The 144,179-nt window shown below is 45.2% G+C and overlaps 2 protein-coding genes and 1 long non-coding RNA gene across 3 annotated transcripts in view; 2 read left to right on the forward strand and 1 right to left on the reverse strand.

The window, feature by feature from the left end:
• Positions 1–13,946, reverse strand: part of LOC115462065 (FERM and PDZ domain-containing protein 1-like) — an 84,280-nt gene extending 70,334 nt beyond the window's left edge. Inside the window, 2 exon segments of the mRNA XM_030192109.1 lie at positions 8,220–9,068; positions 13,862–13,946. Of these exon segments, the coding sequence (XP_030047969.1) occupies positions 8,220–9,068; positions 13,862–13,946 (934 nt within the window).
• Positions 13,947–19,391: 5,445 nt separating this feature from the next.
• LOC115463689 (alpha-1,4-N-acetylglucosaminyltransferase-like) lies at positions 19,392–114,883 on the forward strand. Its single transcript, XM_030194410.1, has 3 exons — positions 19,392–19,457; positions 92,561–92,992; positions 113,277–114,883. Exons 2-3 carry the CDS (start codon positions 92,588–92,590, stop codon positions 113,847–113,849), a joined length of 978 nt encoding a protein of 325 aa, XP_030050270.1. The 5' UTR covers positions 19,392–19,457; positions 92,561–92,587; the 3' UTR covers positions 113,850–114,883.
• A 14,615-nt stretch (positions 114,884–129,498) lies between these two features.
• On the forward strand, positions 129,499–130,800 carry LOC115462453. The gene is made up of 3 exons (XR_003940856.1): positions 129,499–129,587; positions 129,884–129,955; positions 130,723–130,800. It is a non-coding gene; the product is annotated as an uncharacterized LOC115462453 (long non-coding RNA).
• Positions 130,801–144,179: the final 13,379 nt, after the last annotated feature.

Here is a 144,179-nt window from a genome sequence, read left to right on the forward strand (position 1 = left end):
AAGGAGATGCACATGGATGGAGGGGAAAGGGAGAGAAAAGAAATGCTGGACATGGGATGGAGGGAAGGGAAGTAGATGCTCATGGTGGAGGGGAGGGGAAGAGAAATGCTGGATATGGATGGAGGGAAAGTTGCTGATTTAAGGGCTGGATTGGAACACTTTGAGGGCAGATGCTGAAACTGGAGGAAAGGATAGGGACAGGGCTACAGATGGTAGGCAGGACGCATAAGGACACAGGAGGATGGTGGACCTGGTGAGAGAAAAAACTATCAAATGGAATGAAGACACTGCATAAAACAGAAGACACTGGGACCAAAGCGAATAGAAAAACTAAATGATCAGACAACAAAGGTAGAAAAAAAGTATTTTATTCAGAATTTATTAATTGGAATATGTCAGCTTTTGGAAATGTGCATCTGTGATATTTTGCACGTAAGTTTCAATTTTTTCTAGTATTGCTGCATGCTGAGTCTGACTTCTTGAGGGTAACTTTCCAGTTCAGTATTTTGCCTTCATATTTTTTTTTATTTCTAGTTCCTTGTGTCATATCTGTTGTCATGTGTTTTTCATGTGTGATCAAGGTGCAGTATTCTGCTAGTGTGTGTAGTATTTGTAGCCCTTTTGTTTTGTTTTTCATTAGGTAGTGTACTGGTGTTTTAGAGCCCCAGTGTAATTACAGTGCTGCCTTTCCACGCATAAGGTTGCAGCTCATCCTGTCCTTAGAATTAGTGGTGTTATGGTTTGGTAAGGTTATGGGTGTGTTTTTGCACAAGTTTGTGTATAGTGTTTTGCACTGGAGATTGTGTGTTGGCCTTACTGAGGTGGCACCAAAACATCAGAAATGGTGTAGAGCCTACATCATGACACACTACCTCTTGAAGGATCTACATGTGGTCGTTAATAAAAGGAACTCATTGTGAACACTATTCACCCTAAAAGAGTGTTTTGTGGCTCTACATGCGAATTGTGATATTATGATCCCTTGCGTCATATTGTTGACGGTCTGCATTTTCCGTATGGGTGGTATATTGGTGTATTAGGGTCTGCCCAGTGTAATATTTATGGTACATTAAGGTTTCTGAGTGTGTTTTTGCACAAATTTGTGCATAGTGTTTTGCAGTTGAGCAATTGTGGTTAGTATATGCTTTGAGGCAACCACTTTATTCTTTGTCATATGATACATATCTAATATCTAAATTTAATAAAGGTATTAATTGTGACTATTTTAGTTTTACTTATTTTTTTTTCTGTGTGTTGTCAGACAATTATGGATGTAAGCTCTGCCCCTGGCCCCATCCTAACCCTGCCCCCTTTAGCCTCCCCAAACAGTTGGGCCACCGACCCGCCTATGTTGAGACCAGACTCTGACAAGTATAGAAGGTATTCAAGCAGGGTCTGTGTAGGACAAGAGCGAGGATCTAGGGCCTTGCTGTCACACCAGATGGCAAACCTCCTCCATTTTAAAAGAGTAACACCTCTTTGTGGAATCTTTCCTGGAAGCAAGCTCGGGGAGACACTCTCAGGAAGACCCAAGGCAGCGAATTCTTACGCTCTCAACATCCAGGCCGTGAGAGCCAGGAGGTTGGGATGCAGAAGCACCCCCTCGTTCTGAGTGATGAGGGTTGGAAAACACTCCAATCTCCAAGGTTCTTCAGAGGACAAATCCAGAAGAAGAGGGAACCAAATCTGACGCGGCCAAAAAGGAGCAATCAGAATCATGGTTCCGCGATCTGCTGGAGTTTCAGCAAAGTCTTCCCCACCAGAGGTATGGGAGGATATGCATAAAGGCCCTTCCCCCAATGAAGGAGAAAAGGCATCTGACGCTAGTCTGTCGTGGGCCTGAAGTCTGGAACCGAACTGAGTGACCTTTGTGATTGACCTGAGTGGTGAAAAGATCCACCAAGGGGTTTGCCCCACGCTTGGAAGATCTTGCGCACTATGAGCGAGTTGAGCGACCACTCATGAGGTTGCTTGATCCTGCTCAACCTGTCGGCCAGACTGTTGTTTACGCCTGACAGATACATGGCTTGGAGAAAACATGCCATGATGGCAAGCCCAAAGCCACATCTGGACGGCTTCCTGACACAGGGGTCGAGATCCAGTGCCCCCCTGCTTGTTGATGTAGTACATGGCAACCTGATTGTCTGTCTGAATTTGGATAATTTGATAGGACATTCGATCTCTGAAATCCTTTAGAGCATTCCAGACCACTCGCAACTCCAGGAGATTGATCTGAAGACCTGATTCCTGGAGGGGACCATGCTCCTTGAGTGTGAAGCCCATCTACATGCGATCCCCACCCCAGGAGGGATGCATCCGTAGTCAGCACCTTTTGAGGCTGAGGAATTTGAAAGGTACGTCCCAAGGTCAAATTGGATCGAATTGTCCACCACCGAAGGGAATTGTGAAAATCGGTGGACAGCTGGATTGCATCCTCTAGATTCCCTGCAGCCTGATACCACTGGGAAGCTAGAATCCATTCAGCAGATCTCATGTGAAGGTGGGCCATTGGTGTCACATGAACTGTGGAGGCCATATGGCCCAGAAGTCTCAACATCTGCTGAGCCGTGATCTGCTGAGATGCTCTGGCCAAGGAAAACGAGGGACAGAAGATTGTCTGCCCTTGCCTCGGGAAAATAGGCATGAGCCGTCTGCGAGTCCAAGAGAGCTCCTATAAATTCCAATTTCTGAGCAGGGAGAAGATGGGACTTGGGGTAATTTAAAACAAACCCGAGCAGCACCAGCAGTTGAATAGTCATCTGCATGGACTGTAGAGCTCCTGCCTCTGAGGTGTTCTTCACCAGCCAATCATCGAGATAAGGGAACACATGCACTCTCAGTCTGTATAGCGACGCTGCAACTACTGCCAGGCATTTTGTAAATACCCTGGGTGCAGACGCGAGCCCAAGGGCAGCACACAATACTGGAAGTGCTGTGTTCCCAGACGGAATCAAAGATACTTCCTGTGAGCTGGAAGTATCGGGATGTGTGTATAAGCATCCTTTAAGTCCATAGCAAATCATTTTGCTGAATCATGGGAAGAAGGGTGCCCAGGGAAACCATCTTGAACTTTTCTCGGACCAGGTATTTGATCAGGGCCCTTAGGTTAAGATGGGACGCATCCCCCTGTATTCTTTTGTACAAGGAAAGTACCTGGAATAGAATCCCAGCCCTTTTTGCCCTTGTGGAACGGGCTCGACCGCATTGGCACTGAGAAGGGCGGAGAGTTCATCTGTAAGTACCTGCCTGTGCTGGAAGCTGAAGGACTGAGCTCCCGGTGGGCAATTTGGAGGTCTGGAGATCAAATCGGGGAGTATCCTAACCGGACTATTTGAAGAACCCACTGATCGGAGGTTATGAGAGGCCACCTTTGGTGAAAAAATTGTAACCTCCCCCTGATCGGTAGATCGTTCGGCACGGACACTTTTATAGCGGCTATGCTCAACTGGAGCCAGTCAAAAGCCCGTCCTTTGCTTTTGCTGGGGAGCTGCAGGGGCCTGTCTGGGCGCATGCTGGAAGTGTGGCTCGGATGCGCTAGTCCAGAGTCGCTGTCGAGCAAGGCTGCGGGGTTGGTTCAGGAATCGGGTCCAGAATCTGCTGAGGTCGAGGAGGCGGTACCGGGCTGTCCGAAGACCGATGCACCGACACCTCCTGAATGGAGGGTGAGGGCTCCTCTCGGTGTCGGCGCTTCATGGGTGCCGAATCCTTCGACACCCCGGTACCGTGCTTCGGAGACCAATGACGATGCTTCTTCACCTTTGCTCGATGCATGTCATCGATACTTCTTGGTACCGATGAGGAGGGCGTGGAATCCACACTCCTCCTCGGGGTCAGGTCCGAGAGTGGTGGGTCACGTGGGGCCTGCGTAGCAGGAGTCTTCGAGGCAGGTGGAGACCCACTCGATGGCTCACTGCTCCTAGCGTGTGGTCTCCGGACAGCCATTACCTGCGCTCCTGAGGTCAATGCCATCTCCGGTGCCGATATCGACACCGCCGACCACGGTACTGATGTCGACATTGAAGAACTGGGTGAAGCTCCGAAAAGACGATCCCGAAGAGCTTGTCGACGCCTGTGTCCGCTTTTTCAAGCTAAGACACAACTACATGCGTCTGGGCGATGGTCGGGCCCAAGGCACTGAAGACACCACGCGTGAGGGTCAGTACCCGAAATCGCCTGGTTGCACCGAGTACACATCTTGAAGCCACTGGGCATCCTCGATGACATGGACTGAAACATAGCGGCGGCGAAATCAAAATTCTCGATTGTGCCAAATTAAAGGCACAAAAATGAGAAATGCGGATGCGCGGCCTAAGAGGGCCGCGACAGAAGCGAAAGAAAACTTAAAAGGACCAAAACTAAGAATAAAGGTTAGGGTTTTTTTTTGTTTTTATTTTTATTTAAGAGAAACAATGTTAAAGAAAAAGAAACGAGGAAAAAGGAGATGAAAAACTGAAAAATCAGCGAAGGCTCTTCCAGGGCGAACGGAGAGAGACCGCAAGCAGTCACTCTCTAACCGCGGAGAAAAAGAACTAAAGCGGGACTCTCGCGCAGCGGGCGGAAAGATGGCCACGCATGCGCGGTGCGTGCTCTCGAAGGCTCTAGCAAACGTTTTGTTGCTAGGAAGATTTCCGTTCCTGGGGCTGCCGTTGATGTCACCCATCACTGAGAACAAGCAGCCTGCTTGTCCTCGGAGAATATCTGTTTCTTTTTGAACCAGCTAACACATTGCTGGCTAAGTCAATATTCAGCCCTTGACCACATAAGCCAATCTGTTTAAAGACAAGACTGCTATTTACGCGGCCTGGTTTAAGCGGCGAGAGGCTGAATATCGGCATCTAACCCAACTCCACCCCTGAATGCCCACAAGTTAGTTACTTTTGAATTTGGCACTAACTGGTCATTTTCCATGAAGATAACCAGTTAAGTGCCACTGAAATGACTGGAGAGATGTAAACAAGCAATTGAACTGGTTGGCAGCCATTATCCGTTATCCCCCGGATTCTATATATCGCACCTAGCATTCCGTGCCAAAATCTAAATACATTCTATAACAACGCTGTCACGAAATGCCTAGCCACCCACCTGGGGTTACCCTGTGGCCACTTAGAGGCTCTATCCCCAGCACAACTCAGTTCTGCCTTTGCACCTCCTGCTCATGCTCTACACTAGCACCTTCCTCCGACTGACTGGATCACAACCGCCTCTGGGCGAGTCTCCCGCTCTCAAATTATCCCCAGTGATTTCTAGGTTAATACAGCCACGCTCCCAGTGGTCCCATAGTTCCCAGAAAGCACTCACAGACCCAACATACAAACCACCAGGATTCTTTACAGTCCTGACAGAGAGGCAATAAACTAAATACTGTTTATTGTCTTAGAAATTTAACAGTGGAACAAAGTGCAATCAACAAAAATATCAGGTAAATGAAATATGGATCAATTATAACACTAACTAAACATCTGTATACTTTCTGAAAGTACCTGCGAAGATCAAGACTTATAGGCGCTCACAAGTTATCAAATGTAACTGTTTATAGGGCCTTAGCAAAGAGATGTCTCTTTCTTCTTCCTGGCTGAGACTGGAGCAAAATCCAGTACTCTCCAAATGAAATGAGCTCCTGGGCCAATCAGAGCCAGAAGAACAAAATTTCAAAATATACTGCTTCTTGCTTCTTGTTTGTGTGCTAAAACTAAAGAATAGAACATTCATTACTCTGTAACAGCTTTACAGCAAAGAAACACCACCTGCTGGCCAAATAGGAGAAATATACTTCAGGACATAATTAATGCAGGAAAATATCCAATACACTTTACAGGCTTAAACACACTGTTTCTTCACAAATGCATGTAACTTAATTAGCTTAACAAGTTAATCAGTGTTAACAGCACTTAACAAGCAATAATGAGCACTAACTGACAATAATTAGAATTTACGCACACAAATCGCTAAGCGTATTGTGTAATGCAGAGTGCCTAAATTTTAATATGCGCAGGCAAAAAGGGCATGGTTATAGGTGGGGGAAATGGATGTTTCATGGGCGTTCCCAAAATTTATGCGCGTAGTTATAGAATATGGTCCAGTGAACCTAAATCTGCGTGCCAGGATTTATACCACATTTTCATGAGTGTAAATAGAAGCGTGTAGTTTTAGGCTCTGAGATATCAACTAAGCATATTCTATATACCGCACCTAAATCTAGGCACCGCTTATAGAATACGCTTAGTCAGCACTGATTTCCCACACCAATTTTTTAGGCACCTTATATAGAATCTCCACTATATAAGATATCAGATGCTTGTGGACTTTATGGTTCATCTTTGAAGGATAAAAATGTGTAAAAAGTGGCATAAAGCACCATTTGGATGTTTTTCTCACAAAAACATCCAAATCAGTATTTTTGAAACTTATTTTGCAGATGGTTTTCCCATATGTTCATCTGCAGTGCGTCCAAATCTCAAGGGAGCATGTCGGTGGCATGTTAAGGGCAGGATTTGAGTGTTCCTAAGACTAAAGACTTTTTTCAGCCATAATGGAACAAAACAAAACTAAAACTAAGACATTTTGAGCAAGACCTGTTTTTATACGAATAAGGAACAACATGTTGCCCTAAATGATCAGATGACCACTGAAGGGAATCAGGGGTGAGCCCCCAATACCACCTCAGTGGTCACTGACTCCCTCCTACCTCCCAAAAATGTGAATCAAAATATGACTTACCAGCCTCTATGACAGCCTCAGATGTTATAGCCAGGTCTATTAGAGCAGAATGCAGGTTTCTGGAGTAGTGTAGTGGTTGGTGCAGTGCACTATGGAGTGGGGGACTCGGGTCCCTATCCCCCTCTACTTGTGGTGGAAACTGTGACCCCTCCCAGTGACCAAACCCTACTGTACCGCATATAAGTGCCCCCTTCGCCCATAAGGGCTATTGTAGTGGGGACAGTGGGGTTTGGAGGGCTCAGAGGACAAGATAAGGGAGCAAACGTGAGATGTGTACCTGGGAGCATTTTTATGAAGTGCACAGAAGTGCCCCCCAAGGGTGCCCCATTAGTCTCCTGAGATGTCTGGGGGACCAGTCTGCTAAAAATGCTGGCTCCTCCTACATCCCAATGGCTTGATTTTCTCTGTTTTGCACCTATTCGGGTTTTTTTTCAGAAAAGGACCAAAAAACAAATGTCCAAAGCACAAACCTTGTTCGAAATAGTATTTTTGAAAAAAAAAAAAAAAAGATAGACATTTTTCTTTTTGAAAATGACCTTCTTTCCTGTTCGGTTTTTGGACGTTTTGTGCAAAATGTCCAAAGTTGGACTTAAGATGTCATATCGAAAATGCTCCTCTTTATAAAATAGCCATTCAAAACCTGCACAATTGCAACTAAAGGTGCACCACTCAACACTATCAAAATAAGCATGTGGTTTTTGACTTGCTCTTTCTTTCCACCCTGGTAGGGCAGTATTACATCTGCTTTTCTCCTGTCTCTTGGAAGCCATCTGATTTCCAGTGATAATTTGAAAATAGTGTATAGTAAAGGGAACAATCAGTGCCTCTTCCCCAGACTGTTTTTTTGTTGTGTCAGTACTTATACACTACTTCCTCCGCAAATGGTAATTAAAGAAATGATACCTCCCTACCATATATTAAATCACAGGTTTAAACTATTGTTTTGTACAGTTTTCTACTGCTGTTATCAGTTTTAGCAATTGTTTGCAGGTTCTAATATGTTTTATTAGATCAACCTACCAGTTACCCAAAAATGACAATACATATTAACAATCTTCAAAGCAATCACTTGGCTGTCTTGTGCTCAGCTGCACTTTCAATTTTGCTTTCTTTTAATCTGGGGCAAGTCTTTCAAACTTTATTTACTACAGTGCTTCTGCACTGTACAGTCATGATATTCTGTGAACAGTCAAAAATAATGAGTTATTTTTAAGATGCTAGCACAATTTTGTCCCCGTCTTAATACCATTTATGTCATACCATCAGCATATAATGTAGTAGCACCTACACTATCAGTCTAATTTTCTTATAATTTGTTCTCATGCTGAAACATATACTAACTTTCACACTTTAAACAGCTAATGTATTCTTTGCACCTTCCTGGAACAGAATCTGCCATCACATTGCCACAGTAAAATAATCCCAGAAATCTTTTCAGAGGTTGTCATCTCTCAGATTTACAGCTATCTACCCCCTTCTTCTGTGACCATGGGTTTCCTCACCTGATGCTGTTTCAGTTGGTGTGAGCCTGTCCGCTGCATCAAAGAACTCCTCCTCTGAGCTGCTATCTCCGAAGCCAGGAGGAGGGTCCAGAACGAGTGTGTCCACCTCACTGGTTTCAGTCACATCCCACCTCTTCTCCCCTTCTAATTCTGTTAGAAGATTTTTGAAATAATACTTATCTGGGCTACTGTCTTTATCCAGGCTGTTTGCTGGGGAAACATTTGAGCACAGGCTATAATATTCCATAACATTGCTATCATAGAGTCGACAATCTAGACTGAAAGGACTCGGTTCATTTTCCTCCTTTACTTCGGTGTCCCCTGGACACCTGGAAAAATCTTTTTGTTCAGTTCCGCTCTCATCTCTCTGTGATGCCTGCAGAAAACACAGAAAGGGATCAGATTCTGCCTGTTCATTTTCTCTTTGCTCTTCCTCACCTTCGTTATAGAAAACACTTTTGTCTTCACTGTGCATTTCGTCTAAACTGGGTACATAAAAGTGGAAAAACTCAGGTCTGCTTGAAGAACATGCTTCCAGGTCATCCTCTTCCAAAGCATCCATAGAATCACTGGACCAGCTGATCATACAGCTTCTGCCTTCAGTGTTAATGGAATCGGAGGCCTCAGAGGCGCTGTCAGTCCCATTGGTGATGCTGTAGAATAAGTCTCTCCCTCTGTTATGTTCTCCTGATTTTTTACCGTCTTGATCAATTTCATCCAGTTTCGCCTCCTCCTCTTCATGCAATGTTTTTATGTTGTATTTCACCAGATGGATATCTGAAGAAATGTCCAGTGAAGAGTCTATTTCAGAGGACTCTTCAGAGTCACTACATCCTCGAGATTCATAACCTTAAATGTAAAACAAACAGTTTCAGTATTTCAGTGCAAACATATACATAAATACTGCAGTGTTTTGCTCCTTCCTGTAAGTTTACTGCTTCTAGATGCAGTGCATTGTACTTTTTAAAAAAGTGTTAACACATGAAAAATAGGGTTATTCAAGAATTATGTACTTACAGATTATGTATTTTGGGCTCAATATTCAAAGGATATGTGCTCCTAACTTTGCGAGTTACAGGATCAATATGCCCCCTTAAACTATGCTGAGCTGGCTGGCTACTGATATTCAATGGCACTTAATGGGTAGTGTCACAGAATGTTGGCTATAACCGGTAGGCACTGCCTGGTGCTCCATGGTGTGACTGCACCTTGAATACTGTGTGCAATTTTGGTCACCGCATCTCAAAAAAAGATATAGCAGAACTAGAAAAGGTACAGAGAAGGATGATGAAAATGATAAAGGGGATGGGACGATTGCCCTATGAGGAAAGGCTGAAGCAGCAAGGGCTCTTTAGCTTGGAGAAGAGACAGTTTAGGGAAGATATGATAGAGGTCTATAAAATACTGAGTGGAGTGGAACAGGTAGACATGAATCACTTGTTTACTCTTTCCAAAAATACAAGGACTAGAGGGCATGAAATGAAGCTACTATTAAATTTAAAACAGAAAATATTTCTTCACTCAACGTGTAATTAAACTCTGGAATTCGTTGCCAGAGAATGTAGTAAAAGCAGTTAGACAAGTCCATAAACCATTATTAAGATTGACTTGGGAAAACTAATTGCTTATTCCTTGAATAAGCAGCATCAAATCTATTTTACTAGCCGTTGAGCCCGTAAAAACGGGCTGGTATAGAGGTTTTCCTCCCCCCGCGGTCACCACCGCTCCCCTCCCCCCCGCGAAGTCGCCACCGCTCCCCCCCCCTCGAAGTCGTCGCCGCCGCCACCCCTCCACCCGGCCCGGGCCCTCTCTTCACTTCTGAACTTACAGATCCATTCGCCGAACGCAGCAACGCACATCAGCTGAGCTGCCCCTTCCTTCTCTGCCTGTGTGTGTCCCGCCCTCGCTGACGTTACGTCACAGGAGGGCGGGGCCACAGGCAAAGAAGGAAGGGCTCACTGCAGCTCAGCTGATGTGCGTTGCTGCGTTCGGCGAATGGATCTGTAAGTTCAGAAGGGAAGAGAGGGCCCGGGCCGGGTGGAGGGGTGGCGGCGGCGACTCCGAGTGGGGGGAGGGAGCGGTAGCAATGTCGGCGGCGCAGTTTCCCTCTCTGTCCCGCCCCCCCCCCCGTCATCACGTATTGACGCGGGGGCGGGACAGAGAGGGAAGTCTCTACTGCGCATTTGCAGTGAGTACGGTCACTCGCCGTTTATATATATTGATTCTTTTGAGATCTTGCCAAGTATTTGTGACCTGGATTAGCCAATGTTGAAGATAGGATGCTGGGTCAGATGGACTTTCGATCTGTCCCACTTTGGCGATGCTTATGTGCTTCTGTTTAAGGCTGGGACGGTCCGTGGATGCACATGCCATATTCAGTGCCAGTACCCATATAGCTAAATGGCCAAATAGTACCACACAAAATGCAGTCCTGACTTAGGCTGCTTAGCTAAGTAGGTGCAGGCACTGAATATTGTCCAGCACCTACATAACGTCTGAGGCCTGATATCATTTTTTGCTCTCCCATCTGAAACCCTCACCCACTCATGAGTAATACCCCCCCCCCCCCTCAGGATCCCCCATGAGCTACCCTCCTTCCACTGGGGATTACTATGGAGGGGCATTTTCAAAAAGTCATCTAAATCTGAATTGGGCATTTTGCTGATAACATTAAAAAAAAGGCCACCTGACAGTCATTTTCAAACAGGAAAAATGTCTGGCTTTCCTATTTGAAAATGAGCTATGAGAGAGACATCTTAGCCTGAAAACATCTAAAAAGAAAAGCCATTTTCAAAAGTGAAATTCCAACTTTTGGACTCCAAGAAAGCAGACACAAAAACGTCCAACTGGCATCATTTTAAGAGAAATGGCCACACATACGTTGCTGCAGATAAGAGGGCCAGCCTAATAATCAGTGCAGTACTAAGAAGATGTGGAGGCTTGGGAATGTATATTGTGGGTAAACAAATTTGTGAAAGATGTGTGATATGTCAGAAAATAAATAAAAAGGTACTTAGAAAAGCTACCCCTGGGTGAAGGGAACCAGGGTTTAGACCTTTTCAAAATATCAGATGGATTTTACAGAACTACCCCCGAATGCAAAGAAAATCTTATAAAGAAGCTTCAGACTGCTCAAAATATGGCAGCCAGTCTTGTATTTGGAAGACCGCGATTTCATAGGGCCAAACCCCTTCGTGAAAAATTACATTGGCTACCAATTAGAGAACGTAGTACTTTTAAAATTTGTACCCTGGTCCATAAAATTATATATGGTGATACGCCAGGATATATGTCCGACCTCATAGACCTACCAACCAGAAACTCAATCAGATTATCACGCTCTTATTTAAGTCTCTGCCACCCTAGTTGCAAAGGACTCAAATACAAATCAGTTCATGGATCCAGCTTCTCATATATAAGTACACAACTCTGGAATGCACTCCCAAAAACCGTGAAAACTACATACGACCACCTCAACTTCTGGAAATCACTACAGACTTACGTGTTCGAAAAGGCATATCCTAAGGACCCAACTTAATTACCTGAATCCAGCAATTCAAAGAAACCCAAATTTGTTATGAACTTAATGAACTCTATATAACTTCCCTCTCTATGTTTCTCTAATGTGTCTGTACATATCCATTTCATTTAAAATAACATCACTCTATATTTGTTTCTTCACTGGAGGAGGCTTTCGCCCCACAGCGATATGTAAGCCACATTGAGCCTGCAAATAGGTGGGAAAATGTGGGGTACAAATGTAACAAATAAATCAATAAAATATTTACTGGTAATTGTGGATCATCTGACCAGCTGGGTAGAGGCAATTCCAATGGCCTCAGCCACAGCACAAGGGGTGTCAAAGATAATCATGGAACAAATAATTCCCAGATATGGGTTAGTGGAAAATATAGATTCAGACCAAGGGAGTCATTTTACCTCCAAGGTTCTGCAGGGAGTGATGGAGGGTCTGGGAATTACCTGGCACTTCCACACTCTGTGGCACCCACCCACCCTCATCTGGGAAGGTGGAAAGAATGAATCAAACACTGAAAAAGCAGATTTCCAAAATAATGCTAGAAACCAAATTATCCTGGACAAAGTGCTTATCAATTGCACTACTAAGAGTCAGGATTGCACCCCGAAGGAACTTAGGAATTTCCTCCTATGAAATGTTGTTTGGGTTACCTTATATGAAGGGAAAGTGTGTGTGTGTGTGGGGGGGGGTGTTACCCACATTTGAAACCAAAGATCTGTATTTAAAGAATTATATACTGGCACAGTCTTCTTCTTAATCTCATTTAAGGGAGAAAGAGTTACTGGCCCAGACTCCACCACTTGAATTTGCTGTTCACAAGATCCAGCCAGGAGATTGGGTACTGGTCAAGTCCTGGAATGAGTCCAAGCTACAGCCCTCCTAGGAAGGTCCTTATCAAGCCTTGCTGACCACTGAAACCGCAGTCAGGACCGTAGAGAAGGGTTGAACACACTACACCAGGATCAAGGGACCAGTGGAGGCACCTGCAAATTCCCCCGGGTGGACAGTGGTAAAGGCAGAGGATCCTCTCAAAATAAAGATTAAAAGAAAGACTGAAAACACTGCATAAACAATTCCTACAAGGGACCTGCTTTGAGCTGGGATCCAGGCCCTGATGATAATCCTGCCTGGGATCCTGTGACCAGGTTTTGTAGACTATTGGGCTCATTTTAGAAAGAGAAGGACGCCCATCTTTCAACATAAATCGGAAGATGGACGTCCTCCTCACAGGGTCATCCAAATCGGTATAATCGAAAGCCGATTTTGGACGTCCCCAACTGGAAATGTTACATCATGATCTGTTTCCATTATGATCTGTTCATTTATATAAATGACAGTTTAGAAAGAGGTAATTAAGACAATTTATACAACATCAAGTTTGAGCCAATTCGTAATCTATCATAAAACTCTGAGTTCTCACAAGCTAAATAAATGCTTTGAGGAAACAAAAGTTCTTTGTTTGAAATAGTAATCAGTTATGGTTAAAATGTGACAAAATGTAAGTTTAAAAGTAGTTCTTACCTGTATTGTCCATAGACGTTTTTGTATGTTGACCTTCCAGTTGTTTTCTCTCATAATGAAATATATGGTAAATTTTTTCAATGCTTTTATTTATTTATTGATTATATATGCTTTAATAAATACCTATACTTTAAAGTTACATCCCTATTTTTTATATATATGCTTTAAAATGAAATGCATTTCTTTTTAAGCATTATATATACTTTAAAATTCCAGTGTTTATTTATTTATATATACTTCAAATTTAATTCTTTCCCTCACAACATAACATTTTCCTCCCGCCCCAATGACTTGCAACATACTATAAGGCACTGCTGCCCTCTGTAGGACGTTACTAGGAACTGCATCACACCATTTCAATAACAGCACTGAACCATGCTCCCCACAAAATGGCCGTCTAAAAAGCAGGAAAGCTAGCAACAGTAAATTGGCGAGAGAAAATAACGGATAACTAAATAAAGTGGCAAATAAGAACAAATTAAGAACAAAATCCTGATCCTACCGCCACCAACCCAGCGAAACAGGTACCAAACAAAACTCTGAACACTGCCGTTCCTCGCTTCCTGTTTATCTTTTAACTTACCCACCCCATTTGTGTACCCCATCACAACTGCACAGCACACCGACTGCAGCACCGCTAGCACGATGCCCGAAATACTGCCTGCCATCTAACCCCCGTAGTGCGTAGAGCCCTCAAAATAATAACCCTCAATTTCGCCACAAATCCGTTACCCTTCCTTACCGACAGCAGGCAGGAAAACACCCTGAAGCCACCCCTTTGTTAAGTCCCACTTAATAACCGGAACAGCAGAAAAGAATGAAGTACATCAATTAAAGACACAACTCCTGTTACACACGATCCCCCGTTTCTCCTTTTTTTTTTTTTTACTTTGCAGCAATCATGCCTTCACACGACTCCCAAACATCAACAAATTACTAATGCGTCATCTAACCACACTGCCCCCCCACACACTACAAATAAATAAAGGAATCAGTCAATCTCACCACACTGCCCCCCCAACACACACTGCAAATAAAATAAAGGAACCAGTCAATCTTCTCGCTCTCACGCAGTGGCGTAGCCAGACATGACATTTTGGGTGGGCCCAGATCTAATATGTGTGAGTACTATGTATATAGGTTTGAGTAGTATTTCTTGGGATAATACTAAATAATAACCTCTCTCTAGCCCAGCATCAGCCCTGCCCTTCCCTCCACCCTCCATCTCTCCCTCTAGTCCAGCATCAGCCCTTCCTTACCTTCACATCCTTCCCTCTAGCCCGTGATCAGCTCTGCCCATTCCTAACCCCCACATCCCTCCTTTTAGCTTGGCATCAGCCTTGCCCTTCACAATCCCCCATCCCCACCCAGGTGCCCAACAAAAGGGGGGGGGGTTGTCTGAGCACTGCAAAGCCCACCCCCACCCAGAAGCCCACTACCATTTTATAATATATATAGTTTTACCTAGGCACTGCAGAGAAAGTTTCCTGCCCCCGAAGAGGCCCTGATCAGTGTGTGCACATGGTGCAGTGCTGGAGAGGAGGACCTAGCAGGCTTCTATCAGCATCTAGGGCTGGATGAGTGCCCCGATTTCCCCACCGCCTAATGGAGCTCCCGAGTTCTAACTCCCTGGCTCTTCTGCATATTTCTCTGGGGCTCACTGTCTGGTGCCGTGGCAGGACGCCCAAGCCAGCTGGACCATTGTGCGCGGGCCATGAAGGCAGACATTAGTGAACAGAAGCAGAGGCGAGAAAAGCTGCAGGGAATAGAGGCCCCTCCTCCCCGATGCCAGATCGTTGTGCATGGGCTGTAGGGCAGGCATCACTGAGCAGAAGAGCAGCAGCCGCTGGGAAGAAAGGCAGACTGTGGGATCACCGGAGCAGAGGCGTGTGTGCGCATCCGCCTCTCCGATCCCGGACCGTTGTTGTATGCACCAGAGGCAGACTATGGGAACACTGGTGGCTAGAGCAGAGGTGCGCGCCCACCACTCCCCGATGCTGGACCGTTGTGTGTGGAGGGGGGGGGGGGAGGAGGAGGCATCAGTGAGCAGAGGAAAAATAAATTAATGGAGCAGAGCAGACACGGAGGTACCCATCCCCCCCCCCCCCCCCCCAATGCTCGACTCCCGAGCAGCAGCTGCAGCAAACAAGGCAGGCAGGAGGCTGCTGCTTGCTTCCTGGAGGCTGGAGCACTGGTAAAAACAAAAATAACACCAGAGCTGCAATTGGCTCACAGACTAGGATTGGGTGGGCCTAAGCCAAGAATGGGTGGGCCTAGGCCCACCCAGGCCCACCCTTAGCTATACCCCGCTATGATGTATCTCCAGCGTTGTTCCTCTCCCGTCTGCTGCACACAAAATGACACCCTCTCCATACGCTCCTCCCTTCTTCCCATACACCTATCTCCCACCCCTTTCTTCTTTAACTCTTCCCTCCCCACACCCTCCCTTCCCTTAACTCATCCTCCCTCCCCCTCCCCCTTCCCCTTGTCTTTGTTGGCCTTCATCCCGGTTGTGGTCGGCCCCCTTTTATGGGTTGGCCTAATTCTTTACGTAGAAAACAATTTCCTGTGAAATTGGCTCTTGCAATGACAATTAAATGACAATTAACAAGTCACAAGGACAAACATTTGAAAAGTTGCCATTTTCCTACCAGAACCAGTGTTTACACATGGCCAACTGTATGTAGCATTTTCACGAGTTTGAAAGTCTTCTGATGCAATTGTAAAAGTCATAGATGGTCCTGAACAAGGAAAGCTTTTACCTCATTGTAGCAAAGTTTTCACGAGAAATATTGTTTATCAAGAAATCTTGCAAATGTAAACAACCATTATATTTCTAATAAAAATTTTACAATTTCTGCTTACTCTTTATCTTTAAAAAATAGTATAAATAAAAATCACAAAACAAAGAAAGATTAAAACAAAACATAGAACAATCCGTATCTCATACCCCTGGAGCATATTAATCATTATATACCCTTCCCAATTATTACTTATCATGACAGAACATTTCTCCTAACGGTTCCCTTAAAAACATAATTGCCATTACATGATAACCTTGCCAGCGCCCGTTTCATTTGTGTGAGAAAAGGGCCTTTTTTACTAGTTTTTCTATAAGCAGCAATGAACTGCCTAGCTGATGGGTTGTTGTTACTGCCCCCAAGACACCAAATGTTTCCAAAAACAGTCTTGGCTTACTTTAAAGGCAATCAGAAAGTCATAGAGCATTAGCAAACTGTCAAAGCAACCTATAAACCCCTGAAATCCAGTTTTACAAACTGAATGTAACATAAACTTGCCGCGTCTGGATTCCTTCAAAGATGTTACATAGTATGAAGACTGAGCAGTGTGTAAAATAGACTTCCTATCAGCTATGTTTGCTGACTACAATGGAGCCTTGGAACCTCAATATTTCAAATTTCTTGATGTCAGCACATCAAAAAGGAAATTAAACATGCAAATAAATGTAATAGTCACTTCGCAGCCAACAAAATCCAATAGCTTCTCATTATTCCCAGGACACATCTATATACACTATTTGATATCCCTCTTATAAACAGTAGTAATAAACAATATTAAGTGCATAATATACCACTGCGTTCCACAAAACAAAAGAGCAAGTTCCCACAAACCATCTTTCTCTTTAGATCTAGGCACAGGAAAAAAAAGGATTTTAAATGCTCCCAGGTTTCAGCATAATTCATGTTTAATATGGGATATAAATAAGTAAATTAGCCAATCTCCTAGCTAATCAGAACCTTAACCCCTACATATATGCCGATGACGTTACGATCCATATCCCGTTCAAAAGTGACTTAAACGAAATAACCAACGAGATCCACCAGAGCTTCCAGATCATGCACTCCTGGGCGGACTCATTCAAGTTAAAACTCAACGCAGAAAAAACTCAATGTCTAGTTCTCACCTCCCAATACAACACAAACAACTACCCTACAATAACTACACCCTACTGCACACTTCCTATCTCAGAAAATCTGAAAATTCTTGGAGTCACCATTGATCGAAACCTCACTCTGGACACCCACGCGAAGAATACAACGAAAAAAATGTTCCAATCGATGTGGAAACTCAAAAGAATAAAACCTTTTTTCCCCAAGAAACGTCTTCTACACCCTAGTACAGTCATTAGTAATAAGCCACTTGGACTACTGTAACGCTCTGTACGCAGGCTGTAAAGAAGAGACCATAAAAAAACTCCAAACAGGCCAGAACACTGCAGCCAGACTCATTTTTGGAACACCTAAATACAAAAGTGCAAAACCCCTAAGAGAGAAACTGCACTGGCTCCCACTCAAGGAACGAATTGAGTTCAAGATCTGCACGACTGTACATAAAATCATTCAAGCAGATGCCCCACTCTATATGTTAAACCTAGTGGACTTACTGCCCAGAAATGCCAAAAGATCGGCTTGCAAATTCCTCAATCTGATCTTCCCCAGCTGTAAAGGAATGAAATACAAACAAGCTTATGCTACTACCTTTGCGTACAAAAGCACACAGTCTTGGAGCGCACTACCCATGGCCTGAAAACCATAACCAATCTAAACAACTTTCGCAAAGCTTTGAAAACACTCCTCTTCAACAAAGCCTACAAAGGTCACCCTCAATGAAACAATTCATTCCTTAAACCACCCAAGTAAACCAAAAAACACATCGCACACGACCTTACCGAACACCTTTCCATCTAAATCCTCTTTCACCTTTGCTTATGATCGACTGTTTTTTAAATCATGTAACGACGTTATCATATCTACACTCTGTAAGCCACATTGAGCCTGCAAAAAGGTGGGAAAATGTGGGGTACAAATACAATAAATAAATAAATAAATAGATAGAAGCTCTAAATGTTGAGCAACTGATTCTTATAACATGATGTCTGTTTTAGTGACCCTTTACCAGGAGAAAAAATATCTGCATGAATACAACACTTGCTAGGGTGTCCCTATAACCAGCCCCTCCAAATGACACACTGGTTATGATTTATAACAAATTACTACTCTACCTATGAAAAGTTATTATGTTAATATGCTGCGTCTGTGTACATCCGTATGCTGCACAAGCTGGCATGTTTGAAAATTTAAGTGAGATTAAATAAAAATGCTACCAACAATAAAGAACAACAATGAGGATGCAGCAGCTCATAGGTTTCCTTGTTTGTTTTGAGTGTACTAGATGATGACTGCGCATGGGGAATGGGAAACAGGGACTAACCAAATTGGTTTCAACTTTTTGACGTCATCCTGTCTCCTGTTTTCTTCAACCTCCTTGATCACATGCATAGCACCCATGGCCCTTCCATGGCCATACCCCTTTTTGAGCTCCGTGCAGTGTGTTTGCATGCACTGCTTTATAGACCAGACTTAGGGGCCCTTTTATTAAGCAGTATAGGCAAGTCCTACGCGCATCAATCTTGAACTACCACCCGGCTACTGGGTGGCCCGGGCGGTAATTTCATTTTTTACGTGCATCCGCTACTCGTGCCAGAAACTTTTCCGGAGCAAGGCACTAACCTGGCAATCATCGGCATTGATTGCAAGCTGGCAATTACCACCTAGTTAACGCGTGAGACCTTACCGTTAAGTTAATGGGTTGCAGTAAGGTTTCAGGCACAAAATGGACACGTGCCAATTTTCATTTTACAGCACGTCCATTTTGGTAAAAAAAAGGCCTTTTTTGCAGGTACGCTGAAAATGGACCTGCGTGTGTCCAATACATACGTCTACACCAGCGCAGGTCACTTTTCAGCACACCTTAGTAAAAGGACCCCTTAATGAGCTATGCATGCAAATCCTAATTAGTGCCAATTAGAACTGATAATTGCTTGTTAACTTCCAATTACCAATGCTGATTGGCTTATTAACCAATTAAGTTGCACGTGCAAAACAGAATAAGCTCAGATTTGCAAGTGCAATTTTAGTTGCACTGTATAGAATCTGGGGGTTAATCCATTCCAGAGGGACTTTCCTTATTACAAAATTGTTTATTACATCTGCTTGTTAGGGAACATCTCCTCATTATAATAGAGGAGGAACTGGACAAACTGGTAGGGCAGGTTGAAAATACATCCAAGACTGAGACTAATTCCAGTGTTTGCAAGACAGTGAAAGGATTAAGGAGAGGACTTTGGATGAGACTGCAGTGCACTTTGCACCAATAAGGTAAGATGATTTTTATAAAATATGTACATTTTTTCAAGTGTGTTCAAAAAATATGGGAACTGATTAAGCTATATCTATGGTAAAGCCAATGTATTTTTTTTTATTTCTAATATTTTTATTTAATTTTATCAATGGAACAAAACACAAATGGCTAAAATGTTAGCCAGTATACAAATATGAACAATAAACTGAGCATCAAACAATATACATATGTGATACAAGATAAATATATCAATTATTATGGTTACAGATTTGTAACGATGGTTAGGTAGACATATCGTGAGAACAGATAGTTAAAAGAACATATCTACACAAGAATACTACATATTTGATCTTGAAGACCATGTTTTCCTGTATTTGGTAATTGAATTATACTTCTCAGCCGCTGCATATTCATATTTGGCAAGTATACATACTGAATTCCAGCACGTTAAGTAGGTTGCCTTGGATAAGTCTTTCCAGCAGAAGAAAAGTATTCTTAATGCTGTTTGGAGAAGTAAATCCAAAAGTTGTGATTGATATTTATCCAGTGGGCAATGTATAGCTAATGATCCTAATATGGCTATTTTATATGAGAAGGACACTGGTATCTTCAATGTAGATGATGTGGTGTTCCATATTGATCTCCAATATTCTTGTATAAAAGTACAGGAGTAAATAATATGTTTAAGAGTTCCTTTATCTTTATTGCATGACCAGCATTTTTCCGTGTTGTTTTTGGGAACTGATGTTTTTAGTTTGGCAATTTTACTTGGAGTCCAGAGAGCTCTATGTGCCAAGTAAAGCATGGATTGCGATGTAGATGCAAATCTAGTAGTATGTGTAGTTCTAAATCAGAATTTATTCCATAGTTGTTCGTCGAGTTGAAGATTTAAATCATGTTCCCAGGATTCCATAATTTTAGTAGGTGCTTTGAATTTTGCTTGTTGAAGTATTTTGTACCGTTTGGAGGCAGCTCCTTTAGATAACATTAAAGTTCTACCAATTTGCCAATAACTAGGAGGATCAGTAGGAAGTTTAGTAATGTCAGTAGTAGCAGTTATGCAGTGCTTAAGTTGTATCCATTTATAGTGGTGGGTATTAGGAATACCAAATTTCAAGCATAACTGTGAGGAGGGAACCCAGGTTTTGTCTTTTATAATATCATTTAATGACCATATGCCGGCTTTTTTCCATAGAGGCCAGTTTATACAAGTTTTGTTGATTTTAAAGGTAGGATTGTTCCATATTGGGGTAAATATGGAATGCCTTGATGGCTTTTTAACAACAGTGTCAAGTTCATTGAATAGAGTATTAAGAGTTATAAACAAAACATTCTTATTTAACTTAGTATATTGAGACCATGGAAGGTAATGTAAAGGCACATCTTTATGTTTATGAGTTTCTATATAGAACCAAGAAGGGTAATTAAGTAGTTCCTCTTTGGGCATAAATATTAAATTTTGTTTCAGAAGAAAAGACATGTGATAGTCATAAAAACTAGAAAATTTTACTCCACCATTTGTTGGACTAGCTTTTAATTTCTTTATGGCTATTCTTGGAGTCTTGTTTGCCCATAAAAAGTTTATTAATTTTGATTTGATTTTTATTTATAAATTGTTGATTTTAGTAATATTGGAAACATGCTGAGTTGATTTTTGATTGTAAAGCCAATGTATGATATTGCATTCAAAATCACATTGTTTAAATTGTGCTAATGCATGTGATTGAATCTAGACCCTCCCCCCCCCCCCCCCCCCGATTTCATTGCCACTACAATTAAGGTTAGTATTACTTATTTAAGGGCCCTTTTACTAAGGCACGCCTAAAAGTGGATTGCGCTGGTGTAGGTACGTGTTTTAGATGTGCGCTGGTCCATTTCCTCAGTGCGCCTGGAAAAAAGGCATTTTATTTTTGTGCCGGAAAATGGACGGGTGGCAAAATTAAAACCAGTACGCGTCTATTTTCGGCCTGAGACCTTACCGCCACCCACTGACTTAGCGGTAAAGTCTCACATGCTAACCGGGTGGTAAGGGTTCAACACACGTAAACTGTCGATTAACGCCAGGTCGATTAACACCAGGTAAGCGCCACGCGGTAGAAAATAGAAAATATTTTCTACTGCGTGTTTTGGGCGTGTGACAAAAATGGGATCACCACCTGGGGTATGCGGTAGCCAGGTGGTAGTGCTCACTTAGAGGTACTTATCAGATAACATTACTAGATAGCAATATTATAAACTTGGGTCCAGGGGTGTACCTCTGTAATCAGAATAACATGTTAGCTTAGCTGTGCTGTAAGAATAAACCATGCCAGAGAGATGAAATATATTAGGTTTATTATGTAAGAAAAATATATGTAGAAGTAATTCTGTAGCAAATTGCAAAGCAAAATACAAAATCTGGCTATAAAAATAGATTATCACATATATCTATATCTATCTATCTATATATATATATAATATGATTCTCCCAAAGGACTAACTAAATGAGTGGCAACACCACCAATCACTACTGATATCCTAATGAATCATAGGAGAACTCACACCAACAGTCTTATGCCAAATACTTAGCAGCTAAATACACAGACCACAAGTTCTGTCCACTAGACCTGTCTGCCTCAGATAAAAACCCAGAATTAATTACCCCGACTAGAGGAAAATTTCCAGATCTCATCTTTGCCGTCTGTCACATATTCCCAATGGTAGATAAGTGGAACTCCTCATAATCTCAAGCTGAATTCTCAGCGAGTCTCTCTCACGCCTGAGATAAGGTCCAAGGTCTATTCTGAATACAGATGGCACCGTCAGTAGACAAGTCCTTGTTGTTGTGGTGCAAACCTCAGGAACAGGTTACAATGCACACAGTTCACTGATGATAGGAAAATCAGTCTCTAGCTGTGACTCAGAGCCGGCTATTCACTTTCAAATCCTCTGGTGATCTTATCTTCTTCCGTTCTCCCCCGACTCTCTCCTTATCCCCCCCCCTCGTCTAACTGACTTTCTTCCGTCCAAAACTTTTGGTATCTCAGGGTCAGATGATACCTTTGGACAAATCACGGACGGTGACATAATGTCCAGGCAACTTCATGGGCAATAAGTGAGCCTTTGTTAGATGGTATACAAACTCCCTGTCTGGTCTCACACATCCTGGAGCCATGACTGTTTCTCCTACAATGTTCCCAGGAGATAACGGGGCAAGTCTGCATCAAAGACTGTCCTTGGAATGTAGAAATCTTGCAATGCTCAGCAGTACTTTTCCATAGCAAGAAAGCTGGTTTCTGATGGTTACTGAAGCTTACAGGTCACAGGTTGTAGAATCCATCTTGTTCTAAGAATGGTTCAGGCTTTACAGGCCAAGACCAGCAAAGGTGAGATCTCAGGTAAATACCCCTACAGCACTCAAGCAGTAGCAGATCAACCTGACAAGATGATAACACTCACAACCTCGGGATACGCAGTAGTCAGGAACTGATGATGGTACATGATTAGGAATTCAGGCAGCTGGTGAAACTCTTCTCAGCCAGGCAAGAGTAACCAGGAAAGTGATGCCACAGATTAATGAGCCTTTGTCCTGTGGCAGGCTTGGAGCCGATAGTAGCAAACTTGGGCTGCATCAGATAACAGATGATAACAGCTTCCAGGAAAGGGCTCTTAAACTCAGCTTGACACGAACATGATGTCACGGAGGGGCATAATCGAAAGGGATGCCCAAGTTTTGTTGAGGACGTCCTTGCAAAACGTCCTGAAGGAGGGGCGGGGAAACTCATATTAACGAAACAAGATGAACGTCCAACTTTCGTTTCGATAATATGGTTGGGGATGCCCAAATCTTGACATTTAGGTCGTCCTTAGAGATGGTCGTCCTTAGAGATGGTCGTCCCTAGAGTTGGTCGTTTCAGATTTTCGGCGATAATGGAAACCAAGGACGTCCATCTCAGAAATGACCAAATGCAAGCCCTTTGGTCATGGGAGGAGCCAGCATTTGTAGTGTACTAGTCCCCCTGACATGCCAGGACACCAACCTGGGCACCCTAGGGGGCACTGCAGTGGACTTCATAAAATGCTCCCAGGAAGAAGCTCCCTTACCTTGTTTGTTGAACCCTCCAAACCCCCCCTAAAACCCACTACTCACAACTGTACACCACTACCATAGCCCTTAAGGGTGAAGGGGGCACCTAGATGTGGGTACAGTGGGTTTGTGGTGGGTTTTGGAGGGTTCGCTGTTTCCTTCACAAACGTAACAGGAAGGGAGGGGGATGGGCCTGGGTCCGCCTGTCTGAAGTGCACTGCACCCACTAAAACTGGGAGCTGCATACTGCTGTGATGGACCTGAGTATAACATCCGAGGCTGGCATAGAGGCTGGCAAAAAATATTTTTAAAGATGTTTTTTGAGGGTGGGAGGGGGTTAGTGACCACTAGGGGAGTAAGGGGAGGTTATCCCCAATTCTCTCCGGTGGTCATCTAGTCATTTTGGGCACCTTTTTATGCCTTGGTCGTAAGAAAAACACGACCAGGTAAAGTCCTCAAAGTGCTCGTCAGGGACGCCATTTTTTTTCCATTATTGGTCGAATACGTCCATGTGTTAGGTACGCCTAAGTCCTGTCTTCACTACACCTCCGATACGCCCCCTTGAACTTTGACGGAAAGCAGTTGGGGACGTCCAAAAATCAGCTTTCAATTATACCGATTTGGATGACCCTAGGAGAAGGACATCCATCTTCCAATTTGTGTCGAAAGATGGGCGTCCTTCTCTTTCGAAAATGAGCCTGATGGTGTTCTCCAGTGGTATATCCTTGGGCCTAAGAACCAGGCCTTCACCCTCCTGTATGTTCTTATTCTGTCCCAAGTACAGTAAACAAAAGTTGTTGTTATAAACAGTTGTTTTGCCTTTGTCAGCCTCGATGTGTCTGCAATGTCTTAGAGGCCTATTACAGTACCAAGTCTCTGCATGAGAGCTGACATAGGCTGTTTGTAATTGTCAGATTCACAATGTAAAATAGTGCTTCATGGTACTGCTTTTATGCAGGGTTTTGTCCCTACACCCCCCCCCTCTGTCAAGGACCTTTGGCTTGAAATAGAAACCAAAGGGGCTTGAAACACTAACTAAAGGACAAAAGTGTGCATAATCTTGTTCACCAAGACAGATATGAATCAATACAACTTATGCCAGTTCAGAAGTACAAGGCTCTTAACAATGCACATGAACATGAAAGCATATGAGATGACATCGTGGGTTATTGTAGATTAGCAAGCAATATAAATGACCTGGGTCAATGTCCATAAGTAAACCAAGTAATGCAAAAGTTTCAGTGACTGTTCGTAAAAGTCAAGAGTTATCAGTTCATTGGAAAAGAAATGCCACTTGAACCAAGGTAATGATGATGCACTAGTATTAACCACATGGGTGGTAAAGTTAAGGCATCCAAGAAATACAACATGTCCAGTAGGCGGCATTCTAGCACCCTGTAAACACTCCATCAGAATGACTAGATGCTGGATATGTTCTTCTTGAGGCCTGCAACAAATACTACCAATAGTTAATAAAGTGCAAATGATAAAACTGCTAAATGTATTCACTATAAAGGTAATGTTCATTGTGGATAGGTAACTAGGCTGTAATCAGTCCTCCAATTACTTAAAGCTGGTAACCAAGGCAAACCCCAAAGTCTAAAACCAGGTTGTGATCAGTCATCTGATTGTTTAAAATGGGTGGCCATGGTAAATCAAAGTCCAGGTAATATAGGTTAATGATGGAACATAACAATTGCATGATACACAATGACATGGAGTAGCGTAAAATGTTACATCATACTTAATTTATAAGTGTCAACAACAACAGATGAATTACATACTGTACTATGATTTAAAAAAAAATGTTTTATTTATCAATAATGTCAAATTTATTAAACACAGAGATACTTGTACAGAAAAGTATGATTTTACATTATTTCAATACTCAACAAACATAAATAAAAATGTAAAGAGGAAAAATCTTATACCAATTATACTCAAGTCCACATTTTGGGTCCACGATTACATTCAATGGAAATTCTAATTTAAGGAAACAAGAAATTAAGGTAGATGACCTAACGTGCCATTAAATTCCTATTACCAAAAAAGAGAGCATATTCAGTAGGTATTAGGTACAAATTACCCCCTAGTGAACCATTTAGCTGACAAGAAAGCAGTAAGGTGAGAAGGTTCGTAAAAGACATATTTGACTGATTGGTATCTGACTATACCTTTACACGGATATCACAGGAAAAAATAGCCCCCTAGCTGAAGAACACCTGGTTTCATTAACAGGAACTGCCAACATCTCTTCTGCATATCTCTAGAAACATCTGGAAAATTTTGAATTTTCAATCCCCAAAACGTTTTTCTCCTTATTTTTGAAATACTTTCTCATTAACCAATTTTTATCAGGCGCCAATACCACAGTAGGGACTAAGGTTGATGCCATAACTAAATCAGTGTCTGAGGACTCAAAGAGAGCGGAAACATCCAATGTTTGAATTTCTTGAGCTTGCTCATCATTTACTGGTTTATTAGGCAAATAATATACTTGTGGAAAAGGTGGAATAGATTCTTCAGTGCCCCCCCCCCCCCCTCCTATATTTCCTTAATATATTTTTTTAACATATCTCGAGGGGTAACTGCAAATTGTTTAGAAAAATTAAGGAATCAGAGATTATTACTCCTGGATAATTTTTCAAGCGATTCAGTTTTCCTCCTCAAGTTAGACAAATCTTTCACAATGTTGGTTTGTAGATTCTGTATATCTCTCTCTTGTATTGTTGAATTAAACCTTCTAATCCAACATCAGTTTTCTTCAACTTCCCTTCCAAGGTAGTCAGATATTGACCCAATTTTTGGACCTGGGGATATAAAGTTTACTATGAGAGACCACAAACTATCCAGAGTGACTTCAACAGGTTTGGTAATTGATAAAGTAAATGGTATAGACTGTACCTTAGGTTCCATAGTAGTTTTATCACTCTCTACTCACTGCATCCAGCGTCCCCTTAGCGATAAAAAAAACCCGCGGCTGCCTCTGCTGGTAAAGCCAGCAACCCCTGGCTCCCCAGAACTCCATTGGGCTGATCCAGTGCCTCTCATCATTCGACCTCTGCGGAACATTCCACATGCAGGGTAGAAGATGTTGACATCGGGGAGCTGCTGCCTCGCTGTTGAGGGGGAGCTCTCATGCTGGGGCTGAGTGTAACCTCTAGTCCATGGTGCATTCCGGGACCTCCATTCGCCCCGTGCTGCTCCTTCAGGCTGCTCACCGACTCAACAGGAATCTCAGTCCTCTGAAGATACGAATCTATCATGAAGAAACATAAGAGGAATTCTGCCACTGAAAGGCATCCGCAACAGCTCGTCCCCTTCTCTTCAGCATTGTGGCCAACAACAAGGACCACAGAGAACACTCCCACACATCAGGTACGTGCAGCAGCCATCTTGGTCCCAGTCCTGTACTATGATTTTTATAACACAGAGGGGAAAAACACACAGTGTGTGGAAAACCTAGGAATTTCTTTGACACTTGGATGTAGGTGGCATATAATAAGGCAGTTTTTATTTTAGGTAACAATTTTATTAAAAATTGTATTTTGAGAGGGGAAAATGAGGTGGTGTGGACAAAAAAACCCTCCTTGTTTATTTGCACTAAAGATAGTGATGTATCAAAACAACAAGCTACCAAGTGGAGTAGCCTGGATCAAGTGTCATTTGGAAATACTTGACAGGTGTGTTAGTGCAAGTCACTCTAAAAATGTGAATGTGAAAAATAATTGGTACCTTAAGAATTAGTCTTTGGTTTTGCATAATTAGACCAAAAAGAAAATGTTTCAAATATATATGAGTGTAGGCCAAACAAGATAATGTACAATGTATAGGTCAGGACTCTATCAGAGGGTCTGCACTGTATTCCTTGATAGAAACCTTTCAAGGTAGAGAACAGATGACACCAACAGGTGACAAGGTTCAGGCCTAGCTGTGAAATCTGTACATGTAGCTACATAAACTTTATATACATAATTCAAGCGTGAAACTATTTTCAAATTATTCTCATACTGTTTTATCTATCTATCTATCTATCTATCTATCTATCTATCTATCTATCTATCTATCTATCTATCTATCTATCTATACAGTGCAATCCACTTAAGTGCAAGGGTCTGGGACCAAAGAAATACATGCAGTTAACCGGAGCGTGCACTTAACTGCCGTGACCCAAAGAAGCTTGACATCTGATACACATTATACGTACAGTATACAGTCTCCGTTAACTGATGTTGTACTGTCTCCGTTAACTGACGTTAGGCTTACTTGAAGTAATCAGTCATAGTCCTCTGTACACTCTTGTGTCTGTGAGTTCCATAGACTACGTCTGCCAGACAGTAACAACTGTCATAGCACTGACATCCAGTGGCCTCCAGATAGGCCCGCACGGTGTTGAGACTCTCCAGCGCTCTTGCAAAAGTGACAGGAGGTTGTTGAATTTCGTCAGCATGTGCCTCACTGCTCATTTCATCATCTGTTTCATCATCAGCCATTGCCTATGTGTAGGCGCATATCTGGACATCAGTGCTGTCATCAGCTGTTTGTAGATCGCAATCAACAGCTACGTAGTGATGAAACTCCTCTTCAGTAACACCGGCTGGGATGTCAATAGCCTGTTCATCTGATGCGTTTGCAACAGCTGCATCTGTTTTGTCCCTCTCCATATTCCTAACAAAGCTTGCCCGCTTGTAGCAGTTCACAATGGTTGCCTGTGTAACATGATTCCAGGCTTCTTTCTGCATATGTAGGGAATCCAACAGTGATAGATTACGAGCCAGTTCAACAGCACATTTATCCTTGCCAGTCTGGTCATCCATAACACTCATCAGACGACGTAGCACAAGAGCCCAATAATGTTGTTTGAATGACAAGACCCAGAACTGAAAGCTGCAGAGCAGCCACAAAGACACAAACAGACAAAGACTAAACACAAAACTATAACCCAGAGACAGGACTAGCAAACAAACAACAACCTAATCTAACTACCCATTGACTAAAACAGACAAGAATCAAGGCAAGGAACCAGACTGAGCAGAAGCGCAAACAGCACCCCAACAAACCTCAGGGCCTTATGCGATGCAAAGGCAAAGCAGAAAGATTTCAGAATGGCTAATAAACCCAGCAGCAGCTGAGGCTCAGCAATCATCAGGCAACTACGGGAGCTGTGCAGGTTCAAACAAAGGAGCAAGTCTGGCAGTCTGGAAGATCCGGACCGGACTGGGCTGAAATCTGGAATGGGTGACAATAACCAGCTAGTTCAATGCAGCCACCAGGTCTGGCCACCAGGTGGCGAGATGAGTGAGAGCCTGAAACATGGGCAGAATCGTAACAGTTTGAAATTGGTTATTATGCCCTGTTCCATAGGTTGGATCAGAGAGGTAGTGTTTGGTGGCAGCCTGACATCATCACTGCTTCCAAATTTCCCCAGTCATCCATGAATTTGCGTTAGCCTCGTATGACACAGGAAGTCGCTTAACATTCTTGAAGCAATGGGGCTGTTTGCTCTTTCCAATGACGAGTGGTTCCAACTTCTCACTCCCATCCATATTGTAGCAAGGGAGGATTGTCAGTCGGTCCTTCGATGTTTTACCTCCTGTAGTTTTGGTTTGTTTGAATGCAAGTGTTCCATCAGGAATCGCTCGCCAGTAGAGACCGTTTTCGTTAGCATTGAAAATGTCACGAGGTGCAAACTCGTTCAAAATGGTAGGAAGAACTGAAACAATCCAATTTTCAGCACCAAAGTCATCAGTGTCTTGTTTTTCACCATACTGTTTCTTGAACTTTATGTTGTTCCTCTCCTTCCATCTTTCCAACCATCCAACAGTGGCTTTGAATTCAGTTAGTCCAAGACTTTCAGCTAGCTTATTAGCTTTCTCCATAAGCAGTGGACCACTGACAGGAAACTGTCTGCTCTTGACTTGAGAAAACCACCGAAGAAGAGCATCTTCTACCTCCTCAGCTTTTCCTGCCTGTTTTCGTTTCCATTGTGGATTTGTATTGCTTTGCCAGTCTTTCAGAAGCTGATCTTTCTGCTTCAAGATACGTGAAATTTGACTGGGAATGACACCATATTCTTTAGCAATAGATGCTTGACTTTGTTTGTTTTCTAATTTTTTAAGAACTTCTATTCGTTCAGCCAGTTTTAAAGTCTTACAGTTGCGCGATGACGACAATGACGACCCCAGTGTACACTCTAACAACATTCTTTTGCTTTTTCTGCCTGTGGCAGTTAAAGGGGCAGTAAATTTGATATCTCGTTGGTTGTCACGCGCCAATCGGCTTCCATATTCCGTGCACGCGCATATGCGGAGTCTTTCCTGCAGAGGAGCAATCTTAAACCATGCATATAAGCGAATCTTGCACTTATCAGTGGTGCGCTAAACTGAAGTTTGTCCCCATAGAAATTGATGGCACCAAAAACGGGACTGAAGTACAGCATGCAGTTAAACAGAGCATGCGCTTCTCGGATAAGCGCATGCTCTGTTTAACTGCATGCCGTACTTCCAAGGAAGAGGGGACGGAAGAGAGAAGAAGTGAGATGAACATGGATGGAGGGGAGGAGAGAGGAGAAATGCTGGACATGGATGGAGGGGGAGAGGAAAAATGCTGGATGTGATGGAGAGAGGAAGAAGATGCATACTGACAAGGTGAGGGAAAGGGAAAAGAGGAGAAAATCTGCACATGGATGACAGGCAAAAGCTGGATCCACTCTATACCTCCTCCGGTCAAGTCCACAGAGGACCCAGCTTTTACCTATGGATGTAGGGCAAGAAATGAAGGAGGAAAGTAAAGAAATAAATGGAAAGGAAGCCCTGGAAATGGAGTTAAGGGATCAGATAAAGAGCCTCAGAATCAGAGACTGGGACCAACATGTTCAGAAAAACAATCACCAGACAACAAAGGTAGAAAAAAATCATTTTATTTTCATTTTAGTGTTTGGAAGATGTCCAATTTGAGAATTTACATCTGCTGTCTTATTTTGCACTGGATATACTAGAGCTATAACAGCTTATAGAAATTATTTATAATGAAAAAAAATCACAAGATATATTTTGCTCCTATACTGGTATAGTATTTTTAATGATACTGCTTATATGCGCCACGGCTGATATAAGAGGTGTGGCTAATGTGGGTGTGGCTACCATAAGGGGCGGAGCCACATATGGTGACTCCACCCATAATGAGTACCGGTACCTTTTTTCCTACAAAAAAAGCACTGCTCCTACTGCTGTCCCCCTCCCTTCCCGATGCTCCTGCAGCTTGTTCTCTCCTGTCCTCTGCACACTGGCAGCCTTTTCTCTGCTGCCACTGCACTCTCTGGCATCTCATCCCACCCCCACCACACGTAGCCCTCCAAACTTGCCTTGTACACATGGCGGCATTAACCAAACTCTGCTCCGCTACTCTCTGTAACCGTAGCCCTCCCTCTCTAGTGTACAACTCCTGCAGCAGGAAACAGGAAATTTCATCAGAGAAGGCGGGATGCTAGAGAGGGAGGGCTCCGGTTACAGAGTAGAGTGGAACAGCGTATCCTTAATGCCACAATGTGTACAATGCAAGTTCGGAGGATGGCGGGTGGGCAGGATGAGATGCCAGAGGGCAGGTTGGCAGGAGAGAAAAGGCTGCTGGTATATGGTGGTGGGTAGGAGAGAACAAGCTGCAGGAGCACTGGGGAGGAAGGGGGCAGTGGTAGGAGAGAGCAGCATAAAAGTATTAGCGCAAGTTAAACATTTTAACACGTTAATTGCGTTAAAACACATTAAATGAACAGCCCTACTTTCTAATATTTAATACTGACTGTATATATGGGTGACCTAACAAAACAAAAAAAAAAAAAAAAAACCTTTTATTTAGGAAAAACTAAGTGTGGCTATTATAGGTAGAGATACATATGCAGTGTTTTTTTTTGTAGGAAAAAAGGTACTGGTACTCATTATGGGTGGGGTCACCATTATGGCTCTGCCCCTATGGTAGCCCCACCCACAGTAGACACACGCCTTATACCATGGCACATATAAACAGGTATCATTAAAAATACTATACCAGTATAGGAGAAAAAAATAACTTGTGCATACCCAGTGCAAAATAAGACAGCAGATGTAAATTCTCAAATTGGACATATTCCAAACACTAAATGAAAATTATTTTTCTACTTTTGTTGTCTGGTGACTTTATTTTTCTGATCATATTGGTCCCAGTCTCTGATTCTGCTGCTCTCTATCTGTTCTCTTAACTCCGTTTCCAGGGCTTCCTTTCCATTTATTTCTTAACTTTCCTCCTTTCTTCTTCATTTCTTGCCCTATATCCATACGTAAAAGCTGAGTCCTCCGCAGACTTGACTGGAGGAGATATAGAGTGGATCCAACTTTTGCCTATTTTCTCCATCCATGTGCAGTTTTTTTCCTCTTTTCCCTTTCCCTTATCTCCATCAGTATGCACCTCCTTCCTATTCTTCCCCTCCCTCCATACATATGCATCTCCTTCCTCTCTCTTCCCTCTCATCCATCCATATCTAGCATTTCTCATCTCTCCTCCCCTCCATCCATGTTCATCTCATTTCCTCTCTATTCCCTCCCATCTATCATTTCAACTCTCTCCCCTCCCCTTCATTCGAGTCCAGAATTTCTTATCTTCCCTAAATCCATGTGCATCTCCTCCTCTGTCTTCCCTTCTCTCCATCTATGTCTAGCATTTCTCCTCTCCCCCTCCCCTCCATACATGTTCATCTCACTTTCTCTCTCTTTCCTCCTCTCCATTCATGTCCAGCATTTCAACTCTCTCCCCTCCCCTCCATCCATGTGCATCTCCTTCCTCTGTCTTCCCTCCCCTCCATTCATGTCCAGCATTCCTCCTCTGTCTTCCCTCCCCTCCATTCATGTCCAGCATGTCTCCTCTCCCCCTCCACTCCATCCATGTGCATCTACTTCCTCTGTCTTCCCTCTCCTCCGTCCATGTCCAGCATTTTTCTTCTCTTCCTTCCCCTCCGTGTGCATCTCCTTCCTCTGTCTTTCCTTCCCTTCAACATTTCTCCTCTCTTCCCTGCCCTCCAGTCCATCCATGTCCAGCATTTCTCCTCTCTCCCTTCCCCTCCATCCATGTGCATCTCCTTCCTGTCTTCCCTCTCCTCCATCCATGCCCAGCATTTCTCCTACCCTCCCTCCATCCATCCATGTCCAGCAACTCTCTTCTCTCTCCTGCCCTCACCTCCCATCCATGTCCAGTGATTCTCCTCTGCCCTCCTCTCCATGTCCAGCGATTCTTCTCTGCTTCCCTTCCATGTCTAGCAATTCTCCTTTGCCCCCTATCCTCCCCTCTCATCCATGTCCAGTGACTCGCCCCAGCTTCCACCTGCCCCCAAGTTCCAGTTCCAACCCCAGCCCCACCTGCCCACCCTCAGCTTCCCAAATTTCCGTTCCTGCTGCCCTGCATTGAAATCTTTTATTTTACTTCAACTTGAAAGCGGCAGCAGCAGTGAAGGCAGCAGGCAGGCTTGCCTCCTCACTTCCCTTCCCTTAGCATCCCGCCCTTGCAGAAAGGAAATGACATCAGAGGCAGGCAGGATGCTGAGAGGGAAGGGAAGGCTGGAGGTGAGCCTGCCTGTTGCTTTCACTGCCGGTTCGCAGCTACAACTTCAGGTAAAATAAAAGATTTCAATGCAGAGCCGCACGAACAGAAAGTCGGGGAGCTGAGGGAAGGCAGGTGAGCTGGCCCTCAGAAAAAAGGTGCTGGTACACTGTACTGGCGTGTACCAGCACAAAAAAGCACTGCACATATGTAACATAAAAAGGTCTCTATGATACCTAAGGAAGACAGGTATAAAGTGTCTGTATACCTAACTAAACCTGTTCTAATAGTAGGTACATATGAATATTGTAGAAAGGAAACTTGTATCTTAAGCCCATCTGTGCTTAGAAGATATGTATATAAATGTATACATTATTAAAATAACAAGCTCTGTTTGCAAGTATGAAATGCATGCATATAATTTTTGCAATTGTATTTGAATTTAAATTTCAGTTTGAATTTCAAAAGGTGCACCATGTTTTTAAAACATAAACAATGTTATTGCTCGCAGTCTAAGCAATAAAGTTCATGACCTTCAAGCCCTGATGTTGGAGGCAGACTTAGACATTGTTGCAATCACGGAGACGTGGCTAAATGGTTCCCATGAATGGGATGCAAACATACCGGGCTATAATCTATTTAGGAAGGATAGAGAGGGTCGAAAAGGTGGAGGAGTAGCTCTGTATGTGAGAAATGACATCGAGGCCATAGGCGCCCCGTACAAGAGGCTTGGGGAGGCTATTATAAGCCTCCCCAGCCAAGCTGTGACCTTTCCTCGCCTTTTCCGCCGCCGCCCACCCCCCGCTGAGCCCGCTCTCAGCTCCCCGACCTTTCCATTCCCGCTCGGCGTTTAAACCTTTTTAAGTTGCAGCGACGTCTCACCTCCATTCCAGCCTTTCCCTTCTCACTTCTCGCTCAGTGTCCCGCCTTCCTCTGATGAGGTATTTCCTGTTTCTGCGAGGGCGGGACACTGAGCGAGAAGCGAGAAGAGAAAGGCTGGAGTGGAGGTGAGCCGTCGCTGCAACTTAAATGGTTTATACGCCGGCGGCCTATGACAGAATGAAAAGAAAGGAATAGATATCCAAGAAATGATACGGGAAATGACACCGTTGACATGTTCTGGCTGCACATCCCTAACCCACTGGAGAGTCAATCAATACGTCACCGTTGCCCCTAATCAGCTTTTAGGGAAAATTCTCACTGGGGCTGGGTCTCACCTTTTCCGGGGAGGCCCCAGGATGTGGTCGTACTTCAGATGATTGTATTTCACGTAGGCGCAATACAGGAGAAAGACCAGGGCTGTGGCGCCCAGCGGGAGCCAGCACAGAGCTGTCCATAAGGCCATATTCAGCAGCTCTCGAGAGCAGGCACTTGCACACTGAGAAGCAGGAGGTGGCACAGGGACGCAGCAGCAGCAGCTGGGTGAGTTGAAAATCCCGTATTTCTGGCACACGGCGGTGGGAACAGGGAGCAGGCTTGAAGAAATGTGTTTGCGAAGAGCAGGTGCAATCCCTCTTCCTGAAGCTGTTTAGGGGAGGGACCCGAGTTTGTGTAATAAGCTGATACTGGAGGTTGATTTGGAATTTTAACATGTTAGGCTGTCTTGGATTCGGATTTGCTAACTAAGGGGAAGCACTTTATCACCCCTTATTAGGTATGTGTTCCTTCTGTTTTCATTTGTGATCTGTGTTCACTAGTTATCTGGGCATTCATGCACAAAACTCACATTTAAGATAAGATAAAAACTATTTTATTATACACATTATCAGCTTTTCTGTAAGCATCACAACCATTATATCTAAAATGCAATTTCACATCCATCACTGTTTGATATAATTGTGTTATGATCTTATACATGTTCATATGTTTTTATATGACCTTTCTCTGTGCAAGGCTATTATTTATGCAAGTACTTTTATTATGTTTATATATATCCCTCTGTTCTAATTTCTATTTTAACTTTGGATATTTGACTATGATTTTTAATCAGTGATTTTGTTATGTATGTCTGATTAACAGTGTATTAAAACCCCAGGGAGAGACAAACAGGAAGAGGTGCTGGAGGGAGAGGGAGAGGCTGAGGGATACATAGATGCTGGATCAGCTTGGAGGGTGGGGGGCAAGGGAAAGACTGATTGACTGACTAGGTAAAGAAAGGGGGGAAAAAGACCCTGGAGACCTAGGAGGGAGACATACTGAACTGTGGGGGAGGGGAGGGGGATGAAAGAGGGAGATATCCTGGCCCTAGGGTGGGGGAAGAGAGAGCAGAGTGACAGGGAAACAAGAGATGTGAGATATGGAGGGAAAGAGATATGAACACAAAGGTGCACCACTGGGGGGGGGGGGTTAGTGACACAGAGGGGCAATACTGATCACAGCAGGGGATAGGGAAAAAGAGAGGGAAATGCAGGCCAAGGCAAGACAAAGACATAGATGGGAAACTGCTGAATTTAAGGGCTGGATCGGAACATTTTAAGGGCAGATGCTGAAACTGGAGGAAGGATAGGGACAGGGCTACAAGTAGTAGACAGGACGCATAAGGACACAAGAGGATGGTGGACATGGTGAAAGAAAAAATATCAAATGGAAAGAAGACACTTCATAAAACAGAAGACACTGGGACCAAAGCGAATAGAAAAACTAAATGATCAGACAACAAAGGTAGAAAAAAGTATTTTATTCAGAATTTATTAATTGGAATATGTCAGCTTTTGGAAATGTGCATCTGTGATATTTTGCATGTAAGTTTCAATTTTTCTAGTATTGCTGCATGCTGAGTCTGACTTCTTGAGGTAACTTTCCAGTTCAGTATTTTTCCTTCATATCTGTTGTGTCATGTGTTTTTCATGTGTGATCAAGATGCAGTATTCTGCTAGTGTGTAGTATTTGCAGCCCTTTTTGTTTTGTTTTTTTTTTGTTTCACTAGGTTGTGTACTGGTGTTTTAGAGCCTGGTGTAATTATAGTGCTGCCTTTCCACGCATAAGGTTGTAGCTCGTCCTGTTCTTGGAATTAGTGCTGTTAAGGTTATGAGTGTGTTTTTGCACAAGTTTGTGTATAGTGTTTTGCAGTGGAGAGATTGTGTGTTGGCCTTACTGAAGTGGCACCAAAACATCAGAAAGGGTGTAGAGCCTAAATCATAACACACTACCTCTTGAAGGATCTACATATGGTCATTAATAAAAGGAGCTCATTGTGAACACTATCCACCCTAAAAGGGTGTTTTGTGGCTCTACATGAGAATTCTGATATTATGATCCCTTGTTTCATATTGTTGACGGTCTGCATTTTCAGTATGGGTGGTATATTGGTGTATTAGGGTCTGCCCAGTGTAATATTTATGGTACAGTAAGGTTCTGAGTGTGTTTTTGCACAAAGTTGTGCATAGTGTTTTGCAGTTGAGCGATTGTGGTTAGTATATGCTTTGAGCAACCACTTTATTCTTTGACATGTGATACATATCTAATATCTAAATTTAATAAAAGGTATTAAGTGTGACTATTTATTTTTACTTATTTTTTTTCTGTGTGTTGTCAGACAATTATGGAGGTAAGTTCTGCCCCTGGCCCCACCCCTAACCCCGCCCCCTTTAGCCTCCCCAAACAATTGGGCCACCGACCGCCTATGATCGAGGCAACTGAAATGTCAGGGACCTGGGGAAAGGAAGAAGCGATATGGATCACCTTAAAAAGAGATGATAAAACCTCTGTACACGTGGGTGTTGTCTACAGACCTCCAACACAATTGGATGATCTAGATAAAGATCTGGTCGCAGATATCCATAAGTTGGGAAAGAAGAGAGAGGTGCTGTTGCTGGGAGATTTCAATCTGCCAGATGTAGATTGGAAAGTTCCATCTGCGGAATCGGAAAGAAGTAGAGAGATCGTGGATGCTTTTCAAAGTGCTCTGCTCAGACAAATGGTGACGGAACCCATGAGGGAGGGAGAGACGCTGGATCTGGTGCTCACAAATGGAGATAGTGTGTCAAATGTCCGAGTGGGTGCCCACCTGGGCAGCAGTGACCATCAAACGGTTTGGTTTGATATGTCGGCTAAAGTGGAGGGCGGCCACTCAAAAATCAAAGTCCTGGATTTCAAGCATGCTGACTTTAGTAAAATGGGGGAATACCTGAGGAAGGAGCTGATGGCATGGGAGGATGAACGAGAAGTGGAAGGACAGTGGTCCAAGCTGAAAGAAGCTATAAGGGCCACAAACCTTTATGTAAGGAGAGTAAATAAAAGCAAGAGAAAAAGGAAATCGATATGGTTCTCCAAACAAGTGGCTGAGAAAATAAAGGCTAAAGAGTTGGCGTTCCTGAAATACAGAAAAACTCAAGAAGACAAACATGGGGAGGAATACCGGATGAAACTGAAAGAAGCCAAGAGAGAGATACGTTTGGCGAAGGCGCAAGCAGAAGAACAAATGGCTAGAAATGTAAGGAGGGGTGACAAAAATTTCTTCAGGTATATTAGTGAAAGGAGAAAGACTAAAAAGGGAATTGTGAGACTGAAAGATGCTGCGAACCGCTATGCAGATAATGATGAAGAAAAAGCAAATTTGCTAAATAGATACTTTTGTTCTGTTTTCACAGAAGAAAATCCTGGAGCAGGACCGCGATTGACTGGCAAAAGTACATGTGAGATTGGAGTGGATATATACACCGTTCACGGAAGAAAGTGTGTATGAACAACTTCCATCCAAATCTAAAGGTGGACAAAGCAGTGGGACCGGACGGGATCCACCCCAGGATATTGAGGGAGCTCAGAGAGGTTCTGGCAGGTCCTCTTAAAGATTTTTTAATAACTCCTTGGAGACGGGAGAGGTTCCGTGGGATTGGAGAACGGCAGAGGTGGTCCCTCTTCACAAAAGTGGTGATAGGGAAGAAGCTGGAAACTACAGGCCGGTAAGCCTCACTTCGATTATTGGAAAAGTAATGGAAGCGATGCTGAAGGAAAGGATAGTGAATTTCCTAGAAGCAAATAAGATGCAAGATCCGAGACAACATGGTTTCACCAAAGGGAAATCGTGCCAAACGAATCTCATTGAATTCTTTGACTGGGTGACCGGAGAATTAAATCAAGGACGTGCTATGGACGTAATCTACTTAGATTTCAGCAAAGCTTTTGACACGGTTCCCCACAGGAGGCTCTTGAATAAACTAGACAGGCTGAAGATAGGACCCGAAGTGGTGAACTGGATTAGGAACTGGTTAATGGGCAGACGCCAGAGGTGAGTTTGCTCAGAGGAGGGAAAGGTGAGTAGTGGAGTGACTCAGGGATCGGTGCTGGGGCCGATTCTATTCAATATATTTGTGAGTGACATTGCCGAAGGGTTACAAGGTAAAGTTTGCCTTTTTGCGGATGACACCAACAACAGAGTGGACACCCCGGAAAACATGGAAAACATGAAAAAAGATCTGCAGAAGCTAGAATGGTCTAATGTTTGGCAATTAAAATTCAATGCGAAGAAATGCAAAGTGATGCACTTAGGGAGTAGAAATCCAAGGGAGACATATGTGTTAGGCGGGGAGAGTCTGATAGGTACGGACGGGGAGAGGGATCTTGGGGTGATAGTATCTGAAGACCTAAAGGCGATGAAACAGTGTGACAAGGCGGTGGCCGTAGCTAGAAGGTTGCTAGGCTGTATAGAGAGAGGTGTGACCAGCAGAAGAAAAGAGTTTTTAATACCCCTGGTGAGGCCCCACCTGGAGTATTGTGTTCAGTTTTGGAGGCCGTATCTTGCGAAGGATGTTAACAAAATGGAAGCGGTGCAAAGAAAAGCTACGAAAATGGTATGGGATTTGCGTTACAAAACATATGAGGAGAGACTTGTTGACCTGAACATGTATACCCTGGAGGAAAGGAGAAACAGGGGTGATATGATACAGACGTTCAAATATTTGAAAGGTATTAATTCGCAAACGAACCTTTTCCGGAGATGGGAAGGTGGTAGAACTAGAGGACATGAAATTATTATTATTATTATTTATTGCATTTGTATCCCACATTCTCCCACCTATTTGCAGGCTCAATGTGGCTTGAGATTGAAGGGGGGCAGAATCTAGAAAAATGTCAGGAAGTATTTTTTCACGGAGAGAATGGTGGATGCTTGGAATGCCCTCCCGCGAGAGGTGGTGGAGATGAAAACGGTAACGGAATTCAAACATGTGTGGGATAAACATAAAGGAATCCTGCTTGGAAGAAAGGGATCCCCAGAAGCTTAGCTGAGATTGGGAGGCAGAGCCGGTGGTGGGAGGCGGGGCTGGTGGTTGGGAGGCGGGGCTAGTGCTGGGCAGATTTATACGGTTTGTGCCCTGACAATGGCAGATACAAATCAAGGTAAGGTATACACAAAAAGTAGCACACGTGAAATTATCTTCTTGGGCAGACTGGATGGACCGTGCAGGTCTTTTTCTGCCGTCATCTACTATGTTACTATGTTTTTCCAGACCTTATGGCAAAACTATAATGAGTCATAACTGCTGGTCAAAATCAGAAAACCAAAAATAAATTCTCTGGCCACAAAGTGCTAGGCCAGAGGCAAAGCAAACGTTAATAGCCCTGTTTAATAAGCAGCGCTAAAGGCATTTTAGCTTTTTTGGTGCGCACTAATGATTAGCTAATTTTAGCTTGTACTATAAACGTTAGCATGGCTTAGTAAACAGGGCCCTAAATCAGGGCCTCTTTCCTTGCTAAAGCAGAACACTGAATCCAGTTTGTCTTAAAAACAGAAAGAAAACAATGAGCTAAAGCATGTACTCTTAGTTGCCCTATGGCAGAAGCAGATAAGTAGCATTTTTATGAGTTATAGGTGAAAGCCTCACTGTAGCTGCGTTTCTCTGCTTTAATTTTCCTGGTTTCTCTAAAGAGAAACAAATCTGTATACACATAGACACACAAATTCAATGGTATTGTTAAACTTAGCACAATTAGTTGTTAGTAACTAATTAAAAGCAAAAATATTAACTACTCTACATGACAAGACTGGATTACTGCAATGCACTATACAATGGTCTGACTACAAAGGGCCTGCACCAGCTCCAGTTGATTCAGAATGCAGCAGCAAGACTCATAGAAGGTTGCAAGTGACGTGACTACATCACACCATTTTTGCAAAAACTTAATTGGCTACCAGTACAATACAGGGCTAAATTTAAAACTATGTCTGATCTTCAAGGCCCTGAAAGGAAATGGCCCCGAGTATCTAAAGAATAGGATGATCCTCCACACACTGCCAAGGACACTAAGGTCCTCCCAAGGACTTTCACTAACTACACCCTCTAAAAAAGCCATTACACGATGTGATACCCGCAAGCGAGCCTTCTCCGGAGTAGCCCCCACACTCTGGAATGCATTGCCTGAAAGGCTGCGCTTAACACAAGACTATCTCTACTTCAGGAAGCAGGTGAAAGCTTGGCTCTTCAACCAAGCCTTTAATGGAAGAAGTAACTAACTTGTTAGTCTCACTCACACATACAAGGATTGACTTGGGCTGCACATACTGCAGCGGGACATGTTTATCCACTCCTAGCCTAACCGAGATAATATTTAACCATCTCTATGACCTCATGTGCAACTTTCTTCAAATCAGTAACCTTACTTTCTAATTCTTTCTACTTTCTTACTCATCTATATGTTACAACTTTGCCTTACCCTTCACTACCAATTATAATGTTCTATTACGTATTGTGTTGTAATTGCAAGTAGCATACCATGCCATATTTTGTATTGTTACTTGAATATTTTTACTGCTGTTATTGCCTATTGCTCATGTTTGATCTATTCTTACTGTACACCGCCTTGAGTGAATTCCTTCAAAAAGGCAGTAAATAAATCCTAATAAATAAAATAAATAAATAAAAGAATCCACCAGACAGACATAATATAGGTAACAAAGCATCCTGGGAGCTGTTTGGCTGTTCCGTGGGTCTCCAGAAAACCTGATTAAGAGGAAACAAAAAGGTACATTTTTGTTATTATAATTAATTGTACTGCTTGCTATGATGTCTGTTGTCCAGGGATGTGTAGATGTTCTTATCTTCTGGGAAGGCAGCTCAGAATTACTTGTGTTCAAAACTGGGTATTAAAGAGACAGTAGAATGTCTTTTAAAAGCTTTGCCTTTGATAAGACACAAAGATGTTATGAAGAATCTTTACCTTTACAGTCATTCTTAATTCAAACAATTCTGAATTTATTACACTATGAATAAAAAAATTGGTGCTGAAATCAGTGCCGACTAAGCATATTCTATAATCGGCACCTTGATTTAAGCACCGATTCTAGAATATATTTAAAACTACGTGCCTCCATTTACACCAACGAAAATGTGGCATAAATCCCAGTGCGTACATTTACGTTCACTGGGACATATTTTATAATTATGAGCATAAATTTCAGAACGCCCACGGAATGCCCATTTCCCTGCTCAGAACAATGCTCATTTTGCCTGTGCATGTTAGAAGTTCAGCACACTTTGTTATAGAATACGCTTAGCGAGTTGTGCGCCTAAATTCTAATCAGTGCCAACTAGTGCTCATTATTGCTTGTTAGGTGCTGTTATCAGTGCTCATTAGCTTGTTAAGTTACACACACTGTTATAGAATCTGTTTGGATTTTGGCACCAATCTCCAGGTGTGCTATACAGAATCTGGCAACTGCACTTTAACCCCTTTTATGGAAACCTTTTCATTTCTTTTTCTTTTAGAAAGGGTTTAGCATAGCAATATCAAGGAATCTTTACCTTTAAAAGCGTGCATAACTTTCTAGAGAAATTGGAAAGACCTACTAAAATAAAGGAACAACAGCTAATAAAAATCCACACTGCATCAAACACGGAACCCTACCAAATAATCCAAATAGGATTCATAAACGCCAGATCAGTTGTTAATAAAACAACAACTATAACAGACTGGATCACAGCAGAAAATCTTGACCTACTACTCATCAGCGAAACATGGATCCATGACCAAAAAGACCCCATAATTTTGGAACTCTGCCCCCCCCCAGGCTACAAAATTACTCACTGGACAAGGAAAGAAAAAAAGAGGAGGAGGACTAGCACTAATCTATAGATCTCAATTCAATGTAACAACAACTGCCGAATCTATAACACCAAAACTTGAAATCGCCTCAGTCAGAATTAATCATACTAACCTGCTTGACAACTTAAACGTTGTCTTGTTTTACAGACCACCAGGAAACTGGCAAGAATGCCAATCACACTTTATGGATTTCATATCAAACATCTGTGTTTCTAACTCCAATCTACTTATTATCGGGTCATAAATATACACCTAGAAGACCCTAACGCAACCAATGTACGTGAATGTAAAGTCTTCCTCCAACTATGGGACCTTAACTGGCCTACTATACAAGCCACGCATGCCAAAGGACACACAATTGACCTCCTCACACACAAACTTTCCACAGACCTAAACCTTATACTAAAGGACACAAAATGGTCACACATACCATGGTCAGACCACTTTAAACTAAACCTCACCCTACAATGGCGGAAAAAAGGTACGCACCTCAAACAAGAACGCACAACCTACACCATGAGAGGCCAAATTGACCCTGTAATATTCTGGCAACAGATCTACAATAATGAATGGACAGCACAAACAGACTCCAAACATTATCTAATAAATTGGGACAACAGATGCAGGAGTACGCTAGACAAAATTGCACCACAACAAACAAGAACCACATGAGGACAAATCTCAATGCCTTGGAAAATACTAAAAACACAAGTTAGGAGACTAGAACGAGCATGGAAAAAAATGAAAGATGAGTCCACACTCAATGAATGGAAACAAAAGCAAAGACAATACAAATACTCAATAAGACAAACCAAGAGAACATACTACAAAACCAAAATAGGACCAGACTACAAAGACACATATAAACTCTACCAACTCGTAGATAAATTACTAGATACCACACCGGTTACCACAACCAGCACAGACACCCCATCAGCAGACAATCTCGCCAAATACTTCAATGAGAAAATTATAAAACTACGATCCACGCTAACACTCAACACCACTGATCACGAAAAATTCATGGAATGCCTGGACCCAACTCCCGATGAACAGCCAGCAGATTGAACCTGGACAGCGTTCGATCTTCTAACCGAAGAAACCATCACTCAAGCAATCAACAAATTCGCCAAATTCCACTGCAAATTGGACATATGCCCCAACAACCTAACAAAATTTGCCCCCCAACGCTTCATAACAGACCTCACGTCACATATGAACTACATGCTACAGAACGGACTTTTCCCCAAGGACAAAGGAAACATACTACTTACCCCTATTCCCAAAGATTTAAAGAAAAAACTAAATGACACAAGTAGCATCCATCCCCCTGATAGTCAAACTAATGGAAAGTATGGTAACTAAACAACTTACCGATTACCTAAACAAATTCACGATACTACATGAATCCAAGTCAGGATTTCGATCCAACCATAGCACCGAAACAGTGCTAACCACTCTCCTAACCAAATTCAAACAACTAATCGCAACCGGAAATAATGTGCTTCTCCTACAATTTGACATGTCTAGCGCATTCGACATGGTCAGCCACCAAATACTTTCGAACATTCTAGATTACTTCGGGATTGGGGGAAACATACTTAGATGGTTCAAAGGCTTCCTAACCACAAGAACATATCAAGAGATATCAAATTCAAAAACGCCATCACAATGGAAACTTGAATGTGGAGTACCACAAGGATCACCACTCTCACCAACCCTTTTCAATCTAATGATGACACCTTTAGCCAAATCGCTATCCAACTATGGACTCAACCCGTACATCTATGCAGATGATGTCACGATCTATATCCCGTTCAAACACGATCTGACCGAAATCACAAATGAAATTAATCACAGCCTCCAAATAATGAATTCATGGGCGGATGCATTCCAACTAAAGCTAAACGCAGAAAAGACACAATGTCTCATTCTCTCCTCACAATATAACACAAACAAACCCAACAACTTAAACACCCCAGAATACACCCTCCTGTTATGATTGGGGTCTGAACCCCTCTCAAACTTACCTCTTTCCTGGGGGTCAGCTTCTTAGCTGGCTTCTGTTTCTTTGTCTGTCCTTTCTGAGCTGGCTCTGTCTCTCTGTGGTGGCAGCTTCCAGCAGCAGGGCTCTAATTTTCACTATACTGCACCTGTGTGGGTAGTCTGAGTTGTTCTAACTCTCTTTGGGTGTACTGGCTTCAAGTGTTTCACGGTTTTGCATTGGTGTGGGTTGGGCCTCTCTGGGTCAGTGTGCTTTTGCCTAGGTCTAGGGAGTGTGACATCATCAGGGAGGGCCTTGATAAGGAAGTGGTGGTGTTTCCTTCAGGGCCTTTGCAACAGTGGTGTTTGCTTTAGGTAGGGTGGTGCAGTGTGCACTTCTGACTTTGTGTCTAGTTTCCCTGCTTGCTTTTGCTAAGGTCCAGGTTAGTGTTAGTGCAGTGTGCACTGGTGACTGTGTGTTTAGCTTTCCTGCTTTTCCCTCTTGGTTTTGGAAGCATTGCTGTGTGTAGGGCTTTGGAAGCTCTGTTGCTGATAGAAGTACTTCAAGGTTTGGTGTTGTTAGGAACACTGCAGAGTTTGCTGGTAGAAGTACTTCTGGTGTTTGTGCTATTAGGAGCCTTACAGTCTTTGCTGTTGGTGTTTGGTGATTTAGAATCACTTTTGGCTTATGTGTTAGCTTCACTGCTTTTTCCTTGTGGCTCCCCTGTCTTCCCTTTTAGTGCTAGGAGCTCTTCTGGTTGCTTGCCAGAGTAGTGCTTAGGAAGCACCTTGTTAGTTGTATCTAGCTTGCTAGAGCAGTGCTTAGGTAGCTTGTTAGTTTTGTGTTTAGCTTATTAGTGTAGAGCTCTGCTTGTAGCTTGGTGCTTAGTAGCACCTGTGTTAGCTTTGTGTTTAGTTCCCTGCTCTGTTAGTTTAGGGCTTAGGAAGTCCCTTTCTTGAGCAGGGCTTAGGAGCTCCTGTTTAGTATAGGGCTTAGGAAGTCCTTTTGTCAGTTTACTGTTAGGAACACTCCTGCTGGTTTAGGGCTTGGGAGCACGTAGATCAGTTTAGGGTTAGGAGCACTTCTGTTTCCAGTCCTGGTCCCTATGTCATCCGGTATCCAGTAAGTCCTGTCGGCTACTCGAACCCAGGAGCTCAACTCTTGGGGGGCTTAGTAGCTAAGTGCAGGTGAAGCTGTTGGACCAGTCCAGGGTGCTCCAGTCCAGTGTGTTCCGGTCCGGTGTGTGTTCCAGTCTGGTGTGCTCCAGTCCAGTGTGTTCCGGTCCGGTGTGTGTTCCAGTCCTGTGTCCTCCAGTCCAGGGGATTCCAGTCCATGTGTTCCGGTTCACTGGGCAGTGCCTGCAGTCCCTGCCAGTGTGCTTACCCAAGGGCTCACGTTTGCCCCGCGGGCTCTGAACCTGAGAACCTGACACCTCCCCATCTCAGACAGTCTGAAAATTCTTGGAGTCACAATTGACCGAAACCTCACACTCGAAAACCATGCAAAAAATACAGTAAAGAAAATGTTCTACGCAATGTGGAAACTCAAAAGAATCAAACTTCTCTTCCCGAGGGATATTTTCCGCTCTTTGATACAATCAATGGTGCTAAGCCACCTAGATTACTGTAATGCCATTTACGCCGGATGCAAAGAACAAATCATCAAAAAGCTTCAAACTGCCCAAAATACAGCAGCCAGACTCATATTTGGGAAAGCAAAATACGAAAGTGCCAAATCCCTAAGAGAAAAACTACACTGGCTCCCACTAAAAGAACGAATTGTGTTCAAAGTCTGCACCCTGGTTCACAAAATCATTCACGGGGAAATGCCGATCTATATGTCAGACCTCATAGATCTACCTATGAGGAACACAAAAAGATCAGCCCGCACGTTCCTCATTCTTCACTACCCTAGCTGTAAAGGACTTAAATATAAATCAACATATGCCTCCAGCTTCTCCTACATATGCACACAACTATGGAACGCACTACCAAAGGCCATAAGAACAATGCACGACCTAATAATCTTCCGAAAGCTGCTGAAAACTGATCTATTCAAGAAGGCATACCACAACGACACATCCTAAATACGAAACAAACAGACGATACAAGCAGACTTCACATCACCCAGACAAAACCTGAACTCTCCTCACCAGACTAGATAACCTTATTGCTATTATTGCTATTTGCACTATCACTTTATTCCTCATGTTGAATTGAACTTTCTATAGTTGATTATCCAACTATGTTATAACTCACTATCCAGCTTATTTTCGAAAGAGAAAAACGCCTATAGTGCGACCTAAATCGGGAGATAGACGTTTGTCTCGCAAAGGTGCCCAAATCGGTATAATCGAAAGCCGATTTTGGGCGTTTCAAACTGCACTCCGTCGCGGAAACGAATAAAGTTGACGGGGCCGTGTCGGAGGCATGGTGGAGGCGGAACTGGGGCGTGATTATCAGCTGAGGAGAGATGGGCGTCTTTAGCTGATAATAAAAAAAAGGCGTTTTAACCGCGATTTTGGGTCACTTTTTTGGACCCTTTTTTTTCACGAACAAGTCCCAAAAAAGTGCTCCAACTGCCCAGATGACCACTGGAGGGAATCGGGGATGACCTCCCCGGACTCCCCCAGTGGTCACTAACCCCCTCCCACCAAAAAAACCCCACTTTAAAAACTTTTTTTCCAGCCTGTATGCCAGCCTCAAATGCCGTACCCACCTCCATGACAGCAGAATGTGTTTGATCCTCTCACAGCTTTTCTCTGGGTCAGATGTGGCTCTCGGGTGCAGTACAGGGTCACATCAGCATTGCATTGTGGTGGGTGTAGGGTATTGGGCTCCGTGATTTCATTAGCTTGTGTTACAGTCTCACGATGTTGGTAGTTGGTAGGCTCTTCTCCCATGGTGCGTTTCCCCGTGCCTACTGGGTCAGAGTGTGCCCTGTTGTGTTTCCTGTTGTAGTCCATGCAGTAGTGGCCATTTTTGTAAGCCAGTTTTAGTTCCCTTTCCTGTGTTAGCCACGTTAGACAACTTAGTTCTTCCCTTGAATGTGGCTGAAAGAGGGCATTGTACAGCATTCTGCCAGCTCTGACCTACTGCTCATCTCAGTACCAGGGAGACTCGTTGCCAGTGGGGCACAACCTCTGATCTGCAGTTAACTGTGAGTAACATAGTAACATATAGTAGATGACGGCAGAAAAAGACCTGCACGGTCCATCCAGTCTGCCCAACAAGATAACTCATATTTGCTACTTTTTGTGTATACCCTACTTTGATTTGTACCTGTGCTCTTCAGGGCACAGACCGTATAAGTCTGGCCAGCACTATCCCCGCCTCCCAACCACCAGCCCCGCCAACCAACCACCGGCTCTGGCACAGACCGTATAAGTCTGCCCAGCACTACCCCCGCCTCCCAACCACCAGTCCCGCTTCTCACCACCGGCTCTGGCACAGACCGTATAAGTCTGCCCAGCACTATCCCCACCTCCCAACCACCAGCCCCACCTCCCGATCTTGACTAAGCTCCTGAGGATCCATTCCTTCGGCACAGGATTCCTTTATGCTTATCCCACGCATGTTTGAATTCCCTTACCGTTTTCATTTCCACCACCTCCCGCAGAATAATATCCCACAGAATAATAGTTAACTGTGAGTAAAGGTGGTTATTCCAATAAAGGACGTTTTCGGAGAGATTTGTCTTCAGGTGTCAACTGGTGTGCCAATGTTATATAGCAGCAACCAGTCCTAGAGGCCTGTGTGTATGCAGGTCCCTGGAGCACTTTTAGTGGGTACCGCAGTGCACTTCAGCCAGGTGGCCCCAGGCCCATCTCCCCCATCTGTAACACTTGTGCTGGTAAATGGGAGGCCTCCAAAACCCACTGTACCCACATGTAGGTGCCCCCTTCACCCCTAAGAGCTATGGTAGTGTTGTACATTTGTGGGTAGTGGGTTTTGGGGGAGGGGGTTGGGAGCTCAGCACCCATGGTAAGGGAGCTATGCATGTGGGAGCTTTTTCTGAAGTCCACCACACTGACCTAGGGTGCCCAGTTGGTGTCCTGGCATATCAGGGGGGCCAGTGTACTACCAATCCTGGCCCCTCCCACGACCAAATGGCTCGGATTAGGACGTTTTTCAGCTGGGCGTTTTTTAGTTTCCATTATCGCTAAAAAAAACAAACGCCCAGCTCAAAAACGTCCATTTTTTCGAAAAATTCGGTTCGGCCCGCCCCTTCACGGACCAGTTCTTGGAGATAAACGCCCATGGAGATAGGCATTTCCGTTTGATTATGCCCCTCCACATCACTCAGGAACCTCTTTGCAATACCATAATGTACTCTACTGTACCATGTATGTACAGTATGTGCCTTAATATAATACCATTTGTAATCCTCAACCCAGAAATAGCAATCGCTATTACGGCATAATGTAAGCCACATTGAGCCTGCAAATTGGTGGGAAAATGTGGGATACAAATGCTACAAATAAATAAATAGTGGCTCAATTGAGTGGGAGGTGAAGGAAAAGTTCTTATTCTTTACTCTATCCCTGAGGACGGTGGGAGGGAAGGGGCCTGAAACTGGGTGGGAGGGAGGGGGGCCTGGAACTTGGAGGGAGGGGGCCTTGAAACTCGAAGGGAGGGGGCCTGGAACGGAGGGAGGGAGGGGGCCTGGAACTGGGAGAGGGGACCTGGAACTGGGAGGGAGGCCTGGAACTCGGAGGCTTTCTCTCTCTCTCAATTCACTTTCTCTCTCTCTCTCAATTCACTCATTCTCTCTCTCTTTCACACAGACACACACACACTTTGATTCTATCTCTCTCTGAACTCACTTTCACACTCTCTCTGTCTTACACAGACACACACACACACTCTCTCTCTCTCACACACACAAACACACACACACACACAGCGGGACAGCGACACCAGGCAGGGCCATGCCAACACGGTAAGCGGGTTAAGCACTGCAGGGGGCTCCTGCCTTCAAGGGCGCCGCTGCCGTGCTGCCCCGCCTCCCACCTACCTTTAAAAAAATTTTGTGAAGCCGAGTTGCAGGGACAGAGCACTGTTGAGACTGCTGTACCTGTCAGGACCAGGTTAACATTCTTCTGTGGGGGAGAGGGCAGGGACTTCTGGAAAGGTCTGGCACACACAGGGACCTTAGAGCTAGGTTAGTGTGCAAACATCTGGAGACTTACAGCCCATAGATTGTCTATTATAAGCAGGGGATGTCTGGTGTTACTTACTCTCTATCTCCTATAAAGGGGGTGCCTGGTAGGGCTGTTTATTTATTTACTAGTAAAACAGGCCCGTTTCTGACAGAAATGAAACGGGCGCTAGCAAGGTTTTCCTTGGAGTGTGTATGTTTAAGAGAGTGTGTGTGAGAGTGACTGTGTGAGAGAGAGTGAATGTGCGAGTGTGTGTTTGTGACAGTGAGAGAGTGAGACCACTGAGTGCGAGAAGAGTCTGCAGGGGGGCACCAGAGAACCTAGGCACAGCCCTGATGCCGGGAATGGATCCCAGGCACTTCGCTCACACACACCACACATACAGTGAACACATCGAAGTCCAACAATACCACACCATACGCCATATAGGTTACAGGACGATGTATGGGGGAGGGGGGCAGGCTACTCAAAAACGAGCCCTGTTTTGCTGCCTGAAATAACTGGCTAAGGTGCAAATGCCCCTCCACTCTCACAGGGACTCCTAGTAGCTCTCTCTGTCTCTCTCTCACACACACACACACACACACACTGTCACTCTCTCTGTACCCCAAACTTTTCCTCGCACCCTTTCTAGCAATACACATTACGTTCATCAAATTTTACATTATATGTCAGAAATAAAAAATATTGCCCGTTTTAATGGGCTTAACGGCTTGTATATATATTCAAGGACCATGGAAACAGACATTGAAATTGCTAATGAAAGACATAAAAATGGCACAACCAGTGTCTAAAGCATTACTGACCTCATGATATGATGTAATGTTGAGTACCAAACAAATGTATATATACAAAACTGTATATGGCACGGTGGGTCTATGGCCCTATGAGAGAAAGGATACACTGAATGGCTGTGGAGCAGAGTGACGTTAAGATTAGACAAAATCTTTTGTAACATAAAGCTAAATCTATACAAAACCTGACGATGTTAGTGTATCAGGGACAGCGAGTACTGGGTTAAACACTGCCGATCGATCTGTAAGTGCTATAGAAGCACGGTGTGGAGTATACAGCGTTAAAATTCTGTGCACATAAGCGAAGAGACACTTTCCACAATCTGGATAAAACAACTTCTATGGACAGTCAAAACGGTCTCAGTGAAGCATCAAGAGGGTTTACACACCGCGTCTGTTAATTAAATGGCCAGAAAATGCGCCAAAAGTAACGAGCGTTATCATGCATGTGCATGAATATACACAAACTAAAAAAGCCCCCAAAAAATAAACTGATGGAGAAAAAAGGCTGTGCTCCACAATACATAAAAGATGACATGATATATATACGGAGACGTGAGATAATAATAAACATAATACGTACTGAGACAGACATCCTGCATATTCATGACGCATCATGCATATTTCTAACAACGCATCGGAGCAACCTCCACTGTCAAAATCAAAACTTGCTTCTCAAAAAGGACGTAGGCAAACAGATCTCTCCCAAAACAATTATGGCTATGTATATGAATAAAACGTCTATATAAAACTATGTATCAAGGAAAAAATGCAACCGAGAAAAACGGGGCAAAAGGAAATGCGTAATAAAAAGATTTGAATGCTCATTCTCATCTAGAGCTGCAAATGCTCGTTCTCATCTAAAATAGGTCCAAGGGGGGAGATAATATGCAAATGCTTACTCTCATCTAAAGCTTGTCCAAACGTGGAGATATTATAAAAACAGAGAGTAAATGCTAGGGAATATGTTGCTGTAACACTGTTGAGGACACTACGAAGCGATAAAGAAGAATAAAATGTTTCAATGAACGTAGATGTCACTGGGAAACAATAATGTATATAATATATGTTGGTGCTAGCAAAATTTTGGTAAAAACAAAAAATGATAAACACAGGACTGCCCTAGCCTGAGGAGGCCACCAGAGGGCGCTGTCCCAGGGAAAAGTCTGGAAAATGCCCTGATCTGGTCACTAGAGGGAGCCAAAAGGGGTTTGTCCAAGTAATGACCTGAAGGGACAGCTAGGGGTGCTCATGGTATAAGACCTGCCCTTCCCTGAAGAGGCCACCAGGGGGAGCTCTCAGAGTAGATGAGGGAAAGGTGGAGAGAATTCTGGGCCTGGACTTTTCTGGAACTAGGGGAGGGGCCTAAAGAGGTAGGGAGGATTATTAGCCACCCTATAAAGAGCACCCTTCAAGAAGAGAAGAGGAGAGTAGATGGGGACTGGGAAAGCCTGCTGAAGGAGATCACATGGAAGCTGTGAGAGAAAGATCCTTCTAAAAACCAAGAAGGTACTTACCTGGATATGGTAGTAATGGAACTGTGTATTATTGGAAGTTGAATGATATGCTGGAAAGAAGTTGTTCCCCACAAGACTGGAGCAGGGTGCTAATAAAGTGGATTTGCATCCGGTATATCCAATTTGCATATTTGTGAAAGCTGAGTCAAGGGGCACATCAGATGTACCAGAAAGGTGATGTGTTCCCTGAGGATACATCCGAGGAGGATTCTAAGAAAGGATGATAAAGAGGAACAGTCACCCTGAGTGAAAGAGGAGCCCCAAACATTGAGACTAGGATTACAGGCTGCTATAGAGAAGACTTGTCTCTCGGTCTTTCTCAGAAGCAAAGTGCTAGTGAGCGCTGACTGTGGGCTTCTGATGCTGAACTGGAGCCACAAGCGGGTATTCAGCACATGAGAGTACCCCTGGGGGATTACAGTACTTAAGCAAAATGAAAATGAACAACAAAAGATGGAAAACAATGAATAATAAATTATGAAGATAAGAGTATATTTATGTCATCAGGGGGGGGGGGGGCAAAAAAAAATAAATAAATAAAATGCTGGAGTTAAAATGTATCATTCATCAAGGGAATATAATATATTGTAGTAAGAGTGGAAAATAAAAAAAATATCTTATCTAAATATTGTTAACATTCTAAAACATTTCAAATGAAAAAAGTGGGAAGAGAAATAAGTCTGCAATTATGAGATCACAAAAAATGTTTATATTCAATTTGTACATTCAGCCCCAAAGGTTCCAAGCTCTGCAATTGAAAAATCCATCTTTGTTCCTCACGTAGCAATGTTTTGTCTGTAATGTGTCTACGCCAGTTACCTCTGAATGTTTTAAAAACAAAGAATTTTAGGTCATGTATTGAATGTCCCATCTTCTTCCAATGTGATACCAGAGGAGCGGATTCTATGTTTCTATACGCCTTCTCTGCTGCTACACATTGTTGAGCACCATCTCCAGAACAGCAGTGCCAAAAAAGTGCATCTACATGGGTGGCCAGAGACTAAACTTTAGTGACCCTTGTCCAAAATACTTAGAGGGGCATAATCGAAAGGGATGCCCAAGTTTTCCTGAGGACGTCCTTGCTGGATGTCCATCTTTCGTTTCGATAATACGGTAGGGACGCCCAAATCTTGACATTTAGGTCATCCCTAGAGATGGTCGTCCTTAGACTTGGCTGTTTCTGATTTTTGGTGATAATGGAAACTAAGGAGGCCCATCTCAGAAACGACCAAATGCAAGCCCTTTGGTCGTGGGAGGAGTCAGCATTCGTAGTGCACTGGTCCCCCCCTGACATGCCAAGACACCAACCAGGCTTCAGAAAAAGCTCCCAGGTACATAGCTCCCTTATCTTGTGTGCTGAGCCCCCCCCAACCCCCCCCCCCAAACCCACTCCCCACCCCAAACTTAGTCCCCACATCTGTACAACACTACCGTAGCCCTTATGGGTGAAAGGGGGGCACCTAGATGTGGGTACAGTGGGTTTCTGATGGGTTTTGAAGGGCTTACATTTACCACCACAAGTGTAACAGGTAGGGTTGAGGCTGGGCCTGGGTCCGCCTGCCTAAAGTGCACTGCACACACTAAAACTGTTCCAGGGACCTGCATATTGCTGTCATGCAGCTAAGTATAATATTTGAGGCTGGCAAAAAATATTTTTTTAAATTTTTTTTGAGGGTGGGAGGGGGTTAGTGGCCACTGGGGGAGTAAAGGAAAGTCATCCCTGATTCCTTCCAGTGGTCATCTGGTCAGTTCAGGCACCCAAGTGTTTGTCAGGGACGCCCTTTTTTTTCGATTATGGGTCAAGGACACCCATGTGTTAGGCACACCCAAGTCCTGCCTTTGCTATGTCTCCGACCCCCGACCCCCCCCCCCCCCGTGAACCTTGGTTGTCTCCGCAACGGAAAGCAGTTGAGGACTCCCAAAATCGGCTTTCAATTCTGTTGATTTGGGTGACCCTGTGAGAAGGACACCCATCTTGTGATTTGTGTCGAAAGATGGGCGTCATTCTCTTTCGAAAATAAGTCTGTTAGGAATGCCAAAATCCTTACCTTCTGGTAATATCTAAAGGAAACAGGAGCAAGGTCACATCCTAAAACAATCTGTTACCCAAGCTTAATGGATCAACATGGTAAACTAAACTTCAGACCTTTTGCCTTCTTCCACTCAGCAGAAACATAATGGACACCTGTCTGCTAAATGCCATAACATCTTAAAATCTTACCTCCAGAATTTTCAAACTAAGGTGCCTCTCTCTCCTCCCTCCCTTCGTGCGGGCATGCTAGGCATACCTTTGCTGGCAGCCAATAAATAGACTGCCACCACTCCCAACGTCTTGCTCTGAGCAGCATGCTGGAACTTCTCTCACATGCTCGAGAAGTCCCAGACTGCTGCCCAGAGCTGGAAACAAGGAGCGGGGAGCAGCAGTAGTCTATTTACTTGGCTGGCAGGGCTCAGCATCCCCACCAGCAAAGTAAAAGATAATTCAACAGGGGGCCCAAGTCCACATTTTGGGAGCCAGTTGGGAGCCATGGAGAGCCCTACTTTAACAACCAGCTCCCAAAATTCTTAAAAACTTAACAATCGGCTCTTGCGAGCCTGTGAGAGCCTACTCCAGCACACCACTGGGCGTCAGCAACTATGGCTCACCTCGCGTCCTCACCACCTCCGACCAGGCTCCAGCTTTTCCCGCTCAGTGACTCCCGCCCTCGCGTCCGGAAACAGGAAATATATCAGAAGGCGGGACATTGAGCTGGAAGCTGGAGCCTGGAGGTGAGCCGTCGCGCTGCAACTGTCTGTCATCACCGTCGGGGGCGGGGCCGTCGCTGCCTGGTCTGGCTCGTTGGCATTGCTCAGTTAGTCGCTGGGGTCCGGGGATTCGGGAGCTGATGGCGGGCTCAGCGGGCCCAAGCCGGGGGTGGGCGCCGCGCCGGTGGTGGTGGGAGCGGAGTGGCTGAGCCGCGGGAATGGGGATCATCTCAGGCGACTAAGGCGAGCAGCGGCGGAGGTCGGAGCGGAGGCACGAGCGAGGCAGAGTTGAGGCGCGCTGCACAGGGCCCCCTTAGGCGCACCAGGCGGGGCCCCCTTAGGCGCGGGGCCCTATGCGGTCGCCTTGGTCGCCTCTGCCTAAGACCGGCCCTGTTGCAGTGGATTTAAGGTGTCACAGTCACACGGAGGTTTTCAACCCAGTCCTCAGAGAACATCTAGCCACTCAGGATTTTCAAGATAATAAGGATAATCTAAAAGCCCCGGCTGGCTAGGTGTGCCCTGAGGACTGAGTTGAAAAGCTCTGCGTGGGCCCTACAGCCCATATAGCAGAAACAATAAATACATTATTAAAGTGCAGGAAGATCTTACTTTTGTAATGTTAAAAAACATGGCACATATGCATGGATCAGAGGTGGGGGGGGGGGGGGGGGGGGACCACACTCCTATCAGCCCTCATCTAAGAAAACTTAACACTTTGGTAGCAAACAAGGGTGAAAGGGCACTGAATGTGAAGAAAGACCTTCAAATCCTGGTTAAGTGGCAATATGTGTGCAGCAAATTCCCTAAGTCCTGGTAAAGTGGCATTGTGTGTGCAGAAAGTCCTCTAAATCCTGCTTAAGTGACACTATTGGGCTCATTTTATTTATTTATTTATTTATTTATTGCATTTGTATCCCACATTTTCCCACCTATTTGCAGACTCAATTTGGCTTACAGCGTTTTGTTATGACATAGTTATTCCAGGATATCAGACACAATTAGTAATATACAGAAATTAAGAAAGGAAAGAGAAAAGGAAGGTGTTGGGCAGGATAGTATAGATGGTGGATTTTAATAACTGGGTGGGTTGGTGAGGTAGTTTTATAAGGCTATGGGTTCTCTTTGTAGGCCTTATTGAAGAGATGTGTCTTCAAAGATTTGCGAAAGTTAGTTATTTCGTCAATGGTTCTTTCGACATAAATCGGAAGATGGATGTCCTTCTCCCACGGACGTCCAAATCAGTATAATTGAAACCCAATTTAGGACATCCTCAACTGCACTCCGTCACAAGGACGGCCAAAGTTCACAGGGGCGTGTCGGAGGCGTAGTGAAGGCGGGGCTTGGACTTGGACGTGCCTTACACTTGGATGTCCTTGACCCATAATCGAAAAAAACAAGGATGTCCCTGACGAACACTTGGACTTTTTCACCCGGATGTGTTTTTATAACGACTAAGGCACAAAAAGGTGCCCAAAATGACCAGATGACCACCGGAGAGAATCGGGGATGACCTCCCTGTTACTCCCCCAGTGGTCACTAACCCCCTCCCACCTTCAAAAACATCTTTCAAAATATGTCATGCCAGCCTCAGATGTCATACTCGGGTCCATGACAGCGCATGCGGGTCCCTGGGGCAGTTTTAGTGGGTACTGCAGTGCACTTCAGACAGGCGGACCCAGGCCCATAACCCCCCCTACCTGTTACATTTGTGGAGGAAACAGCGAGCTCTCCAAAACCCACTGTGCCCCCCTTCACCCATAAGGGCTATGGTAGTGATGTACAGTTGTGGGTAGTGGGTTTTGGGTTGCTCGGCACACAAGGTAAGGGAGCTATGTTCCTGGAAGCATTTTATGAAGTTCACTGCCCCCTAGGGTGCCTGGTTGGTGTCCTGGCATGTGAGGGGGACCAGTGCACTACAAATGCTGGCTCCTCGCACGACCAAATGGCTTGCATTTGGCCGTTTTTGACATAGACGTCTTTGGTTCCTAAAATCTCCAAAAGTCAGAAACGTCCATGTCTAGGGACGACCAAATCTAGGGACATCCAAATTTAAGGATTTGGACGTCTCTGATGGTATTTTTGAAACAAAAGATGGACGTCCATCTTGTTTCAAAAATACGGGTTTCCCCGCCCCTGGATTTTGCTGTCTTACAAGGACGTCCAAATCGCAACTTGGATGTCCCTTTCGAAAATGCCCCTCTAGTTGTGCAGCAAGTGCCCCACGTCCTGGTTAAGTGGCAATGTGTGCAGAAAGTACCCCAAGCCCTCTAAAGTGGCACTCTGTGTGTTGCAAGTCCTCCAAGTCTTCAGTAAGTGACACTGTGTATGCAGCAAGTCTCCCAAATCCTTGTTAAGTGACACTGTGTGCATAGCATGTTCCACAAGTGCTCATTAAGTCACGCTGTGTATGCAGAAAGTGTCCCAAGTCTGGGTCAAGTGGCACTGCATGTGCAGCAAGTCCCCAATGTTCTGGTTAAGTGGTACTGCGTGAATAGCAAGTCTCCCAAGTCCTGGATAAGTAGCACTATGTGTGCAGCAATTTCCCCGAGTCTTGGTTAAGTTGCACTGTCTGTGCAGTAAGTCCCTCAAGTCATGTATAAATTGCAGTGTGTGTGTAGCAAACCCCCAACTCCTGGATAAGTGGCACTACGTGTGCAGCAAGCCCTCCAAGTTCAGCTTAAGTGATACTGTCAGCCTTATTTTCGAAAGTGATAGGCGCCCATATTTCGACCCAAATCGGGAGATGGGCGCCTTTCTCCGGTGGGTGCCCAAATTGGTATAATCGAAAGCCGATTTTGGCGCCTTCAACTGCAATCTGTCGTGGGAACGAACAAAGCTGACGAGGGGCGTGTCGGAGGTGTGGTGAAGGCGGGACTGGGGCGTGTTTATCGGCCAAGCAGAGATGGGTGCCCTCGGCCGATAATTGAAAAAAGAAAGGCGTTTTTAGCGCGAATTTGGGTCACTTTTTTTGGACCCTTTTTTTTCACGAACAAGTCCCAAAAAAGTGCCCTAAATGACCAGATGACCACCGGAGGGAATTGGGGATGACCACCTCTGACTCCCCCAGTGGTCACTAACCCCCTCCCACCCAAACAAAACAACTTTAAAAACTTTTTTTTCCAGCCTGTATGCCAGCCTCAAATGTCATACCCAGCTCCATCACAGCAGGTCCCTGGAGCAGTTGTTAGTGGGTGCAGTGGACTTCAGCCAGGTGGACCTAGGCCCATCCCCCCCTACCTGTTACACTTGTGGTGGTAAATGGGAGCCCTCCAAACCGCCCCCAAAACCCTCTGTACCCACACCTAGGTGCCCCCCCCTTCAGCCATAAGTGCTATGGTAATGGTGTAGACTTGTGGGCAATGGGTTTTGGGGGGAATTTGGGGAGCTCAGCACCCAAGGGAAGGGAGCTATGGACTTCAGAGGTAGTTAACTTTTTTTTTAATTGTTACAAGTGCCCCCTAGGGTGCCCAGTTGGTGTCCTGGCATGTGAGGGGGACTAGTGCACCAAGGGCGTAGCCATGGGTGGGCCTGGGTGGGCCGGGGTCCATCCATTTTCATCCCAGGCCCGCCCACCAGAAAACCAGCCACCACTCCCTCCTCCGTCGTTGCAGCTTCAGCAGCGAAGTTATGATTCCTTTAGACTGCAGCGTGGGACCAGCCACATGCCCGGTAGCAGCTCTGCGCAGTGTTCCAACTCCCGCCCCTTAAGACACAAACGTCCGACACAGAGAAACAGGAAGGAGGGAGTAGGGCACCACAGCGCTCCGCTCCACACTCTTCTCGTCTCTGCTGCTGCGACTGCCTCCATTCTCTATGGCTGCCTACTGCAGCGCATCTCCTCTAGCCTTTGCACTAACGTGGTCTGCCCTGCAGTGCACGGCATGCATCGATCTGGCACGGTGAGGTTTAATTTCGTCATCTCCAGTGAGCCCCCAGCCAGGACCCTTAGATTGAGAGTGGGAGATGGCATGGCGTGAAGGGTTGAGGCCACAGCACGCCACGGACTCATAGGTTGGTCGATGTTTTCCCTCTCCCCCCACAGCCAGAACTATAATCTCGGGGCAGGGCAGACGGGCCTGTGGGCTGCTTCATCCACGTTGTCGTTCTTTATTGTTGGTGCCATTTTTGTTTGAACTCGCTTAGGGAAGCTGGCTTGTGCGGTATGGGGATGTACACAGAGGAAGTATAATAATGGGATAACTTTTCTTTGTGATTTATTCATTGTGAGCCTTGATCAGTGTGTCATTTGGAGAGGCTGGTTGTGGGGACACCCTAGCACGTGTTGTATTTGTGTCATGGGCTCGATATTCAGAGTTTCCATTCAGAGTTTCTAGCACTCTATTTATTTACTTATTTTAGAACATTTTTATGTATGTAACAACCAAGGCATGCACTAAGGGATATGAATTGGGTTGATACATGAGAGCATTTGAAGTCTTTTTTTTTTTTTTCCTGTGTCTGGGTCAAGGGAGGGGGATGGTTTGTGGGAAGTAATTATTTTTACAGGATACTGTGATGTGTGTTTAGATGTTTGCCATTATAGTAGACTTATGGCTTGTCAAGTTTAGGTGTTGCTTGTCTAGTAATTAATATGCAAAAATTTATGTATGTTCTATACACTATTAATCAGAAGGTAGAAGAGACCAATTTAAATCTCATGAGAAGAGGCCTTTCCTAGGGGTGCCAACTCAAACATACACTATTTAACCAATAGCACATTTAAAGCTGCCAATTACACAGGTATGCGTACACTTACCTGTTGCTTTTCTGTCCATTTACAGACTCAAAGTGGCACATACTGTGATGCTTTGGGTGTGCAATTGGTTGGGTGGTGTGTGTTTTGGCTTGCACTTTTGGGAGAGGTTTCTTCTCGTGAAATTTTATGTATATAACAGGTGTAACCTGCCTAGAATTGTGGGATAGTGCAGGATTTACATAAAGTATGTATGTGGTTTATGTTGATGCAGGACGTCTGTTGGGCAGATCTGCCCAAGTGCATACTAAGGCATTATTTAGACTATCCCATGAACCACGACTCATACCTATATACATAGTGCCCACCCATATTAGCTCTGGGCCCATCCAAAATGTGAGGTCTAGCTACGCCACTGCAGTGCACTATGAATCCAGGCCCCTCCCATGACCCAATGCCTTGGATTTGTTCGTTTTTGAGCTGGGCGCCTTAGGTTTCCATTATCATTGAAAAATGATACCGCCCAGCTCAAATCCGCACAAATCCAATGCATTTGGCTGGCACAAACCGTATTATCGGAAAAAAGATAGACGTCCATTTTTTCGAAAAATACGGTTTGTCCTGCCCCTTCACGTACCCGTTCTCGGAGATAGACGCCCATGGAGATGGGTGTTCGCGTTCGATTATGCCCCTCCATATGACCTTAGAATACAAAGAACACAAGTTCATGATATTCCTTGATCAGAACCCTGAGGTAGATGGGAAGTGAAGAAACTCTCAATGTGTATTACTAGTGATCATTTACCCAGCAAAGTAAAAGATCCCTTGGAAAAGTGAAACCATAATTTTCTCCTCAATGAAAGACTCCATAATTATTTGAAGCTCCATTGTCAAGAAGGCCCTCTCTTCTCTGTAGAGCTATGAAAAGAGAGGAAATCACAATCAAGATCTGCAACAGAAGGGCAAGACACATGCTGAATTTATTGAGAAAGTGAAAGTATCGTTTTGTGAAATCATGCATGCAAAAACTTCTTGACCTCTTTGTTTTCCCAGATAAAGGATGTGACTCCCTCCCCTTTACTTTCTAACTCAAACTGAACAATGAGTTTGTCGCGTTCTCGAGGACCTTGGCATACTGTCAGGCTTCTTCCCCGGGAGCACTGGGTTCGTGAGTCCTTGGGCCACTACTGTGGAGCGGCGGTGGCAGGCAAGATCACCTTCAAGGTAGAGACGAGACAAGACTGGACCGGAACCCCGGACTGGAGTTCTGCACAGGAATACACAGGACTGGAACGCACCGGATGAGTGCGCACTGGAGTGGAGCCCGCTGGACTGGAACACACTGGACCTAGGCTTCACCTACGCTTAGCCACCGTTCCCCGAGGGTTGTGCCCTCAGGTTCGGGCAGCCGGTAGGGCTTACAGGAAAAACTGGAACAGGAACTAGCAGGCAGGAACAACAGGAGTCAGGATACAGAAGTGCCCCGAGGCGCCTAGGCGAAAGCAAGGCAGACAGGCAGGGAATGTCCGGGTTCCAGCAGTAGGCAGGTTCAAAGCAAGTCTCAGGGCGGGCGGCTAGCAAAGCAGTAGTCAGGGTCAAAGCAAAGTCTCCGGGCAGGCGGCTAGCAAAGCAGTAGTCAGGTTCAAAGCACAGTCTCTGGGCAGGCGGCTAGCAAAGCAGTAGTCAGGTTCAAAGCACAGTCTCTGGGCAGGCGGCTAGCAAAGCAGTAGTCAGGTTCAAAGCACAGTCTCTGGGCAGGCGGCTAGCAAAGCAGTAGTCAGGTTCAAAGCAATGGTCAGGACAAGGAGCAAAACTATGGCTGCAGCTCCAGTATCAAAGAGTACTGGCAACAGACAGAACAAGGGCAGAAGCCCCAGAAGCAAAAGAAAACACACACGGGAAAAACCAGAAAGCTAAACATGAGAAGACTAGGAAACTGTACACAAGCTAACAGGAAAGCTATGCCCAAGCTAACCGGTCATATACTAGAAACATACACAGAGCAAACACAGGAGAACTAGTAAAGCTGTACACAGGCTAACAAGCAAAGCTGTGCCCAAGCTAACAAGTCATACACTAGAAACATACACAGAGCAAACACAGGAGAACTAGCAAAGCTGTACACAGGCTAACAAGCAAAGCTGTGCTCAAGCTAGCTAGTCAAACATTAGAAACTCACACAGAGCAAACAATGTAGCAGTGTACAGAGCACTCTACATACCAGGGCCCTTAGACGAAATGCAAAGGCAAGGGCTGCAGTCTCAAAGTGATTAATAAAGCCCTTCAACACCAGAGGCACAGCTGCAGCAATCTCCTTGCCTCCAAACCGAGGCTTGACACACAGAGAAGTCAGCCCACAGGAAGGAACAGCGGGAGCCATCTTGGATACTGGCATAGAGGAGTTGGCAGCCATCTTGGAAGAGGCATAGCCCACACAGGTGAGGTCCAGTAAGGCAATCAGCACACAGAGCCAGAGAGAAACTAAGACAGAGACAGACACAGAGACAAGCAGACTGACTCCCAGAAACAGGATAAGAATGAGGGTGGTCATGGCCACAGACGTGACAGAGTTCACCATTCAAATTGAGCCCTTAGGTAGGTTTACCTTCTTATCTGCCACCCTGCTTTGGAGAGGAGCCTGATATGTTGTTGAATGGAAAATGTACATGTTCTGCAACATCTATGCAGGGAGCTCAGTATCCGTCTGTAACATGGGGCACACCTTGACTTCTCAGTAGGAAGATCCCCCTTTGGGTTGTGGTAAAAGCAGATCTTCCTCTTCTTTTTTGGGCTACTGTTCTCTATCACATTAATTTACAGTATATGTTTAGTTATTAGGGATGTGCACTTGTGACAAATTAGGACATTTTTGTTTCATGGTTAAGGTCCAATTTGAACTGTCTGTGTGTGTGTGTGAGTGGGGGGGGGTAGGTGCAGGGCCATGCCTAGGGTCTCTGGTGCCCCCCTGCAGACTATCAGTTGGCGCCCCCCTCCCCCATGTGGCATCTCCTTTCTCTCTTCTCACACCCAGCGGTCTCACTCTCTCACTGTCACAAACACACACTCGCACATTCACTCTCTCTCACACAGTCACTCTCACACACACTCTCTCAAACATACACACTCCGAGGAAAACCTTGCTAGCGCCTGTTTCATTTGTGTCAGAAACGGGCCTGTTTTACTAGTAAATAAATAAACAGCCCTACCAGGCACCCCCTTTATAGGAGATTGAGAGTAAGTAACACCAGATATCCCCTGCTTATAATAGACAATCCATGGGCTGTAAGTCTCCAGATGTTTGCACACTAACCTAGCTCTAAGGTCCCTGTGTGTGCCAGACCTTTCCAGAAGTCCCTGCCCTCTCCCCCACAGAAGGATGTTAACCTGGTGCTAACAGGTACAGCAGTCTCAACAGTGCTCTGTCCCTATGTACAGTTCCAGCCTTTTCAATGATGATGTGCCTGTACTTATGTATCTCTACTCTACCCCGTGGCTTTCTTCGAGTGGCTTTCCTGTACTTCACAGCTTATGTCTGGTGGCAGGTCTTTGTTATTATTCACTACTAGGAAGTTCGGAAGGTTTCAGTATGGGATCAGAGAGCTTTCCTTCAGTGATAAAGCCACTTCGGGCCTCAGCTCTGCAACTCCCAGCTCAGATTTGCAGCGGTTACTGATTTAAACTCCCCTTTGCCTCTGCACCTGGTGCCAGCTTGTTCTGCAGGAAGGGCGAGCACAGTTATTTATTCTGGATGTCAGCCCGAGTCCTCGGGGACAGCTTAAACAGCTGCAGGAGACTATTTATGTCAGCTTGCATTGGAAATCAATAGCCCCGTTGTTAAAAAGCCAGGCCTTCTGTGCAGGAGTCTAGGGCGTCCCAGGGGCCGGTGGCTCTGTACAAGCTCTTGCGCCCTTGCAGCAAGCACAGGAAAAGGCAAAATCTTTGCCTCTGCCCCTGTTGTGACTTTCTCTCCTTATGTTCTTCTCTTGACCTCCCCCTGTTTCTGTCTCTCCCCTCCCCCACTCTATTCTCCTTCCCACTCCGATCTGCCTCCATTATTGCACAGCAGTGGAAAAGGAGGATGGAGCCTGGAGAAGGAGGAGTGCAGTGTGACACCTACCTTTAAAAAAAATGTTGTGAAGCCGAGTTGCAGGCAGCGCCTCGCGTCTGCCCTGCTTGTAAAACTATTAAATCTCTTCTCCTCGTCATCGTCGGGTCTCTCTGTGTCCCGCCCTCGCAGAAATATGAAGTTACTTCAGAGGAGGGTGGGACACAGTGAGGCCCGACGATGAGGAGGAGAAGAGAGAGATTTACTTGTTTTACAAGCAGGGCAGACGCGAGGTGCTGTCTGCAACTCGGCTTCACAAATTTTTTTTAAAGGTAGGTGGGAGGCGGGGCAGCACCGCAGCAGCGCCCTTGAAGGCAGGCTCCCCCCTGCGGTGCTTACCCCGCTTACCGTGTTGGCACGGCCCTGGGTAGGTGGGGGAGGGGAAGGCATACAACTGAACCCACTTTGGGAGGAGGAAAAGGCAGAAGGGAATTTCATGAATGATGTTGAAAAACCATTTTCACAAGTATCCAAACAAACCTATACCACCCTTCTCCCAATCTTATGGCAAATAATGTCATATGCACCTGTCTAGGAAAGTGAAAGAAAGCAGATCATAGCACCATTTTCTGTCTTACTTTCAGCCAGAGAGGATCAAAGAAAAATACTAGCTTGAATATTTACTTGCTTGAAGTCAAAAGTGTAAAAAAACAAAACAGAAAAAGCATCATAACTGCAGAGACAGGGCTAAGAAAGAAAGTTGCAGTAGCAGCACTATCTTTTCCTCTTTGTACAAGAAAACTGGCTTTTCATGCAAAAATTCTCAGCCAATCTGGGTATAGGTCTAGAGTCCCATACTGAGGACTAGTGGCGTAGCCAGACCTGACATTATGGGTGGACCCAGAGCTAATATGGGTGGGCACAATATATGAGTAGTGTTTCTTGGGTTACTACAAAATAATTCCTTAGAATGCGCTTGATGATGGATTTCTTTTTTATTTATTTATTAAATTTCAAAATAATACATTCACAAAAATAAATGTATAGAAAACAGGAAATACTTCCAAAGAAATAAAGAACCATCCATTACATTACCATGGATTTTCAGAAATTATCTTTCTTACTTAGTCCACTATAAATGATCAAGATACAAGGTAATAGTCAAAGGAAACCAAAAGAGTAAAAAAAACTCTTACAATAAACATAAGGAGGACAGAATCACAAGTTTGCCTGCGGTTTCAGCTCCCTACTGGTGCCTCCAAGGCTTGAAGATCCCTGCTTTCTTTACTTATTAATAGGAGCTTCAATTTTTCTGGATCAAAGAAAACATAATGAACATTGCCAAAAGAAACAAGACATCTACATGCAAATTTCAGCTTAAATGATCCTCCCAGGGAGAGAGTTCGAGGCCTAAGCCCCAAAAATTCTTGCCTTTTCTTTTGTGTTGGTTTGCAAACATCAGGAAAAATCTGTATCTTTGAGCCAAAAAATTGGGCTTCTCTAAATTTGAAGTAAAGGCGCAGTATATTATTGCGATCAGTCTCGAATGCAAAGGAGACCAGGAGAGTAGTGCGTTCAGTAATAGACTCTAGTGATGTTTCAAGAAGTTGAGTAAGATGCTCCAGATTTGTTTTAGTTCCAGTAATATAATAAGCTTTAATAATCGGTGGAAAAACTTCTTTTGGAATCTTTAGAATTTCAAGGAAATATTTCTGTAACATCTTTAATGGAGGTAATAGAGGGCTTTTAGGAAAGTTTAAAAATCGCAAGTTATTACGTCGAAGTTGGTTGTCCAAAAATTCTACTTTCCTTTGGTCCCTTTCTTTCTCCATAAGAACATTATCAACTAGAGTTTGTAATTTTTTTATTGCAATAGAATTTAACTCACTCTTCTCTTGCTTTGCTGTTCTCGACTCCATTAGCAGTTGAGAATTTTTAACGTCCTTCACTTCAGCAGTCAATACAAACAAAATCTTTTGCAGGGAAACATTCATTGCCTGGATGGCATCCCATAGGGTATCCAATGTAACAGTTGCTGGTCTAATCAATTCGCTGAGTCTCGCTGGTGAGGGCGTCTGAATAGAAGCGGGTACACTCTCCACTCTTCCCGCCTTGCGCTCAGACGTCGCCGTGTCTGGCGTCGAAAATCCCACAGGGCCGCTACCAACTTCAAAACTGTCCAGATGAAATTCTCCTGTAGGTTCCGTCCCTCCACCCGGTCTCGGCAGTGCAACTTTATTAGGCGGACTCAGTGATATCGCTTCCGCGCCAAGATCTCCGGTAAGCTGTTGTTTCGGAGATCCAACCTGGGCAGTAACTTGTGATCCCAGCGTTTGTAGCCCAAAGACTTCTAAGGTAGGCTGCTTTAGCGATGTGGTATCCCCGGTGCTAGGAATGGCTTTAGCACCGATCTTTCCTTTCCTCTTAACCATAATTGGGGCAGGGAAAGGAAAAACGCCAAGCAAGCCTTCTCGTGTCTCAGAGCCTCAGAACGTAGCTCCTCCCACGAACGCCATCTTGATCCTATCAGTTGATGATGAATTTCTAAGTAGTCTGCCCAACAGCTGGCCTGCACCAACATAAACCACATACATACTTAGGGCTAGGTTTACTAAGCAGTGCTACGAGCACATTAGTGTTTTCAACGCACGTAAATGGTTTACGCATGTTAAACGCTAATGCGCCCATAGAAATGTATAGGCGCTTTAGCGTTTAACGTGGCTTAAATTTACAGGCGCGTTAAAAACGCTAACACACCTTAGTAAACATACCCTTAGTAAATATTATTTTAAAATATAGTTACATTATGCTAAATCAAACTGCCTACACTTTTTTTTTATTTTACCATAGGCACTGCAGAGACCATCCCCACCCAAAATCCCACCAAAATGAGAGAAATAGACAACTTTTTTAAAATTAACCTGGGCACTATTAAACTTTATTATTGGTGAATTTCTGGGTGGGGATGGGCTCCATTGCTTAGGGCAAAAGAGATATGTTTAATGATTAAATATACTTTTTTTTTTTGCCCTAGTCAGTGAAGAGTCCACCCCACCCAGAAGCCCACCACCAGAGCCATCATTTTGATTACAATATATTATTTAATGATTAAAATATACCTTTTTTGCCCTAGGCAAAATGCTAGGGTAATCAAGAGTAATCAAAATGCTGGCTGGTGGAGGGCTTCTGGGTGGGGGTAGGCTCTTCACTGCATAAGGCAAAAAAGGTATATTTTAATCATTAAATATACCTTTTTGCCCTAGGCAGTGAAGTGCTTAACCCACCCAGAAGCCCACCACCAGCAGCCAGCATTTATGAGTACAATTACACATTTAAAATATATATGTATTTATTACCTGGCTTCTGTAGCAATGTTGTGGGGCTGCGGGGGAAGTTCTACTGCTGCTGTTGTGATTGGCTCAGGAACAGATGCCCACTGAAAATCATAGACCCCACTGCAAGCACAGGCTGGCAGGCACAGTGTGGACTAAGGAGCCGCACCTGTGCCGCGACACATTCAGGCCGGTAGCCTTCCCTTGCAGCACTGCGTGTGACGCCATCGTGCTGTGCGCACTGCGGGTCACCCAGGCCAGGGGGGGAGCGGACAGTTGTACAGCAGCATGGTGCGTGCAACACCAGAGCGGCCGCTAGACTTTAGTGCGCCACGAGATTGAAGAGCGGCATGGCTTGGAGGATAGTGGTAATGTAGGCATGCAGCGCTGGCTGAGGGACAAAGAGGGGAGGACCGGGACCGTCTGTAATTGAAGATGTAAAGGATTGCTTTTCAACCCTGCTTGATCGATAATGAACTCTGAAATCTTCTGTCTTTGACCGAAAGTAACTTTCCTTGTAAATACAAAAACAAGTTGGAAAATAAGAATTAATTTGGAATGCAAAGGGAAGGATGGTTCTTGTTTTCGGAGTTCAGCTTGGCCACCTGGACTTGGAAAACATGTGACCACGTTCCCACAGTATGGCTTGTTTACCTAAACAGAGAAGCATTCTAATTTTCCTTAGCTCTGAACATGAGTTCTGAGTCTAATAAAAAGGGGAGTTTCTTTCAGTGAAATAGGGAGCTCATCTGTGAGTAACGTATGTACTGCACAGAGGATCTGTTCCTGGTCTAAAAAGCTCCTCGCTCTCGCTGTAACGCCCCCCCCCCCCCCCCAGCTGAAGTTAAGAGCCTGGATGATGTAAGGACCAGTGATGTTGTATGTATGTATTATTGCTTCTTTTCCTGGTCTAAGAACTCTTAGCATTGCTTAGATGTAGAGACCAGTGATGTAATGATTGTTTAGCTAATCATTGTGTGTATATAGCTAATCATTGTATATGTCTTAACCATTATATATATATCTTAATCAATGTAGAATTTAGCTCCTCTAATAAAGGTTTCATTTATCTAATTGAATCCAAAAGAATCCAGAGTAATTACTGAGTAGTCTGTGTCAGTGAAGGAGGCTGTAAATCCATAGCAGTACACCGTCTAGAATCCATTCCAGAACAAGTCCGAAGAGCTGCCGCCTGCCAGTGAGAGTGCCGACAGCCAAAAAAAAGCAGGTAGGTGGTGGTTGAGTGGGCTGCCGCAGCTGAAAAAACTAAGGCTTTGGCAGTGGCTGCTGAGCTGGTGTGTGTACTTTTCGGCACTTAAAACTAGGTGGGCCTGGGCCCACCCAGGCCCACCCATAGCTACGCCCCTGCTGAGGACTGACCCTCAGGACTAAGCACAAGTTTCAAATAGTGGCCTTGTATGATCAACACCCTGGAGGAGAGTATTCCATTTGGAAACGTAGCCAGGTAGCTTCCACGATGGTGTCCTAGAACTTGTCTTTGTCCTCTGTGAGAGTTGTATGCTTGTCTTCAGAACAATCTTTAGTGGAGGAATAAGACTAAAGAATTAGATCTTACAAAGATAATAGTGTCTTCCCAAAAAACTGAACTCTCAGAGGCTTCTAAACCTAAGTCTGTTATGGAGTTCTCTATTGCACCACCAAAGGCTGTGTCACCTGACAATCACTGGAAGATTTCAAAGGCACTTGGTTAGCAGGTGCTGCTAACTGGATAAATACTGGCCAGCAGAATATTCAGCAGCATTAACTGGATAGTGCCACTAAATGCTCCCTCTGACCACTTAGGTGCTAAACGCACAGTGCTGGAGCGCTCAGTTGGTGGAACTTAGGTGGAGTCAGAGGTTATCCAATTAGTCGTGACATTCAGACCATTAACCAGATATAAAGTTAGGACACCAACGTTTTCCCAAGTGTCATTACATTTGTTTGATTTGTTATTTATTTATTGTATACAATATTCATTCAAGTTTGTATTATGTTTATTTTTATATAGATCCACCTGACCACTGAGGCAGGCCTTTGTGCCGAAACACAGCCGTGTCGGGTCGTCTTTTATGCTGTTGTTAATTATAGACTTTTTTGATATCCTCTTTGAGTTTTCTTCACTTCTTTGTTTATCACTCACTTTTACGTGAGGGGTTTTTCCTCCTCTTTTCCTGCTTGGTTATTTATCTGCAGCAGATGCTGTTTTATAAATTGCTGACAACCATGAGCTTATTATTAACCACAAAATATCCCTGCTATAGAAACATAATAAGTGATGGCAGATAAAGACCTGAATGGTCCATCCAGTTTGCCCAACAATCACAGGTTAATCCCCTCACTATCGATTTGCAACCCCTGCAATGGTGTTTGCATGCTACTGCCCAGTGGCTCTCAATCCATTGTATTGTGCTGAATTGCGACAAGACAGTGGCCTGCTGGTTGACTGGCTATCTTTCTGTTCTAATGCATCCACTTCTCTTGTTTGACACCACGAGAGTACCTGTCTCTGTTATCTGGGTTGTGCTTCTTGACTCCAGGCTTTCTTTTGAACCACAAATCGTGGAATTATGTAAAGTCTCAGTTTTTTTTCTAATTTTTCAATAATAGATTCAAATATAACAAATAAACAAAAAATGAACTTTCATAGACATGTTATAATGACATCTCTAAACACTGCAATATCTCAGTTATAACAATGCAACAATTTTAAAAAATAAAAATACAATAAATATTAATAGAAGAAGAAAAAATGACCACTGAATGCAGTCTATATCCAAATTATTAAAGGTTACGAAACTTTCACCGGTTCCCATGTTGCTTTCCGTGAGTGATACCTAAATCCAGGGGCGTATCTGGACTCGGGTGGTAGGGGGGGCCAGAGCCAGAGGGAGGGGGCACATTTTAGCCCCCCCCCCCCCCGGCGCCACCGATCCCCTCCCCCCGCCATTTCCGGACCCCCCCCTCGCCACCAATGACACCCTCCCCCGCTGCTGTCACTTACCTTTGCTGGCGGGGGACCCCAACCCCCCGCCAGCCGAGGTTCTCTCTTCCATGCAGGCTGCGCCGCTGCAAGTTGCAACGCTTCCTGTTCTTCTGAGTCTGACGTCCTGCACGTACAACGCGCAGGACGTCAGACTGAATTCCAAATTCTGAGTCTGACGTTCTGCACGTTGTACGTGCAGGACGTCAGACTCAGAAGAACAGGAAGCGTTGCAACTTGCATCCTACACGGAAGAGAGGACTTCGGCTGGCGGGGGCTTGGGGTCCCCCGCCAGCAAAGATCGGCGACGGGTTGGTGGCGGGCGGGAGGGAGGGGGAGGTGGAGAGGGTCTGTGGTAGGGGGGTCCAGGGCGAAATCTGCGGGGGCCCAGGCCCCTGTGGCACGCAGATACGCCCCTGCCTAAATCCATTGATTAGACTGCTATATCCTAAACTTCTGCTCTGCAGCATGCTGAAAGCCTACTTTAATTGCTCGAAAACTTTATCTAATCGCTTTAAATTGCAGGTTTTGTAGCATGTCTGAACTGTAATCTGTTTATCATTCATCTCATAGCATGTTATTTATTGCTTTTAGAACTGTAATCCGCATTAAATGCCTGTAATTTCCACCTAGAACTGTAATCTGCACCTAGAACTGTAATCTGCGTATCTTTCACCTCATAGCACCCCATAAGGACTACTACTAACAACTCTATCTACTTCCCTTGGACCAAGTATCAGGACAACTAGCTCAAAGAGTTCTCCTCTACCTGCTCATCCTCCAATTTCTGCGCCTCAGCTCTTCCTCTCTCAGACCATCACCTGATCACCTTCACACTTCATCACCCTCCCCCTCAGTCCTGCCCAACACTAACCACTACTTCCAGGAATCTCCAGGCTGTTGACCCTCCCACATTATCCTCTAGTATCTCTAATCTTCTCCCTTCCATCATGTCCTCTGAGTCTGTCAACAAGGCTGTCTCCGCTTACAATACCACTCTCTCCTCTGCCCTGGACACCCTTGCACCATCCATCTCCCATCCCACAAGGCGTACTAATCCCCAGCCCTGGCTGACCCCTTGCGTCCGATACCTTTGCTCCTGTGCCCGACTGGCTGAACGCCTCTGAAGGAAATCTCGCACCCATACCGATTTCATTCATTATAAATTCATGCTATCCTCTTTCCAAGTCTCTCTATTCCTTGCCAAACAGGATTATTATACCCAATTGACTAATTCCCTCAGCTCTAACCCTCGTTGTCTCTTCACCACCCTTAACTCCCTCCTCAAAGTGCCCTCCGCTCCCACCCCCCCCCCCCCTCACTCTTTCCTCAATCACTGGCTGATTACTTCTGCAACAAGATCAACCTCGAATTCACCACCAAGCCTCCTCCTCCTCTTCACCCTTTAACCCACTCCCTCAACCATCCAACCCAGGCCTCCTTCTCCTCTTTTCCTGATATCACCGAGGAGGAAACCGCCCACCTTCTTTCATCCTCGAAATGCACCACCTGTTCTTCTGATCCCATCCCCACCAACTTACTTAACACCATCTCTCCTACTGTCACCCCCCCATCTGTCATATCCTCAACCTCTCTCTCTCCACTGCAACTGTCCCTGACAGCTTCAAGCATGCTGTAGTCACACCACTCCTCAAAAAACCTTCACTAGACCCTACCTGTCCCTCCAACTACCGCCCCATTTCCCTCCTGCCCTTCCTCTCCAAGTTACTTGAACGCGCCGTTCACAGCCGTTGCCTTGATTTTCTCTCTTCTCATGCCATCCTCGATCCATTTCAATCCGGCTTTCGCTCTCTACACTTGACAGAAACGGCACTATCTAAAGTCTGTAATGACCTGTTCCTTGCCAAATCCAAAGGTCATTACTCCATCCACATCCTCCTTGACCTATCCACCACTTTTGACACTGTCAATCACAACTTACTTACTTTATTTATTTATTGCATTTGTATCCCACATTTTCCCACCTTTTTGTGGGCTCAGTGTGGCTTACAGTACATTATGATTGGTGGAAATACAATATGTTACAATTCAGGTTACTTCTTGCCACACTGTCCTCATTTGGATTCCAGGGCTCTGTCCTCTCCTGGTTCTCCTCTTATCTCTCCCACCGCACCTTCAGAGTACATTCTCATGGATCTTCCTCCACCCCCATCCCGCTCTCTGTTGGAGTTCCTCAGGGATCTGTCCTTGGACCCCTTCTTTTTTCAATCTACACCTCTTCCCTGGGCTCGCTGATCTCATCCTATGGTTTCCAATATCATCTTTATGCTGACGACACCCAGCTTTATCTCTCCACACCGGACATCACTGCGGATACCCAGGCCTATCTGACATTGCTGCCTGGATGTAAAACCGCCACCTGAAACTAAACATGGCTAAGACCGAGTTTATTGTCTTTCCACCCAAACCCACTTCTCCTCTCCCTCCACTCTCTATCTCAGTTGATAACACCCTCATCCTCCCCGTCTCATCAGCCTGCAACCTCAGAGTCATCTTCGACTCCTCCCTCTCCTTCTTTGCGCATATCCAGCAGATAGCCAAGACCTGTAGCTTCTTTCTCTATAACATCAGCAAAATTCGCCCTTTCCTCTCTGAGCACACCACCCGAACACTCGTCCACTCTCTCATTACCTCTCACCTTGACTACTGCAACCTACTCCTCACTGGCCTCCCACTTAGCCATCTATCCCCCCTTCAATCCGTTCAGAACTCTGCTGCATGTCTTATCTTCCTTCAGGACCAATATGCCCATATCACCCCTCTCCTGAAGTCACTTCACTGGCTTCCGATCAGGTACCGCATACAGTTCAAGCTTCTCTTACCTACACATGCACTCAATCTGCAGCCCCTCATTACCTCGCTACCCTCATCTCACCTTACGTTCCTACCCGAAACCTCCACTCACAGGTCAAATCCCTCCTCTCAGTACCCTTCTCCGCCACCGCCAACTCCAGGCTCCCCCCTTTCTGTCTCGCCTCACCCTATGCTTGGAATAAACTCCCTGAGCCCATACGCCAAGCCCCCTCCCTGCCCATCTTCAAATCCTTACTCAAAGCCCACCTCTTCAATGTCGCCTTCGGCACATAACCATTATACCTCCATATAGGATATCTAGACTGCCCCAACTTGACATTTTGTCCTTTAGATTGTAAGCTCCTTTGAGCAGGGACTATCCTTCGTTGTTAAACTGTACAGCGCTGCATAACCCTAGTAGCGCTTTAGAAATGTTAAGTAGTAGTAGTAGCTTGAAAGATCTTCATAGAATTATTGCCTTCCGCTAGGGTTTTTTCATATTTGAGAACAGTGCAGACATTGGCCCAGCAGAAAGAGACAGAGACTAATTTATGGTTTTTCCAATTGTTAATAATAGTGGAAATTTCAATAGTTAATAATGTATCATATATCTTGTAACTACAATTATAGTCTTTCTTATTTAAACCTGCGGATTGAAAAATAATTAGTTTATATGAAAGAGGAATCTTGATGTGAAAAGTATCACCTATTCTTTCCCATACTGCCGACCAAAACGTTTGAAGATCAGGGCAGGAAAATCACATATGTTCAAGAGTACCTATACTGCTATTACAGGACCAGCACAAATTTGACAACGAAGAATCAACTTTATGTTGCTTAACTGGGGTCCATAATGCTTTATGAGCCAATAAAAGAAGAGATTGTAATATTGGGGCAGATGCAATTGATTTCATAGATTTTGTCCATTTCCAGAATTTGTCAGTGTATTGCTCTAAAAGTACACCCTGCTTACTTTGTCACTACAGACTGCTCAGAAAATAAATTACTGCAGATTCTTTTGGATTCCTATTGGGTAAATGAGACTTTTTTTTATTAGAGATTCACTTCAAAACGGAGAGTGTATGAGTCATTATTGTCTGAGATACACAATGATTAAGCTATATACCTAAAAAGAAACAATACCTATCTATAGTTAAAAAGAAACAATTATTACATCACTGGTCATTAATTACTACATCCAGGGTTCCTTATCAGCGAAACTAGGAGTCTCTTGACCAGGAGAATAAAGAAAGATAATATACATACATAAACAATAACTATCTATAGTTAAAAAGAAACAATCATTACTTCACTGGTCATTAATTACTATATCCACACTTTTTACATCAGCTGAGAGAAGCCCCTTTTTCAGTGAAGCCGGAGACTCATGACCAGGAAAAGGTCCTTCTGCGCGATACGTCTATCCATAGATGAGCTTCTGGCTTCACTGTTCAAAGCTCCCCTTTTTATTGTTTTTTTTTCAGAGCCATGGAAAATTACAAAGATGTGCAAGTGTCACGTCCATGGCCGTGACAACCCTCAGACTTACCCTGTTTCTGGGAGTCAGTGTCTGTGCTGGCTTCTGCTTGTCTCTGTGTCTGTGTCTGTCTTAGGTTCTCTCTGGCTCTGTGTGCTGATTGCCCTACTGAACCTCACCTGTGTGGGCTATGCCTCTTCCAAGATGGCTGCCGCCTCCTCCTCTTTGCCAGTATCCAAGATGGCTCCTGCTGTTCCTTCCTATGGGCTGACTGCTCTGTGTGTCAAGCCTCTGTTTGGTTGCAAGGTGATTGCTGCAGCTGTGGCTCTGGTGTTGAAGGGCTTTATTAATCACTTGGAGACTACAGTCCTGGCCTTTGCATCTCATCTAAAGGTCCTGGTGTATAGAGTGCTCTGTACACAGTTTCACTGTTTGCTCTGTGTGAGTTTCTATGTTTGTTTAGACTAGCTAGCTTAGGCACCGTCTGGCTTGTAGCCTGTGCATAGCTCTGCTAGTTCTCTGTGCTTGTTCCTAGTATAGACTAGCCAGCTTAGGCACCGTCTGGCTTGTAGCCTGTGCATAGCTCTGCTAGTGCTCTGTGTTTGTTCCTAGTGTGGACTAGCCAGCTTAGGCACCGTCTGGCTTGTAGCCTGTGCATAGCTCTGCTAGTTCTCTGTGCTTGTTCCTAGTATAGACTAGCCAGCTTAGGCACCGTCTGGCTTGTAGCCTGTGCATAGCTCTGCTAGTTCTCTGTGTTTGTTCCTAGTGTAGACTAGCCAGCTTAGGCACCGTCTGGCTTGTAGCCTGTGCATAGCTCTGCTAGTTCTCTGTGCTTGTTCCTAGTGTAGACTAGCCAGCTTAGGCACCGTCTGGCTTGTAGCCTGTGCATAGCTCTGCTAGTTCTCTGTGCTTGTTCCTAGTGTAGACTAGCCAGCTTAAGCACCGTCTGGCTTGTAGCCTGTGCATAGCTCTGCTAGTTCTCTGTGTTTGTTCCTAGTGTAGACTAGCCAGCTTAGGCACCGTCTGGCTTGTAGCCTGTGCATAGCTCTGCTAGTTCTCTGTGTTTGTTCCTAGTGTTAGACTAGCCGCCCTTACTAGCCACTATCCCGAGACTGTGATTGTTCCTAGTGTTAGACTAGCCGCCCTTGCTAGCCACTATCCCGAGACTGTGATTGTTCCTAGTGTTAGACTAGCCGCCCTTGCTAGCCACTAGCCCGAGACTGTTATTGTTCCTAGTGGTAGACTAGCCAGCTTAGGCACCGTGTGGCTTGTGAGCCTGTGCATAGCTCTGCTAGTTCTCTGTGTTTGTTCCTAGTGTAGACTAGCCAGCTTAGGCACCGTCTGGCTTGTTAGCCTGTGCTTAGCTTTGCTAGTTCCCTGTGTTTGTTCCTAATACTCGACTAGCCAGCTTAGGCACCGTGTGGCTTGTAGCCTGTGTATAGCTTTGCTAGTGTTCTGTGTATGTTTCCAGTGCATGACTTGTTAGCTTGGGCACAGCTTTGTGGTTAGCTGGTGTATAGCTTTACTAAGTCTCCTGAGTTTGCTCTGTGTATGTTTCTTGTGTATGACTGGTTTGCCTGGGTATAGCGTTACTATTAGCCTGGGTACAGTTTACTAGTCATTGTGTTGAAACCTGCCGACTGCCAGAACCCAGACAGTCCCTGCCTGTCTGCCTTGCCTTCGCCTAGGTGCCAGGGGGCACTCCTGGATCTTCATTCCTGCTGTTCCTGCTTGCAAGTTCCAGTTCCGGGTTTTCCTGTAAGTCCTACCGGCTGCCAGAACCTGAGGGCTCAACCCTCGGGGAAAGGCGGTCAAGTGTAGGTGAAGCCTAGGTCCAGGGTGTTCCAGTCCAGCGGGTTTCACTCCTGTATGTTCCAGTCCAGTGGGGCCACTCCAGTGTGTCCAGTCCAGCGGGCCCCACTCCAGTGCGCACCCGTCCAGTGCGTTCCAGTTCCGAGTGTTCCGGTGTAGAACTCCAGTCCGGGGTTCCGGTCCAGTCTTGTTTCATCTCTACCTGGAAGGTGATCTTGCCTGCCACTGCCGCTCCACGGTAGTGGTCTATGGACTCACAAACCCCATGCTCCCGGGGAAGAAGCCTGAAAGTATGCCAAGGTCCTCGAGAGCGCGGCAAGCGCGAGAGACGCGACAGGATGCAAAGGCCATGAGTCCGGCGAGATCATCGGTCCAGGTGGGCTACATGCCCATAAGTTTGTGCCCTCTGGACAATCTGAGGGTAACTTCTGATTTTTTTTTTTATTCCAAGGACAGCCTAGTTTCTTTTTTGGATCCCTTTTTAAGGCTGTGGGAGTACCGAGAGGAACTTCTGTCGAATCCAGCCTTTAAAGCTACTCCTGAAGCAGCAGCGGAAAGAAAGCATGTCTACTGGGGTCTGGTCCACCATAACCCAGTTTCTGACATGAATCCGGCTATCTCGCTCCGCGAGTACCGCCTCAGACTTCTGGAAGACCCAGATCTGCGGGAGACTCCGGAAGCTGAGGTCGAAAGACGCCGCCGGGGACTTCCTCCGCTCGGGTCTCGTCAGTCACCTCAGCCGAGCAGCTGGCCGCACCTTAGGGAGTTAGCTCTTCTGTGGGATCCCAGTCCACCTGTGTTGAGTCCAGTTCGAGGAGAGTTTCCAGTGGAGCCTTGGAAGCCGCTTCGAGTGGAACCTCCAGCTAAGCCGCTGAGGTCAGGCCGAGGGACGGTCCTGACCATGTCGGTGAGGACAGGCCGAGTGAGGCGTTGGACCAAGCCCCTGACTCCAGTTCAAGTAGCGCTACCTCTTAAGCGCCTGACTCCAGTCCAGGGGATGCTTCATACTGAGCCTCCTATTCCCGTCCAAGTAACGATGCCACTTAAGTCTCCGAGGCCAGTCCGAGGGAGGCTTTCGATGGAGCCTCGGATTCCTGTTCGAGCGGCGCTCCAGGTCGAGCCTCCAGTCCTCGTCCAAGTGGCACGCCCTTTGAAGTCTCCGAGGCCAGTCGGAGGGAAGCTTTCGATGGAGCCTCGGATTCCTATGCAAGTGGCGTTCCAGGTCGAGCCTCCAGTCCTCGTCCAAGTGGCACGCCCTTTGAAGTCTCGAGTCCAGTCCGAGGGAAGCTTTCGATGGAGCCTCGGATTCCTGTTCGAGCGGCGCTCCAGGTCGAGCTTCCGGTCCTTGTTCAAGTGGCACGCCCTCTGAAACCTCTGAGTCAAGTGCGAGGGGTGCTTCTGACGGAGTCTCCGAGACCTGTGCAAGTGGCACTCCGGGTCGAGTCTCCGGTTTTTGTCCAAGTGACCCGTCCAGTCAAGCTCCGAAGCCCAGTTCGAGGGGCACTTCAGATCGAGCCGCCGATCCCTGTCCAAAGGGTGTGTTCTGCCAAGCCTCAGTTAAAGTTCCGTCCCTGCCAGGAGGCAGAGGGCGTCGCGAGTTGCAAGTCCAGTCAAGATGCTGAGTCTGGACCGAGTTGCAAGTCCAGTCAAGATGCTGAGTCTAGATCGAGTTGCAAGTCCAGTCAAGATGCTGAGTCTGGATCGAGTTGCAGTTCCAGTCAAGATGCTGAGTCTGGATCGAGTTGCAGTTCCAGTCAAGATGCAGAGTCTGGATCGAGTTGTAGTTCCAGTCAAGATGTTGAGTCTGGATCGAGTTGTAGTTCCAGTCAAGATGCTTGTCAGGTTCTCAGGTTCAGAGCTCCTAGCACTAAAAGGGAAGACAGGGGAGCCACAAGGAAAAAGCAGTGCAGCAAACACATAAGCCAAAAGTGCTTCTAAAGCACCAAACACCAACAGCAAAGACTGCAATGCTCCCAATAGCACAAACACCAGAAGTACTTCTAACAGCAAACTCTGCAGTGTTCCTAACACCAACAAACCCTGAAGTACTTCTATCAGCAACAGAGCTTCCAAAGCCCTACACACAGCAATGCTTCCAAAACCAAGAGGGAAAAGCAAGAAAGCTAAATACACAGTCACCAGTGCACACTGCACTAACACTAACCTGGCCCTTAGCAAAAGCAAGCAGGGAAACTAGACACAAAGTCAGAAGTGCACACTGCACCACCCTACCTACACTAACACTAACCTGGCCCTTAGCAAAAGCAAGCAGGGAAACTAGACACAAAGTCAGAAGTGCACACTGCACCACCCTACCTAAAGCAAACACAACCGTTGCAAAGGCTCTGAAGGAAACAAGACCACTTCCTTATCAAGGCCCACCCTGATGATGTCACACTCCCTAGCCCCAGGCAACAGCACACTGACCCAGAGAGGCCCATCCCACACCAATGCAAAACCGTGAAGCACTTGAAGCCAGTACCCCCAAAGAGAGGTAGAGGTAACGCAGTCCACCCACACAGGTGCAATATAGTGAAACAATTAGAGCCATGCTGCTGGAAGCTGTCAGCACAGAGAGACAGAGCCAGCTCAGAAAGGACAGAGAAAAGAAACAGAAACCAGCTAAGAAGCTGACCCCCAGGAAAGAGGTAAGTTTGAGAGGGGTTCAGACCCCAATCATAACAGCACCTCCCCCTCAAGGCTCCCGTGTCCCCACGGGAGCTCCAGGTCTCAAAAGACAATTTAGGTCTCCATGGGTAGCTGTGGTGAAATCTCCCAATGGGTTTCACAACATAAATCTGGGCGGCAGGGCAGGACGTGACAAGTACATCTGGAACTAGGAAACCAGAATGGCTTTGGCCGCCACGAGGCTCTTTAGAACGGCTGCTAGGCAGGATCAGAGTCTTGGATGCAACAAGTGGAGTTCTATTCAACAGGAACCATCTCCTGAAGGAGTCCACAACTTCCTTGACTTCCTGGCACTCTACTGTAGCAGCCAGAACTGGGCTAGAGCCCATACCCAATGGAATCTGAAGCCGGACAGGGACTCGAACTGGACTTCGGACTGGACCTCGCCTCTTGGCTGGAGCTGGAACTCAGAAGGAGGTCAACATCTTGGCTGAAATGGGAACTCGGAGTAGACTCAGCATCTTGGCTGAGACTGCAACCTGATCCGGCCTCAGCCTCTTGGCCGGAACTGCCACTCAATTCTGACTCAGCCTCTTGGCTGGACTCGGTACTCAACGTAGGCTCAGCATCTTGGCTGGGACGGCAACTCTCACCGGACTCAGCATGTTGGCTGGAACTGCAACTTGACCTGGACTCAGCCTCTTACCTGGGACTGGAACTCCAACTCTCACCGGACTCAGCATCTTGGCCGGGACTGTAACTTGACCCGGACTCTGCATCTTGCCCGGGACTGTAACTCAATTCTGATTCGGCATCTCGGCTGAACTCTGCACTCGGTGCAGACTCAGTACTCATCGTGGACTCGTCATCTTGGCTGGGCTCTGCACTCAGTGTAGACTCAGCACTCATCGTGGACTCAGTATCTCGGCTGGCCTCTACACTCAGTGCAGACTCAGCACTCATCATGGACTCATCACTCGGTGTAGACTCAGCATCCCGGCTGGGACTGCAACTCGATCCAGACTCAGCATCTTGACTGCCAATGCTGCAACTCGATCCAGACTCAGCATCTTGATTGGAACTACAACTCGATCCAGACTCAACACTCATCATGGACTCATCACTCGGTGTAGACTCAGCATCTTGGCTGGGACTGCAACTCGATCCATACTCAGCATCTTGACTGGAACTACAACTCGATCCAGACTCAGCATCTTGACTGGAACTGCAACTCGATCCAGACTCAGCATCTTGACTGGAACTACCACTCGATACAGACTCCGCATCTTGACTGGAACTGCAACTCGATCCAGACTCAGCATCTTGACTGGAACTCCAACTCGATCCAGACTCAGCATCTTGACTGGAACTACAACTCTCAGCATCTTGACTGGAACTACAACTCAATCCAGACTCAGCATCTTGACTGGAACTGCAACTCGATCCAGACTCAGCATCTTGGCTGTCACTGCTGCAACTCGCTCCGGACTCAGCATCTGGGCTGGAACTCAAAACAGACTCGGGCACTGGGCTGGAACTCATTGTGGACTCAGAAGCTTGGCAGACAAAGCCCTTCAGGCTGGACTCAGAAGTTTGTCGGGAAAAATCAGGAAGCCACCTTCTTTCAGCTTGGGCTTCAGGAGTATCCCGCAGGGTTGGCTCTGAGAGGAGTTGGAAGCAGTAAAAGAACAGCTTGGTAGAGGGATCAATAGCAGAAACTGGGTTTTCTTCGAACCCAAGCCAGGAGACACGCCTTCTTTCTGCTGCAGCTTCAGGAGTATTCTTCAGGGCTGGATCAGACAAAAGTGCAACCCGGTAATCCTGGAGTGTCAGAAACGGATCCAGATCAAAAATTGGGTTGGAACTGGGATCCAAACTTGTACTAGGAGGCTTGGTTTGAAGCGCCACTTGAACTGGACGCAGAGACTTGGCTTGAAGCACTGCTTGGACTGGAATCGGAGACTCGGTCGAAAGCATCCCTCGGACTGGACTCGGAAACTCGAATGGAAGCGCCACCTGAACTGGGATAGGCGGCTCGGTTCGAAGCGCCCTCTGGACTGGACTTGGAGGCTCGGTCAGAAGCATCCCTCGGACTGGACTCGGAGGCTGGAATGGAAGTGCCACCTGAACTGGCATTGGAGGCTCGGTCAGAAGCGTCCCTCGGACTGGACTCTGAAGCTTGGCTGGACGCGCTGCTCGGACTGGATTCAGAGGCTTGTCTGGGCGCGCTGCTTGAACGGGACTGGACCCCTGCTGGGCCCAGAGCATGGAATTCCCAAGACGTCTCCTCTCAGCGACAGCTTCAGGAGTATCCCACAAAGCTGGATTCAAGACCAGGCTGCGGCGATATTCAGCGAGCGTGATAAAAGGGTCCATATCTGAAACTGGGTTTTCAGCGATTCCAAGCCACCGGACACGTTTTCTCTAAGCTGCCGCTTCAGGGGTCTTCTTCAAAACAGGATGAGACAAAAGTTTCCCATGATACTGACGAAGAGTCATAGAAGGATCAAGGACAACGATGGAGCTGGACCCCAGCTGGGTCAGCTGGGTGGGGGTTCTTGCCGGGCTCATGGCCTTTGCAATCTGTCAGGTTCTCAGGTTCAGAGCCCGCGGGGCCGGGCTCTGGAGCAAACGTGAGCCCTTGGGCTGCTGCCGAGGAGCGACAGCAGCAGGCAAAACCCACCAACCAACACTGGGCAAGCACACCGGCAGGGACTGCAGGCACTGCCCAGCGAACCGGAACACATGGACTGGAATCCCCCGGACTGGAGGACACAGGACTGGAACACACACCGGACCGGAACACACTGGACTGGAGTGCACCAGACTGGATTGGAGCACACTGGACTGGTCCGTACAGCTTCACCTGCACTTAGCTACTAAGCCCCCCAGAAGTTGAGCTCCTGGGTTCGAGTAGCCGGCAGGACTTACTGGATACCGGATGACACAGGGACCAGGACTGGAAACAGAAGTACTTCTAAACCTAAACTGATCTATGTGCTCCCAAGTCCTAAACCAGCAGGAGTGTTCCTAACAGTAAACTGACAAAAGGACTTCCTAAGCCCTATACTAAACAGGAGCTCCTAATCCCTGCTCAAGAAAGGGACTTCCTAAGCCCTAAACTAACAGAGCAGGGAACTAAACACAAAGCTAACACAGGTGCTACTAAGCACCAAGCTACAAGCAGAGCTTTACACTAATAAGCTAAACACAGAACTAACCAGCTACCTAAGCACTGCTCTAGCAAGCTAGATACAACTAACAAGGTGCTTCCTAAGCACTACTCTGGCAAGCAACCAGAAGAGCTCCTAGCACTAAAAGGGAAGACAGGGGAGCCACAAGGAAAAAGCAGTGAAGCTAACACATAAGCCAAAAGTGCTTCTAAAGCACCAAACACCAACAGCAAAGACTGCAATGCTCCCAATAGCACAAACACCAGAAGTACTTCTAACAGCAAACTCTGCAGTGTTCCTAACACCAACAAACTCTGAAGTACTTCTATCAGCAACAGAGCTTCCAAAGCCCTACACACAGCAATGCTTCCAAAACCAAGAGGGAAAAGCAAGAAAGCTAAACACACAGTCACCAGTGCACACTGCACTAACACTAACCTGGCCCTTAGCAAAAGCAAGCAGGGAAACTAGACACAAAGTCAGAAGTGCACACTGCACCACCCTACCTACACTAACACTAACCTGGCCCTTAGCAAAAGCAAGCAGGGAAACTAGACACAAAGTCAGAAGTGCACACTGCACCACCCTACCTAAAGCAAACACAACCGTTGCAAAGGCTCTGAAGGAAACAAGACCACTTCCTTATCAAGGCCCACCCTGATGATGTCACACTCCCTAGCCCCAGGCAACAGCACACTGACCCAGAGAGGCCCAACCCACACCAATGCAAAACCATGAAGCACTTGAAGCCAGTACCCCCAAAGAGAGGTAGAGGTAACTCAGTCCACCCACACAGGTGCAATATAGTGAAACAATTAGAGCCATGCTGCTGGAAGCTGTCAGCACAGAGAGACAGAGCCAGCTCAGAAAGGACAGAGAAAAGAAACAGAAACCAGCTAAGAAGCTGACCCCCAGGAAAGAGGTAAGTTTGAGAGGGGTTCAGACCCCAATCATAACAATGCTGAGTCTGGATCGAGTTGTAGTTCCAGTCAAGATGCTGAGTCTGCACCGAGTGCAGAGGCCAGCCAAGATATTGAGTCTGCTTTTGAGGATGAGATGACGTTCCAAGGGCACCGTGATAAACTTTGTTCTGATCCTGCCCGGGGGAATATTCCTGAAGCTAAGGCTAGAGAGACGTCCCAGTCCGGGCAGAGGGGTGTGTCCAGCCTTGCAGCTGAATCTCTTCCTAGTTCCAGGTCCGACCAAGACGTTGAGGTCGTCCTAAGTTCCAGTGTCCGTCAGGAGGCTGACCTTCTGCTGAGTTCCCGTTACAGTCAGGCTCCTGAATCCAGCTCCAGTCAGGGGGTTGAGGCCAGTCCGGGTTCCTATCCCGGCTCCGTGTTGGATGCCAACCCGGGTGCTAGTTCCAGATCCATTTCTATTCAGACTTCTAGCTCCTGTCAAGATGGGAATGCCACTTCGAGCCTCAGCCCAGCTTCTGATGTCAGCTGGGGTAGTGACTCCAGCCCTGTTCCTGTCATTTCATGGATTTGCCAAGAGGTTCAGGAGATTGTGGGTTCCCTCAGGGGAGGGTTACTTTTGAATTGTGTTCCTCTTGATGCATCCATGTTCCTGAGGTTGCCCCGGGGTGACTCGAAGGAGCTTCCTGGTCACAAGTTCTACTTTTGTCTGCCAGTTTTGAACTTCCTTGTGACTTCCAGCCCAGTGATCTATGTCTGGATTTTGAGACCTATCAGGAAGTTCCATCATAGTTACCCCTGGATACCCGACCGCCTCCGGGAGACCGAGAGGGGGGTCTTGAGGAAGGGATACTGTCACGTCCGTGGCCGTGACAACCCTCAGACTTACCCTGTTTCTGGGAGTCAGTGTCTGTGCTGGCTTCTGCTTGTCTCTGTGTCTGTGTCTGTCTTAGGTTCTCTCTGGCTCTGTGTGCTGATTGCCCTACTGAACCTCACCTGTGTGGGCTATGCCTCTTCCAAGATGGCTGCCGCCTCCTCCTCTTTGCCAGTATCCAAGATGGCTCCCGCTGTTCCTTCCTATGGGCTGACTGCTCAGTGTGTCAAGCCTCTGTTTGGTTGCAAGGTGATTGCTGCAGCTGTGGCTCTGGTGTTGAAGGGCTTTATTAATCACTTGGAGACTACAGTCCTGGCCTTTGCATCTCATCTAAAGGTCCTGGTGTATAGAGTGCTCTGTACACGGTTTCAGTGTTTGCTCTGTGTGAGTTTCTATGTTTGTTTAGACTAGCTAGCTTAGGCACCGTCTGGCTTGTAGCCTGTGCATAGCTCTGCTAGTGCTCTGTGCTTGTTCCTAGTGTAGACTAGCCAGCTTAGGCACCGTCTGGCTTGTAGCCTGTGCATAGCTCTGCTAGTTCTCTGTGTTTGTTCCTAGTGTGGACTAGCCAGCTTAGGCACCGTCTGGCTTGTAGCCTGTGCATAGCTCTGCTAGTTCTCTGTGCTTGTTCCTAGTATAGACTAGCCAGCTTAGGCACCGTCTGGCTTGTAGCGTGTGCATAGCTCTGCTAGTTCTCTGTGTTTGTTCCTAGTGTAGACTAGCCAGTTTAGGCACCGTCTGGCTTGTAGCCTGTGCATAGCTCTGCTAGTTCTCTGTGCTTGTTCCTAGTATAGACTAGCCAGCTTAGGCACCGTCTGGCTTGTAGCCTGTGCATAGCTCTGCTAGTTCTCTGTGTTTGTTCCTAGTGTAGACTAGCCAGCTTAGGCACCGTCTGGCTTGTAGCCTGTGCATAGCTCTGCTAGTTCTCTGTGTTTGTTCCTAGTGTAGACTAGCCAGTTTAGGCACCGTCTGGCTTGTAGCCTGTGCATAGCTCTGCTAGTTCTCTGTGTTTGTTCCTAGTGTGGACTAGCCAGCTTAGGCACCGTCTGGCTTGTAGCCTGTGCATAGCTCTGCTAGTTCTCTGTGCTTGTTCCTAGTATAGACTAGCCAGCTTAGGCACCGTCTGGCTTGTAGCCTGTGCATAGCTCTGCTAGTTCTCTGTGTTTGTTCCTAGTGTAGACTAGCCAGCTTAGGCACCGTCTGGCTTGTAGCCTGTGCATAGCTCTGCTAGTTCTCTGTGTTTGTTCCTAGTGTTAGACTAGCCGCCCTTGCTAGCCACTATCCCAAGACTGTGTTTGTTCCTAGTGTTAGACTAGCCGCCCTTGCTAGCCACTAGCCCGAGACTGTGATTGTTCCTAGTGTTAGACTAGCCGCCCTTGCTAGCCACTATCCCGAGACTGTGATTGTTCCTAGTGTTAGACTAGCCGCCCTTGCTAGCCACTATCCCGAGACTGTGATTGTTCCTAGTGGTAGACTACCCAGCTTAGGCACCGTGTGGCTTGTGAGCCTGTGCATAGCTCTGCTAGTTCTCTGTGTTTGTTCCTAGTGTAGACTAGCCAGCTTAGGCACCGTCTGGCTTGTTAGCCTGTGTATAGCTTTGCTAGTGTTCTGTGTATGTTTCCAGTGCATGACTTGTTAGCTTGGGCACAGCTTTGTGGTTAGCTGGTGTATAGCTTTACTAAGCCTCCTGAGTTTGCTCTGTGTATGTTTCTTGTGTATGACTGGTTTGCCTGGGTATAGCGTTCCTATTAGCCTGGGTACAGTTTACTAGTCATTGTGTTGAAACCTGCCGACTGCCAGAACCCGGACAGTCCCTGCCTGTCTGCCTTGCCTTCGCCTAGGTGCCAGGGGGCACTCCTGGATCTTCATTCCTGCTGTTCCTGCTTGCAAGTTCCAGTTCCGGGTTTTCCTGTAAGTCCTACCGGCTGCCAGAACCTGAGGGCTCAACCCTCGGGGAAAGGCGGTCAAGTGTAGGTGAAGCCTAGGTCCAGGGTGTTCCAGTCCAGCGGGTTTCACTCCTGTATGTTCCAGTCCAGTGGGGCCACTCCAGTGTGTCCAGTCCAGCGGGCCCCACTCCAGTGCGCACCCGTCCGGTGCGTTCCAGTTCCGAGTGTTCCGGTGTAGAACTCCAGTCCGGGGTTCCGGTCCAGTCTTGTTTCATCTCTAGCTGGAAGGTGATCTTGCCTGCCACTGCCGCTCCACGGTAGTGGCCTATGGACTCACAAACCCCGTGCTCCCGGGGAAGAAGCCTGAAAGTATGCCAAGGTCCTCGAGAGCGCGGCAAGCGCGAGAGACGCGACAGCAAGAGAATGTAGTCACATGATCTTGGTTTCAAGTAAACAAGCCACTGGCCCATAGGCGGTCGGTGGCCCAACTGTTTGGGGAGGCTAAAGGGGGCGGGGTTAGGGGTGGAGCTTAAATCCATAATTGTCTGATAACACACAGAAAAAATAAATAAAAATAAAAGTCACAATTAATACCTTTTATTAAATATAGATATTAGATATGTATCATATGTCAAAGAATAAAGTGGTTGCTCAAAGCATATACTAACCACAATCGCTCAACTGCAAAACACTATACACAATTTTGTGCAAAAACACACTCAGAACCTTACTGTACCATAAATATTACACTGGGCAGAACCTAATACACCAATATACCATCCATACGGAAAATGCAGACCGTCAACAATATGAAACAAGGGATCATAATATCACAATTCTCATGTAGAGCCACAAAACACCCTAATTCATGTTTAATGTGGGATAAAATGCCATAAATAAGTAAATAAATACAAACTTTTAATGGTGAGCACCTGATTCTCAAAGTGGACATATTCCAAACACTATAATGAAAATAAAATTATTTTTTTTTCTACCTTTGTTGTCTGGTGACTGTTTTTCTGATCATGCTGGCCCAGTATCCGATTCTGCTGCTATCTGTCCTCTTAACTCCGTTTCCAGGGCTTCCTTTCCATTTCTTTCTTTCCTTTCCTCCTTTCTTCTTCATTTCTGGTCCTCAGCTTCTGCCTATTTTCTTCATCCATGTGCAGTTTTTCTCCTCTCTTTCTTTTCCCTCATCTCATCTCCTTCCTCACTCTTCCCTCCCCTCCATCCATGTCCAGCATTTTTTCTCTCTCCCCTCCTCTCCCCTGCCCTCCATCCACCCATGTCCAGTGACCCTTCTCTCCCCCTGCCCTGCAAGCACCCATACACAGCAACCCTCCTCTCCCCTGCCCTCCATACATCCATGTCCAGTAGTGATCCTCCTCTCCCCTGCCCTGCATGCACCCATTATACCCAGCGACCCTTCTCTCCCCTCCTTCCACAAATACCCAGTGACTCCCTTCTCTCCCCTGCCACCCCCTCCCGAGTTGTCCGGCAAATTCCTCCCCTTCCCTCCCTCCCTCCGGATCCGGTCCACTCACGTCACTGACCTGACTCTTCTGAGCTGTCAGCGATAACTCTACCCAGCTGCGCTGGCGCTGCCGGTGTTCACGCTTCAAAATGGCCGCCGAGACTTACAGGGCGGCCTCCAAGACTTCAGCAGAAGTCTTGCGAGGCCGCCTCTGGAAGTCTCGGTGGCCATTTTTAAAGCACGAACGCCGGCAGCGCCAGCGCAGAGGGGCAGAGTTAGCGCTGACAGCTCCGAAGATGAAGAGTCAGGTCGGTAACGTGAGGGACAGGGACCGGGACCGGAGGGAGGGGGAGGAGCCGGCTCGCTGCGGCAAGCCTTCGATACCAGGCGCCTATGCACTGGCCAGATGGCTTATCTCTTGACCCTTAAACATGCTGCACTTCCCTTTTGCACCAAATAAATCAGAGACATGACTTCATCTTGTTTTACAAGAAAAAATTAGTTTCGGTCAGAAAACAGGAACTTTAAAGTAGACTGTTGGTTAGAGCAAAGTTGAAAAACAATCTTTAAAATCTCCCATTACAGTCAGACATTGAATGATCAGTGTCCAATGACCATATGTTTTAAAGAGCACCGATTTTTGAATGAATGGAAGGTAATAGAACAGAGTATAATTTAGATGTAATTCACTTTGGTTGAAAGATAGAGAGAAGTAATTTCAAGATATCTGGTGTTTGACACGATATATTTTGTTTGTTTAACCACTTGGTAATAGCAGATTTCACCTGTAAATATTTAAAATATTGACTATCAGGCAGGTTATATTTACATATTAAATCTTAAAAGGAAATGGGATACATCTGCCAAACAGTAAATACCTCTAGAGACGAAGTATTTCCAGATGATAGTATTGAAACCAATTTTCACATGCGGATGACTCCAAATTGAAGCCTCCATAGAAGAAGAAATAGAGAACTTACAAGTGGAGTCCAATATAAGAATGGCTTTGAGGGTATTATTTATAATAGGCCAATTAGTAATTAATGCAGTTGATACCAATATAAGCAATTTGTCTAAAGGAAAGGGATCTACCAAAATTTATTCAATGAACATCCACATAGGAGCAACATCATTCTTTGAGTGTAACCAAGTCAATGCCCCTTTAAGCAAAAAATGTTTGTTTATAAAGATAAAAGTCTGGATGTTTCAACCCTCCTAAGTGTCTAGGCATATGCAATTTAGATAAAGAAATTCTCACAGGTTTAGTTTTCCATAAGAAGGAGGATATAATTTTATCCAAAGCCTGAAAGAAAGAATTAGGAAATTGGAATGGAAACATATGCATTACATATGTGATGCGGAGAGCAATAACAATTGTAATCGTTTCTATTCTCCCCCACCAACTAAGATATAGGGGAGACCATGAATTACATGAGTCATGAGGTTTTCTTTAGGAATAATTCAGTATTGATTTTAAGAGTATCTTCCCATGAATTCCCAAAAAGGATACCAAGAAACGTAATTTGGTCTAGACACCATCTTATTGGAGATGATATGATTTGTGACCTATTACAATGTATGTTGAGGGGTATTTATTTATTTATTTGTGATGCATTTATACCCCATATTTTCCCACTAGAGCGGGCACAATGTGGCTTACAATGTTACAAAAGGTTACAATGCAATGAGGGTAATGACATGACATTGACTCTATAACCTGAAAGAAATCCATAATAGTTCAGTGATGATAAAGAAGGAAGAGAGCTATCTGGGTTAGTAATATAAAGTAAAACATCATCCGCATGTGCAGAGAGTTTAATTGACGAATTACCAATAGGGACTCCTTCAATTTCTTGGTGATCCTTAATATTAATAAGGAGTGGTTCTAGTACAAGAAGAAATAACAAAGGTGACAAAGGGCAACCTTGGCGGGTGCCTTTGTACACCTGAAATGAGTCTGTAAGAGAGGAATTGATCAAAGGTTTAGCAGTTGGTGCTGAGTATAAAACAGAAACCATATCAGTGAATTTAGGACCAAATTTGAACCATTTCAATACATGAAACAGAAAAGGCCATTCTACATAGTCAAAAGCCTTTTCTGCATCTAAAGAAATCACACAAGTTGAAGCTTTTTAGAACTATGCAGTATGGGGCCCTTTTACTAAGCCTCATTAATTTGGAGTTCTTGCCAGGCTACCGCGTGACCCTTGCGGTAATTTCATTTCTGACGTGAGTCTGCTACGCACATCTGAATTTTTATTTTCTAGTGGCATTTGATGCATGTAGGTCATTACTGCCCAGTTAATGTGTGAGACCTTACCGCTAAGTCAATAGCTGGCAGTAAGGTCTCAGACCCAAAATGAACACATGCCAATTTTTATTTTGGCACACACGCACCCAAAACCCACACCTATACCACCGCAGGCCATTTTTCAGAGCACCTTAGTAAAAGGACCTCTAAACACCCTAGAATTATCTGAACCAAGGTAACCAGGAACAAAACCACTCTGTTCAGGTGGTACTGTATGACCAATTATCATCGCTAATCTGACTGCTATGATGTTTGCAAAAATTTTAGAGTCAAAATTTAGAAGAGATATAAGACGGTAATTACCAGCAAGAAGGGGATCTCTTCCAGGCTTTTCTAGAAGAACAATAATTGCTTATGACATAGAAGAGGTACATATTTTACCTGATATGCAATAATTATACAACTGTAAAAACTGTAAGACCATCACTGCCTGGAGAGTTCCTTGGTTTTAATGAAGAAATGGCTTTTTTTTTTTTTTTTTTTGCAAAACTTTTATTGAAAAAAAAATCGATCAACATACAACAATATAATTGAAGGTATCAACCCTTTCCCCACTCACCCCATCTATCTCTATCCCCTACTAATGTTCCATCATTATGTGGGATAGTTCTCCTCTTCACTTTCTATCTGTACATCTTGTTAGAGTCTTAACCTTCATTAGGTTCTCCTGCCTCCTCCTCCTGAATTTTACTCAAACACCATGTCTTCTATTTGTCCCAGATCTTATGAAAGGAGACCCATTGTTCATTTTTGGTCACTGTCAATTCTGCCATAAGGTGCAGATAGTCCAATTTCTTGAGGCAAATAGTTATAGAGGGAAATGTTGTGGTTCTCCATTTGGCAGCCAAAGCCAGACGGGCTGCTGTGACTAGTTGAATAGTCAATCTATGATTTTCAATTTTCACACCAAAGGGTCTATGATGCAGTAGATGGTAAGAAATGGCTTTTTTAATCTCAGACAAGGAAATATCAGCATCCAAATTTGAAACAAATTATGAGTCCAGATTGGGGCACTTTAAAGACTGTAGGAAAGACATCATTTGATCAGAAGATGCATCATGATGACAAGAATAGATACCTTCATAGAAGTCCAAAAAGTGATTACTAATATCCTTTTGCTTAGTCAGGATGGATCCGTTGTGGTTAATGGCACAAATCAATAGTCTTTTCCCTGGCATCTTTCAAGTAGTTTGTAAGAATTCTGCCAGTCCTATTCATGCCTGAGTAATATACAGCAGATTGAGAAGAAAGTTGAATTCCAGCTTTGAGGCTCAGTACTTTGTTATAGTTAAATTTAAGTTTTTGAAGATTAACTAGATCTTCCTTATCTCCAGATGACATATATTTGTGCTCGGAGTGAATTTCTTGTTCCAGTTGTACAAGTTCTCGTTTACTTGATTTATTAATATGAGCCGGATGAGCAATAATTACCCCCGAATGTATGATTTATATGAGTCCAATATAATTAAGCGAGAAACATCAGGAATATTATTTATCTCAAAGAATAACTTAGTACAGTCAGTAATTGTTTGAAGAAATGCTTCCTCATGTAATAGAGCCGAGTTAAAGCACCACATTTTGGCCTCTGGTAAACAGGAGTTAATATCCTAGGAGACTGTGACACCAGCATGGTCAGATATATGAATTGATTTAGTCATAGAAGTAAATAAGCTATCAATCTGGGATTTCGAAAGAAACCAGTAGTCCAGTCTGGAATATAATTTATGAAGGAAGACAAAGCCACAGCGGAGAGATTAAATGAATTCTTTGCTTCCGTCTTCACCGAGGAAGATTTGGGAGAGATACTGGTGCCAGAAATGGTATTTGAAGCTGACGAGTCAGAGAAACTTTTATTGAAAAAAAAATCGATCAACATACAACAATATAATTGAAGGTATCAACCCTTTCCCCTCTCACCCCCATCTATCTCTATCCCCTACTAATGTTCCATCATTATGTGGGATAGTTCTCCTCTTCACTTTCTATCTGTACATTTTGTTAGAGTCTTAACCTTCATTAGGGTCTCCTGCCTCCTCCTCTTGAATTTTACTCAAACACCATGTCTTCTATTTGTCCCAGATCTTATGAAAGGAGACCCATTGTTCATTTTTGGTCGCTGTCAATTCCGCCATAAGGTGCAGATAGTCCAATTTCTTGAGGCAAATAGTCATAGAGGGAAATGTTGTGGTTCTGCATTTGACAGCCAAAGCCAGACGGGCTGCTGTGACTAGTTGAATAGCCCATCTATGATTTTCAATTTGCACACCAAAGGGTCTATGATGCAGTAGACGGTAAGAAATGGCCCAGCTAAGGAACAAGTTATTTTGAGTTAGTCTTCACTGGACCAAACTTGATTTCCTTGTGCCGTCACCATCCAGCTGGATAGGTGGTGTCTTAAAAGGTGGAGGATAAAGAATTCTTTTAAATATTTATATCACACATTATCCCCAGCAAAGTCAGGTTCAATGTGGCTAAGCCAAAAAAAAGGCCTTTTTTACAGATGCGCTGAAAAATGGATTTGCGTGCCTCTAAAACACGTGCTTACACTAGCGCAGGCCATTTTTCAGCAGCCTTTGTAAAAGGACCCCTTAGTGTTTAACTGTCAGAGGGGGTCTTTTACTAAGCAGCGGTAGGCCCAACGCGGGCTTACCGCTTGCTAAACCGGAAGCACTGCCAAGCTACCACAGCAGCCCGGCGGTAGTTCTCACCCCAGCACGTGCAATAGCATTGGTGTTTACCCAGAAGTAATAGGGCAATGCCGCGTGTTGCCCAGTTACCGCTGGGTTAGCGCAGGAGCTCTTAACGCCACCTCAATGGGAGTTGTTAAGTGCTCCCCCCTGAAAATGGCCATGTGGCAAGTGCTTCACTTGCACCACAGACATTTCTTTAAAAACAAACTGCCATTTACCCATTGCGGTAAAAGGGGACCTCAGCGTGCGTCAAAAACACACGCTGATGTCAGCGCAGGCACCCTTTTGCCACATCTTAGTAGTAAAAGGACCCCAAAGTGCCTAAAACGTAAGTACCCACACTTCTGCTAGTTATAAAGCTGGTGTAAGTGCACGCACCTAAATTTGGCAGGAATGCATGGAACTTACAATATTCTGGAAGTTATGCACATAAGTGGGAGTCCCATTCTGTGTGCACTCTCTCTCAAATATGCACTAAGGGCCCCTTTTACTAAGCTGCAGTAAAAGGGGGGGGGGGGGGCCTGTGCTAGCATCAGGGCGTGTTTTTGACGCTCATTGAGGCCCTCTTTTACAGCAGCAGGTAAAAGGCTATCTTTTTTTTTTTTTTTTTAAAGAAATGGCCATGCAGTAAGTGAACCACTTACTACGTGGCCATTTCAGAGGGGAGCATTTACCGCCACCTAACCCGGCGGTAACCGGGCTGCACGTGGCACTGCACTAGTGCTACAAAAATAAAAAATAATTTTGTAGCACTGGAAATGGCGCATGCTGGGGATGGGAACTACTGCCGGGTTCCTGCGGTAGTTACGAATTAGCAAGCAGTAAGCCTGCATTGGGCTTACTGTCGCTTAGTAAAAGGGGCCCTATGTAAGTTAAGTGGCATCTGTAGAATAATATTTAAACACCATACAAATATGAGTACCTAGAATTGCATTTTATGTGTATTTTGTGATGTTGTTTTTATGTCTTTTTGCTCTGCTCTTTTCCTTGCATTGCTGAATTGAAATAATATGTTATATATTTATAAATGTTCATATCAGTTAATGGCAGCTTCTTTTCAAAGAAAAATATGAATATAGCAGCCTTTTAATGGGCATTTCAAAATTTCTAATATCAGGCCACTTTCTTTTTCTCTCACTAGGTCCTACAGCGCTTTACTCCAACAGTCATGAAATTATGGATATTATGTCTATCTCTTTTCTTTTTGATATTTATTTGTTCTGCTGTCTACTGGATGAAAACGGAGTCTTTACGGACATTGCACAGATTCTTAAATAGGCAGTTCACAGCTGAAGACATTATTAAATCTAATACTGGAATCTTTTTCGCTGAGACCACAGAGAAACTGGAGCCCTCCCCTTTAGCAGTGTGTGCAATAGAATCAGCAGCTCGGACGTACCCCAACAGAAGTGTTTATTTCTACATGAAAGGGCTGACCAAAGACATGACTGTCAACAAGAGTTCCTTCTACAAGGCCATTCCACTGCTATCATCTATTGCAAATGTCCACATCCTTCCCTTAGACTTTGAAGACGTTTTTAAAGACACTCCTCTCTATCCTTGGTACCAAAAGGTAACTGTTTTATTTGTTGTTGTTGTTGTTTTGTTGTTGTTGTTTTTTGTAGAATACAACTTCCGTAATGGGATAACAGACTTCTAAAAGACTATACTTACACACCAAAAAGTTTGTTCAAAATTACAACAGAGCCGTAATATTCATTATCTTATATAATAAAAATAATTAAATAACTGGAACCTCAAATCTCCTGATAGGGGAAATCTTAAAGCTTATCAGGCTTATTTTCGAAAGAGAAGGACGCCCATCTTCCGACACAAATTGGGAGATGGGCATCTTTCTCCCAGGGTCGCTCAAATCGGCATAATCAAAAGCCAATTTTGGGTGTCCTCAACTGCTTTCCGTCGCAGGGATGACCAAAGTTCATAGGGGCGTGTCGTCAGTGTACCGAAGGTGGGACGGGGGCGTGGTTAAGGGATGGGCGTCCTCGGCCGATAATGGAAAAAAGAAGGGCGTCCCTCACGAGCATTTTGCCGACTTTACTTGGTCCCTTTTTTTTCACGACCAAGCCTCGAAAAGGTGCCCGAACTGACCAGATGACCACTGGAGGAAATAGGGGATGACCTCCCCTTACTACTCCAGTGGTCACCAACCCCCTCCCACCCAAAAAAACAATATTAAAAAACATTTTTTGCCAGCCTCTATGCCAGCCTCAAATGTTATAACCAGCTCCATCACAGCAGTATGCAGGTCCCTGGAGCAGTTTTTAGTGGGTGCAGTGCACTTCAGGCAGGCAGACCCAGGCCCATCCCCCCCTGCCTGTTACACTTGTGGTGGTAAATGTGAGCCCTTCAAAACCAACCACAAACCCACTGTACCCACATGTAGGTGCCCCCTTCATCCCTAAGGGCTATGGTAGTGGTGTACAGTTGTGGGGAGTAGGTTTTTTCTTTGGGGGGGGGGGTTGGGGGGCTCAGCACCCAAGGTAAGGGAGCTATTCACCTGGGAGCAATTTGTGAAGTCCACTGCAGTGCCCGCTAGAGTGCCCGATTGGTGTACTGGCATATGAGGGGGACCAGTGCACTATGAATGCCAGCTCCTCTCATGGCCAAATGCCTTGGATTTGGTCGTTTTTGAGATGGCCGTCCTCGGTTTCCATTATCGCTGAAAAACGGCGAGGACCATCTCTAATGTCGATGATCTCAACATTTAGCTCGACCATCTCTAAGGTCGACCTAAATGTTGAGATTTGGGCGTCCCTGACCGTATTATCAAAACGAAAGATGGACGTCCATCTTGTTTCAAAAATACGGGTTGCCCCGCCCCTTCTCCGGAACGTCTTTAGAGATGGACGCCCTTAGAGATGGTCGTCCCTATTCGATTATGCCCCTCCACGTCACCCTCTATCACATGTAGGAGTCCTTTTATATCATTGGTTCCTACTAGGGGACAAAAACTGAACCAGTGTAAAAAAACTCCAAGCAATTGGGAGAAAAATTACTTGTTCTAAAAAATCCCCACTAGACTCGTATACAAAATAAGAAACCAAATAAATATGTCTCTGTGTGAAAAAGATCAAACAACTTCATGAATTAATAGGAAAAATGCTGAAAAGGCATACCAGCTTCTACCGCTAGTGGAAACATGTGCACTTCTCTGACACCCAGCAGCGTTGCTGCTCTCAAGCTTTTCCAGCATCACTGTCCACTGTCTTCTATTTCTCCGGAGCTTTCACTATGCTGGATACTGGATACTGCCCCACAGCTAAATTCCAAAAGGTGTGATAAATTCCTGTTTTGTTTATTTTTTTGTCCAAGAAACTGTATTGAATTAAAATGCATAATAATACAAAACATGAACAAGAACAAAAATACACTCAGGAAACAGGGAAGGTGACAGTAAAACGATGATGCCTCAACAAACAGGCAAACAGCAGGGCCACCTTTAAGGAGCAGGAGATGTCTACATGATGTGGCCAGTGGCGTAGCCAGACAGCCAATTTTGGGTGGGCCTGAGCACAGAATGGGTGGGCACAAAATTTTCTCTCTCCCCCAGCACTTCCCAATTCAAAATATAAATACTTTAGCAGATGAGGATCCCCAATCTCTGTCAGCTGAAGGCCTCCAGTAAAGATGGCCAGAACTCCTCTCCACCAAGCCCAGTAGGCAGCAGCAACTCCTCGAGCCACTGATGCCAGCACCCCATACATTCTTAGTTGTCAGTGGCTCCAGGATGCTGCCCCCATCTGCCAAGTTCAGTAGAAGGCATCTCTGGCCAGCTTCAGAAGAGACCCCAGCTAGTAGGGCTTGGGAATCCCCACTAGCTACAGCAAGGGTCAGGGCTGCCGTTAGCCATGCTGGTGACCAGGGCAGAAAATAAAGCCCCTCCCCCAATTCCCTCTCCTCTCCAATCTCCTCATCTGCAGTTAAAGTCACACTGACAGACCCTCACAAATTAGAAATAAAAATATATAGACAAAATTGAACTGGGAAACTCAGCATGTACTGCAACACTGGAGAAAAAAACCCCCAAAACAAAAGCACATTTTCTTTTCTACTTAACACAATAAAAAGACATCCGCTATGCACATTTCCCAAAGTTAACATATTCCATTTGAAACATTCAAAGTAAAATGATTTTCCTACCTTTATTGTCTAGACATTTTATTTTTCCATCGTGTTGGTTCCAATTTCTCTTTCCCGCTTTCCTGTCTTCTGCTAATTCTTCAAGCGGTTGACCATTTGTCTTTTTTCTCCTGTTGTTTCATTTCCTCACTACACCTACCTCTGAAATATTGATCTTTCCATTTTAGCTCTTTCCTGCCTCTGTACACACAAATTTCATCCTCTTTCTAAATCTTTTCCGTCTTTTTACTTTTCAGATATCTATCACATTTCCATCTCCTTTTACCCACTAGCTCTCACATTCCCTTCCATCTATGCGCCATTACCATATTTCTACCCCCTGTGATCACTATTCTCTCATTTTTTCCTTGCCATCTCCACTCCCTGGGCCTCTTCCCCATTCCCAGTGTCTCCCTCCCTCCACCCTTCCAGTCCAGCATCTGTTCCCTCTTTCTACCCTCCTCACCCTTGTAGCCTGATATTTCCCTATCCCTTTTACCTCCCACCACCAGCATCTTCCTGTCCCATCTCTCTCCCCTCCCCCATTGTACAGCATTTTCCCCTTTCTCTTCCCTACCATCCATTGTCTATCTTATCTCCCTGGATCCATCTTCCCTCTTTCTCCCCTCCCCCACTTGTGCATCTCTCCTTTCCTCTCCTCTTCTCCACCTTCATGTCCAACTTTTCTCCCTCTCCCTGCCTTGAGCCCATAGGCGTAGACTGGGGGGGCGAGGGGGGGCAATGCCCTCCCATACGAAGCGAGGCGCTGCCGCGCCATTAGTTAAAAAAAAACAAAAAAACACATGCAGGCACGCGCTCCTCTCCATCCGCTTCGCTTCCCTGCCCTCTCTATCTGCGTCCCGCCTTCCTCTGACGTCATTTCCTTTTGGGCGGGACGCAGACAGAGAGGGCAGGGAAGCCAAGCGGACGGAGAGGAGCATGTCCGTCTACCCCTCTCTCTTCCTCCCTCCCTCCGGCGCAGGCAGCAGTCTTTTCCAGCGTTCCTGGCAGCGGTAGCGTTGTACACGCTGCCTTTGGCTCTGCCCCGAAGCCTTCTCTTCAAGTTCCTGTTCCCGCATAGGTGGGAACAGGAACTTGAAGAGAAGGCTTCCGGGGCAGACCGAAGGCAGCGTGTATATCGCTACCGCTGCCAGGAACGCTGGAAAAGACTGCTGCCTGCGCCGGAGGGAGGGAGGGAGGAAGAGAGGGGGTAAACGGAGTCACCATCTTGGACCTCGCGGGGGGGGGAAGCAGAGGGAAGATGGATGGGACGGAGGGATGGTGAGCAGAGGAAAGGAACAGAAGATGGATGGGACTGGGAGGGGTGGGGAGCAAGAGATGGTTGGGACTGGGAGGGGTGGGGAGCAGAGGGAAGGAGCAAGAGATGGTTGGGACTGGGAGGGGTGGGGAGCAGAGGGAAGGAGCAAGAGATGGATGGGACTGCGAGGGGTGGGGAGCAGAGGGATGGACCAGGAGATGGATGGGATTGGGAGAGGTCAGGCACAGCAGAGGGAAGGAGCAGAAGATGGATGGGACGGAGGGATGGTGAGCAGAGGGAAGGAACAGAAGATGGATGGGACTGGGAGGGGTGGGGAGCAGAGGGAAGGAGCAAGAGATGGATGGGACTGGGAGGGTGGGGAGCAGAGGGAAGCCTACTGGAAAGAAGACACTGCATAAAACAGAAGACACTGGGATCAAAGCGAATAGAAAAACTAAATGATCAGACAACAAAGGTAAATAAAAGTATTTTATTCATAATTTATTAATTGAAATGTGTCAGCTTTTTGAAATGTGCATCTGTGATATTTTGCCTGTAAATTTCATTTCCTTCCTCCATATTAGCATATTCATTTGCATATATGCTAATATGCCCCGCCCATTCTTTGCCCCCCCCCAAATGAAACAGTCAAACTACGCCTCTGCTTGAGCCCCTGCTTTAACATCTCTCTACCCCCCTCCCACACCCACCACCATCTCTCCATCCTTCTTTCCCTCACCTCAATGCCATGTTCAACACGTTTTTTTCTCTCATGCCCTTTCCCTCTCTTTCCCCATGCAGCATCTCTCCGTCCCTCCCCCACCTAGCTGTACCCTGTTTCACTCCCTCATCCTCATCCCAACAGCGCTCCTGTCTTTTCCCACCCCCAGACACACACACAAAACCACCCGCCCACCAGCATGCTGCAGTTTTGTTTCCCTCCCTTTCCCCAGCCACCTCTCACTGACACGCTGGCTGCAGCATTTCTTTCCCTTGGTCCTACTCCTGCCATCGTCTTTCTCCACCCCGGAGGTCTGGGAGGGTCTGGGCCTCGGATGATCGCTGTCGGACCTTGACTCCTCCTTCGGTCTCGACTGGGGCTGATCTGGGCACCGCGTGGTCGTGTGACTGCGGGGCCTGCAGCATCTGACTCCTGTGCTTCCTGGTTCACGCCGCTGGCTGGAGCAACGGAGAGGTGAGAGGCGGGCAGTGCGAGTTGCGAGGTGCGGAGTGGCGGGAGCAGCGAGATCAACGGGACGCCACGTAGCAGATGTTCTTCCTCCACTCCGCTCCGCTGCACAGCAGAGCGGAGTTGTTAGTTCTTCTGCTTGCTTATCTGTAGCAAATCCGCGTGTTGTCTGCTGCTGCGACTGCTTCCTCTGCGCTGGCCCCGCCTCTAAGAGGCGGGGCCAGCGCAGAGGAAGCAGTCGCAGCAGCAGACAGCCCTGGCAACGTGCGGATCCGCTGCAGATTAGCAGCAGAAGAACTAACAACTCTGCCAAAGATGATGACAACGGAGCGGAGCAGCAGCGTAGCGGCAGGACGGACCCGGTACCGTGCCGCTTTGATGTAGACTGCGGTGCTGCCCAAAGGGGAGGGCGGGCCCGAGGGAAAGAAGTCCTGCAGCTTGCACCATTGCTGGGTGGGCCTGAGCCCAAAGTGGGTGGGCCCAGGCCCACCCAGGCCCACCCGTGGCTACGCCCCACCATGTGGCTGGCTCGAATCAGGCCGTTTCACTAACAGCGGTCCTTCTGATAACTGCTCTAGATAACAATCAGATAAAATCATGTTTTTGTGGAGGCTTCTTATACTACTGTTGAATACTGAGGCATCAGTACTTTATGTCTTTCTCCAGTTTAACTCCGTTATATCTCTCTCTGGAGCTAACGTCACCCCATCTTTGGAGGGTGGTTACATTCTCCTACCCTAACCCGTCTCATAACTGCAATACCAACTGTACCCCAAATCATAATTCTCCCATTGCTCTTAAAATATACCATTTCTGAAGTAAAGTGCTGTCTTTTGAACTCCTAATTTACAGCACCTTTTGAATGGTCAGGAGCCCTATTACGAAGCGTCATGAAAAAAGGCCCTGCGGTAGTGGCAGCGGGTAAAAAAGCCCCCAACACACTTGGCCATGCAGTAAGAGAACTTTTACCATATGGCCATGCAACGGGGAGCCCTTACCGCTACACACCGGGTTACCGCTACACAAGCCATTTCATGGGGTTTTCTTTTCCCCCCAGAAATGGTTTGCGCACGGGGCAGGACTACTGCCGGCAGCTGCGTTGGGCTGGCGGCAGTCCTGAATGAGCGAACAGTAAGCCCGCATTGGGCTTACTGCAACTATGTAAAAGAGCCCCTCAGTTTGCAAATTCTGGTGCTTCCCATGCGTAAATTTCCCTTTCCAGTGGATACATTGTGCAAATATTTAGTTTGAATCAGTTCCAATTAAGTTCCACCACCCCTACTCACCAAACTGGCCATTGTCTTGACCTCGTCCTCTCCTCTACCTGCTCACCTTCCAACTTCTGCGCCTCAGCTCTTCCTCTCTCAGACCATCACCTGATCACCTTCACACTTCATCACCCTCCCCCTCAGTCTCGCCCTACACTAACCACTACTTTCAGGAATCTCCAGGCCGTCGACCCTCCCACCTTATCCTCTACCATCTCTAATCTCCTCCCCTCCATCATGTCCTCTGAGTCTGTCGACAAGGCTGTCTCCGCTTACAATGCCACTCTCTCATCTGCTCTGGACACGCTTGCACCATCCATCTCCCGTCCCACAAGGTGTACTCATCCCCAGCTCTTTGCGTCCGATACCTTCGCTCCTGCGCCCGATCTGCTGAACGCCTCTGGAGGAAATCTTGCACCCGTACCGACTTCATTCATTACAAATTCATGCTATCCTCCTTCCAGTCCTCCCTATTCCTTGCCAAACAGGACTATTACACCCAATTAACTTATTCCCTCAGCTCCAACCCTCGTCATCTCTTCACCACCCTTAACTCCCTCCTCAAACTGCCTTCCGCTCCCCCCCCCTCACTCTCTCCTCAATCAATGGCTGACTACTTCCCCAATAAGGTACAGAACATCAACCTAAAATTCACTAACAAACCACCTCCTCCTCCTCACCCTTTAACCCACTCCCTCAACCAACCAACCCAGGCCTCCTTCTCCTCTTTTCCTAATATCACCGAAGAGGAAACCGCCCACCTTCTTTCCTCCTCGAAATGCACCACCTGCTCCTCTGACCCCATCCCCACCAACTTACTTAACACCATCTCTCCTACTGTCACCCCCTCCATCTGTCATATCCTCAACCCCTCTCTTTCCACTGCAACTGTCCCCAACACCTTCAAGCATGCTGTAGTCACACCACTCCTCAAAAAACCATCACTAGACCCTAACTGTCCCTCCAACTACCGCCCCATCTCCCTCCTACCTTCCTCTCCAAGATACTTGAACACGCTGTTCATAGCCGCTGCCTTGATTTTCTCTCCTCTCATGCCATCCTCGATCCGCTTCAATCCGGTTTTCGCCCTCTACACTCGAAAGAAACGGCACTCACTAAAGTCTGTAATGACCTGTTCCTTGACAAATCCAAAGGTCACTACTCCATCCTCATTCTTCTTGACCTATCCGCTGCTTTTGACACTGTCAATTATAATCTACTTCTTGCCGCACTGTCCTCATTTGGGTTCCAGGGCTCTGTCCTCTCCTGGTTCTACTCTTTCTCTCCCACCGTACCTTCAGAGTACACTCTCATGGATCTTCCTCCACCCCCATCTCGCTCTCTGTTGGAGTTCCTCAGGGATCTGTCCTTGGACCCCTTCTTTTTTCACTTTACACCTCTTCCCTGGGCTCGCTGATCTTATCTCATGGTTTCCAATATTATCTCTATGCTGACGACACTCAGCTTTATCTCTCCACACCAGACATCACTGCGGAAACCCAGGCCAAAGTATCTGCCTGCTTATCCGACACTGCTGCCTGGATGTCCAACCGCCACCTGAAACTGAACATGGCCAAGACAGAGCTTATTGTCTTTCCACCCAAACCCACTTCTCCTCTCCCTCCACTCTCTATCTCAGTTGATGGCACCCTCATCCTCCCTGTCTCATCTGCACGCAACCTCTGAGTCATCTTCGTCTCCTCCCTCTCCGTCTCTGCGCATATCCAGCAGATAGCCAAGACCTGTCACTTCTTTCTCTATAACATCAGCAAAATTTGCCCTTTCCTCTCTGAGCACACCACCCGAACTCTCGTCCACTCTCTCATTACCTCTTGCCTTGACTACTGCAACCTACTCCTCGCTGGCCTCCCACTTAGCCATCTATCCCCCCTTCAATCCGTTCAGAACTCTGCCGCACACCTTATCTTCCGCATGGACCGATATGCTCATATCATCCCTCTCCTCAAGTCACTTCACTGGCTTCCGATCAGGTACCGCATTCTGTTCAAGCTTCTCCTACTAACCTACAAATGCACTCAATCTGCAGCCCCTCATTACCTCTCTACCCTTATCTCCCCTCACGCTCCTACCCGAAACCTCCGCTCACAGGACAAATCCCTCCTCTCTGTACCCTTCTCCACCACCGCCAACTCCAGGCTCCGCCCTTTCTGCCTCGCCTCTCCCTATGCTTGGAATAAGCTTCCTGAGCCCATACGCCAAGCCCCCTCCCTGCCCATCTTCAAATCCTTGCTCAAAGCCCACCTCTTCAATGTCACCTTCGGCACCTAACCATTTTACCTGTATTCAGGAAATTTAGACTGCCCCAATTTGATTGACTGCACATTTTGACTATTAGATTGTAAGCTCCTTTTAGCAGGGACTGTCCTTCTTTGTTAAACTGTACAGCGCTGCGTAACCCTATTAGCGCTTTAGAAGTGTTAAGTAGTAGTAGTAGTAGTTTATGATTTATTAAAATTTGCTATACTGCTAGACGTTCTCAGATCACAGCAGTTTAAAAGATACAAAATACAGTAAAAATACCAATATAAAAATCAGAAAGGAACAAGAAACAATTCCTACCCAAATGTATCAAGAGTATTCATGCTCTAAGGATAATAGTAATCCTAAATAACACGGTGGTTGTAGCTACACCCAGAGACACAAACATCCTAATACATCTCAAGGGTTGAAAGGTAATCTACAATAATGACATAAAAGCATGAATTTCTTAAGTGAGCCCTCTTAATAGATTTATAAAACTCTTATCCTAGGTATTGGTGAAGATATTTCAGTTGGCTAAGTTGATATCATGAGGGTAATTTTATAACAGGTCACCAAGACTGCAAGGCTGGGATAGTCGACAATTTTGATGTTAATAGCAATGAAATGAAGGAAACCAGGAATGGTGAAATGGTGAATAGTGGCTGTTAATAACTGGGTATGCCTGTTGCAACAAGGCTTCCAGGATATGATTGCCACATAATACAGAAGATAAGTACAAAAATTCTATTGACTTTATCATTGAAAACACAAATGTATATAATGGAACTGAATGGAACTGTTGGTATGCGATGATAGAAACTCTTGGTTGCTTTGGTATCCCAACAAAGGGCACTATTTATTTTTCTGAGTGCACAAATTTAAACATTTTAAATGTATAAGAATTGGGAAAAACAACAAATATTTCTGAACTGATATGAATAATAAAAAGAAAAAGTTTGAAGTTTTATAAAGTTAACTATAATTAATGCAGAACCCTGGCCAAAAGGAAAAAAAGGCTAAGTAGGTGCCTATTTTGAGGCTTTTTTTTATAAGGGCAACTTTATAATCTAGGCCCCCACATTTCCTTGCACATACAAATGTCTAGAATACTAGCACCTATTCGTGTAAATGTATCCACACCTGCAAAATTGCCAGCAATGAGCTAAAGGTATAATCTGCAAATACCCACTTAACTTACAGAAGCCTAGATTCTATAAATGGTGCCTAAAAAATTGGCACTGAAAAAAATAGCGCTATTTTATAAACTGCACTTACGGTTAGACATAGTTTACAGAATAGCTCTGGGAACAATGACTACTTTTAGGCATGACCATTTACACCAATGAAAACCTGATGTAAACCCCCAGGCTTAAATTAGGTGCGGATCCCACAAATTCTATAACAACGCACATAAATTTTAGGAATGCATCTGACCCATCCATGCCCCTCCCATGGCCATGCCCCTTTTCAGATTCACACACTGGAATTTATACGAATCTCTTTATAGAATATGCCTAAAAAGATACGCGCATAAATTCTAATTAGTGCCAATTAGTGCCGATAATTGCTTGTATTCCCCACATTGCGCGCAACTTCTTCAATCATATTAACATAGTAGATGATGGCAGAAAAGACCTGCACAGTCCATCCAGTCTGCCCAACAAGATAACTCATATGTGCTACTTTTTGTGTATACCTTACCTTGATTTGTATCTCTCTTTTTCAGGACACAGACCGTATAAGTCTGTCCAGCACTAGCCCCGCCTCCCAACCACCAGCCCCTTAATTTGTATCTGTCTTTTTCAGGGCACAGACCCTATAAGTCTGCCCAGCAATAACCCTGCCTTCCAACCACCAGCCCCATCAGCCACTTCCTCAGTTAAGTACATCAGTTTGGTCAACTTTCCAGAAACAAACTCTTTTCTCTTTGGGCAAAATTCTGACCTGTGTGAAGCCTACCTTTTGTTTAAGTGATCCTATTCCTTCATCATGGCTAAAGATCCCTAAACTGGCCTTCTTCCTACTCTTTTATCAACAATCAATCTCAGCCTCTCTTCAAGCCAGTTCCTGGATATCTGAAAACTGGCTATTGTTCGTCCTATCCTGAAAAAAAATAATCTTGACACCTCAGTCCCCAGTAATTACCTCCCAGTCTCTAATCTCACATTCATGTCCAAAGTTCTTGAGAAAATAGTCTTTGATCAGTTGACTTCCTTTACTGATAAAGTTATAGCACTGCATCCTCCTCAATCAAGGTTTAGAACACATTTCAGCACTGAAACAATCATGACAGCAGTCCTAAGCGATATACACTCTTTTCGTGATCAATACTGAATTGTTCTGCCTGTCTCTCTCGATTTTTCCAAAGCTTTTGACCTTGTAGATCACTCCCTTTTCCTTTCTCATCTTGCTTCTCTGGGTATTGCCTTCTTTTGGTTCACCTCTTTCCTGTCTCACTTTTCTTCTAAAGTTTTTACCGCTTCTTCCTCTTCCAGCATTAAGCAACTTTCCTGTGGTGTCCCCCAGGGTTCCATTATTTTCCCTTTATTATTCAATTTATTTCTGAGCCCTCTTGCGGCCCTCATCAACTCATTAGGGATCTCAGCATATTTTTACGCTGATGATATTCTTCTTCTTTACCTGACCTACCCTTCTTACCCTTCCCCCACTTCTGTGACCGCATTACAGACATGTTTAGACTCTATTGCAAAAAGGTTAGTAGATCATCAACTACTGCTTAATGTGGATAAGATGATAGCCTGCTGGTTCACTGGTGCTCTGTCTCCTCCTACATTTCCTATCTCCCTATTAGGGACCCAGGTCACTCCGGTCACACGTTTTTGATACCTTGGGATCATCTTCGACTCTACTTTATCCTTTCAGCCACAAATCACTCAGTTATCCAAGACTTCTTTTTTCTGTTCTGTCAGCTATGTGCAGTTCACCATTTTTTCAATGACAATACTTTTCACGAATTGATTCTTTCTCTTTTCACATTTCGGCTCAATTACTGCAATATTGTTTATGCTGGTTTACCATCATCCTTGAAAAACTTCAAACTCTTCAGAACACCGTTATTCATCTCCTACATCACGTTCGCTGCAACGATCACTCCACTCCACTGTTCAAACATCACCATTTGTTACCCATGGAGTACTGTATAATTTACAAAGTAGCTCTTCTAACCTTTAAGGTCCTTTGGATGGGCCTACCAGACTATCTTGTTTGCTTTACGATCCCTTACTCCTCTGCATGGATGCTCTGATCTGTTGATGACCACAGGCTTGTCTTCCCTGGCCCTAAGCTCGCCCACTATGAATCTGCTAAGCGTTGTGCCTTTTTCTTTATGTTTCCCCACACACTTGGAACAATCTTCCCCACCCCCTCTGTACAGAATCCTGCCTTAAGATTTTTAAAGCTTAGTTAAAAGCATGGTTGTTTAGACAGGTGTTTGAAGTGTCTGATTAAGTAGAGTTTCACCAACTGGACGTCCTCCACCTTTTCTTTCTCTGCTATCACTCTCTGATTTTCTTCTGTGTGTTTCTTCCTTTTTTTGTGAGAGTGTTTATCTTTCCTATTATTAATGGCATTCCTTTCCTACTGCTTATTTTAATAGACTGTACACCGCTTAGTTCTACCATGGCAGCTTGAGTGGTCTAGAAAGTTCAAATAACTCATAACCATAACCATATAGCTATTCTTATGTTCTTATCTCCCAGAGGGTGTCTCCAAGGTTTTGCTGGCTTCCAGGAAAAATTCCACCAAGAGATGTTATTTTTTCAAATGGAGGAGGTTTGTTGTCTGATGTGAGGGCAAAGTCCTAGATCCACTTTCTTGAATACTTTCTACACCTCTCTTAGTCTGGTCTTAAGACCAACTCTGTAAGAGTTCACCTCAGTGCGATTAGTGCTTGCCATTTCCATGTAGAGGGTAAGCCCATCTCTGGAAAGCTGCTAGTTGTTTGGTTCATGCAAGGTTTGCTTTTGAGAAAGCTTCAAGCCCTAATAGTGGATCCTCCTTATACTAAATGTCATCACAACAGAATAGTTCTCCACACACACCCTAAGTTCCTTCCTGAGGTAGTGTCGGAGTTCCATCTAAATCAGTTAATCATCCTTCTAACATTCTTTTTCAAACCTCATGCCCACCCTGGCAAAAGCACATTCCTCAGCTGAGAGGTGCCCAGCTCTACCACCGGCTGCCTTTCAGGTGCTGTGGAGGACTTGCAGCTCATCTGCATATCCTTACAGCCTTCTCTGGGGTGACACCCAGGTCCACTCCGATCCACTCAGGGCCTCTGCGCGCGGGGCATTTTTCTCTTTCTATCTAATCTTTTTCCAGTTGCTAAAGTACCTTAATCGTTTATGGCCCCTATTCACATTCTCTTCCTAGCTCTGTCCCTTCCTAATCTTTTCCCTCACCCCCTACCTCTCTCCGCTACAGGAACTCACTTCCCATCCATTGACTTCATCACCTCACCTTCTCTCCTACCCTCGTCCTCCCTCTTGGCTTTTTAATCTCCGTCTCTTTCTTCCCTCCATTTTGCCTTCCCCAGTCCACCTAAATACCTCTCGCCTTCGACGCCTTCGTGGCCACACCTCTCCTACTCTCCTCCGCTCTCTTTTATTCCTTCTCTTACTCTCAGCTGGTGACATCAATCCCAATCCTGGCCCTCCTCACCAACTATTATCCAAACTCTACAGATCTCACCGTGACCTCTCTAACCTCATCTCTATTCCTCTACTCCCCTCCTCTTCTCTGCCCTTCTCTTGCACCCTATGGAATGCCCGCTCTATCTGTAACAAACTCCCCTATATCCAGGACCTCTTTATCTCGCGTCACCTCCATCTGCTAGCCATAACAGAAACCTGGCTCTGCCCTGATGACTCTGCTTCAGTCGCAGCCCTGTGCCATGGCGGTTATCTATTTTCACATACTCCTCACCCTGCTGGCCGTGGGGGCGGTGTTGGACTACTTCTCTCTCCCTCCTCCAGATTTCAACCCCTTCTTCCACCTCAATCTCACTGTTTTTCCTCCTTTGAAGTGCACTCTATCCGCCTTTTCTCTCCTCTGCCTCTTCGAATAGCAGTCATTTATTGCCCCCCTGATAAGTCCCTTTCATCCTTTCTCAGTGACTTTGACGCCTGGCTTGCCTTCTTCCATGATCCTTCCTCCCCCTCTCTCATCCTTGGTGACTTTAATATTCCTGCTAATGATCCTTCCAACTCTTATATTTCCAAGTTACTCGCTTTAACGTCCTCCTTTAATCCAACTATGCTCCACCTCCCCACTCATCAAAATGGTCACTGTCTTGATCTCATCTTCTCCTCCAACTGTTCACCTTCTAGTTTCCTTGTCTCTGATCTTCCCTCCTCTGATCACCATCTTATAACTTTCACACTTAAATCTCCTCCCTCCCAGTCCCGTCCTATCTTATCTAATTTATCTAGGAATCTTCACGATATTGACCCTTCATCTCTATCCTCCCATGTTTCAAACCTCCTCTCTACTGTGGCACCATCCACATCTGTCAACGAGGCTGTTTCTTCTTACAACAATACTCTATCCTCTGCCTTAGACACTCTTGCACCTTTGATGTCCCACCCTGTAAGGCGTACAAAACCCCAACCTTGGCTGACTTCTAATATCCGCTACCTACGTTCCTGTACCCGCTCCGCCAAACGCCTCTGGCGGAAATCTCGGGCCCTTGCTGATTTCTTACACTTTAAGTTCATGCTGACCTCCTTCCAATCTGCTCTTTTACGTGCCAAACAGGATTATTATATCCAACTGACCAACTCTCTTGGCTCTAATCCTCGACTTCTCTTCACCACATTGAACTCTCTCCTCAAGGTGCCCCCTCCCCCAACTCCACCTTCATTATCTCCTCAGACCCTTGCTGAATTCTTTCACAACAAGGTTCAAAAGATAAACCTTGCTTTCTCTACCTCACCACCTCTCCCTCCACTAGTCCGTTCCCCTCTCTCTCTCCTTCCCCTCATTCCCTTCCCTCCTTTCCTGAAGTTACTATTGAGGAAACTACACTTCTCCTTTCTTCCTCAAAATGTACCACCTGTTCCTCTGATCCCATTCCCACCCACCTTCTTAATGCCATCTCTCCTGCTCTTATTCCTTTTATCTGTCACATTCTCAACCTCTCACTTTCCACTGCGACTGTCCCTGCTGCCTTTAAACATGCTGTGGTCACACCTCTCCTTAAGAAGCCTTCACTCGACCCTACTTGTCCCTCTAATTACCGACCCATCTCCCTCCTTCCTTTTCTCTCCAAATTACTTGAGCGTGCTGTTCACCGCCGCTGCCTTGATTTTCTCTCCTCACATGCTATTCTTGACCCACTACAATCTGGTTTTCGCCCTCTCCACTCAACCGAAACTGCGCTTACTAAAGTCTCCAATGACCTATTACTGGCTAAATCCAGAGGTCAATATTCCATCCTCATTCTTCTTGATCTTTCCGCTGTTTTTGACACTGTCGATCACAGCATACTTCTCGATACCCTGTCCTCACTTGGATTCCAGGGCTCTGTCCTTTCCTGGTTCTCTTCCTACCTCTCCCTCCGCACCTTTAGTGTTCACTCTGGTGGATCCTCTTCTACTTCTATCCCTCTGCCTGTCGGCGTACCTCAGGGTTCTGTTCTTGGTCCCCTCCTCTTTTCTATCTACACTTCTTCCCTTGGTTCATTAATCTCATCCCATGGCTTTTCCTACCATCTCTATGCTGATGACTCCCAAATCTACCTTTCTACCCCTGATATCTCACCTTGCATCCAAACCAAAGTTTCAGCGTGCTTGTCTGACATTGCTGTCTGGATGACTCAATGCCACCTGAAATTAAATATGACCAACACCGAGCTTCTCATTTTCCCCCCCAAACCCACCTCCCCGCTCCCCCCGTTTTCTATTTCTGTTGATGGCTCTCTCATTCTCCCTGTCTCCTCAGCTCGAAACCTTGGGGTCATCTTTGACTCTTCTCTCTCCTTCTCTGCTCATATCCAGCAGATTGCCAAGACCTGTCGTTTCTTTCTTTACAACATCCGTAAAATCCGCCCCTTTCTTTCCGAGCACTCTACCAAAACCCTCATCCACACTCTTGTCACCTCTCGTTTAGACTACTGCAATCTGCTTCTTGCTGGCCTCCCACTTAGTCACCTCTCCCCTCTCCAGTCGGTTCAAAACTCTGCTGCCCGTCTCATCTTCCGCCAGGGTCGCTTTACTCATACTACCCCTCTCCTCAAGACCCTTCACTGGCTCCCTATCCATTTTCGCATCCTGTTCAAACTTCTTCTACTAACCTATAAATGTACTCACTCTGCTGCTCCCCAGTATCTCTCCACACTCGTCCATCCCTACACCCCTTCCCGTGAACTCCGCTCAATGGATAAATCCTTCTTATCTGTTCCCTTCTCCACTACTGCCAACTCCAGACTTCGCGCCTTCTGTCTCGCTGCACCCTACGCCTGGAATAAACTTCCTGAGCCCCTACGTCTTGCCCCATCCTTGGCCACCTTTAAATCTAGACTGAAAGCCCACCTCTTTAACATTGCTTTTGACTCATAACCACTTGTAATCACTCGCCTCCACCTATCCTCCTCTCTTCCTTCCCGTTCACATTAATTGATTTGATTTGCTTACTTTATTTTTTGTCTATTAGATTGTAAGCTCTTTGAGCAGGGACTGTCTTTCTTCTATGTTTGTGCAGCGCTGCGTATGCCTTGTAGCGCTATAGAAATGCTAAATAGTAGTACTAGTAGTAGCATACCTTGCACTGCAAGTGAGCATTGGCCTATTACCTGGAGCAGACTAGGTCCTATAGACAGTCCACCCAGCTTTTTATTTCTTTTGATCCCAACAGGATGGGGGTTGCCATCAAGAAATGCGCAATCTCTAATTGGCTAGCAGATTGCATATCTTTTACTTATGCCCAAGCTGAGCTGACTCTGGAGGGTCATGTCAAGGCTCACAATGTTAGAGCCATGACAGCTTTGGTAACTCACTTCAGATCAGCCTCTGTTGAAGAGATTTGCAAGACTGCAACGTGGTTTTCAGTCTACACATTCACATCCCACTATTGCCTTGAGCAAGACATCCGATGCAACAGTTGGTTTGGTCAGACAGTTCTGCAGAATTTGTTTGGGGTTTAGAATCCAACTCCTAGGCCTAGTTTATTCTGTTCCAGGTGTCACCTTCACAACAGTTTATACATGTTTTCAGGTTAATTAACTTTTTTGAGCTCACTGTTGCAAGTTCCTATTGTCCTAGTGTTGTTGTTTTCTGTGTGCCTGGTAGCTAGGGATTTTCACATTTGAGAATTACCTGGACTGCTTGTCCTTGGAGAAAGTGAAGTTACTTACCTGCAGCAGGTATTCTTCGAGGACAGCAGGTCACTTATTCTCACATACCCTCCCACCTCCCCTTGGAGTTGTCTCCTATAGTGTAATGTATGGTAACATATATTAAATGTTTTTTTTTCCTGGGGCTCTGGGGGGGGGAGCTGTTCCAGGGTTTTGGTGGATGCTGCTGGCTGGAAAAGGTTTAAAGTTAGTTTGGAAATTATTAATAGAGTTAGGTGAAGAAAGTGTGAGATGTTTCTTAAATAAGGTTTTATTTTTCAAGAAATAAACCATGATTAAGTGGGGATTGTACTATAAAATGTTCCTTGCTGTTTTGGGTACAAGTCAGGTTAAAATTGACTTTGAAACTCTGTACATAGGAAGTTTTGCTTTTACTTCTATGGGGGTTGGGACAGCCAAGATTCTAAACAGTTAAGAAAAAAAAACCCAGTCTTTAGCTGACAAGCTGATTGGTTGAGTGATGTCAGGTGTTCCTCTAGGGGGGTGAGTTGCCAGGGAAACTGCTGAGCAGGGAAGCACTGGGAAAGAAAAGCGTATGGTGTGTGTCTATGTAATGTAAGAGAAAACAGTATATTTATGAGTTTAAAGTGGAAAAAGGGTACTTTGATGTTGAAAGTGAGCTGAGGTGAGTGTGAAGGGTGTTTCAGAGATAGAACTGGGTTCCAAGAGATTAAAAGTGAGTTACAATTTTGTGGAATGAGAGTCTGTATGCTAAGGTATTAAATGGACACATGGCTGCCTACTCTTTTTAGAATAGGGAAAAACAGTTGAGACTCATGTTGAGAGAGACTGGTAGAAGTGTGGGAGACTGTGATTTCTGCTGGTAGTTATACTAAGTGAGAGAAACTATAAGGGTGTCAGGGAAAGAAATGTGCTAGAATTTAAAGGGGGATTAAGGGGAAATTGAAGGTGAATCTGTTATTTGGAGAAAGAAACTTTTAGGCTGTGTCTGTGGAAAAGGTGTGTTGTTTGTAAGTGCTCTGAGTTCAGTGCAAGGTTTGTCAGCTGGCAGATTAAGCCCTGCTTTTGTATGAGTGTGCTGTATTCTCCAGATTGATCTGATAGCTGTGCAGGGAAATGTTATGTTTTTATGTGAAGTCTGTGAGTTGGAATGTTGTATTACTATTTGAATATGGAATGGGTTACTGTGTGAGATCCCTGAAAGCAGTGCAAAAGCCTTCTTCTGCAACAGTTTATAATAGGGAATTAACAGTGAGAAATAGGCTGTGAAGTGAGTCCTCCTTTAACTTATTTTATTTCAGTTAGAGAGTGTGGCCACAGTATTGAGAACTGATTAATTGTCACCAGAGTGGAGTCAATTCCTGGATAAGCAGGGAGTTTAAGGTTTTGCTTCCCTGGTTATTTTCTTTATAAGTGAGATTTAGGGAGAAGAGATCCATGAATTATCCTCTGAAGGGTTCCGGCTGAGCTCCAACGTAAGAAAGATCTCACCTAAATAAATTCAACCACAGCTAAGTGACATTGGCAAAGGGTGTTGAAGGACATATAGTTTTTTTTTTGGTCTACAACATTTTAAGGGAAAACTAAAGAACAGAACAACATCAAATATAAAAAAAATCCATGTTTTCCTGACTTGCCTAAGTGTTCTGGGTTCAAGTGAGATCCTTGCACAAACATCTATAATACCCATAAAGACTCAAATTCTGACATCAATAGCAAGGAAAAAGTATTAAAACAAATATCTGATTTTGATTAAAAGACAATTTAAATATTTATCTGAAAAGGTTCTTTTCTGCCTTTTTAGGTGATTTTGTTGAAAGAAACAGAAAAAGTTAAGGGTATACATGTAAAACTACATTTGAATGTTGAATATGTTATTGCAATTCTATTAAGCCACACACTAATTGTGAATTTGAGTTTATTTGAATGAAAATTTGTTTGCATTTGTATTCAATAAAGAAAAAGATAATTTGCAAATCTGAAGGTGCGGTTCTTCCAGTTCAGGAACAAATCCTAAATTTAGCTTCTTTTCCTTCTTTATTCTTTGAGAGTAAAGGACGAGGTTAGTTTATTTGTTCCACTCCCTCGGCTGTGAGTGTGTGTTCCCTGGATATTCGCCACGACTACAACAATCAGGTATCTGGGAGCACATCAGTACAGTCCAGCCGAGAGGGGTGGTATCAATAGCTATATAAATATACTAATTAGTCCTATGCTTGCGAGTTGGGCGGGAAGGCACCTGCACATGCGTGGTGAGAGTGTTGCTACAAGCTCATATATGGAGGATGTCACCCATATATGAGAATAAGTTGCCTGGTTAACGCAAGAGACCTTACCGCTAAGTCAATGGCTGGCAGTAAGGTCTCAGACCCAAAATGGACACGCCAATTTAAAAAAGGCATTTTTTACAGGTACGCTGAAACATGAATCTGCGCGCACCCAAACCTCGCGCCTACACTAGTACAGACCATTTTTCAACGCACCTTAGTAAAAGGACCCCTAAGTTTATTATACTTTTTATTTTCGACTAGTGATGGCCTAATTTTTTGCTTAAATTGTTATCCGCATTGATCCTAGTTGGTAAATAGCGGAATATACATTTTGTACTGTATTGTATTAACCAGTGGCATAGCCACAGGTGGGCCTGCACTTAGGGCACAGGCCCACCCAACAGTAGCACATGTTTAGTGGTAGCTGGTGGGGATCCCGAGCTCCACCAGCTGAAGACTTCCCCATGATGCTATCGAAAACGCTACTCTCCACGATACTGGCACTTGCGCATGCTCAGTTTTCAGTGCATGCCTGCTGCAGACTGCCAAGTTGGAAAGAATCATTTTTCTGCCAGCTGAGATATTTTGTTGTTGGTGGTGGTGATGGTGGTGGGGGAAGAACACTTGGTGCCCACCCACTTCTTGCCTAGGACCACCCAAAATCTGTTGTCTGGCTACGCCCCTGGTATTAACTGGTCGGTGGCTGTTCCTGGCTGGTTAACTCACTTTGAATATTGGTCGGCCTGTGTTTTAGACTTTTACTCTAGGCTTGAAAATGCATCCAAATGTTAAATGGCTTTCATATTAATAAATGCACAGTAACTACAGGATATCTGGTGGGTTATCTTAGTTTTGACAAAAATTTGACTTACTGTGTTCTGGCTTTTCTGAGCAGAATAGCTATATAGTGCAACAGAGGTTTTTCAGCACAGTCCTTGGGGCATGCCCAACCAATCGGGGATATCCTGAAAACTCTGACCGACTGGATATGCCTCAAGGACTGTGTTGAAAACCCCTGCAGTGGAGTAATCACTTTAGCATATGCTATAGTATGTGTTAATCTGTTCCTGATTGTATACTGATAATGAAACAAAACAAGTGAAAGAATAAAAACTCAACATCTTTCATTAATTTACAGGTAAACCCGGCCCAGGAGCAATTCTGGACATATGTCAGTGCAGATGGCTTCAGATTAGCAGTGGTTTGGAAGTATGGTGGGATTTACATGGACACAGATATAATATCCATGAGGCCTATCCCAGAAGACGATTTCCTGGCATTGGCGCCCACTAAGTCCTGCAGCAATGCGGTATTTGGTTTCCAAAGGCACTATCAGTTTCTCTGGGACTGCATGGAGGACTTTGTGAAGAACTACAGAGGAGAGATATGGGGACAACAAGGCCCTAGACTACTTACTAGAATGATAGTAAGGCAATATGGGATGCCAGTTGTCAAGGGTACAGAAGATGCCACATGTGGAGATTTTTCCATTCTGAACCCACAGCGATTCTTTCCAATTCCCTATCCTGCATGGGAAAGGTACTTTCAGGTCTGGAATCCCAATGACACTTTTAAAAGCTCTTATGCATTGCACTTGTGGAATTTCATGAACAAAGGTAGAAATAAAGTGATTGCTGGAAGCAATTCATTGGCTGAGAACCTCTTTATCAAATACTGTCCACATACTTATCAATTCATTGTAAGACACTAGTACTACTACTAATCATTTCTATAGCACTACTAGACATATGCAGCACTGTACACATTATATGCACACATTATAGAAATAAAAACAGGAGAGCAATATTATTCAAAGTAATAGCTTCTTACCCAATATTTTTCTTAAATGTAGAGAGAGGCAATGAGGACCTGTATAAAACTATTCAGACCTTCATCTTTTATTCCTTATTTTCTTTATTTATATTTCTTTTCCTTGAATTATACTTGATGAGAATCTTAATACTATAAAGCAATTACAAATTATATAAAATGTTAAAATAACATGAAGGGGGAAGTGACATCAGCATATTGGCAGCACTGAGCTGAAGCTAAGCAAATAAATTAATAATAACTCCTCAAATCGACCTTCTCAGCAGGCGATATTCTTGAGAAAAAGCAACAGCAGTAATGAGAGTGGCAGGTGGGTCTAGGCAGAACAAGATGGCAGCATAGATTCCTGAAGGATAGCAGAGCACAGATATAGAGCGATCTGGCCTGTAGAATTATGAGCACAGTTATGCACTATGAAATGGGTTAAAAGGCCAGAGATTGATAAGCCTGTGTGACTTTGCACTCTATCAGAGATTGATGAGCCTGCATGATCTCTGGTATTTATGATCTACTATGATACCCTTATGGGCAAGGCAGGCTTGGGAAAGAAACTAGTATAAACAACAGAAGAATGTTGTCTGGCAACTTAAGGGAACCAGATGCTGGGAACCAGATAATAATCTGTGAGAAGGATAATTTACAGAAAAAAAAGTCATGTAAATCATTGTCTGAAACAAACGATATAAGCAGCTGAATCAGAACAGTATTTCAGAGATGCAGACAGTGAACATCTCTTTAGGTAACTGTACTGATCTATTGACCCCCTTACTCTATCCTCTTGTGTCTCTAACCTATTCTCTACCACCACTCTATCTAAGTCTGTAAATGAAGCCGTTTCCTCCTATGATACTATTCTCTCCTCTGCGCTGGACACTCTTGCCCCTCCCATGCCCCGTCCTACTAGGTGTACCAAACCCCAGCCTTGGCTGACCTCTAAAATCCGCTACTTTCGTTCCTGTGCCCGCTCTGCTGAACGTTCTTGGCTTAAATCCTGCACCCTTGCTGACTTCATTTCAAAATCATGCTTAACTCCTTCCAGTCTGCCCTTTCACTTGCCAAACAGGATTACTTCACCCAATTGACAAATTCCCTTGGCTCCAACCCTTGACTTCTCTTCGCCACACTGAACTCTCTTCTCAAGGTACCTCCGTCCCCAATTCTCCCATCTCTTTCTCCTCAGATCCTAGCTGAGCACTTCCACGATAAAATCTGTAAGATTAACCTTGAATTTTCATCCAAACCCTCCCCACCTCTCTCTCCCTTAGTCCTCACCCCCTACTCTCCTTCTTCTCCTTCTTTTTCCTCCTTCTCGGAAGTTTCTACTGAGGAAACTGCCCTTCTTCTTTCCTCCTCTAAATGTACTACCTGTTCCTCTGATCCCATCCCCACTTATCTACTTAACACTATCTCTCCTACTATTATCCCTGTCATCTGTCACATCCTTAATCTTTCACTCTCCACTGCAACTGTTCCTACGGTCTTCAAACATGCTGTTGTCACTCCACTTCTTAAAAAACCCTCACTTGACCCTACCTGTCCCTCCAACTATCGCCCCATCTCCCTTCTCCCTTTCCTCTCCAAATTACTTGAACGTGTCGTTTACCGCCGTTGACTTTCTTTCTTCACAACCTATTCTTGACCCACTCCAATCTGGTTTTCGCCCTCTTCACTCTACTGAAACTGCACTTACCAAAGTCTCTAATGACCTGCTACTGGCTAAATCCAGTGGTCTCTATTCTATCCTTATCCTTCTTGACCTATCAGCTGCTTTCGACACTGTTGACTACACTAGACTCCTGGATACGCTGTCCTCACTTGGATTCCAGGGCCCTGTTCTTTCCTGGTTCTCCTCTTACCTCTCACTTTGTTCTTTCAGTGTTCACTCAGGTGGATCCTCTTCAACTTCCATCCCGCTTTCAGTTGGTGTGCCTCAGGGTTCTGTCCTTGGACCCCTCCTTTTCTCCATCTATACCTCTTCCCTTGGTACCCTGATTTCATCCCATGGCTTTCAATACCATCTTTATGCTGATGACTCTCAGATCTACATCTCCACCCCTGAAATCTCAACCTCAATCCAGGACAAAATTTCAACCTGCTTGTCCAACATTGCTGCTTGGATGTCTCTTTGATTCCTCTCTCTCCTTCTCTGCACATATTCAACAGATCGCCAAAACCTACCGTTTCTTTATCTACAACATTAGCAAAATTTGCCCCTTCCTTTCTGAATACGCTGCCAGAACCCTTATGCACACTCTTGTCATCTCTCGCTTGGACTATTGCAATTTACTTCTCACTGGTCTTCCGCTCAGCCATCTCTCTCCTCTCCAATCTGTCCAAAATTCTGCGGCACGACTTATTTTCTGCCAGAATCATTATACCCACACTAGCCCACTCCTCAAGTCACTTCACTGGCTCCCTGTCCACTTCCACATACAGTTTAAACTTCTCTTACTGACCTTTAAATGCATCCACTCTGCAGCCCCCCATTACCTCTCCACTCTCATCTCTCCCTACATCCCTCCCCGTGAACTCCGCTCACTGGACAAATCTCTCTTGGCGTCCCCCTTCACCTCCACTGCTAACTCCAGGCTTCGTTCCTTTTCTCTGGCGGCACCTTATGCCTGGAATAGACTTCCTGGACCTATACGTCTGTTTTGTCTGTCTGTATTATTTAGATAGTAAGTTGTTTGAGCAGGGACTATCTCTTTGTGTCATGTGTTCAGGGCTGCGTGCGTCTGGTAGTGCTATACAAATGCTAATAATAATAATACTGATCTCTCATGAGAAACTATTAATTGTATCTGTACTTGGTAAGCAAATAAAAAATATACTTTCTCATATGCACGTCGCCTTGGTTTCTTTTGTCCTCCCAAATTGTGGATGGCTGGTACATGTTAATTTGGGAAGAGGTACAAGGAGCCTAAAAATAAGCCACAGGGAATATAACAGCACACTGCAACAGTGGATGAGCGATATAAAACATGGAGCTGCAGATGGTGGGATTAAATAAAAGGGGCCCTTGAGGACATAAAAAAAGAGCTGAGTGAACTTAGTATATGCCAGGAGGTGCTTGAGACCAAAATAGACAGCATCGATGATACTGTGTAGGAACTTAAATCCCAGCAGGAGCCTCTTGGCAAAGGTAACAGGGCTCTCTGGGGGAAGTTAGACCTGGAAAACAGATCTCGTTGGAGCAACATTAGGATCAGAGGGGTTTCATAAGTACATAAGTATTGCTATACTGGGGCAGACCGAAGGTCCATCAAGCCCAGCATCCTGTTTCCAATAGTGGCCAATCCAGGTCACAAGTACCTGGCAAGATCCCCAAAACGTACAATATATTTTATGCTGCTTATCCTAGAAATAAGCAGTGAATTTTCCCCAAGTCCATCTTTTGAAAATATTTTTTATTAAGGTGAATAGCATCAACATTACAGTGAATCAAAGCACATCTTTAACAAGTGTATCGCAGGCTTACACATATAAAGCAAGAAATACAGGCTAAAGTTCCTAACTATTACAAGATCTAAATACAATCTCCTATATCTACTATTCATTCAATAAAAGTATTTTCATAGCCATTTTATGTGCACTGACAGAGAAATCCTGAGACATCCTAAACATGCATATCACCTTGCTTTTTTATTAATGTCCCCCACAAACATGCATCACCTATTTACTTCCCTCCCCTCTCCCCTTCCCCCCCCCCCCCCCCCGCCCCCTGGATTAGGTTGAGACCCCACAAATGATACCAAATACAGCTGCCATAACGCTCTATATGCCTGGCCACTTGTTTGGTGAGAAGCTTGCAGCCTCTCTATCTCCCATTTGGCCATCTGCACCATCTTTGTTGTCCACTGCTGAACAGTTGGTGGTTCTGCTACTATCCAATTCACTAATATAGCTTTCCTAGCTATCATTAACACCACATATACAAAGCGCACCTGTGGGGGAGATAATCCCTGGTCAGCCAAAGACGTTTCATCCCCCAGAAGTAAAACCCTATAAGACCATTCCACCCAAACATTCAACAAACGCTCCACAGCCCCCAGCACTCCCCCCAAAAAAGTATTCAGTTTAATACATTCCAGAAAAGTATGGACAAGTGTGCCCACTCGTTGCTTACATTGCCCAGAACACTCATCCTCCCACAACCCCATCCGCTTCCCCCTTTCCTTACTAATGAAAGCACCATGGAGCAGCTTAAACTGCATTTCTTGCAAATTAGCACTTGGAGTACCCCTGAACGCTCCCTTGAAATATGCTGATAACATGTCAACCATGATCTCCTCTTCCTACTGCTCTCCCCACCCCTCCGCTAATCTAACCATGAAAGATGCCTCTCTATGCTCCCTACCAGCGGCATACCAGACTGCAAGCCTATTGGCCTCTTTGGGAATCTGACAGAAGATCTTATCCAGCCGAGAAAAAGTGGGACCACACGACTTTGCAGGCAACAAAGATCCACAATAGTGTCTCCATTGCATAAAAGGAAAAAAATCTTCTCGCCCAAAACTCCATATCTGCCTTGCCTGCTCAAATATAGGGAAAGAGTCCCCCTCAGGCCCCTTGAACTGTCCCACATATTTACATCCCTTCCACGCCCACTCCTTAAACCGCGTTCCTCCCTGCCCCGCTGGGAACTGAGGATTGTCCACTGCTGCTAAGAAAGGAGAGGGACCTGATGCGCCTCCCAAGCCTTCCCTCCACCACTTCCACGCCTTTCTCAAAGGCTGAAAAAGCAATTGTATACCCTCTCCCCTCTGCGCTGGCAACTGCAAGAGATTAAACCCCGAGTGTGGTAAAAATCCCCCCTCCCATATATATGGTGGTGCAAATCTGGTGGCCCCTGTGTACATTTCATGAATCCATCTGAGTAAAGCTGCTACGTTATACAGACGAATATCTGGCATAGATAGAGCATATGCTGTGGGCCCTCCTGGTGTTACATCCCTCTGAGCCACAGCAGCCACATCGACAAATTGTCACCTCAGAAGTTTAGCTGAAATTGGGTGGCGGAGCAGTTGGGGGGAAGAGGGGGTGGTGGTTGGGAGGCGAGGATAGGGGAGGGCAGACTTATACGGTCTGTACCAGAGCCGGTGATGGGAGGCGGGACTGGTGGTTGGGAGGCGGGAAATACTGCTGGGCAGACTTATATGGTCTGTGCCCTGAAAAGGACAGGTACAAATTCAAGGTAAGGTATACACATATGAGTTTGTCTTGGGCAGACTGGATGGACCATGCAGTTCTGCCGTCATCTACTATGTTACCTTCCCCTCTCTCCTTCTCCCTCCTGTTGTTCCTCTTTCCCTTCTCTGACGCTAATTCCTGTATTTTGTATTAATGTTGCTTAATAGACTATTGTACGCCACATTGAGCCTGTCCATGGGTGCGAATAATGTGGGATATAAATGCCATAAATAAATAAATAAATCTGTAGCCCCCCCCAGCTCTGAATTGTGTTAGTTTGGCTAAGCCTATTCTTGCCCTACGTCCTGCCCAAATAAAAGACCCCGTGAATCCTTTGAAACATGCTTTGTCCCGCTTTGTAATCCACAAGGGCAGCATCTGCACTGGATATAATAACTTGGGCAACATGACCATTTTACTAGTGCTACTCTACCTAGCAGCGAGAGTGGCAATGCATGCCAACGGTGACATAATGCTTTAAGAGTATCTAGCTTGTCCTGTATATTCCTTCGGTAAATGGCCCTCATGTCCCTATGAAGATACACCCCTAGGTATTTCAATGTTCCCGAAGACCATGCCAGAGGGAATGCTGACAACTGTTGACACTTGCACGGGGCGGAGACTGGCAGAGCTTCAAATTTTTCAAAATTAATCCTTAAGCCCAAAAAAGATCCAAATTGTAAGATCAATTCAATCATTTTGGGCACTGACGTGGTAGCCCTATCTAGGTATATGAGCATATCATCGGCAAATAAATTAATTTTGAATTCTTGAGAGCCAACCCGAATACCCTGCACTTGATCAGCTCTCCTAATCTTTTCAGCAAAGGGCTCCAGCGACAACACAAATAACATAGGCGAAAGCGGACACCCCTGCCTTGTACCTCTCTTCAACCCAGAAACCGGGGATAACGCTCCATTGATCAAAATTTGAGCTGTGGGTTTATGATACAAAGCCCTAACTCTACCCAAGAATTCTCCCATAATTCCAAATTGAGGTAACACCCAGAACAGGTAATCCCTCAAGATCTTGTCAAACGACTTCTCGGCATCAAGGCTTGTAATAATAGCGTCTCCTGGTAAACCACCCAATCTCTGCAAAACTGTCAAAGCCCGGAGCACATTGGAAGACGTGTATCTGCCTGGCACAAAGCCCGCCTCATCCGTATGTATTAAGGCGAGGAACACGGACCCCAAGCGATGGGCTAATATGTTTGCAAACACCCCTCCGAAGGGACACCACCTTGCAAGTGGTGGAGGGGCTTCCATGTTTCAATGACTCAGAGGGCTATGCTGTAGGGTTACCCATATCAGACAGGCCTCTGAGGAGAAACCAGACAAAGAGTGTCCCAATCTGGAGGATCCAAGATGGCGTTGAGGGAGGACGTACGCTAGCTGAGTTCCTGTTTTACACCAGAATGCCTGAAGAAGAGGGCGCGCTCCCCAGAGAATGGGGAAGAGAAAAGGCAAAGCCGTGGTGCTGTCCTCCTCGAACACGGCTGGGGTTCCCACCACTTCTCAGTCTATTTTGGAGAGATTCAGGGTCATAACGTCGGGGATATCGGTTCTGGCTTCAGGGAACAGCAAGGCTTTATTGCCGAATCTCAGTGGAGGGAGTGATTTTGAGTCCCCCTGTTGGCACGACCCCTCCAAAACCCGGAAATAGTAATGCTTCGCTATGGAGGTTAATAATGGAAACGCCCGAAGTGGGTTAGGATTTTCATGTGACCCGAGGAGGTCCTGGCGCAGCATCGACTCCAGATAATAAACCAACTGGGGGATTGAAGAGTGAGCTCTTCCCCCCGAAGATATCTGGAGCGGTTTCTGTGGAGAAATTGGACTTGGTGAAGCCAATAATGTCATAAAGGACGTACTATAGGAACTGCAGCAGAATGTGAATAACTGTCTTCTTCAGATGTTTAAAATTTTTCACTATGTGAGTTAAAGAATTTATATTAATACTTATCTAACAAAGTGGAAGTCCAAGATATAAACATGGAGACTTTGATTACGGAAATGGCTTCTTTATGAAAATTAGATAATTTGGTAATGAAGAATAGTTATCTTTCTTGTAAAAAATGGAATTTCTGGAGAACCAATTAAGGGAAAATAACTTGAGAATGATAAATTTACCTATAATATCCTATATATCAGCTACTGAATTCTTGAAGAAATATTTCTTTGATACTTTGCTTATACCTTCTGATAGCCACCTTTTGGTGACTAAAATTATATTTCCTTTAAAATTTTCTTTATCAGAGAAAAGAGATGTAAGTTTAACTGACATTTTGGAAAATTCAGAAGTTATAGATAGAGTTATATTATTAGTGACTTTCGTCTTTGATTAGATAGGAACAATGTTTTGAAATTGTGTTGCCGATACATGGTTGATAGTTTTTTGGGTTTAAAGATAAATATACAGTATTTCCTGACACATCAAGGGAATCGCAGACTGTGAGGTGTGAAGTCTTGGCTTTTAAGCCAGGAATCATTGCCCCAGGCAGTGGCGTAGCCAGACCTGACATTTTCGGTGGGCCCAGAGCTAATATGGGTGGGCACTAGGTGTGAGTAGTGTTTCTTGGGTACCCCCTCCCACTCTGATTCTTATTGTCTTAATGCTTCTTTTTACACAGAAGCTAAAAAGAAATATTTCCTCTTCGGCTATACCCAGTTCTGCAACAGTGAAAAATCCCTTCCTCCTTCCCAGTTCCTCAGATGTGGCACTGGCCTCCGAATTGCTGTAGCAGCATTTTCTTCCCTCCCCCCCCCCCTCAGCATGTAACTGTATCATCACACCTCTCCATCTTTTGTTTAAAAACTGTGCCTTCCAAGTTGGCAAGTGAAAGGCCACATGCGCGAGGAGGGGGAAGCTAGCACCCCAACCTAGCAATGTTCAAATACCTTCCCCTGTCTATCAGCTCCGTCGATGGAGGGCCAAACCGACCCTCTTCTGCCACCCGGCACACAGCCTTAAAAAAGAATCGGTGAAGTGCAATAGCGCATCGCGTCTGCTGCTCTGCCCTGCTCTGCGCTGCTGCAGCTGTAAAGCGATTTGCTCGTTGGCCCTTCACTGTGTCCCGCCCTCGCGGAAATAGGAAGTTACATCAGCGGGCGGGACACAGTGAAGGAAGGGCCGACGAGCAAATCGCTTTACAGCTGCAACAGCGCAGAGCAGGGCAGAGAGAGCAGCAGACGCGAGGCGCTTCTCTGATTCTGTTTTTTAAGGCTGTGTGCCGGGTGGCAGAAAAGGGTTGGTCCGTCCCTCGATGGAGCTGGTGAGCAGGTGGGGACTGGTACGAGGATCTTGGCTGGGCGGGCCTGGAGGGAAAGTGGCTGGGCCTGGGCCCATCCAGGCCCGCCCGTGGCTACACCCCTGGCCCCAGGTGGGACCTTCCTAGCACGATTCCCTTGTAAGTGTTTTATTTTCCTTATTACTTATTTGTTTGAACCTAAGAAATTATAAGAGTTTGTGGAAACAGATGAAGAATCCTCTGCAGCAACTTCCTTCAGTTACCACTGTACCGGCTGCAATAACCGATTAACCTTCCTCCCTCAGAAAATGTGAAGTGTAAGATTAACCATTTTGAGTTTTTCTTATTTTCTTTAAGATTGTTTTCCTGATCTTGGATCTTCCAATTGTGGACAATTATATAAATATATATTGTTGAGAGAAAATGTTTTCCTTTTTATATTAATTTCTGTATTTCCTTACATTTATGTGATAAATGTGAATGTAATTAAGTAAAATGATAAATAAAATAATATGTTTGCAAACAATTTAATGTCCTGATTAAGGAGTGATATTGGGCGATAGGACCCTAATGCCTCCACGTCCCTACCAGGCTTAGGGAGTACTACTATGTGGGCATGTGTCAGCTCTCCTCCCGCCACTCCCTTCTCGCAAAGATTATGACAGAGCTCCTGGAAGGGGGGACATATCTTTGTACCCAAAATCTTATAGAACTCCAGCCCCAACCCATCAGGTCCAGGTGCCTTTGCCAGCTTCAAACGCTTAATCACTTGACCTATCTCTTCCCTCTCAACGGGGGTATTCAAGGTATCTCTCTGCGCCTGCGACAGCTGAGGCAAAGACATTCTCAAAAAAGGACTCCCTCTGGTTCCAGTCTATATCGCCCTTGTCGTACAAGCCCTTATAAAACCGCACAAACTCATTTTGAATCCCCTCCACCGACGTCATTGGTCTCCCCTCCATCGACTTAATCCTTCTTCCCTGCTTTGTTCCCCCATCTATAAAGATTATATTTGTACATGTGAATATCCCTCACTGTTCTATCATTCAGTAAGTCATTAATTTTCTTATGTATAGAATATTATTCTCTTTTGGCCTCCTCGTCTCGCGTAAAAATGTGCGTTGCCCTCATCTGTTGTAATTGATGTGACAGAGTAACCAGTTGCCTCTCCTGTTCCTTACGAGTTCGCGCCCCATATGCCAATATGTGCCCTCTCAATATGGCCTTTCCTGCTTTCCAGTAAACTGTGGGGTCCACTGACTCAGGATAATTCTCCGCAAGGTAATTCTCCCACATTTTGACCAGGAAAGTGCGGAAATAGTACGTCCGAGCTAAGAGAGGCAGACAACGCAGAGCTCCCACGTGTGGAATAGCTCACCGATACCCCACTCGCCGATCTCAAATTTTGCAGGACAGCTGCGAAAAGCTCAGCGCCAAGCACGACACCAAACTGAGACCGGCCGAAGGAGAGGACAGCAGAAAACGGGCATCCGCAAACCCAGGAACATTGCGCCAGACCTGCAACACGGAGCAATCGCTGGCCTAAGGTAACCTCCAACCGGACCGGAACGGACCCTGACCAACCCAACGCTATCCTCTGAAATACTGGACCGCGACAACTTCACAGCCGTGCTGAGACCTGCTGAGACCAACTGACAGTGCAGACTGAATTGGATTGCAGCGTGGTGCTGGGGGAGACAAGCAGAGACCGTGAGCATCGATGATTCAGCTCACCACAGCGCTCCTTCATACTAACCTCGGAAGAAGAGGCAATAGACGAGCACCAACTGCAGAGGGGACCGAACCGCGAAAAACCCGCCTGGTCTGTCGATTGGGGAACCCAAGACCGGACTCGGAGAGGACCCACGTGGAAACTCACTAACAATGAGAACTACTCCAATTGTAGAATCTAGCTTCCTCTAATAAAGGTTTCATTTACTTATCATGAATCCAAAAGAATCTACGGTAATCATTGAGCAGTCTGTGTTAGTGGGACAGGCTGTAAATCCATAGCGGTACAATTTGGCGACGAGGATGGGATTCGTGCAAAGAATGACACCTTTGTAAGAGGAATGCAGATGCAGGGGAGAGTTGAATTCCAAAGCTGGAATGAGTATTATATGTTATTTTAGCCACTGAGTGGTCCTAATGGGAGGAACAGGATTCCGGTTTAAAAGAATCATTGCCTTGCTGCAGGCAAAATGCTGAAAACAATAAGAGAGAGGGAATTACTATGCAAAAATGAGTTTATCTTGTTGGGCAGACTGGATGGACCATCTGCCATCATTTACTATGTTACTATGTAACAGTGCTTATCTGGAAGCCCGTTATAGACGGGATTAAGCAGCATAGGAAAAGTACAGAATTGGAATGTCTAAAGTGTGTGATTTGTAGTTAGAATGCTGTGTGATCTATGCAATTAAGATAACTGAGTGTGACGCAGTAAGAAATTATGTGTGATTTACGCAGTTAACTGAGCGAGTGCTTTTGTAAGTGTGATGTAGTATATGTTTAGATTCATTTGGAGATTAATTGCATATTTAAAATAAGGGGTTAGGAGTTAAATTGTATAGAGACTTGTGGACCGTTTTCAGTCAGGGAAACTGAAACTGTCAGACATAGGAGCTTTTGTAAGCAGTGCTTATTATCAAGGAAGGAATGACCTTGAGCAAGGGAAAGGGAGCAACAGGGTTTGTTTAAAAAAAAAAACAGGCTTTTGAACAGACAAATTGTTTGATCTGTGAGCAGTTCAATTAATTAAGTGTCTTAGGGAATGAAAATTATGTTAATAAGAGCTTTTGCCAAAAATATAGGAATTTGGCAAAACATTGGGGTTTTAGAGCCATAGGTTTGTTTGTTTTTTTAGAATTAGAACTAAACAAAGTTACACCCGCTTTAACTGCTGCAGTCCCGGATACTATTATTTTGATAGAGAGACTATTTGGCTAATGTTTTTTTTTACAATACCAGTTAATGAGTAACATTGGGATCAATTTGCTTTCAGTTGGCAGGGCAGGCAGTATAGATGAGTTTCCTCTAGCTGATCATATGCAAATTGTGCATTATATAGATGATATTATGACATTTAAAGAACAAAGGATGGGAGATCCTGATAAGATACAAGGACCGTCCCAAACAGTTAAATTTCTAGATATTCAGCAAGATAAATTTTGCCAAGAGCTAAACAGAAAAATTTGGATTGGATTATTTGGCTTTGGGAGACAACATGTACCCCACCTGGGGCAAATTTTGGCAAAAAAAATATAATTTTGAGTGGGGAGAAAAGAAACAACAAGCTTTTGAAGCAGCGCAACAGGCAATAGGAAATGCCTTAGAACTCTGACCAGTGCAGCCAGGAGAGGTAGAGCTAAGTGTCTCATTATGCTAATTGGAGCCTCTGGCAGAAACAAAAGACTGGGGTGCCTTTAGGATTTTGGGGTCACCAGTTACCAGAGGCAGGAATTAGGTATACGACTTTTTTTTAAAATAATAGTTATTAGCATGTTATTGGGCTAGAGCCTCTGGAATGGGTGGAAAGCCCAGTCAGGTGGGGGAAAAGTTTATAATTAATTCAGCAGTAGTTTATAATCCCAAACTAAAGCATTCACTAGAATGCAGTGGGGAGGGAGCAAGTAGTCAATATGCAGAGCAGTATGCTGCCTATATGGCTTTGAAAACAGGAAATTTAGGGCAATGTCATACATATATACTGATTCATGATCTGTGGTAAATGAATTAGCCACGTGGCTAATTCATTTGGTACAAAACTAACTGGAAAATTAATATGAAAGATTCGTGGGGCAGAGAATTGTGGGAATTGTATAAAATATTAATGTTATTGTTTTTTTATGTAGATACTCTAGAACATCTCTACAGCGCAGTGGCTGATGACTGTGGAAGAGCCAGATAAATGCTCAGGTTTGGTGAAATGGGTGCACAAAAATGTGAACGTCTGGGAAGAAAGGCCACTCACAGGTGGACAACAGATCGTGGTATTAGTTTAATTATGGATGTTATTAAAATTGTTATAGTTGAATGTCTGGCCTGTTAATACCAGACTAGGCGATCTGTTCCCCACATGTCTGAGGGGTAATTAAAAAGGGGAAAATTACCTGAACAAATTTGGTAGATGGATTATACAGAACTTTTACCCAATTTGCAAGGATGTAAATATGTGTGCACAGCAGTAGCTAATTATTTTAGATATGTAATTGCACATCCTTGCAGGCAACACTTTTAAAACTTTAGAACTGATAATTGATAATGGTTCCCATTTTTGAAGGTTAATTGGTAACAATATGCTTCAGACCATAATAACAAATGAATGGTCTATTGAAACAATAAATATGTAAAATAGGGGGATCATTAAAGAATTGGGAAATAAATTTGGTATCGGCCTATTGGGGAGGCAGAAACACCCCTAATGCGAATGGTTACACCTAACCTACAAGTCTTGACTACCAAACATGACCAATTAGAATATCGGGGAATTACAGCAGGAGCTATGATGCCCTACAGGGCTACTCCAGGAGCGGCCGGGCTTTATTTATATGCTCTACAAATGGTTAAATTGTTACAGATATTCAAATAATTAATACAGGCTTTGGGAGGGGTGATTGATACAGACTATCAATGAAAAGTAAGGGTTATACTTCAGGCTAATGATAGAATTGCTTAATTATTAATTTTGGAGGAGGTGTTCCACCAAGGTGGATGAACACTAACTCACACGAGAAATCAACAGATAAGGGAAAGTGGGAAGTGGACCAATGACTCCAGGGAAACAGGAAACTGGTGTACAAAGTACCACTTTATTCACAGACTCGACACAGTACCGTGTTTCGGCCACAGGCCTGCTTCAGGAGTCTAAACAATAGGTTAAAAAATATAATAATTAAAAATTAAAAACTGCACATATACATATAAAATTATATGATAAATACATACACATCTAATATAATAAAACGCACCGTGAACGTTCTGTGAAGCCGGAAGCTTGAAGCCGGAAGTCTGAAGCCTTGAAGCCTTGAAGCCTGAAGCCTTGAAGCCTTGAAGCCATCTGACGTCACTCCCAGGCTGAGGCTGAAGGGTTCGGGGATTCGTGGTGTGAAGCCTTCAAGCCAGCCAGCCGTCTCTGCCCCGCCCTCGCGACAAAACAAACAAATCCGGAAGCGAAACGTCAGGGAAGGAGGCGGCGCTCCCGACGTCTAGCCTTCCCTTCGCTGTGTTCCGCCAAGGCGGAACACAGCGAAGGGAAGGCTACACGTCGGGAGCGCCGCCTCCTTCCCTGACGCTTCGCTGCACGAACCGCCACGGAGGTAAAGTTAAAAAGAATTAAAAAAAAAAAAAAAGGAAGCATGGATGCGAAGGGGTGGGGGGGCATGGATGCGAGGGGGGGCATGGATGCGAGGCATGGATGCGAAGGGGGGGGCATGGATGCGAAGGGGAGGGGGGAAGAAGAGGGCGGGCCAGGCTGGGACATGGGAGAGAGCGTAGCATGGATGCGAGGGGGGGGGGGGTCATGGAAGGGCGAGACGGGACTTGCTGGAAAAGGATGAATGGAGGCGGCAGGGGACAGAGGAGCATGGATTACAGAGCAGGCCTCAGGCAGAGAGGGGAAATGCTGGATAGGGAAAAATGGAGGGGCCAGGTGACAGATGAGCATGGATGGGCATGGATTGGAAGGGCAGGACTCAGGGAGAGGGGAATTGCTGGATAGGGATGAATGGAGGGGACAGATGGGTATGGATGGATATGGATTACAGAGAAGGCCTCAGGCAGAGAGGGGAAATGCTGGATAGGGAAAAATGGAGGGGCCAGGTGACAGAGGAGCATGGATGGGCATGGATTGGAAGGGCAGGACTCAGGGAGAGGGGAATTGCTGGATAGGGATGAATGGAGGGGACAGATGGGCATGGATGGATATGGATTGCAGAGCAGGCCTCAGGCAGAGAGGGGAAATGCTGGATAGGGAAAAATGGAGGGGCCAGTTGACAGAGGAGCATGGATGGGCATGGATTGGAAGGGCAGGACTCAGGGAGAGGGGAATTGCTGGATAGGGATGAATGGAGGGGACAGATGGGCAATGGATGGATATGGATTGCAGGACAGGCCTCAGGCAGAGAGGGGAAATGCTGGATAGGGAAAAATGGAGGGGCCAGGTGACAGAGGAGCATGGATGGGCATGGATTGGAAGGGCAGGACTCAGGGAGAGGGGAATTGCTGCATAGGGATGAATGGAGGGGACAGATGGGCATGGATGGATATGGATTGCAGGGCAGGCCTCAAGCAGAGAGGGGAAATGCTGGATAGGGATGAATGGAGGGGGCAGGTGACAGACAAACATGGATGGCCATGGATTGGGAGGGCAGGGCTCACGGACAGAGGGGAATTGCTGGAAAAGGATGAATGGAGGGGGCAGGGGACAGATGGCCATGGATTGGGAGGGCACGGCTCACACTCTCTCTCTCATATACAATGTCTTTCTCACTCTCACACACTCTGTCTCACACTGTATCACATTCACTCTCTATGTGCCACACAGTCACTCACACACTCGCTTGGTCTCATACACTCACTGAAACAGAGAATCTGTGTCTCACACACACTCTCTCTCTCGCCCACACACACACACTCTCACTCACACTGTGTCTCACATACACACTTGCACACACTCTCATTCTCACACACACACTCTCTCACAAACACACTCACACCCAGACTCACGCTCTCTCTCACACAATCACACTTTCACTCCGACTCTCAAACAGTCACTCTCACATACACTCTCCCAAACATACACACTCCGAGGAAAACCTTGCTAGCGCCCGTTTCATTTGTGTCAGAAACGGGCCTTTTTTACTAGTATACTTATAAAATGTGGCAAAGAAATATATAAAAAAATACACAGACAACCTCTGAAAAATACACATATATAGTGCTATTTAACGGGCAAGAGTCTCAATACATATGTGGATACACTTATATATGGACTCATAATGTGTGGATATATATGTTATAATATAAACCAGCACAAATAGGCACCAAACAAATGTATATGTTTCTCCCCACAAGCGTTTAGATGCTATTTTGTTTACAACTGACCAGCAGTTCACACGCTGTTCCGTTTCCAAACAGACTACAGAGTGACGTATCAAAACTTCAAGGGTATTTCTAAAGGTACTATTTACACCCATGCCCTCTTCCTTTCACTTCTTTGGATTCTCTCTGTTTACTTTCAAAGGCAGATGCTTTCTAATCTTCAAGGGTTGTTTCTAGGATACACTCACGCTCCCTTATCTAGAGGCTTTTCAGCTGTTTTTTTCCTCTCTGCTCTGTGCTGCACTGTTACGGCTAGCTTGCTCTGTGATATACCAAAGCTTTTTAGCTGTCCTTTTCCACTCTGCTCTTTGCTACACTGCCAAGGATGTTTTCCTCAACATTCATAAATAAATATATTTTATTATTTTTTTCAGAATACATTTTTTTCAGACCATTTTACCTTCCGACTGATCCTTATTTCCTTGTCTCCAGATCGATTCTTTAAGGTTGGTCAAACATCTTTTTTTCTTCCCTTTGAGAGATATATGTCACTGTCCCTATCTATACAAGCACCTTGATCTTCATGTACAGTATCCTGAGCTCCTATTTAGCCCCATCAGCAGTTTTGTTTCCGTTTAGCAATATATATTTTTATATATTATATATCTACTGCCACAAGTCTTTTTTATTTATATAATTTCCTCAGGTACATACATTGTCATTAACACTATTTTATATTATATTCAAGCTCATTTTCAAAGCTCTTAGCCTCCCAAAGTTCCATAGAAACCTATGGAACTTAGCCTCCCAAAGTGCTTTGAAAATATGCCTAGACTTGTCATCTACCACATTTGAATTTTTATTTTACATCATGCATGCCTATTTGTGCTGGTCTAATTATTAATTTTACCTGTGTTACAATCTGGGATTGTGAAGTTGGATCCACCCACCACCTTTACCACACGAGGGGATAAAGGCTTTGGATCCACTAATTTGTCTGCAGGTGCAAAGGTGTGGATTACCCAAGAAAATGGGTCCCCATAGCCTGCTGAAATTATTGCCCAAGGGGTGGACAATACAATCCTGATCCTCCGATCTGGGCGGGGTAAAATGGACTTATGTCCCAGCGAATAAATGTTATTTTAGAGAGTAATTAATTTGTTAATATGTTTCATTTATAAATCCTTGTAAGAGTCAGTATAATTCTCCTTCTTATGGTGTCTTTGGGTATTGCCATTACCCCCGATGGACAACTACATCTTACCACCGAAAGACAAGGCAAGCTGACGTGGCAGTGGAAGAATCAGAGTGAAATCTGACAACAAGACACATGTTCGGCTAACTAGATGTGCAACTGTCAACAACACTCAAATATGGAAAGAAGTCCTGTCACATGAATGAGTTTAATATGACTTGCACAAGTCAGAGACAGTCAATAAAGCATTGTTGACCCAAAAATGCAGACATTGTTGACATTTACACCATTAGCAAATGTTTATATTCTTCTTGTGTGAACACTATACCTATGAAGACCTGTGTAAAAACTGTAGTACTCTTAATTGCCTTAATTGTAGAGTAAAATGAGTTTAGTATGATATCTTGTTAGGAGATTTTGGTACAGGTGTAGAGATAATAAATGCTATTGATGCTGAAACTTTAGACAACACAAAATGTATTAGAACTGATATTAATCAGCCTATTATTTTGCAATATGATAAGAGTTATCTTTGATTATAGTCAGATAGTTGATTATACTCAGTTTACAAGTAGAAATTAATATAGCATAATTTACTACTTGCATATTGTAACATCTATTTGCCCTTATGCAAAGGGATAAGGCTCAAACATAGAAACATAGTAGATGATGGCAGAAAAAGACCTGCACGGTTCATCCAGTCTGCCCAACAAGATAAACTCATATGTATTACTTTTTGTGTATACCCTACCTTGATTTGCACCTGTCCTCTTCAGGGCACAGACCGTATAAGTCTGCCCAGCACCAGCCATGCCTCCCACCACCAGCTCTGGTACAGACCGTATAAGTCTGCCCAGTACTATCCCCACCTCCCAACCACCAGCCCCGCCTCCCAACCATCAGCTCTGGTACAGACCGTATAAGTCTGCCTAGCACGATCCCCGCCTCCCACCACCGGCTCTGCCACTCAATCTCGGCTAAGCTCCTGAGGATCCATTCCTTCTGAACATGATTCCTTTATGTTTATCCCACGCATGTAGAAGGAGGAATGGCCTAGTGGTTAGGGTGGTGGACTTTGGTCCTGGGGAACTGAGGAACTGAGTTCAATTCCCACTTCAGGCACAGGCAGCTCGTTGTGACTCTGGGCAAGTCACTTAACCCTCCATTGCCCCATGTATGCCGCATTGAGCCTGCCATGAGTGGGAAAGCGCAGGGTACAAATGTAACAAAAACAAACAAACAAAAAAATTCTGTTACCGTTTTCATTTCCACCACCTCCTGCGGGAGGGCATTCCAAGCATCCACCACTCTCTCTGTGAATAAATACTTCCTGACATTTTTCTTGAGTCTGCCCCCCTTCAATCTCATTTCATGTCCTCTCGTTCTACCGCCTTCCCCTTCTAAGGGGACTCAAGATGACTAGTTCTGAATACTTGTGGACATAGGCGGTCGGTGGCCCAACTGTTTGGGGAGGCTAAAGGGGGCGGGATTAGGGGTGGGGCCAGGGGTGGAGCTTAAATCCATAATTGTCTGATAACACACAGAAAAAAATAAATAAATAAAAATAAAAGTCACAATTAATACCTTTTATTAAATTTAGATATTAGATATGTATCATATGAAAGAATAAAGTGATTGCTCAAAGCATTTTCTAAGCACAATCGCTCAACTACAAAACACTATGCACAACTTTGTGCAAAAACACACTCAGAACCCTACTGTACCATAAATATTAAACTGGGCAGAACCTAATACACCAATATACCACCCATACGGAAAATGCAGACCGTCAACAATATGAAACAAGGGATCATATCATCACAATTCTCATGTACAGCCACAAAACACCCTAATTCATGTTTAATGTGGGATAAATGCCATAAATAAGTAAATAAATATAAACTTTTGATGTTGAGCACCTGATTCTCAAAGTGGACATATTCCAAACACTATAATGAAAATAAAATGATCTTTTCTACCTTTGTTGTCTGGTTGTCCGATTCTGCTGCTATCTGTTCTCAGTGCAGGTCAGGAAGTCATCCTTGTTAAATATCTCCCTGGCAACCCAGCCAACCCCCCCCCCCCCCCCCTGCTCTCCCAGCAATAAGGTAAACAAACCATAAACCAATTTCTACAATTGGTTACACAAGGCTAGAGGGCTTTCACTGCAGCTCCTGCTGTGAGGATGGAGGTAAATCAACAATTTAAACCTCTCAGAGCACAGCAGGGGAGGCTTAGCCTGTCCAAGCCTCTTATACCGGGCGCCTATGCTTGTGGAGGTGAATTTTACCGGTGGATTCCTTCCACAACTTGATTAATAATTTCAAATATTGCCTTGTGCACTGACCTCTTTTGTTGTGGGCAAATTGTGTATTTTGGTGTAACTAAGCAGTGTGTATTATTTGTAACTAGTAAAAAAGGCCCGTTTCTGACACAAATGAAATGGGCGCTAGCAAGGTTTTCCTCGGAGTGTGTATGTTTGGGAGAGTGTATGTGAGAGTGACTGTGTGAGAGACAGAGTGAAAGTGTGAGTGTGTGTGAGAGAGAATGAGTCTGGGTGTGAGTGTGTTTGTGAGAGAGTGTGTGTGTGAGAATGAGAGTGTGTGCATGTGAGACACAGTGTGAGAGAGAGAGTGTGTGTGTGTGTGTGTGTGCGAGAGAGAGAGAGTGTGTGTGAGACACAGATTCTCTGTGAGAGTGAGTGTATGAGACCAAGCAAGTGTGTGAGTGACTGTGTGGCACATAGAGAGTGAATGTGATACAGTGTGAGACAGTGTGTGAGAGTGAGAGTCAGAAAGACATTGTATATGAGAGAGAGAGAGAGTGTGAGCCCTGCCCTCCCAATCCATGCCCATCTGTCCCCTGCCCCCTCCATTCATCCTTTTCCAGCAACTCCCCTCTCTCCCTGAGCCCTGCCCTCCCAATCCATGCCCATCCATGCTCCTCTGTCACCTGCCCCCTCCATTCATCCCTATCCAGCAATTCCCCTCTCTCCCTGAGCCCTGCCCTGCAATCCATATCCATCCATGCCCATCTGTCCCCTCCATTCATCCCTATCCAGCAATTCCCCTCTCTCCCTGAGCCCTGCCTTCCCAATCCATGCCCATCCATGCTCCTCTGTCACCTGCCCCCCTCCATTCATCCCTATCCAGCAATTCCCCTCTCTCCCTGAGCCCTGCCCTGCAATCCATATCCATCCATGCCCATCTGTCCCCTCCATTCATCCCTATCCAGCAATTCCCCTCTCTCCCTGAGCTCTGCCCTCCCAATCCATGCCCATCCACGCTCCTCTGTCACCTTCCCCCTCCATTCATCCCTATCCAGCAATTCCCCTCTCTCCCTGAGCCCTGCCCTGCAATCCATATCCATCCATGCTCCTCTGTCCCCTGCCCCCTCCATTCATCCCTTTCCAGCAATTCCCCTCTCTCCCTGAGCCCTGCCCTCCCAATCCATGCCCATCCATGCTCCTCTGTCACCTGCCCCCTCCATTCATCCCTATCCAGCAATTCTCCTCTCTCCCTGAGCCCTGCCCTGCAATCCATATCCATCCATGCCCATCTGTCCCCTCCATTCATCCCTATCCAGCAATTCCCCTCTCTCCCTGAGCCCTGCCCCCCCAATCCATGCCCATCCATGCTCCTCTGTCCCCTGCCCCCTCCATTCATCCCTTTCCAGCACTTCCCCTCTCTCCCTGAGCCCTGCCCTCCCAATCCATGCCCATCCATGCTCCTCTGTCCCCTGCCCCCTCCATTCATCCTTTTCCTGCAATTCCCCTCTCTCCCTTCCTTGACCCCCCCTCGCATCCATGCTCCTCTCTCTCCCATGTCCCAGCCTGGCCAGCCCTCTTCTCCCCCCCCCTTCGCATCCATGCCCCCCCCCTTCGCATCCATGCTGTCGTTTCTCCCCTGCCCTCCCGCTCCCATTGTTCAACTTTACTGCCCACCCTCTTCTCTCCCCCCAATATCCCTTTTTTTTTTTTCTTTTTAAGTTTACCTCCGTGGCGGTTCCGGCAGCACAGCGTCAGGGAAGGAGGCGGCGCTCCCGACGTCTAGCCTTCCCTTCGCTGTGTTCCGCCTTCTTCTGACGTCATCCTTGACGTCAGAAGAAGGTGGAACACAGCGAAGGGAAGGCTAGAGACGTCGGGAGCGCCGCCTCCTTCCCTGACGCTGCGCTGCCGGAACCGCCACCACGGAGGTAAATCTAATATAATAAAACGCACTGTGCGTGGGTGCGATCCGTTTATTTGTTTTTTTTTTCCGCCCTCGACGTCATGACGTTTGACGCGAGGTCGGGGCAGAGACAGCTGGGTGGCTTCACACCATGAATCCACGAACCCTACAGGGAGTGTTTGAGTGACTTCAGAACGTTGTCTTCAGAACGTTCACGGTGCGTTTTATTATATTAGATATTGAATTTTGGTTAGTTATTAGTAGGCAGCATTATTACTATTTGCTCAGAAATTATACTTCCTGTTAATTTTAGTATGTTTGCTGAAATTAGTGGTCAGTATATTATCCATTTGTATAATCTGTCTTGTTACTTTCTTTTAGTTGTTTTACCTGATGTAGAGTATTGACTTATGTATGGACTGTCGTTCAGACTGCATTGAAAATCAAGGACCAATTGCAATGGAAGTGAATTTTAAAGATTGTTTTTCAACTCTGTCTTGAACGGCTAGTGCACTCGGGGTCTGTATTAGAAGTAATTCTGTTTAAACATGATTGTTTAAGTGTTACCTTAAAGGATTGCTTCTCAATCCTGTTTTTGTCTGATAATGACCAAAAGTAACTTTTCTTGTAATTACAAAAACAACAGGCTGGAATGTTCTTGAAGCCAGCTTGTGCAGGGCAGGGCGGGGGGGGGGGGGGGGGGGGGGGGGGGGGGGGATGCAGGATGTGCTTGAGGTTCAGGAGGAAAACCACCTGGCCAGTGGTTTTTGTTGTTTGAAGCCAAGAGCATGTGACTGCATCTTCATATTCATTCTGGTAATTTTCCTCTGCTCTGAACTCTCTATAAAGTAGGTCATGCTGCAGTGAGAGTTTTGAGGTCATCTGCAAGCAGACATGCTGTGCAGAAGTAGAGATCAATGGATCCGTTCTGTGTTCAGACGTCAAGTTCTCGCTGGACCTGGCTTCCCCAGCTGATGATGATAAGAGCCTGAAATTCCTGACCAGTGATGATTGTATGTATATAATGTATTGTTTCTTTTCCTGGTCTAATAGATGCAAAGACCAGTGATGTAATGATTGTTTATAATCATTGTGTTTGCTCCTTTCCTGGTCTAAAGAACTCTTTGCATTTACTTAGATGTAGAGACCAGTGATGTAACGACTGTTTACACAGTTAATCATTGTGTTTGCTTCTTTTCCTGGTCTAAGAACTCTTTGCATTGCTTAGATGTAGAGGCCAGTAATGTAATAATCAGAGATGTAACCACTGTGTTTATAGAGCTAATTATTGTATATGTGCCAACCATTATATATATATATATATATATATATATAAAATGGTTAATCTGCCAAGATGTCCCAATTCAAATTGGTGAGGTACATAAGGATAAAGAGGGGAGAATTCTTATGATAAATGCTTATGCACCCAATGATGGTCAGCTTTCTTTTTGGCAAAAGGTACAGAATCTTGTATCTGATAAGGGAAAAGGCTACCTATTTATTGGACGGGATTTTAATATTGTGCTTAACCCCATTATGGACAAATTACCAGCAAGAAAGGGAGGCTTTGGGAGGGGGGCTAGGGGTCTGATTATTAGACTGTTACATGATAGCAGAAGCTGTAATCACGGTGATTCCCAAACCCAATAAAGATCCCCAGTTGTTACAGAACTATAGGCCCATAACTCTCCTCAATTCAAACTATAAACTGTATGCCAAGATTTGGCTAATAAGCTAAAAAAGATGATAGGTAAGGTTATATCCCCATGTCAAGTAGGCTTTATGCCAAACAAACTTATCACTGATAACTCTAGACTTTTTTTCATCTTCTACTGCTTACCAAATCCTATGATTACCCTTTCATTTTGCTATCATTAAATGCTGAAAAAGCCTTTGATAGGATGGAATGGTCCTGTCTATTTTCAGCTTTACATTGGTTTGGAGCACCACTGGAATTTATCAATAAAATTAAGGTCCTGTATTCTAATCCCAGAGCTAGAATTATAGCCAATAATAATCTCTCAGACTATGTTACCCTTCATAGAGGAACATGTCAAGGCTGCCCTTAATCCCCATATTTATTTAATTTGGCCTTGGAACCGCTTCTAATAGCTATCAACTCTCAGTCCAATCTCACAGGTTTAGTGCACCATGATTTACATTTGAAAGTATCTGCACATGCTGACGATATATTTTTATTTGTCTCTAATCCCTCTTCCTCATTGTCTTCGCTATTTTCCCTCATTCATACTTTCTCTTTGTTTTCTGGCTATAAAATTAATCAATCTAAAACTGAAGTACTTCCTTTATACGTTCATGCCACCCCTGAATTAGTCCAGCCATATGGTTTACTCTGGTCATCTAAGAAAATCAGATACCTAGGTATTGACTTATGCCACACATTACATGATACTATAATACATAATGGTGATAATATATTACAATTCCTTAAAATCCTTTTTTGGCTTGGCACCCCTTACCCATATCATGATGGGGCAGACTTGAAACTATTAAAATGATGGTCTCCCCCAAAATAAACTTTATATTTAGTATGATTCCTGCTGTTTCATACCTCATTTTACAAGCAGGTTGATAAGCTATTATCATCGTCTCTTTGAAAATCCAAACCTGTTAGAATTTCATTGTCTAAACTTAAAGCCCCTAAAGAGAAGCTTGGAGTACTATTTCCTGATTTTCAGTGTATCACAAGGCTTTTATAATACAATAGGGTTGTTACAGGTTTTCCCCTGATAGAGATTTGGCTTCAACTTGAAAACTCAACATTCCAACCAAGTCCTTTGAATTTGCTTATTACTACTTCCTTGACAAACTCACAAAAGGGCAACCTTATTATTCACAGCACTAGGTTCTGTAGGGGTATTTCCCTGTGATCTAGCCTATGCTGGTCTGGGCCTATACAAGCCTATGACATCTTGGTATAATAAGATGGCTGCTGCAACATCTCTGTGTCAGCAAGATCCAGCTTCAGCTTGTGGAAAATCACTGACAGGCTTGCTAAAGCCAAGGACAGTCTGTGTTCTAAACACCCCCTTCTATCACCCTGAGAACGGAGTAGGGAGGCAGACATGGCTCCAGAAGTTACCATTCTCCAAGGTCACAAAACAAAGAACTCTTCTTGCTCATGTACTGAACTGGACAAGATCATGATTGGTTCCTACCATCACCTGACCGAGAGGTACGGGAAAAGCGGGAACAGAAGTAAGTTAGTGAGTCGGAGACCCTGGGAAGAGGGGCAACTGGTAAGAGGACCCTGAGAAATCCAGCAAGGCTCGGGGGGAGCCAGAGACTTTGTATGATACCAACATCGTGACCTGCATCCTGGTGCAAATACCTGTGGCAGAGATATTGGCTCTGATAACCAAAGGAGTGACGGGAACCTACGTGGGCTGATAAAGACCTGCACTACAAAAGACACAGACAGCTAAAATAGCGTCTGGGGAGATTCTGCTCCGGTCTTATCTGAAGCCGTTATCACGACAGCGTGGTAAGATCACAGTGATATATTTCCTGGTCTGGGGTTAGGCAGTGGTTTTATCTAAGTACGACTGGTTTATGTCAGCTCTTGGTCAGGGAAAGCAGCTAATGTGTATTTTGCATAAGATGTGATAAGTTTCATAAGGATTATTAGGTTATCATTTGTACTGTTCTAATCATTACCGTACCTAGTCTCAGGATAATCAGAGTGTAGTTTAGACAATATATTTTCGGTAGTGCTCATATCAGTAAGGGATATTTTTATTGCATAAGCTAGCGCAGAGTATTTCTATTTTCTTATCCATAATAAAGCTAATATATATCTATCTATCAGCTGTGTCTTTCTTTTCACTCTACACACCAAAACACCTGGAGAGGTGCCAGAAGCAAGATTCCTGTATCTCACCCTAGACAGAGCTAGTGAGTCTGTTAGGCAGACTTATGCATCAGGGAATCTTGGTATAAGTAATCTGTGGGTACCTGTTGCCCTAGGTATTATTTATCTCACCCTACAAATGGGGGCTCGTTGCGGGGTCTCAAAGAGCTGAGGAAAGAATCCGTTTGTGTTTTTCTGTAGAAAGAAAGAAATCCTAGCTGTATAGTTCTGAACTTTAAATTTCTCTCTCTGTGTGTGCACTGGAAAGTGTCTGTGAAGCGTGCTAGACACTGTAGTCGTAAATCTGCTGCTTCTGCCAGCTTACGACCTAGCAGTGAGATAAGGTTTTTTTTTTCAGTACTAGTTGTGTTACTTGCTAGCAGCTTTCAGTTCTTCAGTATGACGTCACCTAGCAATATGCTCTCCGCGCTAGAAGTCACTGTTTTTGACGTTTTAATTAGTGCAAGACAGTCTAATAAGGCAAGTACCGGAGTATTCTATAAACTCTCTGTTGAAATTGTTTAGGAAACTCGCCTGAAAGTCACAAGGCATATGATTTTGTATTGCATTCAGTGTTGAAGGTTAAAAATAGATTGACTGTGGCAGCACTAGTGGAGCTCGGCTGTACCCTACTAGCTAAGAACGAAAGTGCAGCTTGTAGTACCTTTGACCTCCAAACTGAACTCCAACAACTGCGTGATGAGGTTAATGCTCTGAAAACAGAACGATTGGATTTACAATTGAGGTTAGAGAGCATTACTTCTCAGGCAACGGCTGGAGGAGGGGAGGGTGCTTCAGGTCCACAGGGAAATGTTCCATGTTCCACTTGTGCAGTGTTGAAAGAAAAGTGTGCAGACCTAGAGAAAGATAAAGAGCATTGGGAACAGACTGCCCAGTCCTTGGAGCAGGATATGAGGCAGAAAAACGATTCCCTTGCTTCTAAATCTTATCAATTGGAGGAGATGATGCAGACTTTAAGTTTGCAAAAGAAAGAAGCTGATCACTTTCACTCCCGGCAAGAGCAAGTGAGAGAAACATATGAGGATAGGATTACGGCCTTGAGTAGAGAGTTGAAACAGGAAAAAGGGAGTGTCAGCTCTGCCCGGCAGGCTTGGCACAAGGCAGAAGAAGGACGGGTGGAGTTATGGGAGAAGAATAATATGCTTTCACTACAGTTGTCACAGGCTCGGCAGGACAGAGAGATGTGTGTAAAGGCATTAACCCAGTATAGGACAGAACTAGATACGGTCTAGCAGGAGGTATAGACTCTATGGAAGAGGCTACTGCTACACCCATGGAGTCACAGAATAGGGCTGACTCTAGGTCGCCCAGTCCTATGCTAGAACAGTTCAAACTGCTGAATGGTCCCCGAGAAATGAAGTAGAGCTGGAGCCTAACCCTTGTCAGTTGACAGCCCCACCCCGGTACAGTAGCCTAGTTCCTGAGACCTTAGACAGCATGCAGGAGCCTAGGCTCCGCCCAGTGAGGCCATAGAACACTGTGCAAATTGATGATGTCAACAGGACAGTTGCACCTAGGCCCCGCCCAGGAAGGTCGCAGCTTATTGCGACACCTGAGGAGGGCACCGGTACAATTGGGCCTATGCTCCGCCCAGGAAGGGCGCAGCTCACGGCACCTCTTGATGACATCAGCAGCACCACAGCACCACTGTTTAAGTCCCCTACTGGAGAGCAGCGGAACTCCACTCAGACACACAAAGTCATTCCTTTATCTAGGGACCAATATTCACAAGTAATGAAAACACTTCGGGCGATGATTACACCTTTTAAAGAGTCTTCTGAGGTGACAATCTACGCACATCTGGATAGCGTGCATGACCTTTTCAATTTCTTACAGGTTCAGGCCGACTCAGATAAAAGAGCTTTACTGCAGTGGACGTTTGCGACTGAGTGCCAAACGTATTTAAAGGCAATTTTGGCTGAGAGTAATGATCTCTCCACCGTGGAACAAGCGTTTGAAAAAGCGGTATGGACTGTTTGCGGACCCCACCGAGGCCAAAAGGGCCCGCATATAATATGCGCTGCGGGCCGAATGAGAGTCCACATGAATGGTCCTATCGCCTGAGGCGCACATTTTTCGATGGGGGGGGGGCGGACCCAGAGGCCAAAGAACTTGAGTTTGGGGAATTTAGGAATCTTTTTGTGAAAGGTCTGCCCAATCAAGTGAAAATGTCTCTAGCAGGAAAGAAAAGTGAACCTTTTTCCCTTCTGCTAAAGCGGGCGGAGGAGCTTTTTGATAGTGTCGTGAGCAGCCTGATGCGGCGACCACCCAAGTAGTTCCTAAGAATCGCAGCAAAGTGGCTCCACCTAGCGTTGTGCTGTTACATCCACGCTTTCTCTGGAAAACAAGATGTCAAGTCCTTCTACACCCGCCCGGGTGGCAATACCCAATCTTACCAGCAAAAGGGCACCACGCCTCCGACTGCGCCGGAGGGCCAACAACAGGACCCGAAAAGGAGCATTTTAACAAGAGACAGTGGGCAGCGGAAAAGATCCGAACCCAACAAGCACAGATTGAGCAACTGATGGCGCAACTTCAACGAACAAATCCTGCAGCCGCACCCCACCCATCCTCGTCACCGAACAAAGGAGGCAAACTTTCAGAAGCCCAAAGAGAAATCTTCCGGCCCAATTACAGGGCCTAGGCCGAGTGTCAAGTCCGTTGAATTACTGGAAGATCCGGTTTCTTATGAGGGAAGACCTGCATGACTAGACTCGGACCCTCCTTCACCACCATCATGTCCACAGTTCATGTGAATGCTTTGTCGTCCAACAGTGAGGAGTCCTCCGTGACCGATGCTGAGCCCAGCCCTCTAACCCGAAAGGGCCTCTCTTACAGGACTCGAATGAGGAAAACAGGTATTTCTTGGTAAACTTATTCCTAAAGGGTACAGATATACCTTAGCTCTGTTGATTCAACAGAAATTTTCCTGTCAGGGTCTACTGGATACCGCCTCAGAGGTGACGTTGATCACCCAGGGCATGTTTCAGAAACTGAGGCTTTTCTGGGGGGAGGTGGGGAGCGCTGCATGTCACCCCGTGTGACTTGTCACTGGTGGCCTACGGCAATCAAAGCATCCGGTACTGTGGGACGGGTTTGGCTTTCCTTGCAGTTCGGCGAGTTGTGTTGTCAAAACCCCAGCTATCATTACTACTGGTGCTGGTGAAGAATTCTTAATTGGGAACGATCTTCTGAAGAGATTGCAGACTGATCTGGATTATCGCCATGAAGTCATCTGGGCCCAAGTCGCAAGTCCCCTCCCATATGGGAAAGTAAAGCATATGAGCAGAGTCAGTGGTTCCAGCTCCGTGGGGCTTAGGGATTCCCCAATTCTAATGAATTTCCGGAAGTCAGAAGACCCTCACACCTGGGAGCTCCAGTTGTGTGGTGCACCAGGGGGGGATGAACAGCGTGGTGAAGTTATCCGCGTCCAAACGGACCGGATAGCTGACATTGTTCTCCAGGATGACAATTTGGAAATTGTTTTGACTGACTCGACTCATACCGGTGACTCCCCAGATGCTGCTGCCGAGATAGCCCACGAGGCCTCTGTTTCCACTTCCAGTCCAGACTCACCGCATCCTCGCAAGTTGACGGACATTCAACAGAAGGATGATGCTTACACCATTCCTGTCCAGATAGCTGACATCCAAACACTTCAGTCCACGTTGCTGTTGCCTAGTGACGTTTCCTTCATCAGTGACACTCTGTTTTATTGTCTTCGCAAGTCTGTGCAACTTCACTTCAGTAAGTGTTCGCCCACTTCTGTGCAGGTACCTGGACAAGGTGCCAAGACGCTCGTGGGACTGTGTAGCCTTCCTTTGACTGTGGGACAGAAGTCGTTCACCCACCACTTCTCTGTTGTGAGAGGCCTACCACAGCCCTTATATCTGGGCTCCGATTGCCTTGTGCGACTGGGAGTTTATGTGGATCTGGTGAACCTGGTCTTGTGAGTAGACTTGATGGCAGCCCAGTGGAATCTGAAGTAACGCCTGTTAGCTTGAAGTCTGGACAGACCATACCCCAGGTCTGTGAAGTAGTCTGTGATACAAATGTGACCATTCCAGCTAGAGTGAGGGACTTTTCCATCAAGCTCCGTCTTGCCGAGGGACAGCGTCTGTTGGACAAAGTGGTGTTCTTCAACCCTCATGCTCATTTTCGTGACCTAGGGCTGTCCACCGGTGTTCTGCCATGGTTAGAGGTAATTGGTGAGACTTTTCACCTGTTAGTCACCAATCCACAGTTTGATGAAGTGGAAGTGTCTGCAGGAGACCCTTTTGGATTTCTAGTGGGAGACTCTTTTCCTGATGTCGAGGTAAGTTTGCCCATTGTTGGCAGGCTGCCTTCCTCTTGGAACACCTGCCAGGGGGGGGAGACACCTGAATGTCTGTTCACCTCTCCCAGAGGCCTCATCTCGCTGGAGTTTGTTTGGCCATATGATGCAACGGGTTCGCAAGTGCAGATGGAAGACGACTACTTGATTTTGTCCAGAAAGATGTCTTTACCCCAGAAGTCTAGAGTGGTGAATGCGGTTGAAACTTCATCTCTGCAGGAGGACATTGAAGAGCAGGTGGAAATTCCAACCAACCAGCCTTTCTCAGAGTTTGACGCTATGGTGAAAGACCAAGTGGAACAGGCTGATGCTTGTGCTACTGACACAGAGAAGATGCAGTTGACTGAGTTGCTGTACAAATACAAGGAACTTTTTGCTGTGGACTCATATGACTGTGGCCTTACAGACCTACACGTCACCAGAGTGCCTATGGAACCAAGTAGTAAGCCTGTCTTTGTGCGCCAGTATAAGATCCCATTAGCTTCCTATGAGTCCGTGCAAGAGATTCTCAATACCTTGGAGGCCAGGGGCATCATTAGGCAATGCAACAGCACATACAACTCCCCTCTGTGGCCCATCTTGAAAAAGAACAACAGCTGGAGAATTGCCCTGGACTACCGTCAGCTGAATAAGCGAGTACCGCTGTCCAGGTGGCCAATGGCTCCACTGGATCAGAGTCTTGCTACCATCAAAGGGGCTAAGTATTTCACCAGCCTAGACTTAGCATCAGGGTTTTGGACCGTACCGGTACATCCACATGACCAATATAAACTGGCCTTCACGTTTGGGAAGAAACAGTACACGTGGAACAGAACTCCCTTTGGTTTTCTCAACTCCCCGGCTGAATTCAACATCTTCCTACACAAAGCACTTCCAGATGCTGAAGCTCGAGGGACTGTGGTCTATGTGGATGATATTCTGATCAAAAGCCCTACTTTTCAAGATCACTTGGCAGAGATTGAGCATGTCTTCACACAGTTGACAGATGCTGGAGCTAAATTGACCCTAGCCAAAGGACAATGGTGCAAGAAATCTCTGAATTACCTAGGGTATGAAATTTCTGCTGATGGTCTGCGACCTCAGAAGAAGCGAGTTCAGGCCTTACAACAGCTGAAACATCCCACCAATCTCACAGAACTTC

The sequence above is a fragment of the Microcaecilia unicolor genome, chromosome 2, assembly GCF_901765095.1.
Source record: "Microcaecilia unicolor chromosome 2, aMicUni1.1, whole genome shotgun sequence".
NCBI classification, from domain to species: domain Eukaryota; kingdom Metazoa; phylum Chordata; class Amphibia; order Gymnophiona; family Siphonopidae; genus Microcaecilia; species Microcaecilia unicolor.

What these genes read in the sequence shown, in the direction of transcription:
- LOC115463689 (XM_030194410.1), top strand. Translation starts at nt 92,588, where the DNA reads ATGAAATTATGGATATTATGTCTATCTCTTTTCTTTTTGATATTTATT. An exon ending in TCTATCCTTGGTACCAAAAG is followed by an intron (nt 92,993 to 113,276) that starts GTAACTGTTTTA and finishes ATTAATTTACAG; the next exon opens with GTAAACCCGGCCCAGGAGCA.